We start from the raw sequence: 144,179 nt of genomic DNA, 5'->3' as shown, positions 1-144,179 counted from the left end.
TTACAACTGTGCTAGCACAGCCTTTTCACAGTATTATTTTAAAAAGCCATAATGTGTAATCAGAAGAAGGAACTGTATGTAGCATGATTCTTTACACATTTTAAAGAATCAGGCTACATATATACATTGTTATCCAATGCACAGTACATAAAGTAAAATGCACCAACAATGATGTGATGGACCACCTAAACACATAGTACATGTTCAGAACTGATTTGATTTACTTTTTGTTAAATTGAACTATAGCAAAAGATTAAACATTCGCTCTCATCCTGCCAAAACAAGACGTGATGCACTGTACTGCGACAAAACAAACTAATAAACAAACAGAAATAAATACATCTAGCAATGTGCATGTGAGAATTTTTATCTGAATTTGGTATTTAGAAGATTCAGAGTGAATGATGATATGTGACAATCAGTCACAGCAATTAGTGTTACTGTTAAGAAGCCTTTTTGTTTTCTCTCACCCATACAGAATGTCACAAATAAATCCTCACTTGCATTTGCATATTAATTGGATCTGAGACGTCAAGCATCTTTCATTAAGCAAAATGATCTGCATATTTGGAGACATAAAATAGTTTATTTCAATGTGGGAAAAGAAGTCATTGAAAATTGACCGCATATGGGATGTAAACTTTGGCTGATCCATTAACCCTTTACCCCCTGGCAGCAGATTGAACACAAAGCAACAACAGGCTGATTAACAATGGGAGGATGTTTCTCAGACTAAACAATGCTAAACCAAATGCAGAAAATAAATTGGAGATCGAATGCTTATTAAAGGTGTTATTTGTGTTTTATGTTGTTTTATGTTTTTCCTTTAGAAAAGTAAAAACAACTCCAGATAACCTAACGAGACAGTAGATCGCACAGATGCCGTTTTGCATGATCTAACTATGAATCAAGCCTTATTCATGGAATAAGATAGGCAATGTGCAGCAACCTGGAAATTGTATGAATATACCGCAAATTCTGTATTTTACTGATCAGCAATTTCACAAATTAAAAAGCCTGCCATATTTTCGAACTTGGAAAAATTCTGTTATTGCATAAATCATACTTGTATTTGAATCAGCAGTTTTGTTTATCTTCTTTTCGGATTAGGCCTTGAGGGAACCCAGCCCCATGATTATCGAAATCCCTTGTGTCATCTGCAGTTGTCTTTCAAAGTTATTCTCAATAGCTCCAACTCTGCTCTGCTAATTACTACAACAACCAACTTCCCTTGAAAGCATCATTTGAACATAATGTCCTATTGTCTTAAGATTGTGTACTTCCAGTGATAAAATTCTCTTTCTCTTAGTGCGCTCTGTTCTTCAAAAGTAAATACAATCCCAGGACAATAAGAAATGCCAAACAAAGTGGACAAGGGGGGAAAGATGTTGTTTGTCTGAAATCTTTGTGTGTCAGACACAACCACGCTTTGTTTGCTCTGTCTGTTGGCCATTCTAAAGGGAAAAGTGACATTGGTTGGTTCGATACGATTAAAGCTCACAGGCTGGTAATGGAAAGGCTGTGTATCGCGGGGTCTACATAGTTAGGGGCTAGACTTGTGAATAATTTGATTAGGTTGCAGGGGAATATATCTGGAGGATTATGTAAATGGCGGTGCCCCCATGCAGAATTCTTTTGAACTCTTCAGAACTCACATCTGCCGGGGTCGACAGCTAGACAGGACGGCTGCCTTCTTGTAGCCTGATTCCTCTGTGTTGGAGGAAGGTGTTTAAAGGTCATTTTCAGTACAAACAGACTTGTCCTGAAAGACCTCTCTATTCTAAAGAACTTCAATTTATTTTTTGTTGATGCCCGTGCAATTATCATTTTCTTTGAGTCAACAATAGCTGAGCTTAGGACAATTATTGTTGTATACTAATTAACCAGACTGTGTGCGTGTGTGTAGCCAGTAACCTCTTGCAAGTGCTGGATATGTACACACTGGAATAGCTTTGACCTGTTTACAATATATTTAAGGTTATATCTGCCTCTCCCTCTCTGCCGTCTGATTATGAGATTTTTCCCCCAAGCCTTATTTGGTGTATTTCTGGGTGGGGATATGTTTGTGTTGAGCGCTATGGCAACCAAAGTCAAGGTGACCAAGAGCATGTTGCACACATTAGATTACCAGAATAGAGGCAGGAGACAATGCAGTCAGCACAAAATACCATTTATCTGCAGCCTGATTGTAGGGATTTCAGAGACCATCCCTGGGCTGGCTGTGGATTTATTGTCTCGGTGAGTCTGACCACTGCACTCTTAGCTGTATGAAAGCAAATGCTCTGCTGCATGGACAGAGACTTCTGTATATACTGTGTGCCTGGCCATAAACACCGTAACAGCAGTGGACAAGCGGTTATTTTGGCTTTATATGGACAGCAGTTGTTATGTTACAGCAAACTGTTTTAACACCCTGTGGATGAACAAAGTCTCCGTGAAGTGCCTTTTTAAACCATATAAGTAGCATTTGAGAAGCCTTGTTGAATTCCGACTGAAAAAGCTATCCATATTTGTTTTGTTGAAAGACCGATAGAGTGTAACAATGTTATCACTGCATTTGTACCATAATTCATATCTGATGTGAAAGGTGTCTGAATTCCACTCACAGTAACTCTGTTACACAGTGCTGCGGGTGTTCCGAGCTTATTTGATCATTCTCCAAAAAAGCTAAAATGCTCTAATATTAGCAGCTGGTTGGAAATCTGGCAGGCTCATAGCAGCACATGTTAAGTAACTCTGGCAACTTATGCTTGCTCGTGCACTGTGGCTGCAAGTGTATGTTCGGGCCTTCAGAGATGACTGCTCTGCAGAAACTGAGGCAGTAGTGCCAACACAGTAAAAACTTAATCACTTTGGCAGGCTGTGTAGTTTTGGGATTCAGTCTCACTCAACAAAACATGAAAAATAAAACAAGATTCTTACAATGCTTATCCTCTTGGTTTTATTGAAACTTCCTTCCACATGTGAACCCCCATACTGTGATGGATATGAGAAATAAGGGGAATGTCTGACTTGGTGCTTTTGTGTGCTCTCAGTCAGTTTTATCTCTCAGAAAAGCTGAAGTCTTGACATATTGACTGAAAATAAGCCTGAAAAACCTTCCACTTACACTCTTTGAGAATGTGTTTTTTTTTTTTTTTTTTTTTTTTTACTATTCTCAGGAATGTATGCAGGGCAGTAAGCGGTTACTTCACCAACAGGAAGGATGATACAAGGACATACTGTAATTATGTTCAAAGATACAGATTCAGCCCAGTTTTTACTTGTAAAACTTGAGCAATCAGTTTTGGAATCTAAAAGAATCCTCTTTTGTGGTTGTCATGTGCTATTGAAAGAGTCTGCTTTGCCCTGGCTTGTGACCGCTTGTTGAAGGGGTTGGGAGTGATTTAGGGAGGGCAGCTGGATAACAGAGATTTTATTTATCTATTCTGAGAGCCCTTTATTTTTGCAAGCAGTTCTCAGCCTGCAGTTGCTGCTTTCATGACTTTGAGGAAGATTTTATGAATTGTGTGAGATGAGTATGACTACAGGGAGAGGGGGAATGTGTGGAAAAGTGTGAAGTGAAGAAAGTGGAAAATGCCAGAGATGTTAACCAGAGGGCAATCTGGATCTCTGGAAGCACTGCTTGAAGTGCTAAATGCTGATTTCCTGCAGCTCTGAGGGAGAGCAAAACATTTTACAAAGGTCAGGGACTGGGACATGGGAAATGTATGAATATTTTTACTTCATGCATGTTGGATTCAACATGTTCATATTTTCATGTTAGAAATGAAATATTCTCGATAAAGTAGACATGTTGGTTCACTTTTCAAAGAGTTCACGACATAAGGGTCACTAGAAATAGAAACTTCTTCTATCACGCTTTGGTTATTCGACGGCTTTTTGAAACCTCTCCAGGCGTCTGAATATGTGATTGTTCTCTGCTGCTACGTGTGTGAGGATAGATATGGAGGCATTATTACCCAGGAGAGGTCAAGGGTCAAGCATTAAGCAAGCTGCCTGCTTGGATCCCTGCATCAGAGATTTCACTCTGTTGGCCCAGGAAATACTCCTGTGTCTTGTCTAAATAATCGAGGAGTCCTTCAGCGTACAAATTTGAAAACTGATAAATAAACACAGGAGACTGATATTAGGAGGAAGTATCACTGCAAGGAGCCCACAGTGCCAAAGTGAAGATTTTTCCACTTAAGTAAAGATCAACAGAGTGGTGTTTACAGGGCCTTGCTCAGGAACAGGAATACCCTATTGGTCTCATGCTGTTACCTTTAGTCTCATTTTCTTCATTTCATAACAATGTTGTTTGACCTTCTACATAGGAACAGTTTGTTTTAACCTCATTCCTCCAAAAATGCAGGAAAACAATGGAACAGGCTGGGGTAGGAAGTCACATCTCACCATATCAAAAATAGATTAGAAACTGAAGAAAAGGCCAAAATACATGAACGCATGAGAACAAATGCAGTGGCAAAGACAAAATAAAAGCACTCAGTATTTTTTCCAGTATGTCTTGCTTATACTTATAGAGTATGTGCTATAGAGGTTGAAACACAACTATTGAATTTTTCTTACAGCAACTGCACTGTCATTTTTGCCTTGTATTTGCACATAAACACAGTTGGCATTATGATATGGATAAATCTTCACACAATGGCATTATTATTATTGTTTGAGTAGCAGTCATAGTGGTAGTAGTAGTAGTATATCACAGTCCTCAAGCTCTCCCTTTTATCTGATCAAACTGCCATTCCCTGAATGTTCCCTGCTTGCCTGCTGTTAGAATCTCTAAAGAGGGACAAAGTTAGAGTGAGCATTATCACACAAACTCAAAATAACTCCAGAATTCATACATTACCTTATTAGGTCATGAATCCACAATGGGAAGGAAGTGAACAAAAAATTTATTGACAAGCCTGTGTTCCTTTGAGCCCAGACACAGGACAACATAACCTAGGACAGAGTTGTTGGCCAAGAGCTTTACAATTAAAAAAGGTTTTGCATACTTGCAGATACACAGGGTTTAGTTGTATTAGTTTATTATGTGAACCTCACAATGTACCAGGCACACACAGAGACATCTCATGTCATTGCCTCAGGCATATTGAAGCACATCACCTGTTTGAGTAATTGAATAAGTTCCCACATAATTGGTAGTGAAGCACAGTATTAAAGTTTTTTCTCCACAAGTCTCTGATATATTAGGATATTATGGTTTGAACATTGATCCCTGCTCATATACAGACAGTCTAGCAACGGACACTAAAGTATTAGTTGAAAACAAGACAAATTAGTTCAACAAGTTAACTAGATTTAAATTGTGTATGAAAAACCACACAAGCTGTCTATTTATGGATCCACGTGGTAAAAAAGGGGCTGTCTGTTACACAGCATGCCTCACTTGTGTTTTGTTCTATTTTTGACCTGAATCTGTCCTTGAAAAGGACAAGAAAACTCACGGTCTGTGGGTGAGTGCATGCCTGCATGTATGTGTTTGCGTGGCAGTCGGAGAGGTTGAGTTGTATGGCGTCACAAGTGCTCCAGTTTAGGAAAAGTGACACTTTGCCTGGAAAGACTCTTCGGGGCAGTTAGATAAGGAATTTAGTGGCTTTATCACAAATGCCACTATTTAATTTAAAAGGGTGAGGCACTGTGATCTGGCACCGGTCTTTCAGTCTAGTGATAAATTTGCAAGAAAGTGGTAAAGATTGGAGCCTGAGAGCAGATTAGCAGGATACAAATATAGAAGTGACATTATAGTGGGTATTAGTCAGGTGCTCCTTTGAACAAGTGGCTGGTTCCTGATAGGCCTGAGAATGGGGCCTGACTGCAGGCTGTGGGGCCGGGTTTCTGGACACACTGCCTGATTCTGACTGATTCTGACCGCGAGGCTGGTTTTGTTTTCACTTTGTGAGTCTGTGTGTGTGTGTGTGTGTGTGTGTGTGTGTGTGTGTGTGTGTGTGTGTGTGTGTGTGTGTGTGTGTGTGTGTGTGTGTGTGTGTGTGTGTGTGTGTGTGTGTATGTGTGTGTCATTATGGCAAAATGTGGTACTGGAGAAACCTACTGTGGCAGGAACTACCGCAGAAGCGGTTTTCAGTGCTTTGGCAGGTGTTTATATGTCTGCTTGTCGGTCTGTGGATAGATATTATCACTGCGGTAGCTTCACAACCATACAAGATACAGTCACAAAAACAATACAGGTGTGTAGTTCAGATCAAAATGAATGCTGAGTTCAAAGTTGGCCTTGGTCCCACCCATGAGTACTGAGTACCCATGTAATAACGTAGTAATGACTACTGAGTAGAAGATGGTCTCTAGTTTTATCTGACATTCAATTTACTATCACATATGACAAAGAAAATAAATCTTGTTGTAGTTTAAAAAAAGATCTACTTTGTACAGTAATCCCAGGTCCTGCACTTGTTTATAGCTAATATTCTTCTGACTCCATCCTGTCTTGTCAATCTGTTGATCAGGACTCATCGGAGGTGTGATTCAGCCTAAAACATGCTAAAATTGTGCTTGCTTCTTTTTATTTGCAAAAGGGAAACAATAATCTTAAATGTTAAACCTAGATATAGGAAAGCATCTGAAATCATGAATATTTTTTTTAACCCCATGATGCGCATCGTCATTTTTGTGGAGGTTTTCATTACAAACTTTAATTACATTCCTATAAAGTGTCTTACTTAAAGGAGCACGTTCATCCCTGTTCTGAAGGAGTTGTATAAATTATTCTGGGAAACAGCGGAAAATTAAGTAGATGAGGTAAACTGAGAGAAAGTACATTCACAAAAGGCCTTCGAGTTTTCTGAAAATATTAATGATGCTGTATGTAATTATAGTGGTGAATAGATTTTTTTCCCCAGTAAACACACAGCAGCACCATTTTCCTAATTTCTCTTGTCTTTTCTCTCATTCTCTGTCATTAAGCCAAAATCCCCCTGAATCTCTATCTTGATTTTCCTCTGATCCTCTAACATACATTTCTATTTTGTAACTAAACATTCCTTTTTTCCGTTGGTCTCCCCCCTCCCTCTCTTCCTCTCTCCTCTCCATTTTTGCAACAGTTGGTGTGTGTTCGTCTTGGCAGTGCTCCATAGTCTGTTTGATGTGGTTTCCAGAAGTCCTGAACTGAAGTCCCTGGCTACTCTTCCTGTCATCGGTAGACCTGCTGTCTCTTTAGCCTCCATTGACTCCTTTTAACCTCCTCCTACCTTCTTCACATTGAAGCAGCTGCTTTCCTTCCCGCTAGACATTTCTGCATGGAAATGATCTGATTCCCATTATTTGGTAGTAAACTGGATTTTGCTATGGGCTGCATACAGAAACGGACTCTTGCAAATAGAGTTTGCTCTCCAGTCGAGCATACACTACATTGCTGAACATCTTCCAGGCTCTGTTCCAGGCACTGAGGAAAAAATAAAGAAGGCTTAAATTTCCCTGTTGTAAATATAAATTAAGGAGGGTTAAATTTATGATTTGCTTTTTAAGTCACGAGCCACCCAAGACTTGCACTTTTTACATCCCAATAATATGTAAAACTAGATCAGAGTTAATCAGCTCTGTTGAACCCATTTCTAGTAGTGACCTCTATACCCTGTAATTTGAGTGACAGAAGAAGGGGGGAAGTAGAGCCAGCAAGATAGTAGCTTCCAAGAGAGCTTCGCAGAGGACAGTCAGTGACCCTATATGGGCGCCTTTCCTGCATATACCAGCACGTTTAAAGGGAAACTGATAGGCAGGTGAAATATCTGCCACTTACAGAAAAGAGGCAGGGACTATGGAGGGCAGACAGGACAGAATGGATATGGATTGGGTCACAAGGCTGACGAGGCCTTCCTAAGGAAATGAATATTCCTTGCAAAGTACACTTGGTGACACTTAGGTCTAAGGACAAACCACAAGAGAAAAGGAAATTCATTCCTCACTTTTATGTGGCATACAGAAGCAGTGATCATAGTTTTTTTTTCATCACATAACACCTTACATGCTATTGTGGGCAGTCTATGGTGACATTACTACAAAGTGTGCTGTTTTTTTGAGACCACTTATTGTATTATGATTTGTAGTACCAAGCAACCAGTGTAGAAAAATCATTCCTCAGTCTCTTTAATCTCCAGTGGGTGTTTGAAACTGAAAAGTAAAGGGATTAATCAATCGCCTTTTTTTCATGCTCTTGAAGTGTATATGTATCCACTTTCACCCCACCAGCAGAGATACATATTGTTATCGAGTGGACTTCCACTTTGTATCAGATGAAGGCAATACGGTGGAGGCAGAGCTAAACATGCCCAGGGGGCTGGAGTGAAACCGGTGTCTCATTTTCAGGGGGAAACAAACACATACAGGGAGCAGACATGGCTGTCACATCTCCCTTAGCTCCCCTGTCATCCCCGAGGGCTATGGGCAGAGGCAACCTCTGTGCTGTGGTGACGCCATGAAAATCTACATACACTCATGCAGGGACAGAAACACATGACCGGACATGCACACACCCATTTATAGTACATAGACACAGATGCACAAGCATACGCTGTGCCTGTCGTGGCTGCTGTACCAACTTTCTCAAATGCAGCAAAAATACTCTCTGTTGTTAAACTTCAATGTTCCTCTTAAGATCACCGGTTTGACCTTCCACGCAGAAAAGCAGCAGATTTAGTCCACAAACCCGGCTCCATTTTTAACTTTCCCAGATTGATCAGTGATTGTGCTGGCGCCGAGCAGCTGTATAGCTTTACATCAGCGAGGAGGAGGTTTAGCGGTTTTCAATAGTATTTCAGGATATCCTTGCTGCTGCTTCTGCAGTTTTTGGCAGACTAACAGCTGCCACCAGCATTAGTGTACAAGCAGACACTTCTTAATGTTCCCCAGCCCCGGCCTCATGTGTCACATGGACTCCATCCAGCTTAACCCAGTTGCCATTCACATAGGCTGAAATGGTCGAAAGCAGTGTGAGACCAGCAATTTTTACAAAATGCTTGGGACTGTCCTTTCATCTTGGTTTAAGGTTAGCAACAATACTGTGACTGGTTCTGACGTTTTAGTGGCCTCTGTTTGCCCACGGAAGGCAAACAGAGTAGAGAGACCTCACTAATTATATGCGATTTATTATCACAGATGAAAAGTGATTTATTACTTTTTTTTTTAACAATCTCTGGACCAAGGGAAATTAGTTACATAGCCCTGTTGCTTATAATTTGACAACACTGCCTTGAATTCACTGAGATGTAAAATTAATTCTTGCAGTTGTTTTCAACGGGACTCTCATGTTTGCCTTGCTCGCTGTAAAAAATCGGAGAAAAATACAAATGATTGGGCTTGGCTCAGTAACTTCATTGTGCAGGGAAAAGAAAGCCAAACTGGACGGGGTTCAGTGGTTTTAGGCCTTTTGAGGGTTTGTGTGTCAGGATTTATGTATTTAATTACACACTCATTCTACTAATGTAAGTGTAGAAAAAAGGAAAACGGATAAAAAGCTCCATCAAGCCTATAAGCTTGTAGTTTCCCTCTTACTGAAAGTTGGCCACTGCTGCTGTTTAGCTCCCCTTGAACTGGGCTAATACTTGTCTATTCCGATTAGGATTAGTATGTGTAGCATGGGCTCAGGGACCCGGGACTCGTAATCTAATAAATCAAGATAAAAAACTCTGAGATTGGTTTACAGAGGGCTCGGATTTACTATTGGCCATCTCAGAGAAACAGGGATTAACACAGCATTTGGTGCTGTAGATACACACCCTCAAATCTATGTGTAGGGAGAGGGAGAGAGAGAACAAGGCGGTGAGGGAAGGAAGAAGACTTAAAGGGAGGGAGTGGAGGGGAAGGGCTGGCTGGAGCTTTATATTGCCTAACAGGCAGCAAGTTAAACTCACAGTGACAAGGTCAGGTTAGTCCTTGTACAAAAGGCTTTGTTCCATAGGCAGATTAAAGGTCTCTTTGACAGTTTTTACACTTTTGGATCATGTTGAACATGTTAGGAGTTAATCCTGTCTGTGAGGGGAAGAAGCCCACTTGCCACACGAATCAGAGATAGGTGCAGACAATGGGGAGCATACTATGTTCAATAAAAAGAGCTGCACACAAAAGAACTAAACAATTTTCACATAATTGGCAAGGGCTCTCACAATATTTCTCCTGCTCCATTGATACATTCATGAAAAGAAGGCACCAGCAAATGCCATATCACATCACATGTTTTAAGAGTTTCTCACAGAGTACAGTGGGTGCAAGTGAGTGTTACTGAGGGGAAAATGAGCTTCTTATTTACTGATAGTGAAGCAGCTCCAAGCTGTTTGTTGAGATGATATGATAAGAGTGTTGGTTTTCTGGTTTCAAGGCAAGTTGTTCATGTTCACAGATACTGATTTAATAACCATTCCATGTGAGAAAACTAACAAGAGTTGTAGATGGGTGATTTTTTTTCTTTATTTCTTAGCTGGACAGTTGTCTGGAAGGACGATTACCTGGTCTGTCTGTTTGAATAAAAGGTTTTAGGTTTTGGTTTCTTACAATCTAAAATGTATGACTTGGATAGGTATGTACACGTTGAGGAGCAGTGTGCTAGCTGATGACTTGTTTTCCCCCTCAGCCCTATCATATGATATTTTTAGTTTTTTCACATGTGGAGAGAGTTGATTTTGTTTACAAAGGTTGTGTGTACTGTTCATATCAGTAATACTAAGATGTATCAATAGCATTTTTATGGGGAGGTACATTATGTGACTTTCAACTGAGTTAGTTGATGCAGTGTAACATGTTTCTCTTTGAAACAATGAAGTGGTTATGATGTCCAAAATCTTGTTTATATGTAAATACATTTGTTGAGATTAGTTATATTTTGTCATAGCAAATAAAGTGTTAGTAATACATGTTAAGTGTCTGTGGTAATGCAGACACAAGTACGTGTACACAGTTACAGAGTAGAGCTGAGTCTTTGTTCTCTTGCCTGATAAAACATCCAGACTTGACTTAGATTTGAAGAATTGTGTATCTGTCACAGTTATCTACCTGGTGCAATTCTTTTTCTGCTAAGCGTTTTTCTGAGAAACAAGACTAAAATATCTTCACCTGAAATATGAGCTCATCCTATTTTCTCTCTGATGCTGGGGTTTCACATTAAGTTTTACATATCAAAAGTGGAATTTTCTTTCATCTGCTTGCATGTCTTGTTAAATAATATCAAACGCAGGAAATTCTTTCTACATCCACATATAAAGGTTGAAAAGTCCCAGCAACACATTCTAGCTTGTGCAAAAGAGGCCTTTTCTTTCTTTCTGAGCGAACTGTTAGCAATATGACTGGGCAATTAGCAAGGAAACAAGAGCGAAATGGAGGAGCCAATTACTTCTGCGAGTTAGCTAAAGGCCATTTTAAACTGTGTGCCCATGACATAATAATGTTTATGGTAAATATTATAGTTTGAGACAGTGAGAGCATGGCGTGAGAGGCAAGGAAAAAAAGGGCATCAATCTATGATCGAGAATAATTTATTAAGATCTGAGATGCGGCAATTACGTGGAAAGGACCAAAAAGAAAAAAAAGAAGAAGCCAACTCTCCAGGAACCCCATACATGATTGCAATCTTGATTAAATCCCCCTGGATCTAATGAGTTGATTTTCTGCTGTTAATATTGCATTGGCTGATGATGGATTCGTTAAGATAATGGAACGAAGCTAAAATATAAATGACTCCCTGTCAAGGAGCAGATTTTCGTCATTTTCCGTCTGACACCTCTGCCGTGGGGATTTGGTGAGGCCTTTTTGTGTTTAGAACCATCAGGATCTGGAATACTAATTGCTCATGTGTGGACGCTTCTAATGCCTCTCCTCCTCTCCACACCCCCCACCCCTTCCTATTGTCTTGGTAAATATCTCCTCCACATCTCTACACAGAAACAAAGAGACAGAAGCTGTGTTCTCTCTTTAATGCTGCTGAAAGTCTCCTTGTTTTACTACAGTCAAATCTATACCATGATACAACAACAGTTTCCACATAACACAGCTAATTTCTATCCGTTTTGACACTCCATCAAATCACAGAAAGAGGCCACATATTTAAAGCTCCTGTGTATGAAATAAAAACTGCCAGCAAAAAGAAAACATGTAAGCAATAGGCTTCTCATATCGACCTCTACTTTTGAGATAAATTAATAATGTGGTCTCCCTTTGGTGCCGTGCAGAGCAGCTGAGCCAGTCTCTCTCTGTTTTAAATGGTCTGTCACTTAGGTCAACGGGTGGAGTAAAATGTCCGATGCATAGAATATTGACCCCATATCACACATGAACCACAACACTACATAGAATTTTTCTCACAAGTGTGGCAGGAACCTGATACAGAAAGCATTTTTGATAACCCGGTATTGTGCTACAGTGTGGATATGCTGAGATAATATGCTGCCATTTGTAGCGGCTGGGCAGAGTGTCGTTAATCAAAAAGGAAGTCAGTATGTTCATGCTCACACAATTTTTAATGAAGGATAAAATATCCAGAGGCTCAGTGGAGAAGTTTTCAGTTGTCCGATTACAAAAGTTTTACCATGATGATATGTCTCTACAAAAACTGCAGTTTGGGGATCAGGGAAAATCACACACTTCATGTAAATACAATAAATGTAAATACAGTTAGTGTATTTGTAATTGGATGGAACCTACGTACCAAATCGCAAACTTTTTCTATCATTATCATAATCACCATTGTTGTCAAGTTTCATGCTTGGCCTGACCCTTCCTTTGTGGCGATTATGATATTGTTCCTTTTCCTGTGAGATATTACCGGGGAACCCATCTGATTGGGCCATCCCCAAGGGCCCTTTCTTCTGTGTGTCACTTTTTGTGTCCTTTAACATGGTTTTACTAAAAAGTCTTTTTTAATCAATCAAGAAGCAGGCAGAAAATAGGCTTTGTCATGGCTGGGCCTGGGGTCATGTGATGCCGGCTCTGCACGGTGACAGGTCTTCAAAAGGGATAAAAAGGAATATTCTGGGGGGAAAACGGGGGTTTCCATGGCACCAGCACTTGTTGCACATGGATCACCATTCTTTGGTTCTTCGTGAGATTGAGGTTTCAAAGGGCTGGACAACAAAAATTAGGCGAGGAGAGGACAGCGGGACTATGGAGGTAGCTGCCCTCAAGCCCCCAACTCTGTCCTCTCCTAGGGGAAAAGGAGAAAAGGAGCCAGAAGTGACAGCACAAAAAGGGGCCTACTAGGTGCTGTCAAATATGCATGAGTAAATGGTCAGTTTCTCACTCTGCAGTGTTCAAAACGTCAGAATGAAACACACAGTAGCAGACACAAAGTACAGACCTATTCAGTGAGAAGTGTATTCTTTCTGTGGCTTCCACTTCATGTAATTAGAGGTTGTTTCATGTTGAATGAGGTCACGTAAACTTGTAAGTTTCTGAGTTTATGTGTGGGAAATGAAACCAGGAAACTTAGACAATAGATTGGCAGTCATTACAGCACAGAGGGTTATTATTTTAAACTGTTCTGTTCAGTTGAGTGCCTGTTTGTGTGTTCCTGTTATTTAAATTTGTAATAATTGAGAGAGTGGTGTATCAGTTTAACTTGTTTACTAACTTTAAATCAAAAAGAACTTTTACTGAATGCAGGTCTGATTGGCATTAACCGTAATTATGGCTTTAAATATGCATGCGTGCATGCATGCGCCCATATATTTCTCACAAAAATGGCTTTGAGGTATTTTCACTTACGTAAAAATGTTGTTCATAGTGATTACCTTTTTGCTGTGTGCTCCAACTTAAATTCCTCTAACAATTACGTATTCTTCTGTCTTTGGTAAGTGGCATTTTGAGGTCAAGGTTTTTGCATGTCAGGAGTCCTTTAAGCAATTTGCAATAATTTCCATAGCATCATCACTGCCACCTTCAATAACAAACAAGGTTACACACGTGTTGCTCCGTACACTCCCGCAGTCAGAGCTGAACGGGTTTCGGTGGTGGAGGGCTTTAGCCTGTTCACACTTGGATAAAGAGGTCAAAAGCGCCAGGAGCACATTTAGCTGCAGGGACTGATCAATATTAAAGAATTTATGTATTGTGTAAGGAAAGGGTTGCATATCTCTGTCATTCTATAATGATAGCTGGTATTGTTGAAATTTCAAAATAAATGGATGGGTGTAGCTGCATGTTATTTGAACTAATATGTATGTATGTATTTATTTATTTATTTAGTTCTTTGAGGTTCTCAACAATGTGCTGGCAGTCTGTTTAAAAGGTTAAGGCAGTCGGGATATGTTCCTTGATGGGATTTTATCATGCTAGGCATGCTCTGTTTCCTGATGAATATATTAAAATTATTACTGTGCAAACAGAGTTTCTAATTACTGACCTGCTTGCCATTGTACTGTGCGTTCTGTATGCCCCCCTTCTTCTCCATGCCTTGTTTATTTATCTGCACCAGTGAATACAGAATAGTCTATGCAATGTCATTTCCATCCACATGAAAATGATTTTGAAAATGCCAATCTTGCCTATTATACAGTGTAATTACTTGTCTTCTTTTTGATTTTATCATATCTTCAGCCAGTGGGAAGATACTTGGAGAGGCCAAACATCTTAGCAGAGCTTGTCAGCTGATGAATTGTAGTGGAAAAAAATACCCCAGTTTGCAAACAGAAGTGCTATCTGCCGCATGTAGAAAGTCAATAATTGTAGTTTATTGAAGGGTTTACCTACTATGCGCAGGGCTTCTTTTGAAATTCAGGCATTATATCAAGTGATAGTATATGCTGTCACACCATACCAGAGGATATAAGTTAGGGGTTACTGAAACAGAACTGAACTTTTAGGGTACAATTAAGTATAAGCCTCCAGACATAAAACTCAGCATCAGCTCTGTAGATTAAAAGTCTTTGAGATTCTCATGGAATACATTTTTCAAATACATACTCAACAAAAACATTTTGAAGAAGGTATGTAAAATATAGATAGGAGATGAAACCACCTTGATGCATTCCTACGTTATGAATGAGCATTTGTCTGCTGCCTTTGTTTTCACTCAGCAGGTTTTTCAACTTACAAGGCCAAAAACGTTATTTTTCAGGTTCTTTTTGATTGTCATCGACAGCCATCCTTCTGACATATCATGCAACCGTTCCTTTTGTATAGGTGCGTATATGTGTATGTGCAGTGGGAAAGTGTCACCCAGTTTATTGGGGCATCCGCACTACATCATGGAAAAGGGCAACCCTGTTGTTTACTTGTCTGCCTGCATAGTTGCACAGGGGGTTGATCAGGGGAGTTGATAGGAGCTGCAATTTAAAAAGAGGACACTGCAGCTCTGAACAAAAACAATTAAAGGAAAATGAAAGACGGCCCCCAAGGGTTAAAAATAGAAAATTATCAACATGCATGCTGGAATCCACTACCCCCCACACCAACTCCCGCACCAGCAGCCCCACACCCCCACACCCCCCTCAAACTTACTGGGCCTGCATTGTTATGTATGATCAGATCTGCCAGTTCTTCCTCTAAGCTCCTTGTCACATTTTGACTTAATGAAGTGCAACTTAGAAGGGAATTGGGTTCATCATGCTAGTCGCACGATGCTCCCTTGTTGTAGCAAACAGGAGTGGCATGGGACCGAAGCGCTACAGCGCGAGTCGTTATCATTCCGGTCAGTCTGTTTAACACAAAATTAAACAAAGAACTAATTAGTGCCTCATGAATTAATAACTGCACTGTTGCCGAGAAGAAGTTAGGTTGCTGAGGGGAGATATAAAATAAGTAGGAAGATCAGGTTAGAATTATTATTACTTTTTCGGGGATGCATGGGCTCTCAAGGTTAGGAAACTTTTGAGAGGATTTAAGAGTGACTCAACTGGTTCTGCCAAAGTCAGTCTCTGTCCTGATGTAAAACTGTGTCTGGGTTAATGGATGTCATATAAGACACTGTACTTTTCTGCATACGAGAGAAAGGCATATACTTTTATTCATCAACTTTATATTTTAGCCATGTATATAATTTTAGCACAGTATGAATAAGGAACCAGCACTATACATTCTCTCCCATTACCTTGTTCACCTATGTTCTTTATCTAAAAGAGTTTGATCCAGAAAAATCCTTGTATTCTTGCCATGTAAGCTTTGCTTCTGAGGTTTCACTGGAAAGTGATTTGTTTCATTCTTCATTCCACAGGACTGTGTCAAGTCGCTCTCAGTTAAGAAGCTGCTATTAAAATATCCACCTAAGTCTGATTTTGAGATTACTGCCTCTAAGTAAATTAGTGCTGGCAAACTGCTGAAAAATGCACAGACATAGTTAACTGTACTCAACAACTGCTTGCCATGCTTCAGTGGGCTTTACAAACTACATTCTACTCCCTCAGTCACCAGCCCCCTTCCCTCAGTTGTGATATGCAGCCTGGTTGTCTGCCCCTTTTTTATACTGTAAAATCAAATGGACGGGACTGAATAAAAGTACACATTTTCCTTTGGTATCATCTGGAGGCTTGCTATATCATGTCAGCCACTGTAAATGAGTTGAATTGGGTAAATGTATGGATTTCTCGAGAACATGTATGGGCATGCATGTACGTTGGAATAATCACTGTCTGGGGTTTTTAATGTTTCTCCTTTGCTCTCCTTCTCAGATGAAGTGAGCCCCTGTATGGAGTGACTACCCAGGAAGAAAAAACGAGGTAGGACAAATCCCCAACATGACTGATTACTGTCCCCACCATCTCCCCTGTTCATATCTACAACAATATCAGGCATCTTCATTAATCCCCATGGATCAATGTGTCTGGGGGTTGTAAAAATTGACAAATGACTTATTAGAATCCCACCGTTTTATTTTCCAACTGATTAACTCACAGCAATGTCGTACACTATACAGGCACACTGATGTATCTGTTTTCCAGAGAGGGCCCCTCTCTCTCTCTTTCTCTGTCTCTCTCTCTCTCTCTCTCTCTCGTGGTATATGGTGCAAAAAGCACCCCTAACACTGTGTATTAGAAACCCTACCAGGCTGCAACGACTCAAAACTACTAGAACAATAAGGTGCTTTTGACATGTAAAAACTCCCATTTTAATAGTTTCATGGCATACACAGCTGTTGAGCAGTGCTTTGGCTGGTTTGCAGTTCTTGAGATACAAAAATACATGAATGAAGACACACCAACCCATTGGAAAATAATCAGCTAGAATGTGAAAAGCTTTGCAATGGCATTAATAAAAATATGTATTGTATCACCATAGTTTGTCATAATTTTGCCTGCATGTATGCCAAATTCTTGTTATCTAGGTTACGTTCTGTTAATCATAACTTAATGTTCTTTTATGCCTGCTTTATGTCTAGATGTTGTTGTGGCAACATCCCACATTGTCATCTTGACAAAATAATATAATTTTTCCACAATATGGCATTTATTACTGTAACAGACATTAGACACAGACATCTAAGTACAGATGACATCCACCAAATTAACAAGAGTATAAAACCTTTTGTTGCTGATAAAAAATCTGCCTCTGTACAATTTGACTCTCGAGAGGACACTAATGACTTGTGACTTGAAGAAACTGGGTTGCTTTTTTTTCTCTCCCTGAGATGAAACCTTCTGTGCTAATGATGTTAGCTGGTATGAGCACAATGCTGATGTGGGAGTCTGTCATGAGGATGCATACAACAGCCCTTGCCCCTGGCCTCCTAGTCAAGAGGGATCTAAACATTCAGACGTGACACCGTGGGCTGTCTCATGTCAAATCAGAGACCCTTGCTATCACTGGGGGGTGGCATGGCCGTGAATTGAGGCGGAGGGCTACATCACACTCCTTTGTTTCTGGTGGTGTCACTCACACACCAGAGAGAAGACACACTCCTTGCATCAATCAGAGCCCCAGATACATGCCCATTGTATGTCCCTACAACATGATGATGATGATGACACTATCCACAGTTTTCCACACAGATACAACAACTAACAATAATAGGAGAATGAGACCAACAGACCAGGTTCAGTGCAGCCAAATTTCCCCCCAAGTTCCCTTCACAGCTGAATGAATGGATCGACATACATATAAAGACATCTTTAAACAGGTTGCTTTGGAAGTCCTACTAAGCAAAGTTAAGTATGAGTCAACTGCAGTGCAGACTACATATCCTAACTTAAGTCTTCCCTTGTGTAACCACAAAACAACAACATAACTGAGTACAGTTAGTTTAATTGGCTTTTGATATATGTTAATGCAGCTAATCATAAAGGCCAGCTGGCTCTAACACAGGGCTGGCATGACATCCCCCCTCTCCTTTTGGCTTCCACAGACTTAGCCTAGGGAACACTCCTAGAGCGGAGTCCCTCTCTCAGACAGTGGTAGGAAAATTAAACTACCAAATTTGTTTTCATTGGTTCCAGGGACAATCTCAGGGGAGTTCAAGGCTTTTAATTGAGCTCGCTGAGCAGAAATTTGTAGGGCTGCTTACCAACAAGGATGGTGTCTCCCTTTTTACCTCTTTTTGGTCTCAGTGAAAGATCAGGCAGATTGGGAATGAGTGTTAAGTAAAGTCATGTTTTGCTAAAAATTAGTGTATAATATGTGTTTTGTAATGTAGGGCTCTGCTAAGGTTCTTTTCTCCTTTAGTTCGTCATGGAAAACAAGGAAATCGGTTTGATGATTGATAATTGAAATTCAGACTATCTTTGTTTGGTGTTTTGTTGGCTTAACAGGGTTTGTGTGTAGGAGGGCAATAATTCTCTAATAAACAGGAGTTCACTCAGTCATGGATAAAGGTAAATAAAACCCACAGTTCGCCCTAGGAAAGATAATTTGTCTCACTGAGAAAAAAGAGCAACCACTCATGAAACTCAATTTAGAGTTATTTTATCACTCAGTATATATAATAACCAAAATGAGAAGCTGCCTTCTCATTTTCTCACTTTTTTTTCTCCTATACTTTTTCTCCTTTTAAATTTTTCCAGTGTGTCAAAACAAGCAAAGGCTACATGGAAACGGCAGCCCTGTGTAAATATTTATGATGTAACATCTCCATGTGAATAGACTTTCCTCCCAATCCATCCATCATTACGGGCATATCGTGAAAGCCCACCTCCCGTTGGTGGCTCAGGGCCTTAGGAAGCTCAGACAGGAGCGGCGTGTCCCCCTCTCATTCAAAGTATTTGTTTTTCTTTTGACTGGGGGCAGCCCAGCTGTGAGGGCATTTCATGTGTCAGCCCCTCCATTTTCATTCAGGTCCGACTTCAAAGCCCATTTTGGTCCATTGTTTCTATGACGTGGCTGCTGGACCCGAAAATGCCCAAACAGAAAAATGTGATGTAGGTCAAATTACAGCAGTTGTGGGCCTGAAAAAAAGTGGAATTCTTATGGTCAGAACATAAAGCCCTGGTTACCGTCTAACCCCAGCTTTTGTGCTTCTTGTCCACATACCTCTTTATTTGTTCATAGTAGAGCTGAATGAATGTTGGAAAATGCGGAATAAAAAAGCTGTAGTTCAGAGAGCTTGGCAGAAAATCAATGTTTTAAGTCTAATCCTTTCTTTGCTGCTTTTTTAAAAATTTACTCTGAAGAACAAAATGTCAAATAGCTTACTTGCTGAAGATGTGTTGGAGGCTGTACTGAGGCCCTGTATTTTGAGGTCATTTGCTGCTGTAAGTGTGAATGAGACTTTAGGACAAATACAAAGTATCTCTTAGGGCCTGTGCATGCACAGTTCTTTGACTTTTGTAATGGTTTGAAAGGTGAAACGTCTTCATTTGGTACAAACAAAGTGGGATGAAAGATCTGTTGTGTTTTTTCAAGCTCCGCAGTCTTAAAGAATGTGACGATGCAGTAGATTTATGAGGTTGTGTGTTTGCAGAAGTAGGTAAGTCTACTGCCTTACCTAAGTGGATTACAAGGTTTTAGGCTTTTCTCCTTGCACAACTTATCGGCAGAAAATAGGCGTTGCAGACGTTAGCGAAATATTGCCACCCAGACTCTCATAACATTATCATTAGCCACGGAGGATTGCTGAAATGTGATTAATACATCACCATTTTGACAGACTGAGTCTGAAAAGGTAATATGGATTATTACAATGGTTGTAGAGCTCAATACCGCCATCCAAGTTTATCCATTTATCTGCAATGATGAGACTCCTTTGTGTTGTATAGCATTGTAACATCTATCTAAATAACAAAAGATATCTCTCCCATACACAATTGTCGTGCTGTTAATATTCAGCCCATGCAACAATGCACATGGGAATGGAGTGCTGAGACAAAACTTGACTCAGAACAGGGGAAAAGTCCATAGAACATTATGAGCATTATGAATCGATGTTTGAGCCTCTAGTGCTAGGCACTTTTTTCTTGGCTTAGGTATCTTATTACCTTCAAACAAAAATATTGCTACTGTATTGTTCAATTACAACAGGGTGAGTGCTGAATGATGCAATTCACTATCTAAGAGCTATTTTTTTCTCTTTGTGTATACACTTTGTGTGTGTTTCATTTAGTTGGCCTTGGATGATACTGAATAAAAACCATTTTTCTGTCGTTTCAAGTGCCTCTTTTCTCTGTGGATCCATTCAAGCTTTCAATACCTTTTCTCCCCCTCTCCTCTCCTGTCTCTTTTTTCCACAAGCAGGAGGGTTTTACTTTACTCCTTTGTCATCCTAATTGATTGCATTAACCTTTTGAGTATTGAATTTCCTGTGCATCACGCCGAGCACAATGTGGAATATTATCATAATCCTTCCAAGTAATGGACACAGGGCAATCAACAATGCTTTAGGAAAAGTACATCTTTGAAAGATGGAGCATCATATTATTTTCAGTCCAAAGACATGGATAGGTTGAGACTATCGCTTTAAGAAACTTTGTCAAGAAGTGAAGTGTTGGGTTTTTTTTTTAAATTTTCATTGACTGTATTTAAGAAGTCAGGACTTCTGCTTTTAATGTGTGCTCTGTTGGGAAATGATCTGGAAGTTTCTGTGATTGTCTTTTCTTGATGAAAATGACTGACCTGTAAAAGACAGGGTCATACAAACACATACACACAGATACATACTGTACATTTTACGTTTTTCTTGATGGGAAAAAATGCTCTATGACAATGGACCAGTAACGCACACCTGGAAATCTACTGACCTGAATTTTTTGAGAAAATTGTATTATTTCTGTTTTTCTGAGCCTTTTTTGCATATATTTATAATGCAAAAAAGACCCCCAGCTTCACAAATTACATACAGGAATTACTCAATTAATTTTTTAAACATTTACAGTTATTTCTCACGGCCTTGCATCTTTTAAACATTACAACAATTGATTGCAAAATAAATCAAACAGTTGTATCACAGTATCTCTGAAAAGTTGCATAATATAGACCAGAATAATTTAAAAAATCAGTAAAATCTTATTGCCACTGATAATACATCATAATAAGAGGATATGGATATCAACTATGATTTGAAAGATCTAAAAAGATATGCTATGGTGCATGAACTAAAAGTTATCCAGAACGCCCATTATAATATAACCACCTGTGCTTCCCTACAGCCTTGGGTTATTGTCATACGGGCCCACCAGGGTCTTTGGATATGGTGTGTCATCAATCTGGTGGGAAAATAGCCAGAGCTAGCAGTACTACCCAGTTATAGTTGACGTCACCGTTATGCACAGCTCGGGCTCTGAACCAGAGTCCTGGATACTGGCTGGCCTGTGTTCTTTTATGGACAAGTGAGAGGTAGGTGAGATCTCACTTAGGGGTACCAGGTAACTGTTGTGATAGTCATGAGATCCTGGCTGTGCACTTGTATGTTCGAGTTTCCCCAGAGAATGACAAGGTTATTTCTATGTAACTGCATGTTTTTGAATTTCGTTTGTCCCTATGATTTAGCAGGACGGTATTGTTATCCTGGAGGACTGCAGCCTCTGTGGTTGTGGCAGCAAAAAAACGAAGGCATTGGAGGAATCTAAGGGGGTCATAGAGAAGAACTTTTAGTTGGCTTCAAAGGGGGTTCTGAAAAATTATCAGGCAGGAAAGGGAGGTAAAGCTTTGCTGAGGCTGTCCTCAGCTGAAATGCTGATCTCGACTAGGTGTGTTGTTGAGAGTTGGAAAGAGCACTTTGAGGAGCTCCTCATTGCGACCGACACCCTCTGTGTAGCATGCAGAGTCTTGGGGGAAGCCTTGCCTATCTCTCTGTTAGTGGTCACCTAAGTAGGCACAATTCTCCGCAGTGGCAAGGCAACAGGGTTGGATTAGATTTGCCCTGATGTGCTGTGGTGGTTCACATTTCTAAAATAATGAAACTGAAAGTTCTATTCTAATAATTGGAGTAAAACACTGCTTCACCTTCCTGAGAAAGCAAATGCCAGTGTGCTTGAAAGGGGGCTCCAGGCCAGTTTCAAACCCCAGATTCAAGAGGACTAATACAGATTAATGGTCATTGGAGAAGTGAACCAGTTCTTGCCCTTATTGCCCATCAAGTTCACACATGTTTCATGGACTTGTAGGAGGCTTATGAATGTGTCCCTGAGGGTGTCATGTGCGGGCAGCTTTAGGAATATGGGGCAATGCCGTGCAGCTCTTGTACTACCAAGGTAGGATCCATGTCTGTACTCCTGTTCTTCACCGAGAACATTCTTGGTGAAGATTAGTGGAGTTTTGTGTTTGGTGATGACAGGACTGCATCTCTGCTTTTGGCTTATCATGTTTTTTTGGCTTTGTTGAACTGTGCAGTGGTGGTTTGCCGACTCTGGGACGGGAGCAAGTTGCTGCCCCCAGGAAAAGATTTCAAGTATCTGTGAGTCTTGTTTACAAGTGGGTAAAATGGAGCATGAGCTTGACTGGCAGAAGGTGCAGTGCTGGAAGTGATGTGGGTGTTGTGGTGAAAAGGGGTGCTTAGCTCCATATTCCAGTCATTACTTATGCTCATGAGCTGTGGGTAGTAACGGAAAGAATGAGATTGCAAATACAAACGCCTGAAATGAGTTTCCTTTGCAGGGTGTCTTTGCAACCTTAGAGACGGAATTACGAGCATTTGGGAGATAAACAAAAAACATTGCAATTCTGTGTTATTCTTTTGATAACCATATAATTTGCAGTGGATTGTCCCACTTATTCCATGTCCACTTTCAAAGATGAAAATATAATTATCTGTTCATATTATTGGACAGTATGCTATTTGCGCTAGCATACTGGGAGGAGTTTTACTGGGAGGATGCAATGCTGATGGAGGTTCATGCTGTTGTTTCAAGATCCCAAGTGCCTCAATCAATCACTGCACTGCTAACTTTTGCTAATTAGCATTAAACACAAAGTACATCTGAGGCTGATTTGAAAGTTTGGCAGGTAATTGGTCATAAACCAAAGTATTAGACAAGTTAAAATTTTGACCTGATGATGGCGCTAGATTAAAAAAGTCAGGGCGTCACCAAAGTTGTTACAAATCGTTTTGAGGTGTAATTAAATGCGTGTACCAATTTCATGGCAATGCATCTAATAGTTGTTGAGACTTTTCACTCTAAACAGCAAGGCAGGCTCATGGTGGCACTAGAGGAAAGGTTAGTGCATCACCAAAGTCATTAGGATTCATCCTCTGGGAACAATCAATGTCTAAACCAAATTTTGAGCTAATCCATTTAGGAGATGTTGAGATATTTCAATGGTCACGTGAAAACTTTTGCCTGTTGATGATGCTGGATGAAAATTCAGGGAATCACCCAAATCATTAGGATTTATCCTCTGGGGGGACCATGAACATCTGTACTACATTCCATGGCAATCTGTCCAATAGTTGTTGAGAAATTTCACTAGAAAACAAAAATGTTATCTCCATTATGCAATCAGAGGAAAATCAAGGGATCATCAAAGTCAGAAGATTTCACCCTCTCGTGACCACGAATGTCTGTATAAAATTTAATAGGAATCCACCCTGCAGTCGTTGAGTGGTGGACCAACCAACAGAACGACATTGCCATCCTTAGAACAATCCTCCAATTTGGCCAAAAAATAATGTACACCAACCAACCAGTTAAAAACAAGTATTCTACATAGCCATGGTATAAAATATATTTTTTCTTCCTGACAATATTCAGTGTTCTGGATTTTCCAATCTAATCACCACACACTTTTCTACTGCACTATGTCAATCAAAATGAAAGTAATACCAAAGTAGTAACATGTCAATTTTAGATTCTTTTGATTTTTTTCTACTCCTGCTGTAGTTTGCTTACTTAAGTCTGCAACAGAGTTTGACTGTTCTCATGTAGTCTGTCTTGTTTCACATGGCAACAATTCACTTAGTTAATTAGTATGACTCCTTGTAGAGATATCTTTATCGTTACTGTTATTCTTTTATTTATTACTTACTGTGAGATTTTGAATATATTTTCATGTTTTTTACTAAATAATTTTGTGATTGCAATTAAGTTTTTGGAGCCAAAATCATGAACAGCGAATGGATATTCAAGTTGCAGTACATAATGGTTATTTATTCAGGAGGTTTGTGAGAGTAAAGTGACAGTGCAGTAAAATAAGAATGAATTACAGTCAAATACAACATAAAGGTAATTTTATTTCTTAACTGCAGATAGGTTTAACTTGAGGGGTCAGGATAAACAAGCTCTAGTGGCAACGTAAGCCCTCGATTTACCATGGCACATACTTTAATCTCTTTACCCGCTTTACCATTGCCTCGTTTGGTTTGGGTGGGGGCGCGAGTGAGTCGAGTGTTTTCTGGAGAATTGTTTAGAGCAAATCCAATGATATTGGTTTATTATCATCTGTTTTACTGGCCCAGAATAATATGAGAGGAGATTTGGGCAGGAACAGTGAAATAAATTTAAACAGACATTACTAGTATATTCCTTTGTAACATTGCACCTCAGCTACATAAGTAATATTAAGGCCCCAAGCCTAAAACCTATAGAAGACTCTCCAAGGATAACAGAACAATAATAGCCTGTTAACAAGGCAGGAGTTAGCCTATTGGCCTATTGAGTTTAATCTGTGGATGTAGCTATTTTATTTAAACATGATGGTAAAGGAATAAAAAGTAGTTTATGTTTGCAAGACCAGTGTAATACCCATAACTGTCTTATAAAGGCTTAATGTCAGAGGGCTTTAGGGGAAGTGTCACTAGAATAACACTGATCAGCCTTGAGCTTGGGAATTAGAGACAGCAAATCTTTGAGAATAACGTGACAACTGGGATAGTTTGGAGGGATACAAGTGGGTAGCCACTTTTGCTGAAGAATTTATATATATTTTGTACAGCTTATTATAGTATTATATTTATTTTAGCATACTGTATCAGGAAAGGCCACCACACATCATACAATGCCATAGAACAAAATGTAATATCATGAATACCAACAGATATTACGCAACATTTAGCTACATATTATGTGAGCTTTGTTAGCTCTGCAGTGGCAATCGAAGATGTAGTTTATATGCAATGGAATGAAGTGTTGATCATCTACAGCCCACTCAAAACCCCATATGCTGTTTCTGTTGTAAACCAGCTAGTTACAGTATTGGTGACTTCTACAGACTGTTGTCTGTTTCTCTGTAAACACTAGCATAAATGCATTAAAGTAATTGATTGTTGAAAACACAAAAACTTTTATCATGTTGCCCTGGCAACGGCAAGTATTGTCTGGGTTCTGTTGATGAATTGAAGCAAAACACCCTGTAATTCATATCAACTCTATTACATTTTTCAGCTCAAAGAGGAAAAATCAATTGAAACAAGCTCTTATGCATGGATAGATGCTAGTTTTGATCAATACTGTTTTCACAGGGATAGTGCCTTTGAGTTTGATTGAGGCCAGGTTATACAAAGCTAGCCAGTGGTGCTCTGGACCAATACAAAAATGTATTCAGAGGGGGTACAGTCACTATTTGGGCACATCTTTTAGAACATTCACCTGAGTTTTATTGATACAAATAGAATGATGTGATTGAGTGAGGATGTGGGTCAAAAAATAGGTCAAGGTCAGTCAACAGCACAAAGCCTGATCCTGTCCATCTTTTGTATTCCATCAAGCGTCACTGGTATTCCACTGGGAACTTCTGTGCCCTCAGAATATGGAAACTAAGGGCCCTTGGTTCAATTATACAAGCCCATTGAGCTTCAGAATATTGACATATCTCGGTATTCTGAAAATGTCATGGATAATGATCAACCAGTTCACCAGAAAATTCTTTCATAGAAAGCAAGGTCTGGAGGGCAAGATTTGGAGTGCACTGAATTTATGGACTGTAGCTATAAGATCAGGATTTACCTGCTTAATGGTAGGTTTGATATGCATGAGAGCTGTTGTCTTCTCCAAGGCAAGGGTTATCACACAAAAAGATCACAAACATTTGGTATGCAAAAGTTACATAACAGATCTAGTTATGGTCAGTCATCATTCAATAATTTCCATTACCACTGGCTGGTTGCACAGAGACAGACTTTACCTATAGATCTAACAAACTGCAAGTCTTCATTTCATTGATCACACAAACCTGTCTAATTATTGACTATTGTAAGGAGGAGAAAATTGCTATATATTCCTAGTTAATTAAACCTTTCAAAGTTAAAAATATGGAAGACCACAAAACAGAATCTATCTTAGACTTACATCTGCTAAACTATGTAGTCAAACGCGGTGTTGGCTGTGTAGTTAGGGGATCCATAAGGCACCCAGCCATACTAGAACTGTAAGTAGAGATATTTTACTCAGAGTCTCAGTTACACCTTTACGTGTAGTTTTTTTAAGTTTTATTTAGGTAACTGACATTTGATAATCCCATGTCTTGACATTGCACTCTCCATTTTGCACGTCTGTTGCACCTCTTCTCAAATATTAAATGATTATTAACATAACTTGAGGGTCTGAGGATAAGTAAAAAACACAACAGATGCAATGCAGTATGTGTAAAAACAATTTCCAGGCAACAATATCCAAAACCTGAAACCGTCACATCTAACAAAAAGTGAGCATTGTACGCGTATTTTTTCTTCTGCTTTGTATTTTGGTAGCTGTCTCGCTGTCATAATGTTTGAACTCTCAGTCTTGCTCTATTCAGCAACAGCTCCACACAGAATCTTAATCGATTTAATCTGGTTACTGCTTGCTATTTTCAACAGTTCCATTAGAAAACTCCCATCCTCCCCCACTCTCTCTCCGTTCACCTCCCGCACACTCTACCCCCTATCTGCCCTGACCTACATGGTAGTCACATGGCCCCGGCTCCCTGGCTTGGCATTTTATGGAAAATCTGCAGGAGATAAAGCCACAGGGTTTAAAGTGTTATCCCTGCCTGTCCTTTGAGAAGAGCTAAAAACTGAATGAGGTGTTATTGCATCAATGCCGTTGGACACACACAGGCAGCAAAGAGGATATCTTCCTCCTGTCTTCCCTCTCTCTCTCTTTCTTTCTCTCTCTCTCTCCCTCCTCAGTTTGATTGGATTTAGTAGAATGTCACCACTGTGACTTTGGGGGATTTCTCTTTCCCTGTCAGTGTCTTCTGCATGCTCGCTTGGGTTATTTACTTAACTTGTCCAGAAAATGGACTGTGATGTGAAGCTTACTGCCAAAGCAAGGGAGAGACAAGTGCCTCATGCTAGTTAAGATATGCCAGGCAGGCACCTAGACGCTTGCTTGCCTGCACTGGTTTGCTTACTCCCTTGCTGGTGCTGAGGGCTTAGTTTTGCACTGTGACCGAGTCCCCTTCACACTGTTGTCTGCCTGTAAATTTTCTGCTGCCCTTGCTATTCAGCCAATTACAGCAAAAGAGCTTTAGCGATTTTTTTCCCCTTCTCTTCCTCCTGGTGTATATTTATATATTTATTTAATAAGCAAATGACAAGCATTGCTGAAGGTTAAAAAAATGCTGAATTTCATAGTGCATATAATGTCAACTTTTTTCTATAGCAAGACTAATCAATAGAAGTCAGCTTTATCTTGAGGAGAACAAATACACACTACTGACTGATATAGCTTCCTTGCCTGTTGCATTTCTATGCTGAATCTTTCTTACTGCTGTTACCATTTATATATTGGAAAGGACACGCTGCAGCTTGATAAAATCTTTAAGTAAAAGATTTTTGGTATTCTATTTTTATATTCATAAATTCTGTTGTGCAAACTTCAAATTGACTCAAATGATAAATAAAGAAACAAGACACACAAAAGTATAGTTTCATTATTTTAAGCATACATATGATTCTGGTTTGATGTTATCTGCTTTAATTTCTTAAAGCACAAAACATTGCTGTCAGTTCCATTACCAGCCCCATGTTATGGAACTGATAGCAATGACAGAAACAAACCTCTGTTCTTCACATTAATGTGACTATAAGAGACACTGTGTGGGTGTAAGTGGAGGCAAATAACTTAAGTTTATCTGGAGTTTGCAGGTCTTATAGTTTGTCCCTCTGCACCTATTGCAGGTTTTATGCAGTCCGCATCTTCCCTGTCCTCTTGACATTAATCTGCTTTGTCCCATACTGTCAACCTTAGTACTTGTAGCCATATATGCAATAATTGGTTTAGAAGTACACACTCTTAAACCCATATACACAATAATGAGGTCTACCGTATTTCAGTGCATATACCATATGTCCCTCTGTGGTACTTTTTCTAAATTGTTTATTCTTTTTGTAGGACGTAGTAGAAGATATGTTTCTGTAAAAAGCAGCAGAATGTGTATCAATACAATGACAAATGTAATGCTGAGCCACAAAGCAGTTTAGGAATGCATCCAAAGTGCTCTGCCATGTTGCATTCTGGTGCTAAAAAGACCAGAGTAAATATCTTCCCAAAACACTGGATAAGATATTGCAGACGGGACAGCTTTGCATCCCTGTGGCGTTTGGTTATAGTCATACTGTAGCTATACTTGACAGGGTGAAGTACAGGCTTATAACAATCCCACTGCAACCAAAAAATAACAACAAATAGGTTTTTATTGTTCTATCTGTCATAAAAACAAAACCAGAAGTTACACAAGTGATAATTGTGCATAAAAGAAGTGACACCACAAAATGAACAGTGTTCCAAAACAAGAGAGCAGAAGAATAAAGGGCTCTTTCCACCAGTGTAAAATCAGCCACGCCTAGCAGTGGGAACGGAAAGAAAAACTGCTTAATGTGACAAAATAAAGACAGAAACACTCCAAGGGAAAGTTAGAATTAGGATCCTGAAAGATTTATGCCTCCATTTTATTTATAATTTGTTTTCTTTTCCTTATTGGAATTGAGTTGGAACTGAATATTTGATGAACATAGCCTAGAAGTAAGGATGTTATGTCAGCAAGGAAAAACAAAAAGTAAAGAGAAACAACCAAGAAATGTATTTTGCAAAGTTTGCGCTTTGGAATAAACTAATATGCCTCTGCTTTCACAAGTGGCTTGTTAATTGAATGTGGGGGGGAGTTCACTATCTGCAGGTTGTGTTGAGCCCTAGCGAGGCTAGCGTGCGCCTTTCCGTATGCACTGCGCTGAGTGCTGGGTACTCTCCGTGCACAGAACACCATCTGCATTTTGCTGTTAACGCGCCTTCACATCCAAGGGAGGATTAGGAGAAAATCCCCAGGTTTTTTTCAACCAGTTGACAAATATCAGATTTGTCTCAAAAAAATTAGCTCCATCTATATCTTCCACCATATGACACACAAAAAAGATTATCTTTAATACCCAGCCAGCTTGGGTGTGGAAAAAGCAGATTAAAGTTTCAGTTTGGTCATATTTACCCAGCCACTTCAAGTACGAGACTGCCTGCATTACACAGTAGACAGACCTCTTCACAAAGAGTCCTCCCCCCACATGTACACCCACACCCACCCCCAAGCCTTTACCTTTCAGAAACAAGATGTCTGCCTTGAAACAATTAGACATCATACTTAAATAATTCATCATTTCCCAGTCAGTCTTTCTCTTCTACGTGTCCTTTAAACAGACAGAGTGAGCTGCCAAAGGGGCTAAAGTGAATAACAGCAGCAGGTGCCTTTTCAGATGGAGCTTTGTAGTCTGCAGAGGGTGCTGAGCTGTTATTTTAGTGGCCCACTGGTGAGGAGCAGGGGGTGGCTGGGAAATGGACCTGGTGGCTGACCTGAGACCCCAGAGCTGTCCTGTTAGCAGTGTGCTCTCAGCTAAACGTTACCAGCTGTAATTCCTGGCTTCAGTTGCACCCACACCTCAGCCGAAACAGAGCCGTAATACAACAATACAATATGCACCCACAGCCGCCTGTGAACTTAAAGAGGCCCAAAACATTGCTTGAATCCCCATTTGACAGTTAAAAAACTTACTTCCTCAAAATAAACTCCTTTGACCCTGAAGGAGGTCATTTGTGTCTGTAGTGACAGATTGTGCGACTGGACATGCATGATTATTATCCATCAGCATGCATCAGAGGGATTTAAACATGCAAGTAAGATGCTCCCTAAGCCTCTGCTAAGTCAGTCTGTTCTTCCTGACCATTTCATTATCAAATGCATAATCGTCATCTGCCGTGGAAAGAACTGAAGGCCTAAGGCCTACCTGGATGTTGACTTCCTTGCTTCCGCTCAAGACCACTGCCCCACCCAGAGGTTGCTTTATGAACACAGGAGCCCCATAAATGAAATTAAGGTGTCAATTAGTCAATTACAGCATAATAACTCTGAGGGCAGACATTTAGAGACAGAGAGAACCTCAGCTAAGTTCATTTCCTCCGGCCCAGGAGCCTAGCGCTTGGCACACGTCACTCCCCACCCAGACTCGCTGAATAAGGGCCCCAGTGCTCTCCCTAATGTTATTTTCCCCTGGATATCTTTTTTGATCAACAATTTCCTTTCATGGGTTTGTTTTTCGGATGCAGGGGATGCACTTTTTCTCTCCCCAATTTGGCTAGGGAGAATTTTATAATTTAGTAATTAAAATCTTTGTTAGGCTTTAGAAATTGCGGCTAATTGAATTTAATGGGAAGATGAATTTCAATTTTATTTGATTAGCAGGACCCCTGGCATAGGTATTTATGGAAAAAACTCTACAAAAATATGCTGTGTGGGCTAAGATGGCATAATAGAATTACAGATAATCGGATTTCACTGTCATGAATTTCACTCTAATTTCACTATAATTTTCCATTAGATAGCTGGTTTACAAATATTTGCTCATCTGCGATGGGAAAGGCTATCTGTCTAAAATGATTACAGAGCGAGCCTTCAGAAATATGTCCCTTTTTTCCCCTCCCTTTTAAAAACCAGATTGCGAGGGATCAAAATTAGGAAGATTGCATTATGGATGTCTGCATCCGGGAGAGCAATGGGGGAGATATGATGATTACGGCCGGGGGATGAAAGCAGTGTCAAGAAAAATGTATGACTCAAAAACATAGGCCTATTCTATCTTCAAAATCTCTGCTCTCAGCACACTGCCGCCGAGCAACATGCTATATCATAATTCATGTAATATCATAAACTGTGAACGAGTAAAAGAAAGACACTGCAGCATGTTGACACACAAATATACCTTATACCTCATACAAACTCCTTGTTAATTGCTTTCAAGTGTGTACGCATAATGAGATATTGTCATGTGATTTTCATAGTGCATGTATGTAGCTGTATATACAGCTATACGACAATTATGAAAATCAAATTAGATTTTGAAGAATAATTGTCATGAGTGATGCAAATGATGATCATCAAGAAGTGGAGTATTACCATCATCATTGTTCTGGCTATATTTGTGTGTAAGTTTAATATTCAGCACCTTCTCTGCTTAAAAATAAATATATAATGCAATATAAACAGACGTGAGAGGGAATAATATCCCACATCACAGACAACCTCGAATAACACTAGGGTGAACTCTTGTTGAATCCCACTTTAAAAGCCCCTGCTTCAGAATTAAGCATTTACACGTTCAATTTCCTGCCAATTTAACAACAACATGACAGTGAATATCAAGAATAAACTTGATCCATTGTCTGCTGGAAAACACAAACTATTTTAATTTGTTGTGTTTCAAGTTAGATGCAGTAGAAGTGCTTCATGCCGCTCCTCCTGTGTAACCCCCCACCTGTACACTCCACCGGTTAGTACAGACCTCCACCCCACGCCAACTATCACCCACTCCATCTCCTCCCATTTGCTCACTCACTCTTTGCCCCAACTGCCAGAGACAGCAAGAGGGGTTCAAAAACACAATCTGACTCTCGGCAAAGGTCAGATTTCTCACTCGGCATGTCTCTGGGCTTTGGGCACAAAAGCCGCTGAATTCACATCTTTCAACTGGGCCCTAGCTTTTGTCCTGGGGAATGGAGGACTCGGAGTGGGCCCTGCACCAGACCAGCCCCTCCTGGAGTGCACTGTCAGGGGCAGCCAAACGTCTGGCCCGGCAGCCCTTTGACTGATGTACCCCTGCCATGTCACACGCACAGCAGCGCGCACTCACACTCAAACGCATACACACTCCACCTTGCCCTCAACATTCTCCCGCATGCACCATACAATACCCTCAGACCACATCAAACGAAAAGCCCCACAGCTCCCTTTGAAAAGTAATGGTTTCGCCCCCAAAGATGGCAGCTCGAGGGCCAGAGGGCTGTAATGCATGGACGATAAACCCTCCCTCCTGTGGACATTGTTACATGAATAAAATTCACCCTGTAAATCAAAACATCCCACAGTATCAAGTGTAGAGATACTGTCGTAGTTTTGTTGTCCTTGTTATTGATATGTTGTAGCTATATGGGACAAAGCATTACAATGTTATAGTCAGACAGATGTTTATATATCTTTATTTTCAACCACAATCATTTTTTAAACAAAAAAAATTCAAATAATCTACATACAATGTGTTTTAGGAGTGTGTTTGATAGTAAGATGTTCACTGGACATCTTACTTTAAAACTTCAGAAATTCAGTGATCATTAGTGATCTGTATATCTTGTAGTGAGTATTATATGATACTATAATGCTATTAGTATTACTATTGTATTACTATTTTATTATTAGTTGTGCTCTTGGCACAAAACTACAGAGATTAAATAATAAAGATGAATATAAGCATGTTGCCACTGTGGCTGGAGCGTTTCTAGCCTAAAGTTTGTTCAGTAATGATCCACATAGATGTCAGACCTTACCACGTCTCACAAATCCACCACACAAAATATGTTTTTTTGCACAATATGTGATTGATGAGGAACAGGACGGACATCTGACAAAACACTTTAATCCAACCCCTTTGCAACAGAAAATCTGGTTGCCACTTCAGGTCATGTATAGCGAAAACAATTACATTTTTATCATGGTTAACACAAACTGAAGTAATATTTACAGTACAATGTTAGATTAAGGGTGGAACCTTTTGATAGAAAATCTTTTAACGACATTTTCCTTTATGTCGGTTACGAAGGAGGAGACAAAGCTGTATTTTTCCATTATTAACCAGGATGAGTCATCATAAATTCTAAATCCACCAAAACCTGTTGTATGTACATACTTTGGACTTTGCTGACAGCACTCAGGAACTGAAGCCAGGAATATGTATCATTGCATTATGGTCCACAGCCATAAAGTTGTTCATTTCCTCTTTTCTACAACCATTAAATGGTAGTTACACACCACCCTTATTCAAAATAAAACTGCTGTGGATAACAGGAATATCTAGTGACCTTTCAAAGTTTAGACCTTTCTGTTATTTTGTGTCCCTCTGTAAATTCCACATTCTTGACATAGAGCCATGTTTACAGTATATGGGCAATATGTACAAAGGGTCTAGAGGCACTTTGCATGCCACTGCGGAAGAAACTGCCAGGCAAATAAGGGGTTTGTCTTATAAAGTATTCATTGTCACCTGGTAACGGCTGTCGTTTATCATTTCACCTGAAATTACAATGAAAACTGATAGCTTATCAGAGGGAGGGAAGGAGAAAGACTGTGCTCTGAGGGAGAGAGGCAAAGAAAGTATACTACACAGCACTGAAATAGAGAGGATCCCTGTTTTGTGAGAGAAGTGAAATCGTATTTGCTTCAAGCTAAATGTTGGACTGGCTTTAATATTTTTGTCAAATATTTCTAAAACACTTGATTAAGGATACGCATGTATATTGTATCCAGTTTGAAATATACTTAATATAATTGCATCCCTTTAATGTACGACATTCGATGATGATTTAATAGTTGGGTGATTTGCCTAAATGATTGTCAAGATATCCTTTCACTTACTGAAGTTGTACTTTATATTAAAAAAAATAAAATGTTAGTGCTTAAAAAGAAGCTTTTACAGGCAGTTACACTGTATTTGACTTCAATAATTCTTCTAAAAGCCTGAAATACTTGTTCAATAGAAGTATAATATATTTTAATAAACGTGTAATCTTTTCTTCCCCAAAACCTGTTTTCAAAGTGATGTGCTACCCTCATTTGAATAGAGGCAGTGGAGGCTCCACCCCAAGAGAGTTGAAAGGCTAGAAGACCACAAAGATGGAAAAGGCCAGCCCACTGAGGGAGGGAGAAAAAAAACTGCTCTGGTTCCTCTGCCATAATTTCCTATCAGCCTATTCAGACAACATCACCAACAGCTTGGTCTGTGCGTGTGTGTGTGTGTGTGTGTGTGTGTGTATGGGAGCAAAGCAGAGAGTGAGAGAGAGGCAGCGCACGAGAGGCAGAGAGAGAGCGACAGAGAGAGAGAGAGAGAGAGAGAGAGAGAGCAGGGAAGGGGGAGGCTACATTTTCTTTCACCTACCCCCCGTCAAACCACAGGAAGGAGGGGCCAGACCCTAAGCTGCCAATCAAATCCACTCGTGGCAGCCGGCATTATCTCAGCAACAAACTATTGACAGATTACATGTCAAGGAGTTTAGTGCATGATTGAAGGAAGCCTTTTTTTTTTAATCTAGTTACTTTTCCGCTTTATTTCCCCCTCCACCAACCAACATTCGAATGACTTTCTAACAGAGTTGAGTAATATTATGAAAGTTACATGTCTGAGAGGATTTAACTTCGACTTCCCTGAATATGGTGAGTACTCTTCTTCATTTCTATCTGTGCCAGATATGTTTTATTAGCTGACAGTTTAAGGTGTGCCTTTATCTCTGACTAAATGTACGGAGAGGGGAAGTTGTTCATGATTAAACTATGTGCCAGTGCGTATGTATTCTCAAGTGTTGCGACACCCTTATTTATAGCTCTTTGACAGTGCCTAAAGGTGACTGCAATATCAAATATGATTGCCCATTTCTCTAGCACACGACTCATGACGCTGAGTTAAACGCAGTACACATGTGAAGAAAGTTCACAAAGCCAGTTTCATTTTCTCTTGTCAGAGTGTATTTCTTTTCTGGGACATGAGACCAGCATAACTCCCTGTCAGGCTTTTTTTTTTGTTTTTTCTTCAACCGTGTTTTCCTGCTTGTTTAGTCTCTTCATTTAATTACATGTTTTTGAAAACTACAGCATTTGGTACTGAAATACAGGTATTGGTTTTACCCACAGAGGCACTGGCAATGCCATTAGGGTACATTGAATGGCCTAAGGGTTTGTTGCCAAGGGGACAAAGCAAACAAACTGTTGTGTTGCTTATGTTGTCACACATGTAAAGGAAACAGGAGCAGTACTAACACCTTTCCAGGTAATTCTAATTAGTGGTGCATACAGTACACAGGTGTACGTTACATTACAATGTAAACATTCTGATAAATAAAATGCATTACATGTTAGGTGAAATAATGACAAAATACAATATTTATTTAAATATTTAACCAAATTGTTTTCATTTTTTTTTCCTGCAAATGCACCTGTGAGGCTGATTGTTTTAAATTTGAATAGACCTGTAACTGTCAGGTTAACAACAGTCATTCTGTGCGTACTTTTGGGAGGATAAACTTGTCCAGTTGTAACTGGATTACTTGTTATACTTAGGAGCGTCACTCTCCTCACCACTTCACTTGTAAGAAGGGTTTTGTGTGTGTGTTTTAAAATAAGTCATATTTTACGGTCACATTTAGTTCTCTTTGTTTTGTGTGTACTCTATGTACGTGTGTGTTTTGTGTTTGCATGCACTGAGAGGTGTCTTCCCCTTTATACATGTGTGTATGTATTAATAGTCATTGTGTATTTCATTATTCGCACCATATATAAATATAACTTCTCAATGACGAAACTTTAACTTTTTGGAAACATTTTGGGTTCCCTTTGACTTTGATGAATCTTGTTTGCCCTATTTTTGAAACGCTTTATTTTGAGCTCATGCAGTATATAAATATTAGTAGGCTGTTATTTCTAATAAGGTATCCAATTGTTTTAAATAAGAGAAAGGATGCTCAAAAAAATTATATACAGAATTATTCTATATTATTGTCTTTTCAGATTTTTAGAAAAAAAATCTGTAATTCAAATGTCATTCAAGAGCAGGGTTTGCTCCAGGCTGTTATTTTTAATACGTTTATTTTCCAGTTACATACTGTCTCTGTATCTTATTTGAATCCTCTTAACAATTATTTGTTTTCTCTAGCTGTCTAATCTTGCCGTTCAGCACTCCTGACACTACATAGGATTTTCTGCTCTTTAACGTGTATATGGCAGTATAAATGAAAAATAAATCAAATCTAAAGATGATGTTTCTTATTAAATAAAACTCTCAGAGACTGTATAGTCGACCACTATGACCACAGGGTTTCACAAACACATACGATAGACAGACATGAGGGCTCAGCTATTTTGTCTGGTTATTTAAAGTGTCTTGTAATATGGTTTAAAATAACAACAAACAAGTACAACTGTTATCGTGACACACCCTAATTTCAAACTTTTCATCAGCTTGGAAAATGTTTTTCTTCCCTCTTATGAGTCATAATGTTGATTGCCTTCTCCCTCACTGAGTTGTCTCATTAACCCTTTGTGGCCCTCTCCATCTTTTACGGCCTTCCACAAAACCAGAATGAAATGAGGGAGAAAAACAAGACCAGGTCTGAAGGCCTTCAATAACCTTTTATCACAATTTAGCAATAACCTGAATCAATTTGATGTCTTAAGCAATAAAATATGCTGTTGCACTCCTATTTCTGCTGCTCCTTGGATGACAGTAAATTTACATTTTTTAATTAAACTAGCTGGAATTTTTATTAGGGGGCTGGGCTATGCTAATGGGATTGTTGTGTACAGCAGATTAACAGAGTTTTGAAATAAATTTTACAGGGAGACATTTGGAGGAAAAAAAATGTGAGTCATTGTCTTTAACCTCTTTCATGCCGATTTCTCCTGGGGGATTCTTGTATTCTAAGGAGCCTTGTCAGGGAAGAGTGCTTCTCAGCAACGAGGTGATTAGTATCGCCCTGTCAACCGATGAAAAACACTCACATTCCCAAGATTTATTTTATTTAAAATACCTTGTTCAAATGATACCAAAAATATATGATTTTTGTTGTCACTTACATATGCATTTGAATATACTGACACAGTTTACATCACTCTTTTTGACTTAGTTTGAATTGAGTGTTGAAAAAAATCGCTCTATTCATGTTTTATTTAGCCTTTTTCTAAATTTCAGGAATAGAGAAATTTTAGTTCAACATTTTAATTTATATTTAAAACAGTACATCATCTGTGGATTCTTTCTTTTAATTTCCCTGCCTTAATTGATTTCTATCCTTCTATCTTTAAATTTAGTTTTCTTATTTTACGCCTATATTGGGGCAGAACAATTTAAAAAAAGTGTCAAATTGAGTAGTTAATGGTAGTGTATATGTTTGTGTAGTTTTATGGTCCGCTCTCATTATTTGATTGATGTTACGTGAGGCTGTGTGTGTTATGCCTGGTTTTAGCAGAGTGGCAGGGGGAGAGAAGGGGGAACATAGACAGCAGACAAGGGGAGGGAGGTGTGTGTTTGTGTGTGTGTGTGTGTGTGTGTGTGTGTTTGTGTGTGTGCGCGTGTGTGCGTGTGTGTGAGAGAGAGTGTGCGCGCGTGTGTGTGTGTCTCTGTGTGTTTTGGGGGGGTAGACAGAAAGAGAGGGACAGCTGAGTCCTGATTGAGCATGTGCCCAGTCATCAGCCACCCAACACCGTAATTACCTTAACCCCCGTCTTTTAATACCCAAATCACACCAACTGCCCTTTTTTTTTTTTAATGGCAGAAAGAGGAAACATCAGAGATCAAACGATCAAATGAACTCCAGATGCACGTGGTCTGCCATGCATCTTGCCGCAGTAACCAAAGTGTTCAGGGCTACTTGATATGGGCCAGGAGCAAGGCAAGTGGCATCACCACCCCTTTTCTTCACTCCTGTGCACTCATGCAGTGGCCAGCACCTAATTAAAACCTCAAAGCTCCCCGTCACCAATCTGGAGTAATGGCCTAATTAATACTCGGTGAAGAAATATTCCAGAATGATAAACAGGTTGCACCTTGGGTCTTCATTGCCTTTATCATCTAAAATATAACAGGCCAAGTTTTTATTATCACAGACAATACCTGTTTGTTAAACTGCTGTGCTAAAAATAAAGGAAATGGAAATGGTAAAATATCCTTTTTAATTAAACTATCTTAAAAAGGATGGCAATGAATTATAAATTATGTCAGTAATTTGATGAACGTTTATTTATTTATTATATTTCTGGGAAAAAATGTACTTTGATTTTAATCTCACATCTGAATATGCCGTGTCATGTAATCTTGTGTGCAGAGTCAAGAGAGAAGCTTCCAGTAACTTTTTTTTCGGACTCTATTTCCTAATCTTACATATGAAATTATAATTTCATGCAAAGTAAGGGGGAAGTATAATCTTTAGTCGTTGATATGCCATATAAAAGGGGAAAAGAGGAAAATGAAGAGGTAATTAGCAGAGTGGAAACTTTGGCGCATTTGTCTGAAAGCATGGTCTCCACTGGCCATGAATGAATTTGCATGCTTTGCTTATCGAAGCGCACTTATTAGGCCAGCTGAAAGAGAGATTAAGCCGGCACAAAATGTAGTGACTAATCCTTTTAAATGCGGCAGGGGGTCTTTAAGGTGTGAACTAGCCCGTACATAGGTTAGTGGGCATGGAATGTGACAGACCACAACTTTCATACAACTGCATGTGTAATAAAGGAAGTAGCAGATGCGGGACAGTGATTGACATGGGTAATATACTGATAGTTTATCTCCTGACCCTCTTATCTCTGGAACAAATACAGCAGGTGGGGTCAGACCGGGTTGAGATAATGACGGAAACACTTTGTGTGGTCCAAGATCCGTGGCTTTTCCTTGTTTTTTTTTATTAATCAATAAATGCTTAGTTAATCATACATGTAAGGCAAAAAAACAGAGTAAGTGTTGAAACAAATCAGTCTTCTCACTTTACCACAGTTTTTTAGTGTTGAGCACATCTCTCAGTTTCAGTTCTCTAGTCACCTTTTCTTTGACAGGAATTCGGTGCCTGCTTTACTGTCTCTGGCTTTATTCTTGATATGAGGAAAGAAAAAAAAAAACCCAAACAAACATGGAACCTGTTTTTTTCTGTCACCTTCGCTGTGAGCTAGGAAATGTTTGCTCTGTCGAGTTACAGAGCCAATACCCCTGTCTTCGTTCGATAATTGACTGCAAACAAGGAACGTGGTGACGTTTAAACACTGCCCTCCTCTCTCTTCTGTGTCACACACACATCTTCCACGCAGTCTACAACCCGACACCCCTCAACGTCAGATTCCCCTTCTGCCGTTTGTTTTTTCATGTGACTTTCTATTCACTTGGGTCAGTAGCAGGCAGCACCAGCAATAATTACTGTCTGTACATGATAAATCTGAAGCCCAGCTGTTCATTTCTGTCACTGCCAACAGAGACAGAAAGAGAAGGAGTAAGATAGAGGAGAGAGGGGGGAGAGATGGGAAGAGCCCAGGATTTTTCAGTTTGCCAGATTTCTTTTTTTTTTTCCTTTTTTTTTTTTTGTACTTGGTAACTTGATAGGATTACATGGTTCTAGAGCCCACACCTGTTAAGAGGCTGTTAGCAGAACAGTTGGCAGTCCCATAGTCACAGCTTAGCCTTTTTCTTCTCTCTCTGCTGTCCTTTCCTGTATCCCCTTTTGAGAAGAGTTTGTTTTTCTGGGCTCCTGCCTCAGTCAGGGGTGAGGAGGGGAGAGTGCTCCTTGTGACACACGAGCGGTGTGTGTTTGATGTTAGAGTGTGTATCCTCTGTGTTTTTTGTGCTTGTGTGTGTGTGTGTGTTTGTGTGTGTGTGTGTGTGTGTGTGTGTGTGTGTGTAAGGCCAGGTCGGCTGACATCTCTTTTTCCCTCCCTCTCCTGAGACACGTTGTCTGCCATCAGTTGTGCTTTTCTCTCCGACCTCAGTCACACCAGAGCCACCCCCAGAACAATGTATATACAAGTAACACGACGGCAAACAAAGAAAGAATTCAATTTGGTTTTTTTTTTACAAGGGTGGGAGACAGGTGCTGGCAGAGTTGTAAAATGCCCAAATACAGGTTAAACCAGACGATTTAAATGATTAAGGGTTAGGTTGAGAACATTTGTGCATATTTTAGGAGTGCCAAAGCCCTGCTGTCAATTAGAAATACTTTTGGAAGGAGTGGAGAAATGAGTAATGCGTAAAATGTGTTACTTGTTTTTTCTTGTTCGGTTAATATTGAAGTGGAAAACAGCCGTGAATATCGTCTTAACTTAGGGAAGGCAGTTTTTGGGGTAATCGGTGACAGTCACAAGACCTAGAAAATCGCATTACAGTAGGTTGTTTTGTGCCTTGGTGCAACATGTCTCACTGCCTTATTTGGCATTGAGAAGCAACCCTGCTCTTCGGCTTCGTCACTTTCTATGGGCCCTCAGCACCTGTTCCCCTTATTGTGCCGGAATTTTCTATATTTGGCAAGAAGTTGGACTCTCAATTGGTGTGTAGGTCACTGTTTCTAATTGTGTGAGAGATAAATTCTGTATTCTCCAAAGTTATTTTTCTTTTTCTTCTGCTGTTGCTCAGTTGTTCAAAAGACAATATTAGAAAATATGATTCAACTTGGGAAGACTAGGAAACATTTCTCAACAGGGCATCTAAATGTCATGTTGTCCCTTGCATGTTATCGACACGTTGCAGTGCCTGGAGTGCAAATTATTTTCCATTTGAAGCACATGAGAAATAAAAAAGAGCAAAGTTAATAGATATCTAAGGCTAACTTTTAATTGTTCTGATATGTAATCGCTAAATGACAATAAAAAAGGAGCAGGGCCACTTTAAATGCTTTATCTCTCCTGCTCTGTGCCCAAAGTGTCATGTCCATAACAGCACCACCTGATCTACAGAGTAAAATAACCGCTAAGGCTTATTGTTTGGACAATATTGGAGGCCCCCCCCCACATCCCACCCTCCTGCTCCCCCCGCTGCTTCTCTCCCCACTCCCTTGATTCATTTCACCCACTGTCCTCGGCTGCTGGAAAATGGCGTTAATTTTTTTATTACCTGTTTGACTCTCCAGCCTTATTACTGTAGCCCCTTAATGTTCTCTGTAACCGTGGAAACCAGATGAATAAATGTCCGCCAAAGAAAATGAGATGATTAAACAGGTCACCCTTGCAAAACAAATTCGCTTGGTCGAGCGCAATTTGTGTACCAAGCGGCTGTCTTAACAGTTTGCTAACAAGGGGATTGTTTGCCAGACTAACTGACAGAGAAAGGAGGGGGGAAATTAAGATATCTGGGGAAAAGGATATGATTGAAGAGATAATATTTTAGATCACTATGCTATTTGTCTCATCTCTTTATTCTGCATGATAATGTGGTGTTTGTATAAGACTTAAAGTTCCACCTTTCTTTATTTTGTATTCCTTAAATAAAATAGAGAGATAGATGTTTTATAAACGATCATTTCCAGTGTACTGTACACATTCAAGTTTTAAAGCAGCCATCCATATTATTTTTCAGAGGCATTTGGTCTGTGATGATCAGCAAGTGCAGTAGCAAATAGAATTTCCCTCATTTATGTGGCAACCAATCATTACTGCTAATTGTCCTTGAGGCCATCTGTATAGGATGGCTCGTCCTCTATTGGTGTTGGAACAGTACTGGTCATGGATTTACAAGTCCAATAATAATACTTAACTCCTCTATAGTCAGCGCAAAACAGTTCATATTCACAAATGAAAATATGAGGGAGGTTTTTTGTTTTTTTTTAATCAAATTAAACGGCATCCTGAAGAGCATCTTGGTTTCAGAGTGTCACCAAGGTTCGCTGCCATGATGCCACAGCCCTTCCCTTCCTCGCCCAAGTGTAATGTTCTCATATTACTTGTTTTAGGCAAAGCACAACTGACAAACATATGAAACGTCTGGTGTTTTCATCTGGGCAAATAAGAGACTAGGTCGGGCAGATTTAGCTATGTAACGATAGGGCAAACATGCAGACTTGGATTAGAATCAGGCCTGTGTTGCGATTCTGACCACAAATCACAAATGTCGGGGACACGGCGGTGGTGTTGTTTATGGAAGGATGCCACGCTGCGCCACTCAAGGGTGTTGCCTGTTTGCACTGATGCACCACCACCACTTACCGCCTCTTGCTTTAAAACAACTTCCGCATCCTACTCAAGCCCAGCCATTTTGTCCCGTTACCAAAACAGATCCCAAATGTTCACCACAGCTTTAGCCTCAGCTTTTAAAGAAGGGGGGTTGTTGCTCAAAGCAGGGCCGTGGCTTCTTTTTGTCCTTTGTGGGACAGAAGATCGCGAGCTAGAGTTCTTCCACTGGTAGAGGGGGTATTTCATCCCAATACAGGGACACTATAGCTCAAAACTGAAAAGCACTTATGCATTATTAATGTTTTAATTTGTGCAAATGCCCAAGTCTTTGTTAAGTGATTATAGTGCTTTATAGTGGAGATAGTAGGGGAGGTACTTCTCTATGAAACAAGAGCTTGCTTGCTGGCTGCACTGGGAAGTGATTGGACTAAATGTAACAAGTCCACACTTCTCCACAGCTCCGTCAAGAGAGAGGAAGGAAGGTGGTTTTTTTTTTTTTTTTTGGGGGGGGGGGGTTGACTCAAAAATATCAACGTGTCTAAGATAAGAAAAAATTCAGCCGTTGATCTTTTGTCCTTATTTAAGCTACACCTCGCCGTTTATGATGTTGGGTTTATAGGTCTTTTACATCCCTTATCAAAAATGATTTGATGTAAATACAATGGAACTGACCTGAAAAGCCCCATGTGCAAATACTCCTCATGGCACACTAACAACTGACCTTGGGGGAAGAATGCAAAGTTATAATGCTTGCAAAACAAGCCAATAAAATAATACCTCGTTGAATGGAGGGAGTTTGGGTAAATATAAAAGAGAAGAGAAGAGAAGCAGTTTTCTTTCCCTGCAATGATTAACTCAGAACAAAGGCTATCAAGGATGACATTTTTTTCAACTTTGTAATTTATATAATTGCCCGCTACAGCTACCAAGCCAGATAAACACTGATGATAGGAAAGGTTGAAACTCTCCCCTAGAAAACACGTGTGTGTATTCAGAGTATGAGCTGAGCTAAAAAGATTTTCTTTGATATCCCAGTTGATCCAGTCTTCAGCTACATCTCAGATCATTGCCACCAGTGCGTAGAAACCTATGTTTCCTCTATTGCGCCTTTAGGTGACTCTGATGGTCCAAACTCGGCCTCAGTCTCTCTGCTCCCACACCTGCAGCTGTTCACACAGCCTGTCTTCCTCCAGCACCTAATGCATGTATAACCTGTAAATTACACTGTATTCATTTAGCTCAGACTGCATTAATATGGGCTCTATCAATGTCAACCTGTGAGATAAGTGTCTTAGTTTTGGCTTTGGTTTGGGTATTAGTCATTCTCTTTTGTTCATTGGCTTTATTCTTTGTGAAAATCTGCTTGAGTGTGGAACCAGGCTTTGCCTTCTGCTTTGAGGTCCCTGGTGGAGGTAAAACATGAGAGCATGCGTGTGCACAGAGGCACAGACATGCCTGCACACACGCGCGGGCACACACACGCACGCACACACACACACACACACACACACACACACACACACACACACACACAATAGGCTCTCAGGCTTCCCCAAGCATTTACTGCTTTATTAAGCTGTCTCATGAACCCACTAGCAGAACATGAGAATACAGAAAAAAAAGAAAAGCACATATTACTTAGATGATTTGATGTCATTTGTGGACTACAAAACGCTAGGCTATATTGTGTGTGCAGGGAAAAAGACGGGGAGCATGGAAAAAAAGAAGTTGGCTTAGAAATTCAGAATTTCAATTAGCGTACGTAATCTGAACCTGCCGGCTTTGATAGAGGCTTTTTTTTTTTTTTTTTTGACTAAGAATACAGCAGCACTTGTAAAACATTAATTAAGCAGACTTGTTTTTTAAAGGATGGAGTAAAGTGTGCTTTATGCAGTCCTTTTCACTGAACAAAAGGCAGTTACCTCACATAGAGGACTGCTTCACCCAAACCATTTCGGAAAAAAAAGGGCAATTTGAATTGGAGAAAAATACAAAAGACAAAAAAGACAAACCATTGAGAGTAATGTTCTAAAGGAGATGATATCATATGAGAGCACAGCCTTTTGCTGAAGAATAGAAACGTATCCCTGCCTCAGTGAAACCTAATCTTGGCGCAGGAAAATGAGCCCCTATTTTAATGACTTTCTACCTGACAGATGACTTTAGACCGCCTTTTGGATCACATTGCTCTGACTTTGTCTCTTACATCATCAAACCATTGATTATTAATAGTTAATATTAATTGTTAATTGATGGGTAACATGAGTTATTATGGCAACATCCCCCTAATTGTAAAAAGATGACTGTGCGGTCTGTTTTGTAAAACTAAAAAGTCTTAAAAGAGTCTTGAACTTGTGTGCTTTTTCCTGCAGTGATGGGTTGTAGAGAAGCAACCCATCACTGCAGGATGCATTGTGCTGCATGGGGGCCTGAGCCCTTTTGAAATTTCTACTCTTTTCTGGTTAGTGTGGCTACATGATACTGCAAGCTGAAATGCATGCTCTAAACAACACTGGCAAGCATTACAGGGGATTACAGTTCACTCACATGCTTTGGTTTTATTTTTTATTCACCAAGTTCGGAAGCAGATAATGGCTAAGGTATAAAGAGCGTGTTAAAGGTGATTTCATTTTCACCTATTATAAAACATAAGAGGTTTTATGGCTTCTGATTATTGGAATATGTAACAGAAAAAGAACAGAAAAGGATAAAGTCCCTGTCCCACATTTGCATGTGGTGTTGTATATGCATTTTCCACAGGCTATTGTAAATCCTCTTGCAGTGGGTGATGAGTACACATACAGATGATACATTAAAACTGCCATAACTTGCACACCCAGCAAAGCTAAAAATCAATTGGAATGGATAGTTAAGCTGGCCCCTAAAAATCAATGAGCAATTCATGTCCTTGATCACAGAGTGTCATTCCTCTCAATGTTAGAGGCTGATGAGGGCTGAACATACACACATATACTCGCGTTCAGTGCAAATCTACAGGAAACTTGCAGACACATTCACTGAGCTGATACAGTTAGTTCAGAGGAAATTTAAAATACAGTTCATGGACACATCTATTTTGATCTACTTGGATTTTAAACAACTTCTCTGGATATATCTAAATTAGGTTTCCAACATATTTAATGTAACACAGTGTTCATTTTACTTGAAGTTTTAGTTTTAATACTAAATGGATATATATAAGGTTTTTGTTTAAATTTATTGTGATGATGTTAAACGAGGTTTGGGTATTTTATTAGGGCCAGCTGGTAAATATAACATTGTAGTCAATCTATCGAAAATAGCAGGGAGTCAAATTTCAAAGCTCATGTTGTTGTTTTTAAACCATGCAAAATGTTGCAATCCAGTGACATTGTACACCAAGCCTGGCAAATAGAGATGACCTTATAGCCATTACATGGTGGGGGACACACTCATATACACCCACTCATACACTCACACGTGCACATACACACGTGCGCGCACACACACACACACACACACACACATTCACAAACACACAGACACACATACACACACACACACACACACAGTGGGCTTTCATGTAGGACAAGGAGAAAGGCAATAAGGTTAGCCAAACGAAGAGGATGAAAATTCTGTTTCAAAATAGCAATTTTGCCCTTATTAATGCCATTAGTGTAACAGTCATAATGGATCAAATCAACGGCTGACCGAAGCAACTCCTCTGTCTGTGCGCTATGACGGGATCATGTCGGGAACAATTTGGGCATTTTGTGTTGATGAGTGAAGTTTCGAATGCCATAGTATCCTGCAAATCACCCTTAAATTATGCCCACAGTTCCTCTATTTATCTTTTTCTCTTTTTTTCTACTTTTTCTCTTTCTCTCCCCAGCTTTTTGTACACACTTTATTTCATTTTTTAGTACCTTCAAACATTCATTCACTATTGCCACCCTTCATTTGGGCCAGCTATCAGCAGAAGTGACCCTTTCATTGGGAACTACTGTATTTTTAACCCAGATTTAGATAATGGCACTCTGACAGTTATTTTTGCTCCTGGGCTATGCGCTGCTTTGAGGCCATTCTTGTCACTCACACTTTGTATCCCCCGTTACCAATTATAGCCACACTGACCAATTCAGAGCAATGCTACAATAGAAATTATGTCTATGCAACACCGTTTCTTCAATTTCAAATCTTAATTTCTGTTCTCTGGACCTTTTCCACAAACTATGTTCTCCTTATTTGTCCATAGAGTCGGTGGGATATGACTTAGCAGTTGCTTGGCCTTAACAGGTGTTCATCTTTTACGGTCTATTACTCTGGTAACATTTGAAAGGGTCATTCAGCTCACTAGCTAAATACCTCAGATTTGGGGAGCAGAGAGGGCCTTCAAAACAGTTGTTGCCTGTCAGGAGGAGCAGAGAGTCAGAAGGACCGGTGGAACAGTTGCTCGTCCCTTCGTCGAGGTGAAAAATTTCCTGGCAGCTGTCACTCGGCCTCTTTACCTCATGTTTTTTTTTTTCTTTTCTTCTACTTTTCTCTTTCTCTCCCCAGCTTTTTGTACACACTTTATTTCATTTTTAGTACCTTCAAACATTCATTCACTATTGCCACCCTTCATTTGGGCCAGCTATCAGCAGAAGTGACCCTTTCATTGGGAACTACTGTATTTTTAACCCAGATTTAGATAATGGCACTCTGACAGTTATTTTTGCTCCTGGGCTATGCGCTGCTTTGAGGCCATTCTTGTCACTCACACTTTGTATCCCCCGTTACCAATTATAGCCACACTGACCAATTCAGAGCAATGCTACAATAGAAATTATGTCTATGCAACACCGTTTCTTCAATTTCAAATCTTAATTTCTGTTCTCTGGACCTTTTCCACAAACTATGTTCTCCTTATTTGTCCATAGAGTCGGTGGGATATGACTTAGCAGTTGCTTGGCCTTAACAGGTGTTCATCTTTTACGGTCTATTACTCTGGTAACATTTGAAAGGGTCATTCAGCTCACTAGCTAAATACCTCAGATTTGGGGAGCAGAGAGGGCCTTCAAAACAGTTGTTGCCTGTCAGGAGGAGCAGAGAGTCAGAAGGACCGGTGGAACAGTTGCTCGTCCCTTCGTCGAGGTGAAAAATTTCCTGGCAGCTGTCACTCGGCCTCTTTACCTCATGTTTTTTTTTTCTTTTCTTTTTGGAGGGGTGTTTTTTCCCCTCATTTCTAATAAAGCTGAAATGAATGTTTGTGGCAACTGGAGGGGGAGGGCAAACTCCGCTGCTGTGCCCTGTCACTCACAATCTCACCCGTGTGTGTCCTCCTCTAGAAGGGTTACATGTCTCATCAGCCGCCAATCATGAGACGCACGTGAGACGAACTTAAAGGAAGAGACTTCTTTTTTTTTCTTGTGATTCGACTGCTTTAAAGGCTCTGGAGATTTTCTTTTAATGTCTGGCATCACAAAACTCTTTCCGTTTGGCCATGTATAATAGCAAAATGGTGCGTTTTTTGCCTCTGTTCTGCCTGTCCTGGACTGCACTAACACTTCGCTCTCCCATATCCTCTTCCTTTCCCTGTCTCCCTCACTCCCTTTTCTCCCCCCCTCAATCCATCTGCATCATGTCGATCTGTCAGACTGCCAGTGTCTGTTCCAATTAGATTCCACTTAATACACGTAACCTCGATTAACACGCAATCAAGCCCAGATAAATCACGTCCTTTAAGTCCCCCCCTCTGCCTCTCCTATGTTGCTTTGCATCAGTCAGTTTTCCCCAACAAGCTTTCTTCGCCACAGTCATTGGTCAGAATGTATAAAATCACACGCTGGCTGCACAAGCAGGTAAATTTAGCAAACGTCCTCAGCGGTGGCATTTTGCTGCAGAGACAGGTGCTTTTCACCTCTAACCAAATGCTCTGTCTGAATGTTCGTCTCACTTCTGTTTCCAGCAATGTGAAGTTTCTCTTGTGTTTCTAGCAGACTCTTGTTGGTGCCCTTCTCACCCCTGAAGATGAAGGTGTCTTAATTACATCTTTGGTTAAAAAGCTACAAAAGACACCCCGGGCTTTCTCTACATTGCAGGAGGCTGTGTAGTCTATTGTCTCGGTGACCTTTTTAGCTGGCGGACAATTGGTTTGACTAGATTACAAATTAAGACACAGCACCAGGCACTTAGAAAGCAAGTCTGTTAAAGAGCAGTTCTGTTACTACCAGTCTCTGAAAGCCACTGGGCCATAGATTTTAAGCATCACACAACTGGCCACAAAGTCAGGCATCAAATGCACATTGTTCCATATCTATAAAGTATAAAGTTATATTTGCTTTAATGATATCTGCAATGCATAGTGAGTCTTTGCCAGTGGCAGAAAGGGAAAAACACACAAAGCTGCTACGGAGCTGATTCAGGGCCGATTTTAATTCTTTTACCAAAGTTAATAATTTACACTGTTTATGCTAATAGGAGTAAAGAGGACTGTTGAATTACTAAACAGCGAAAACCACTAAAAATACAAACCCAGTGAAAACAACCTGGGGCACTGAAAAAGCACACACAGCACTCTTGGGGTCTTCTTTTATTAATCGCAGCTAAAAGTGCTAACATTGACATGTTGAACAGATTAGCCTCTTTAATAATTGGGCGGGTCAACATGGCTACCGCTGCTGATCCATGAGGATGTCCTATCGGGAGGCACCTAGCCTGTGTGTTTCATATCCTGACCCCTGCCTCTATGGGCTAGCCCCTGCACTAAAGATATACTGAGTCTGGTCTGTGCATTCACTAGATGAGGAATGTAGCACTCATTTTCTTCTATTTCTCTATGTAGGGTTTTTTTTTTTTTTTTTTTTTACTTTTTACTTTTTTCTCACATTTACAAAGGTCAGGCAGTTGTCATTTGCTGTATTATCATAGTGTCTGACTGCATGGTTACCATTTTTTTTTTAGCGGTGCTGCGTTCAAAAGTGGAAGCTGTGGCAGTTCGAGATCTGGCTTTGTTTCTCTCAGTGACAGCTTGTGTCATACATGCTCAGGCTGCCGCTGTACAGCATTAATGGTTTTAAATATCTCAGTGCTAGTTGGAGCTGACAAGGCCTACCGGTGTGCACTGTGTAAATAGGGCTTGGATTTAAAATAAATTAAGCTATGAGAAAGGCTCAGGTTGATCCATTTCTTATCTCCTTGGCTGCCTTGTCAGCCCCAAGCCCTTTCAAATTCTGGGGACAAGTTAAGGAACAAGCAGTACTCATTCGCAGTTTTTAGCCTGTAAGAATAGGCCGTTGTTAGTACTTATTAATCAAGAATGTATAGAGTATGTATAACCACAGTAGATACTATACTTGTTTATCTTATTTGAAACTGTTGATCTCTGTAAAACCAATTAAAAAGTTGTGCATGTTTTATTTAATTAGTATTGGGTGCAAACAAATGAGTATTGAATAGACACCCGATATCCCTCTGCCCTGTCTTTTTCCATTTATGAACTCTTTCCACAGACACAACAGTGTGTACTGTCTCTTTAAAAGGGGTGACAGTTTTGACTATAAGTTGAGCTAAAAATTTTTTTCTCTTTCCCAGAGAAAAAAAAATGGGAATAACGCTGATGAGTTTTAACAGCTTCAGCCAGGCGTTGGGCAAATATAATAAGTGTTTTCGTAGACGTCACCAATGATTATCTCATCTGGGCATTTTGGGTGAATGTAGTGGATTTAGAGGCTCGTCTCCCATTGTGCTGACATCACCCTTTAACAAACCAAATTAAATCATGGCTAAAATCATTTGAAACTCTCCCAGTGTCTGTCTCAAATGGCTAAACAATGAAAGTCTGGGAAAAATTTAAAGGGAACGCTGTGTGCGTGTTGGTGTGCATGTGTATGTGTGGGTTTGAGTGTGTTTAGTCGTGGGGGATGGGAGGGGGTGTACTGTGGAAATGGGGGCAAGTTTACCCTCTCACTGAACAATGGGATAAGGGGGGCCAATATTTTAACACATTCTTAAGAGAATTTAAAGGACAGCATTGTGACACAGTACTGTGCACTCATGGCTTTTTTTCATTTAAGTATATAGTCATTTATAAATAAGTTTTCATTTTGTGTATGTATTTTTCTGTGATTTGTAACTATATTTGAACTTATGGAAACATCTAATTGGGCTCAGCATGGAAAGTTCTCTGTAAGGAAAATCTTACCAGGCGTATAAAACACCATGTAAGTCAGTCTTGATATAGCTGTAATTTTATAGATAGAAAGTCAGATTAAAGGGCATGAGGGTCCAGTTTCCGTAGTCTGGCAATGTTTCATGGAAAATGTGTTTCGATACTGATACCACTATGACACACTACAGGCAGGAAAAGACAAAATGACACCTGTATATTTTATAAACACTTTTTTTTTGACTTGCAGTCACAGTGAGTGGCATGCATGCCAGTCTCTTATAGTAACCCTAATCATTAAAATGGCCCCTGAAAGGCTTTCTTACATTATAGAGACATTTAAAATAGATAAAAATAATATCTTTTATATTATCACAATACAAAATATATTGCAAGCTTGAAAAAAACAAGTTACAAAGTTGCAATGAAAGATTTAATTTATTCCACATCACGGTAGTTACTCGTGTTGTGCGTTTGCCATAAGATGAGCACTGCTTGCACGGCTGGGACACAGGGATTCCTCAGCTGTCTCGTTTCACCACTCGCGTGCCGTATTCGGCCACCCATGACCTTGTGAAATGAACAAGGGAGTGTGAGAAAGAGAGGGAGAGAGAGAGACAGGAAGTGAATGAGTGAGTGAGTGAGTGAGTAAGTGAGAGGAGTCAGTGAAGAAGTGGTGGTGAAGTGTTGAGGTGCATGGAGGTGGTGGTTGGAGGAGGGGGGGGGTGGTTCTGCTAAAGGCCTCAACTCAGCCAACGTGGCCTGATGTGACAGGATTAGCTAAGCCCCAGTGAGCATGGCTGGTACTCTGAGCTTGTGTGTGTGAGTGTGCGGCAGGCAGTGTGCACAGCAGACTGGGAGCCCAGAACTGCTGCTTGCCACCAGCCGAGCCAAGACAAGACACTGGGAGATCAACAGTGTGTCGGCCCCATCACTGCCATCAAGCCTTAGCTCTCATCACCTTCCCCTTCCACCAATGGGAGAGAGCCAGACCATAGAAGATACAGGGAGTCAAGATACAGTAGGGGGAGACACAGTGGGGGACTAGTGGGCGGGCAGCTGGGGCTAAAGTGAACATGAGTTGGAAAATGATCCTATTAAATTGAATTAAAGAGGCAGTCTTCATTTACCCCAAGAATGATGGATTTGGATAATTAACAGTGTTAATGGGGACTGGTTAAAGAGGGCAAGGGAAACTGACAAAGAGTGAAGGGGCCAGGTCAGACCTGCACTGTATTCAGCCCGGCAGCCCACAAGGGGTGGCCTTTTTAAAAAAAAATGTTTTGCCCTCCACCAACCCATGGTCACTTATTGGGGATTATTTTATTATTTTATCCCAACTGTGGCCCACTGTTCGGAAATGTTCCAAATCCCCCTTACCTCTTTCCTTTTCCCCCCACAACACTACCTTTATAAAAGAGCAGCAGATGTAAGATGATCTGAACACAGCAGATCAAAGGCTGTTGTGTTGTGTGGTTTTTTGCTGGGACTGCTGAGTCTCATGCATGTAGGTAGGAAATTAATAGCAAGAGGAGAGTGTCACCGATGATTATGTAGGTTTAGTGTCGATATATTTTGTGGTGGTGCGCTGCAGCAGTGAGTGCATTATACCAGTTTAATGCCTTCATCTCAGGACCTAATTATTGCAGTAGTGTGTGTGTATGTGTGTGTGTGTGTGTGTGTGTGTGTGTGTGTGTGTGTGTGTGTGTGTGTGTGCGCATGTGGTGGTGTGCTTGTGTGCCTGGGTTTTTACATTGGTCAGTGCACAAACCCTATCTGCATGTCCTTAATTCTTGATGATGTGCAGGCCTGAGGCAGTGTGTGTGATGGAGAGGATGCCTGTGTGCCAAGTTGAAGAGATCGGGCGGCAGGGCATGGGCCCTCACCCCTCTGAAAAATCCCGTTGCCTTGCTCACAGCAGCCGACCGCTGATAGTGTGCCGCTAGTTTCCACAGTCTTGTCAGGACTAGTGACACCCTGCCACAAAGGAGTCAGATTTATAGGGCACTATGTGTCACCGGGTAATCTGCAGCTCATCTATTGATTTGGAAATAATAGCTAATCCTGAACAAGAACTAGTTAGCCCCATTTACATGAGCTCAGCTACCGCCTCACTAATTCTGTTTATTCCGTATATGCAACGTATATTTTGTGCTGCATTGTTTAAGGTCGAGCAGTTTTCCTTTGACACAGAGTTGTGGATGTAATCAATTTCAACAGTTGTAGACACACAATCAACTCTCCATTACCTTGGATGATGTGTACCACAGCTCACCTGAACCCTGATTAGGGAGAGAATGTCTTAAGTAAGGGGATCAAATAATTTTATGCTACTTTTCTCCTTTCAAAAAAATTAACACCACAGTCACATGCATGTGTGTAAGGGAGAGAGAGTGATAGAGTGTGTGGAAAAAAACAATCTCATCAAGCAGGAGGCCGTTTGCTTAGCAAGAGCTGACAGTCTTTGTGTATGTAAATGAAGAATTTAGACTAATGGAGTTGAACCATTTCTAATTTTGTGATGGCAAGAGGATTTTGATTGAAAGTAATTAAGCAAGCTAGCTGTAAAATTAATTAAAGCAAAAGGAGGGGGGGACTTTTATTGGATTGGATAGCGATATAGCTGCTGTCAGGCAGGGGGACAAATGGGGGTGACCTGGATTCTCTGCCCTCCCTCCTCCCACTCGGGACTTTTATGTCACTTTAATCTCCTTAGAGCGGCTGGTGTGCATTTGTTCGAAATAATCAAGGAAATATGGTCAGAAATTGTCAGCTTTCAGATCTAATTTACCTGACAGCCTCGCAAGTGTGTGTGTACGCGCAAGTAGGCATGTGACAGTGGCAGGTCCTTTTTTTCCTTGCCCTCTCCTCAGCTTTGTGGAAAATGCTTTTGACAGTCTTGAAGCATCTTGGTTGTCAGAGGGCGGGGGAGATGAGGAACTTGGGTGGCTTTAAGATGGACATTTCAATGAGCCGTGTTTGGCCCGGCTTAGCACCTCTGACACTGTTGTGTGCATGCACACACACCAACATGCTTAATTGCCTCTGTAACATATTCAGACTCCGTTTGGCCACTGTACCAGCACTTCTCAGCTTCTGTTGTCTGCAGGTAGCCTAAACGAGCAGAAGCAGATTACGGCCTTGACAAAGCCTGTTACAGCTACTTAACCACTGACAAATAAGATTGGCCAATCCCATACAAATAGAAATGGAACTTATTGTCCTATACTTTTGAAAAATTATAACATCTAGATCATATTTAAAGAAAGTGCTCATTTCAGAATATTTTCCCTTTAGTGTTTCATTTTAAGCTTATAATCGGATGGCTGTCATGTTGTTAAGAGTATCAACTACTTTTGCAATTTGTGCTAAACTAATAACCAGTCATAAAATAGCCTAGCTAATGTCCTGCGACATCTATATGGCTTTGCGCTGTATGGGGTCCGTATTAAAGGTCCACAGGGTTTCCCACGATTCCACAGTGGGTGAGATGCCACTTCCTCTTAAAGCGTCTCAGTGCTTGCTGGTGGTGACATAGGGTCTCAGTGTGGCCCTCAGTACCCCCTGAAGAGACAGTTAATTAAGGCCTGGGCACAGACAACGCTGCCGGGACTCTCACCCACCACACCATCATCTGCCCCTGCTGCCACCACTCCCCTTCTTAATTCTGCAGCCACCGGGGCCTCTGGGAAAGCAGAGCGCCGGGGCTGCGCAACCATTGGGGCCCCTAACGGGATTAGGAGTCCTCTGAAAATAGGACCCCAGCTCCAAAAGCCTGTCACCCACCTTCATCTGCCCAAAGGATTCCCCCCACCCCAGCCCTTTCCCCTCCTCCTCCCCGATATAAGACGGCTCCACCCGAGCTCTGTTTTATCAATTAATGTAATAAAAGGTGGAACAAAGAGCTTTCTTTCCCCAGCTCTGTAATTAGAGGGGGAGCTCTCTTGAGGACTGGCATTCCTTGGGCCCGAAAAACATGATTCTCACTCCCCCCTCTACTCTGCTGCCACCACTCAAGCGTAACATGGCTCCTCGATGTATAAGGGTGATAATGTAAATGTAGTGTAGTCTGCCAGGCAAACCCGACACAACCTATTTTGCGGTAGCTTTATCTAAGTGTGAACAAATGAATGTAACATTTGGAAGAGTGATACATTATTAACTCTAATTGTTTCCTTTATAACACACACATACATTCACTGTCACCTTCGCTTTGGCTCGCACGAGTACATGCACTCTGAAACACTCTTGTCTCTGTCCCTATCCTAACACGTTACGTATCACCACACACTGTTAACAAATGTGATAAAACCACCTGAATCGAGAATATCAGGTATGGTGTCTGCCTATGTGTGTTTTTGTCTGTTAAGGTGAGATATGGTAGACTTGTGTGTGCATGTGTCTGTTTGTGTGTCTGTGTGTGTGTGTGTGTGTGTATCTTGCGCTCTCTCTCTTGTGCTTAACTGTGTCTACACGGGTGTGAAAGTAAAGGAGTTAGACAGAGTGCCCGTTTTCACAGCCACTGGAGCTTTCGATAGGAATTAGTTTTACAACATATGCAAATGTTCCCCCTTGAAAAAAAAGGGGGTCTTTAAGTGACAGGTTGATATGTGATTAAACGACAATTAGAGTGCTGAAAATAAGTGTCGGCAGTAGGTCAAGCACTGGGCGGCTCAGCTAAAAGGTAGCAGACTACTGAGGAGAAAACATTCCCAGGCAGAGGCCAGGAACGGGACCCAAAACAAATTAGAGAGGTGAAGGGGGAACAAGGTTGGCACTGTGTTCCAATAAACCCACAACCAAAACAAGTTCTGTGCTCTGCCTGGATGACAAAAGACAGACTATTCATGATTAGAGTAGGATGCTGTTTTCATTAAACGAGTGTTGAACATCGATACAGTCCCTGTGTTTTAAGTCTGTTTTGTGTAGAACCTGCCCTGAACTGTAACATTGTCACTGATTGTATAGACTCGAGTGTTTTAGCATCATACTTGAATGGCATGCATAACCATTAAGGGACACCAGCATGTGATGGTGATGTGCCTGTTTGCCCTGATGTTAACCTTTAGTGCCCCCAGGCCAGATTAAAACCTGTTGCCTGCCCTAGTATAGGCTGCACCCCACACCTCTGCTGCCCTTTAAGTTAAAAGTACATAGACATGAGGGATCTCTCAGTCTTTCTCTCTCACTTCTCTCTAACAAACACATACTCACGAAAACCCACACACACAGGCGCGCAAACATACAGGCAGAGACATAAAAGGGCTCACGCTTATTCTGGCAACAGATGGCCCTGTCCCTATAATCCCCTTTGATGCTGCGGTGGGCAGTGGCTCCTGAACATCTCTGAAGCCAAAGCCCCAACAAAACTTGAGCTACTTTTCCTTTAACTGACCCCAATTGCCAAGGAGCTGTCAGCTGTCAGACCTGGTTAAGAGTGTCTTTACTGGGAGAGACTGAAGGGCACAGGTTTCTCCCTCTCTCTCTTACTCTCTCTCTCTCTCTCTCTCTCTCTCTCTCTCTCTCTCCTCTCCTCTTTCAGCTTCCTGTTTGTTTTCTGTCAAAGACGGTTCATTCCACCTCCATGACACGACTGTGAAAGCAGGTTGACCGTGGTAGTCTGACTCTTAGTATAGATGCACTTATTTCTTCACTGCTCGTTCTAGAAGGCTAAAGAGTGAACTTCGCCATGCTTTAGTAGTGAAGCCACAGATGGTAGAAGGTTTGCTAAGAGGCTTAGATTTCATCGAAGAGCTCACCTTAATTATTGTCAGTTGTAAGAAAAGAGGGTCTTTTCATGGCTTGTGTAACAAGCATACTATATATACACATAGAAAATACAAATTAAAAGCACTGCAATACATCACTTATTTTCTATAAACAGAACTTTTTTGACAGATTTAGATATATTTTCCATTTGTCTTGTTTGGTTGTCTTCTTACTATGTAGGTGGATACTTCAGTATAGAGAGCTGGCCAATTGATGCTGATGAAATAACTCTGATATATCTAAAAAAAAGTGGTTCATTCTCTGATAATATAAAATTCCGGTGATAGTAATTAGTTCACTAATGGAGTTTTAAAAAATAATTTACGAGTATCCTTAACTCCTCTTTCAAAGCATTAATAAAAAGTGATTGTATTTAATTCTTAACTCTAATATTATACCAGGCATTTTACTAATTTTGCAGAAGAACAGGCATTTTTTAATGTTGCCAATACTCTTTTATTCCTGTGGTCTCTGATTATGAAAGCACAATGCTGTGTTTAACACTCCTGATTAAACTGAACATCACTCTCCCAAATGTTTGAGTGAACCAGAACTACAAAGCACTTTGCTTTCTTATTAATTTTGCACTGTAAATGGAATCAAATGTGAACTTGTGTCTTAACCTTTGTCTTAAATAATTTCCTTCTCCTAATGTAGGGAGCTCTGTTCTCTGGCCTCTAATTGGAGGACAGCAGTTAAACGTCTCCTCGGGTGCAGAGGCAACTGATTGCAGCAGTCTCTTCTGTTTCATTTGGAAACCACCGGATTCTAACACAAATGGGGAAACCCAAATTAGTGCTCGCTGGCTGTGTGATTTCAGAGAAATCCTCTGTACAGTTCGATTATGTATTATCATTCGAGAGCTTTGGGGGATAATCATCACTGAGATTTGCTCACGTTTCCAGCAGGTCTGCTGAGATGCATGTACGTAGCTAATGGGATTGGGCTTTTTTTTCTATCCCTCTCCTGTGGCGTTATGGAGCTGGCAGCTGAACTTGAACGGATGCGCATGGTGCTGAGTCGTGCACAGGACTATTTCAAGACTGAAATGCGATTGTTTTAATACTTTAATCCACCTGTCCTTGGCATTCAGGATGTTGCAGAAGTCGCCTAATTATTTCAGTGCCCTCTATCCTTCCTGGTTGAAATACAGCAGAGACAGTGGAACCCTTCTGTTGATAAATAAGTCCATCCTAAAGGAATTTCTTCTTTGAATTGTTCTTAAGACAATTAAAAGGAAAATTTTAGGTAATTTATCTCAGGAAAAAACAAAAATCTTCTGTTTTTATCCAGGGTCTTGAATGTGATAAACTCCCAAAACTTGTAACAAAAGATGTATAGGCTAATTGAAATTTTAAAAATGCATGTATGCAAAGAGAATCTGAAAAGCCCCAAATCACTTTAAAGAGTGAGACATTCAACAACCAGAATTCTCGGAATTGTCTCAGGTTCCAACCGCGATAGTATGCAAGCACAAATATTTTCTTTTAATTAAAAAGGCCTCATATCGCTGTATCCTCCCCCAAGCCTGCTGCCAGTTCTCCACGACCCTCCAATGCACACACACACACACACACACACACACACACACACACACACACACACCCACATGCATAAACACTCTTTGTGACGTTTTATTCAAATCCAGTCACGCTCACAGTCAAATACAACAAGCCAAATTTGAGGAAAAAAAGGCCTGGGCTATGGATTGCTCTTGACTAGCTGCTAATCTGTCAGAGCCTGGTTGTCAATTGAGAACCAGGGGCACCAGCAGTGACGGCTGCCCAGTTCACTGATAGCCCCCTGAGGGACAGTTAACCCTCAAACAGCCCCACCTTAAAAAAAAAAAAAAAACACCTCTTGTGCGGTCTTTCCACTTCCACCCTTCCCCCCATCTGATCAAGCCTACCAGAACCCATAGTGGCACTAAAACGTTGGGAAGGAGGGGGTGGAGGATTGGTTGTTTATGTATATGTGTGTATGCTGGTTCGGGACAATGGCGGTAGTGGTGTGTATTTGTGTATATACGTGTGGTTTGGTAGGGGGTGGCAGCTTTATAGTAATGCATGTTGATGGTTTCAGAGATACTTCATTTCAGAAACAGGGGCCTCATTAACTGTAGTCTTCATCAGGCCAGTGAGCAGCGGGCACATTAGGGGTCCACAGGAAGTTAGAGTACAGCAGGCGAGTGCATTAGGGAGGCCTGGGGAGACACACTCCCTCTCTTACCCTCAGTTCCACTTCCACCTCCAGCGCTTTTCTATATCTTAATGCACCTTTCAGAGGAATTCGGATAGAGGTCAATAATTATGCTCTTTAAATTATTCAGTCGAGGTCCTCTGTAATTGTGCTTTTTAGAGCTCGGACATTGACAGCATGGCTTACTGCACCACGTTTGGGGCCCGGCCTGACCGGATGAATCAGTATGGAGAAAGATAAAGAATGTGTGAACGTGTTACACTGCTTTCATCACTAACTGATGTAGGAGTGATCGTCATTTCTGAAAAGTCAACACGCGTCAACACCACATGAACAAATTAACTCATTTACTGAGCAAATTTGTCGGCACATCAAGTTTGGATCTCTTTTAAACAGGCGTCAGGACTGAGTTGTCTGTGGTGGGCATGTTGGTGACCGAGACCTAGCAGACTACCAGCCACTGTGTGGGAATGTTTAGTTTGGGACACAACTGTGTTATTTTTGTTACATCGAGGAGAGGAAAGCACAAACTGCAAGGGTAGCAGAAAAAAATCACCAAACTTTCTCTACAAAGCCAGTCCCAGCAACGTTTGACTGCACATGATAACATCGTCCATCCACACAACAAGTCCTCTTTCAGCCACAGATTATTAACACATCGCTGAAAGCGGCAGAGAGTGTTTCACTGTTGTCACAGGGTCTAATATTTATATTTATCTAGTTGGGAGAGGCACTGACAAACATGTCACACACCTGCAGTTTTGTAGTACGTGTTACTACAGTTTGGTGTCAAAGAAGAGGCTGTACAGTAGAGTTTTGTTTAGGCGAGAGGAAGACTGTAATTACTGTCTGGCGATGAATCTAGTCTCTGCATAAAATAGTGTTTATCCAGTCGCCCGTGTTTCTGTCGTGGCTGAGGGAGGGGAGGGTCATGTTTTGCACAACTGAGACAGCTAGGGCAATCAGGAGAAGAATCGTGACTCCAAAACATTCAGCCTTTCTTTCTTTTCTCTCTTCCTCACTTTGTTTCTCTTTCTCTCTCTCTCTCTCTCACTCTCTCCCTCTCTCGGGTTGAGAAACGGTGCCTTAGAAAATGAGATCTCCCTTTCTGACACACCCACACACACAAATAAACATAAAAAGCTAATTTGTTAGCGCCCTCATTTCAGAGGCCTGAGCAGGAGAATATTGTTGGAGGCAAAAGTAATGCTTTGTCAAATGTTGACATGTGTTGCAAACACGAGGCCCTCAGCAGCAGCAACAGCCGCAGCTTTTCGTAGAGCGGCTCAGGCACATTGTCGGCACATGAAGAGAGGATGCTTTGAAACAAGATTAGCCTCCAAATGGCCCTGCCTGCCCAACCATCCCCCCCATCCGTACTCTTGTACATAATGTGTGTGTGCGTGCGTGCGTGCGTGCGTGCTTGCTAAATGATCAGTTCCTCTGAAATATTTGTGGGCCTGTTTTCTCACAGAATGAGTCTGCGTGTCATGTGCTGTATATCACTGTACAGCTGAAGGTGTGTGCGCACAAGGAAGGCCCCATTGTCTAGGACATGGTTTGGCTTGGTTTCGTGGGCCAGAAAGCACACGTCGCTGTCACTGAGGCTAACTCCCCTTGGCTTTGGGTCAGGGTGACACTGGGCAGGGGGAGAGAAAAAAATCCATCACCCCCACACCCTGCCCCACAAAAATGAATAAAAATTGGAAAACAACATGCAAGGTCCACCTAATACAGGAACACTTGCAATATGCTGATGTTTTCTTTTGCACACTGTGTTTGCTAAATTGCCTTTGACTGCGTGCATCAGTAATGAAACTTTATGTCCTTGTGGAGAGGGCAGCAAGTCCGTTCCAGTTAGGACCGGGACGATCTCTCCTGTCTGGCTTTTGTAAGACTTTTTTTTCTAATACACGTCCTTATGAATAAATGAAGCCCACGAAGTCATTTTTTCCATATTTGTGTAAATTGCTTTAAAAGCACTTTATCATGTCATAAAAAAGTGCAATTGATCTGCTGGGCTTAGCCCATTGGACAGCTGTGTGTTTTGTTAATGGCCACTTTGCTCCAAGCAGCTTATTAAAAAATTTATATAGAAATGCTAAAATTGCATAAATTATTTAGATACAGTAAGCATTTTTTTTTGTTTTGGTCAGGCAGGGAGGGGCTGTTATCAGTATGGAAATTTACCATAGTATATTATCTGCTGAAATATAGTAATATATCTGCCCAGACACATATGTGTCCTCCTCTCTGCACCCCCACACGTGCAGAGGCGCAGGAAAAAAAGTATATATTTTTTGATGACTTCGTTTCAGCAACCACGGAATGTCACCCATATCCTGGTTGATTGTACTTTCGAGTTTTATGATGTTTTTCCATTGATTTGTTTCCCCGGCGCAGCTGCCGACCTCTATTGAGGGACGAACGTAATCAGCGCTGACGCAAATTAGATGGTTATTCGTTTCGAAAATTGACAGAAAAACAATAAAAAAGATGAAATGCTCCCAAATCAATAGATATAATGAAATTCAAATAATCCGAGAGATGAGGTCTCCATGGCAACTGATAATGTGGAAAAGAAAACAATTTAATAAAGGACAGACACGCTTTGAAAACAGATTGGGGAGGGGGGTGGCTGTAAAGCGGGGAGAGGAGAGCAGAGCAGAGAAGAGGAGGTGGGGAGATGGAGGGATAGAGAGAGAGGGAGGGAGGGTGGTGGAGGGGTGTTTGTGGCTGTAGTGGTTGCTCTATAGCTTGTTTCCCCCAGCGTGTGAAGGATCTGTGTCTGTCCCAAGGACACCGGAATAATTAGAAAAGCTTTCAGGCCAGAAAGTGCAGATTCAGGTTTTAATACACAAAATTATTTCAGGGGCAGTGAATCGGAAAACCATTTGTTGGTGACCTTCCTGAGAGGCCTCCCCCTCCCCGGTACAGGGCAAGATGGAGGCTATGTGGCAGCACTGCCTGAGTTATGGCATATTTGTGTTTTTATAGAGGCAGGGGGAATGGAGTTGGGGAAGTTGGGGAGGGGGGGTAAATTTGTGTGTATGGTTGTGTTTCGATGTGAGTGTGTGTGTGTGTGTGTGTGTGTATGCGTGCATGCTTGAGTTTTCAAGGGGGGAGGAGGGGGGGTGTCATAGGGAGACCTTCATGTTGTGTGTGTCTGTGTGTGTGTGTGTGGGTCTGGCAAGAGTTTGGGCAGAGGGAGGGAGAGCAAAGACGAGGAGGGAGAATGTGAAGCAGTGAGAGAAAGAGGGAAGTTGCAGATCCGGCTGTATTTACAGATCAGTTGTCAAAAGGAGCCATTTAAGGGGAATGCGCCCGTTCCTGCACTGTGACAGGCGAGGTGCCTGTTTAAAAAGCAAAAGACAACTATGAACCTGAGAGGGAGAGAGTCAAACACAGGCTTTTTCTGTTGAAGACAGACAGAGCAGGGGGTGGCGAGGGAAGCGAGCGGGTGTTAAGTGACTTCATTTGTAGTCTATTTAAGGTATGTTTTACTTGTCCTTGTGCTGCTCCTCCAACAACTAATACAGGGGCTGTGTTCTAGTTAGCACAGCAGGGAATAATGATTGAGTGAATCATTCTTATTTCCTGTAAATACAAATGACTTTCCTTCATCTGCCTAAAAACCTGAATTTGATTTCAGTCTTCTTGTCAAGGGAGTTTTGCTACTGATGCAAACAGTGATAAGTCAACCAAAAGCACAGCGCTCTTTCCCTCATTAGCTTATCACGACTTTAAGTATGTACACTTTCTGGTGGCTTTATTCAACATCCGTGTCCTGCTCTATTAACATCCTATTTTCTTTATTACTCTTTGTCAACATTTTGAAGGCAGTCCGGTTGGGTGTTGAAGCCTTGTCTTTCAAGTAGCGACTACCATTTTTGTGTCATTATAAGGCTTTGTTTGACTCAAATAAAGGTGATCCACCCTCTGTTCAAATTATACCAACAGCAAGTCCGGGATAACATGTCTTGAATGCAGATACCCTTATCCTGTTCCAGGCAGCAATAAATGGAAAAACAATTCCTCACACACAGCTTGGCCCAATAATTACTGTTCTGATATTTTATTAGCATAGGATCCTGATCGGAATCAGTGCTTTCCTGCAATATAAATCATCATAAAAGTTGGGCAATATTTGATAAAAATGTCGGTTCAAGTTCAGTGTTAATCTTGGTCCTTTTTCATGGCTGGAATTAGTTTGTTGCCTAAAACACAATTAAGGTGTTTGCATAGAGTCATCATGCAAACAGTCATCCCTTTCTTTTACCCAGGCAAAACGACCCTTATTCAAAGGCAAACAGAGATCTGACACTCTTCAGCAGGATAGCTAATATTCTCCAGTATTGATATTGCAATGTGAAAAGTGCCCCACAAGTAGGAGAGAAACTAGAAATTCCCCACTGTACACTAGCTAAGAGCCTTCAATTCTAACATGCCAGTGTCAATGAAGACTGTTTTCTTTTTTTAAATAAAAAAAAAAAAAAAACTCGGATAGAATAGAGACATGAAATACGAGAGCCGATAGGAATCCGTTGTGTGTTTGTGGGTGCATGCACACTGACACACACACATAGGGCACAAAGAACATGTTATCACTGTCAACAGCAGCAGTAGCAAACAGCAGCAGTTGTGCCGTGTGGGTGTCTGTGTTGTATGCGAGTGAAAGTGTGTGTGCTTGTGCATGCCCATAATCTCTCGCTCTCTCTCCCTGGCTGCTGGCTCAGAGGGACCCACTGTAAGTCAATCTGTGTGTTCATATGCCTGTGAGTGTGCATGTTTTTGTGTGTGTGTGTGTGTGAGCTACTACTGTACTACACTTCAGGGGCCAGGAGCCATGACCGAGCCGAGCCGAACAGGACTCAACAGGGCTGGAAAGGGCCGAGGGCCAGCTCCCTGTGCACACCACCCACTTCACACCTGTCTCTCTCTCTCGCTCTCTCTCACACACACATACACAAACACATGCACACAGCTCATACAGCCGTGCTGCTCAGAACAGGGCTCTCATTGTAGCAGTGACAGGAGGGCGCCCGTTAAGTGGCTCTCTCTTCCTGGGGCCTGTGTCTGTGTGTGTCTGTGTGTGTGTGTGTCTGTGTGTGTCTGTGTGTGTTTGTGTGTGTGTGTGTGTGTGTGTGTGTGTGTGTGTGTGTGTGTGTGTGTGTGTGTGTGTGTGTGTGTGTGTGTGTGTGTGTGTGTGTGTGTGTGTGTTTTGTTCCCCCATGTGGTTGTGGGGTGGATAAGGGCGATGAAGGACCCCTACTGGTAAAGTGGGTAAACTCGCACAGCCGCGACATCTGTGTTCAGAAAGGGAGGGAGAGGGGGAGGGAGTGGAGAGAGAAGGAGAGAGGGGGAGGGATAAGGAGGGAGGAGAGATAGACAGCGAGAGAGGTGGACAGAGTGGGAACAAGGAAAGGAGTGAGAAGGAGAGAGGGAGGGAGAGAGAGACACAGAGGGAGAGGGGGAGAGATAGAGAGAGAGCAGAGCCTTGGCAGAGAACAGTTGAGGAGAAAATGCCTTGCTTTGTAGAGAGAATTCTTCCAGGGCAGGAGGGAGAGGTGAGACAGAGCGCTGAGGGCGGTCTGCTGCCAGGTAAGACTCACACACACCTTCCTCTCCCTCTCTCCCTCTCTCTCCCTCTCTCCCTCTCTCGCTCTCTCACTCCCCTCACACACACACACATACTGGAGTTGAGTGCTACCTCGAGGTGAACGGGTCTACTACTAGTTGCAGTTGGCATGAGTCAGGCACGCATGTGTAGTTATGTGGTGGGTGGTGTTAAAGTATGTGGTGTGTGTGTGGGTGTGTGTGTGTGTGTGTGAGAGAGAGAGAGAGAGGAAACAGAGCAGGTGTAATGTTTGTTTTTTGGAAAATTTTTGTAGCTTTTAATTACAGATGCACATTTGCACCTATAGTGCACTGAATGTCAGTGATGTGTTTAATTAGTTTTAATGGTGTGTTGCTTCCTCAAAAGTTTTGTTGTTGACTTTTGGTGCAATGCCTTATAGCACTCAGTTAAACTTTTTATATTTTACAGTTTACTTTATACCTTTACTTTTCTACATTTCAGAGAGAAGTATTGTGTTTTTTTACTCCACTACATTTATTTGACATTTAGTAACTAGATACTTAACAGATTAATATTTTACAAATAAAAGATATGGTGAGCTTATAAATATAATGGATTTTTATAGATTAAAAATCCAGCAGTGAATAAAGTAGTTGTAAATGAGCTCCACCTCAACCTGCTACCACGCTTGCATGTTAGAGTATAGCACCATTTGATATAATATGTTGGTATTTTTACTTTTGAAACCTTCAGTTTATTTTTCTGATAATAGTTAAAGTATTGATTGATTTTTAAAATTGGAGTGCATGACCGTTACATGTAATTGCGTATTTTTACATTGTGGTGTTAGTACTTTTACTTAAGTAAAGGATCTGAATATTTTATCCACCACTAATTACACATTACTTCATTTTATAGCAATACTTTTTATTTACCATGAAGCCCTTTCCAGGCCTACACAAATACAATTTATTTAACTTTGAAGGGGGAAAAAAAAATCTAAATGCACTGTTTCAAAGGCCAAAAATAGAAATTATTAAAAAGCACCTAAAATCCCTCTGCTCTAATGTCAAGCGCAGATGTTTTCATATCTGACATGATGTAATTTGCGGTATTGGTTGAGATCGATTTGGCTGTTTAGATACAGATGTTGTGATGGAGAGGTTTGTCATCGGAGGGATTTTCCACTCTGCTGATGTAAACAGTGTCTGTTGAAGAGAGACTAGAGTCTTTTTCTCCTATCTGGAGACACAGTTCTGAGAGGAATAATCCTCCTCGTGTACAATTAGATTTTCTCCTTTTGGTTAAATAAATACTGTGTCTGTGAACATAAACACAGATTTACATGCAGCCCTGTGGGTGTCTGTCTCTCAAACAGCCTACTGCTACAGCCTGGGCCTGATATTTGTTGATGAGGCCCACAGGAGAAAAAAAAGAAAAAGAAAAGAAAGACAAGGCGGAAGTTGGCCAGCTCTAACTTCACGCTTGCTGTTTATTTGTTTTTATAACAAATGGAACCAGCTTCCCGAGCGAAAGGTGAAGTCAGAATTGAATTTGGCTTGCGTTACCGTGGCGATCTGGCAACCGCTCCTGTGTCCCATAGGACTGCTCTGGTTGCTGTGTGCCGGGCGCGTGTGTTTGTTATTTAACTGGTGTGTGTGTGTGTGTACACTACTGCACTACGTGCATATTGTGTGCGTGCGTGTGTGTATGTGTGTTTGAGTAGTGGGTGGTGGTAGCAGCATTCACGAGAGAGACATTTTACTAAGCAGACATTTCCCCCTCTGTTTTCACTCTGACCTGGTAGGAGATTGATGACTGAATTGTGGAGTACATGTTAACAGTAACTGGTGATTTATGAAGATACTTAGGGTAAGTGAGGCCGCACAGGCTGGAGGGGAAGAAAAAGATATAGCCTTTTAAGTTAATGCAAAAATATAGCCTTTTTAAGTAATAATTGTTATTACTACTGCAGGGGTTTGGACAGAGGTCTCAGTTAGAGTTGAAGGTGCACAAAGTGCAATATGAAGCTTTTCCTTTTCCGTTGGCCATGTGCCTTCCTTTGTTTCTGGCTTTCTAACTTTGACTCCATTCAATGCTGTAAGTTTTTTTTGTAAGGAAAAAAAAAGTTAAATAAATATATGTGCATTTGGATATGTAGATGGAGATATATATATTTTGATAGTGTCATTAAGATAGCTAAATTCAAAAATTTCAATTGAGAAAAAAAACTTTTTTTTCTTGGGTAAACCACAATGGAAAACTTTTCTTGGATGAACCCTTGCACTGCAACAAGTGCACTGTGTGTTTTGGCAGCCCCCCTTAGCCAAAGATCCCTCAGAAAATCCGCATGCAATTTTAGAAGAATCAGATTCTTTCCCTTTGCTTGGCTCATGAACTCCCTTGATATCATGCACACGGAGAATCCTCCTCTATATTCAAATATGAGATTCAATCCACTTGGATGTGATCTATAGCATTTTTAAGGAATAAAGCAATTTTAGGGAATACGGAAGAGTGCTTTCCCTGGAAGAAGGATAGCTTTCATTTTTTTTCAAGGCACCTCTTAGACTGAGTGAAATGTTTCCCCTGTTCGCTCAAGGACGACTTTATTTCTTACCAGGGATTTAACACTCACTCAGTCCCCTCATAAATACAGCGTCCCTCAGCCCTTCACTAGCCATAACTCATGCACTAACTCTCTAGCTAACTAAACTCATATAGCAGAGCCAACACTTGTTTGTCTTTTACCTCAGCCTTTCTCTCTCTCTCTCTTCCTCTCGGTCTCTTTTTCCTCCTCTCAGCTGATTTATACATGACACAATCTTCTCTGACTACTGTCTCACCAGGCTCCTGTGCTGATCTGCTTGGCCCACTCATGGAGTGGGTTTTAGAAGAAATGTGCAGTTGAATATGAGCCAGCGTAATCTCCTTGAGGCTATTTAGAGTGAGCCTAATGCTCCAAGAATGAGCGAGAACAACACCGGAGAAAATGCGGACATCCCTCTCGGCGTGTCACAACACAACTCAGGTCTCCAAGCAAGTCTTTGATTTGCTGATGAAAATCTCTATGTAAGGCAAAGGACATAAAAATTCCAACTTTCAAGACACCTGTTGAAGCCCTCAGTCTCTTTAGAAAAATCTTTTTGTGTGGTTTGTATTTTGTCTTTGTGCCTTTATGGCACCCACCTGTGGAATTTTTACTTTTTAGTGTTATCCCAATGCTACAATAAACAGCAGACAGACAGCAGCTGATAAACTTTCGAGTCATTTCACTTTCAGCAGATGAAAGTGCTCAGGTGGGATATTACAGTATGGTGGTAGCCTTTACTGATCTGGTGCCGACTGGCATTTTGGGAGGAGACGGTCTATCTGGCATGGTTCCTGTATTGGTTGTTAACAGCCTGTTGGTACCTTCTGTTCTCTCTGTTCAGTCCCACTGGCCCGACACTGACAACTCCTCAAACATCTGAAGACCCTCTGAAGTCAAAATCGCCAATTTTGATGTCTCATGGCAGTACCCAGCGTTTTGTTGTATTTGCGTCTGAAAACACAGGCCCTGCTTGGAGGAATTACCCTCGGCACTCGTTGGTGTCGGATGGGGGAGGAGGGTATCATCATCACCCCCCCCCCTCTCCTTGCTGTCCTTCCTTTCTTTTTGATCTCACCATCAAATCTTCCCCGGTTTTTATGAGTGACGTTTACCCGAGAGCAGCTTGGGAAATGGCTGGCTGAAGAAGACGTTTGAGAAAATGCGCCTGAGCAAGCTATCACCTTTGATAAAGCCATAGTTCCAGAGGGAGAGGAAGAAGAAAGCCAACGAGTAAAAGCATTGTTGGTAATGAAAAATGCCATGCAAGAGGGAGCATCTCTCTGATCCTAGCCTGTTAAACCAACAATGTATAGTACAACAGATACTGAACTGGTACATCAAGCATTTCTCTGTTATTGTACCACAGTGATTGTTTGACCCAGAGGACTGATCTGAATCTAGGGTACCAAACTCTGCCTTTACTGCACATCAGCTGGGCACCAGATAATCTCATAATACAGCTCTCACACCAACACAGTTAGTCACACTGGTGCTGCCATCAACGTTGGCATACCTTCAGCTGTGCCACCAGTTGGCAAAAGGCTGGCAAAGTCATTTGAGAACACTGCAGAAAGAGAAAGAAATAATGTTCAAGTGGAGGGTAGTTGGAGGCACAGAGAGCAAGAAATGTTAGCTTTAGTAATTACTACCTCCATAGAGAAGCAGTGGAGAGGACAGTGAGGCAAGCAAGCGCACAAAGGAGGCCCCGTGTGCAGATAATGAGGGGGTATCATTGTAGCTCTGACAGTGTTAATCTTAGAGTCCTCCACGGTGTGTGTGTGTGTGTGCGCTTGCGTGCGTGCTTGCGCCCGTGTGGGTGTGTGTGTGTGTGTGTGCGTGCCTGTGTGTGTGCATGTGTCTCTATCTGGTTGTGTGTATGCTCTGTGCAGCATTCTGTATGTATATACTGCTGGAGTATATGGGGTCGTGGTACAGTGCCATTGACCCCCGTCCTACCAGTGAGACCACTTGACAGCACAGTCTATCCTACCATGCTGACAGTCACCAATTCTCACAGCTTCTTGAAGATAGACCTGAAACTCCACAGCCTCTTGCTCATCCTCGCAAACGCACTGGGATCACCTATCAACACCCAAACTTGTCTTTGCAGAAGAGGGAGGAAGAAAAAAGGAAAGCAGAAAAGGGGAAGAGCAGTCCAACTTTCTTTGTGCCCAGCTTTTTCTTCTCTTTTTTTCCTCTTCCCATTTGAAGTTGTGAGACACTCATTTAAGCCTCATTGCACACCGACACTCAACACACGAGAATGTTATGAATATGTATCAACACAGCATATGGCAGCAGTAGCACTGGGACTAGGTGTGTCCAGAAGGTAGAGTGCTGCCGATGCATTATTCTCCATTCAAATTACGACAGTGAGAATGCAACGGGAAGCTGAGATGTGTTCACCACCTCTTTAGACGGGGCAGGAGAAGGGCCTGGATCATGCGAAACAGCAGGAACGGAAGACCTGGGATGAGCACAGTAGTAGGCTGGCTGAGTTTCCTTGATTTGGTAGATTTTTTCGGCAGGTTCAAACCCAGCACTCGCTGACACAAGCGTGATTAAAAGTGATATTTCTGACACATTAGGATGCGCACGGGAAGTAACCTCCTCTAAAGCGTTCATTATTAGATGCATGACAGACCTGAATATTTATAAAATAGGTTTTAATAATTAATAGCAGCAATCTGCTCCCGTAATTCATCAGATTTGCACTTCAACAGAGTATCCGTTTTCACTTTAAAATAATAATAAGAGGAATACTAATGTTGCAGAAATGTAAAACGGGCAGCTGGATAGAGCGCAAATAGGCAAGTGCTCCATGTTCACTTCTGAGGCTTTCCTTTAACGTGTCACTTTTCAAATAAAATTACTTTTTAGTAGTCAGTACCGCACCGTTTTGTTTGAAAACCTTCGGTTGTTTGTGCTTGACAATTTAGTGAGTGGCTTCTCATAAATGTAGCAAGTCATGAAGATAAAGATGCAGGAAACAAAGTGGGTTTGGTGTAGAATGCAAAAGTAGTTGCTGTGGTTTTATCAAAAGCAAATTTATTTGTTTGAGTCAACTTAGCAGCACTTCCTTTTGTATACTGAGACCCAAAATAGACAGCATTCTTTTTTCCTGTAAAGCAGCTTTGCTTGTTTCATCGTTTCACAGTCATTTTTCTTTTTTTTTTTTCTCTCTTATTCTACGTGGTGTTTTATCACACCTTCAAATTCAGTCACAGTACATTCCTCCATCTACTGAACTCCCAGAAACAAGAATGTTCCTGTTTTAGGTGAAAACTGCCACGTTTAGTCCCGCCTCCGGTTTACATTGAACTTTTCGGTAAAGCACACTGTTTTAGTGCTGTCACTGACACAGTGGTTTGTTTATCCTCACTGTGGATCCGTTTTCCCTGAGACTGTAGAAATGTCAGTGTGCATATTTGACAGTGTGTGTCTCAGAGCAAATGATGTGACCTGCGGCCACTAGAGAGAGAGTAGCAGAAGGAGCACACAGAGCACAATGCCCTGCTGTCTACAACCTTGCAAGCAGGCGTGCAACACACAAGTACACTAACACACACACACACACACACACACACACACACACACACACACACACACACACACACACTTACTATTGGTTCCAGCCACTTAACATATGTGTTTACAGTGGATTGTGCACATACCCACACTTCTCCAGCAACACACAGACACACATACTCTTTAAAATGTCATATATCATCACAACCCTGTTGTCACTTCCATCCTGCTGATCAGAAAAGTAAAAGATAACAAACTAAAGTTCTGGCAGGAGAATCATAGCCACAGGGTCTAAAAAATGCAAATCCCACGAGCAGGAAGACTCATTCTCATCACTTCCTCTCTTAGCCCTACAAAGAATGTATTTTGATCAAAATTTAATTGTGCTTCATAAGAAGAACACACTGAACATTGAAAGTGTAGAATGTAATAAAAAGTAAGTTTGAAAAAGCCTCAGGTTGTTAGCGAGCCATGGCTCATTCTCGGACAGGTAGACAGCCTACCCAGGATGACATTTTAAGGGGCACCTGTTATTCATTCTACCACATATAAAGTCCAAAAGAGGAAAAATCTGTCAGGCAGAGCAAATCTTTTAATGGTAGCAAGGGATCGATGTTGTCAGCGCAGGCGTCCTGTCTGGAAAAGCATGCTTTTTTGGGTTAATGTCACCTCCTTCTTCTTTTTCAAGGAGAGAGAGAGGAGAACAAGAGCAAAGGCAGGAGAGAGAGAAGGTGGGAGAGGGAAGGAGGTCAGCGAGATCTGAAGCAAACGTTCCAAACTAGGTAGAATTTAGGGAAATTGCTTGAAAAACATTGACTCACACTCTCATTTACAAGGTCCCCGTATCTGAAAAACAAATTTGAAACATAACCTTGGAAATCAATTAAGAAGTCCCTGGGAGCTTGAAAAAAAAGGGGAAAGGTCCACCCTTCTTTTTCCTTTTTTGCCCCTCCCTCCATTTCTTTTTCTCTCCTCCACTTAACAGGGGCTTGGGACTGCCCATCAAAACACTGCCTTGTGTGAGGAGGCTTTGTCAGCGGGGGCTTTATTTAATTTTTTTTAACAGCAGAGTGCCTTATATGCTGTCAAAATGTCTTAGGAGTCTTATTAAAGAAATGCCACAGCTCATTTCCTTGTAATGCAATTCATATGCTGGTGAAAGGGGGCATGTCTAAAGATCTAAACAGCTTTGCTTTTTAGGCTTCACATTAGGGGTTATCTGTGAGGGCTTGTCATTGATTGACATTATCTGGCCTGACAGGGCCTCATATCAAGGTTAACCTCATGGACAAAAGTGCCACCCACACGGACACACATACACACTCTATCACCCACACTCGTAGACATATAAGACACGCTCTCGTCAACTTCCTGTTGAGAGGGGTGCTACGTATGTGCGCCCGCTTCATCTGTGTGTGTAAGCCAGGTGGAGATTTCCAGACTTAATTGATAACTAATGGAGCGGCGTGTGCTGAGTTTACCCTGGGGAATTGACACTGTGTGTGTCTGCGTTTGTGTGTCCCGTGGAGAGATAGAGGGGGTAGGTGATGGTAAGAGGATGGGGATGACTTACTCAGCAGTGTAGCTCCGGATTCTGGTAAATTAAATATGGCCCCAAAGATAATGACATGGAGTTACACAAACCAGTCCGGGAGCTCCTGACCTCTTAGATGAGCAGGCCGTTCACTTTGCCACAGAAGAAAGTGTGTAACTAATGCTCATATGAGCATCATACACACACTCACACACATCTCCCCTTCTCCCTCCCAACAAGCCACAAAGGCGAAGAGAGATCCCCGTGACCAAAATACAACTGAAGCAGTTAATCTGTACAGATATTAGCTCAAGGGCCCTTGAGAGGTGCACCACTGAGCCCCTTCTCCACTGTACTACCCAAACTACCTTGCTGCGGCACCAAGCACAGCAATCATGAGGGAGGGACACAGGGGTCGTCTGCTCATTTACCATGGCGTTTGGCTTATCAAATTGCACTCCCGGTGTCTTAAAACTGAACATGGGAGCTGAGCTTAAAAACAAAGCTGCAGGAATGAATTTTCCTTCTTTCAGTCTGTGGAAGCATGGGACTGTGTTCTGTTGTGTATTTTCTAAGGCCCAGTTTTTTCCCCCTGCGACACAAACAGTCAAAACTTAAGTCTTCATCTGGTGCCAGCTGTGAGTCCAGATTTGATATACAATTTTAACCAGTTAGCTGTGCGTCCCATGAATTACCCTAAGCAGCAAACTGAATAAAAGTTGGCTGTTTTGGTACGTAGCTGTCAGAATGGTTCTTGTCACTCATGTCAGATTTTTTTTTTTTCTCCCTTAGACCAATTTAGGTTGCTTGTCCTCTGCTCTGGAAAATACCATAATTACCCTGTTTGTGATGAAGGCGGAGGGCGTATTTGTCCTTAGATTTCTACTTTCCTGCCTGATTGCCCTCAAGTTCAACGTCTTTCCTCTTCCGTCTGCACTTGAAATATACATTGTTTTCCTCAGCCTTTGTCCTGTGCAGTTACTGCGTGTGTGACTGGGGCCATTTGTGTCTGTCTTTGTCCTACAGTGTCTTGTTTGTGTTTTGCGGCAGTGTGACGGGAGCGTGGCACTTGGCTGAGGGCTTGCGTTTGATAACAGCCCGTGGACGGAGCTGAAGTGAAATAGTCCAAATGGGTCCTTCAAGGTCGGCACCCCCAGAAAGACAGCACACAATGTGCAAGGTCACATTCTAGACTAAAAGCAATAAGTGCTTTATTGATAGAAAAAAAAACAACAAGCAGGCAGATGTGCAACCAACTGATTAATAATAAAATAGATTTGTGAGAGAGAGGGACGGGGGAGGGTAGGGGGCAGGGGAGAGAAGACAGCTACCTCCTGACTGTACATCCGTGTGTCTGTGTACTGTATGTGTGTGCCTGCATGCATGCATGTACAGTATGCTTTGCAGCAAAACATTGATCTTGAAGCGGAACCTAAAAAAATCCATTAGAAATCCAGTGGTTAAAAAAAGAGAACAAAATGTGACAGGTTGGTGCTGGTGGCAGTTTCCCGAGCACACAGGCTCTCTTCATGCCTGAATCATTTCCTATCATCACTGCAGTTTGTGTGATCTGTAAAGTACATTGTGAAAGCACTGTTTAAAAGAAGATCACAAGCAACTCGCTTCTCCTGTTTTGACAGTAATCTGCGTATCCTATATATGCGTATCAGTATCATGTTTTATGGCAGAGACAACAGTCACTGTAGGTTCCTTTTTTCCATTCAGTCACTTTATGAACAATGTGCCTTTTGTACTGCACCTACTGTGCTATTATCTTTTTATGAAAATAAGCAGAGGGTATTGGACTGTCGTCATTTTTTATATGCCTTTATCGTTCTTTCTTCTGTTCTCTCTCTATCTCTTTTTCCTTCCCGTCCCCAACCTGGCAAACCTGCCAAGTGAGTAAAGCTCCAAAGTGGATCAGTCAGTGGCAGATTTAGATTTGAGGTGGGGAAAGCTAAGTCCCAGTCCCAGCCAAACCTGTCTCGTCAGGAAGACTCTGAGGGACAGAAGGGCTGGGAGTTTTCCATATGCTCTATCAACCCCTTCCCCTGAGTGATCGCCTATAGTAGTCTCCCCCCACCCTTCTTACTCCTTGTTAGTGTATACCCGCCTTTACAGCCCCCTTCCTAAATCCCTTCTCAAAAAAAAACTTCTCTTCAGATGTGCCCACCCCCAAACCCCCATCTATCAACTAGTTGGCAATGGCATTGTTTTTAATCATCAGAACCTCAAAATTATTATTATCGCTTCTGATGCGGCAATTAAAACTTCAGGTCAGAGGCACAACGAGCGGTGATCAGCCGCCGAGCTGAGAAGTTTTAATTAGACGATCAGAACCATTAATGCACAAAAAAAAGGTGTGCGCTGGGAAATTAACGGGAACGTCTTAATCAGGGTTAGCGACTCCGAAGAGGAGTCAAGTGAACAGAGAGCAAAAAACAAATCATTTCCGCACCACTGGGACAAAACTCAATTAAATATGCATGCGGAAAAATGGAAATTTCTCAGCATCGGCTGCACTGACTGTTGGAAAACTGTGGCAAAATCTCACGGCGGGGTCGGCGACCTGCTTATTGTTATTCTTGTGTAATAAAAATGTGAGAGGGGCCAGATGCTGGGGTCTGGGTGTCGTGGCATAGTTGTCCATCAGTGGCTTTCCGCTTGACTTCCTTGCAGCTGCCGCAACCTCTCTACCATGCAGGGGAGAGAGAGAAAGTGAGAGAATAGGAAAACATTCTCTTCCTGCAAGCCCTAAATTTACAAAAATAAAAACATTTTAATTTTCAAGTGTGTCTGTCCATGTTTGCCTGTGTGGCTCAGTGATTTCCCTGAAACACACATGCACACTTACTCCCTCACACACACTACATCTCCTTGACAGCCAGAGACACAAAAAGTTCACTGAGCTACACGCAGGGAGCTGCAGCCTTCTCGATTAACCTGCCAAAGGTTCATAAAGTTATAACTGCGCTTTTTTAAAGAGCTAGAGCAACTCTCGGTTGCATATTGTAAAATAATCCTGAGCTGAGCAGACATCTCCCAGACCCTGTTTGTATTAATTAACTCCTGATATTGCGGGGGGTTTGTCCCTGTGTCAGTCATGTTGAAACTCAGCAGGAATCTGCAACAAGCCCTGTACCTGTGTTTGATTAGGCGAAGAGATAAGCTTCAGTTTAAACAAGCAATATCCACCTCTCTTATATGGACCCTCCTGTGTGCTCACTCCATACAAACTGACAACACAGCAGGGAGTCGATGTGTTTATGGTGCAGCACTGCATTTTGAATGAACAATAAAGTCAGGGTATTTAATTTTCTATATGTTGGGTATGTGATTTTCCATTTTCCATAAGATGATTACACTGGCATTCTGGATGTAAGCCGCCTCTTCTTGTGTGTCAGAAAGAGGTAAAGCCATGGCCCTGCCAGTCACAACTATTGTTAACTCCCACATCCCCTACCCATAGCGGCCTTGATTATAGTCTGTGCACGTTCACACAAATAATGCACTTCCAACAGCGTTATTAGGATTTGAAACACCACTTGATTGGGCATGATATCATTCTGGCACACAAACAGAGACTCTGCATCAAAAACCAACAAGACCTGTGGGGCTTAGAGCTGTGGAAGAGTAAGTTTGTCAGTGCGGCAAGCTAGACTTAAACACAAGCTGTGTCATCCAGCGCTGACAAGAAACAGGGCCCAAAAGAACTTGATGATGCACTTATTTTTGACTGAAGATGAAAAAGAACCTGACCTACTCCAAATGTATTCAAAATAGTTTCTTGACTTTTTCCTCAGGTTTTGGCCTTATACAGACAGTACATGGCACTCCTTTGTGGCCCTGCACTGTTTCCAGTAAAAATAGTGTCACAGTTAACATAAGCAGTTGGAAAAATTAGTTTCAGCTGTTGTGTTCAAATTCAAACCTGCCTGTTTTTTCCAACTCCCAGTGCTTACTGAGGTGTCTCCTCCTTGACAATTAGCACACCAGGCTAAAAAAGAACTGTAAATAATGTCTAGTGCATGTGACAGTGTTGTTTTTCTTTCTGATATTCATTAATAAGGCAGAATGCTTACTGGACTCTCAGGGAGGTGGGGGAGTTGGTCCCAGAGGGAAAAGTTGTTCTTTCATGTAGGTCCCCACAGATTTTATCTCATTGTATGCTATCATGCACACAAACGACTTGAGGTAAACAGCTTAGTGTTACCATAGCAATCCCTATTGTAAGCAATGGCAAAAAGCTGCTGTGGACAGAAACCCTCACCATAAATAATAGTTTAGACAGCTTCCATAAACCATTGAACCATAGCATGTTCCTCCTCTGGGGAAGCTCACAATATTAAACTTGTTTTAAAGCAAGCCGTACCTTTAAAAAGAAAATACTGAATATGTGCTTAAGATGTCTGTTAATTCAGTTAGAGGCCTCAACCGGTAGCACTTGGTCCTCTACTCACGCTCCTTATTGTTAACAGAAAATCATACATAAATAGGCACTAATGGCAAGAAACAACTGTATAGGGGTCATTTCCTACAAGGAGCTTGAGATTGCAATGGAAAGGAAATCAGTAGTTAAAGCATGAAATACTGAACACGGTAAACAGAAAAAATGACCTCCACTGCAACACCTGGATGACCTCAATCTTCCTTTGGACAGTATTTCTATTAAAAAAAGAAAAAAAATTGAAACTTTATGTCTTCTACTTCCTTATAGTTTTTCCAGCTGTTTTTTTTTTTGTTTTGTTTAAATTGCTGTCATCTAAAAGGTGACCCTTTCACCCCTGCCTGCGATTGTCTACAACTAAATTGTACAGTAATGTGCCGCTGATATACTGCCCCCTCAAAACTACATAATTCCTGAAGTCATTGTTTCAGAGAGGAAGCCTGCAATGTAAATACAGTAACTGAGAAAGCATGTGTGGGGAGCAGGGGTTACATTGTCTGGTGCTGGGGTTATCAGTAAACTCCTTCAAATTGTATATTCTCTAATGATTCCACAGCTTTGCAAAAGAAAATGAAAACAGGATTTTATGTTGCACCGATGTGATTTACATAATGCTGGCAATGGCTCACACATGATTGTGCTTGGCTTTATGGCTGAGGGAAAATGAAGAGGCTCGTACTCATTGTTGTAGAAAGTGAATTGAGTCTTTAAAATAGAACTTTGTTACCTCTGATATGGCACATTTGTCTCTGCTGAAATGGTATGTCCGTAGCTCAGTATAGTCTATTATCTTACTCACAGTGCAGCTGAGTTAAGATTCAATACAACTTCACACAAGAAGAAATATCTCTGCTGTTGCATGGTGTTTAACAGTTATCACAGAGCCTCAAATGACAAAGTCTTACATACTACTGAATAAAAAGGAGAGACATGGTTGTCTGAGCCCTGGTGATTCTACAACTTCTATTTGATATTATAACTACTGTTATAATAGCCTCCTCCTCCTTTTCAAAAGTTATTTACAACTTGATAAAGATCTGGCCTTGATTTTGAGTCTGGAAAATGGCTGTTGGAAGGTGAACTTTGTCGGCTATGGAAATCAAGTGAAAGGTAACAGAGTGCAGTTTCTGCCCTAAAAAGGCAGCTCTGGATATGGAATGCCACAGGCAGCTGTTCCTGCCTCATCAGAGGACATGTTATAAAGATAGACCCACTTGGGTTGAAATAATGCCACCCATTCCTGCCCCAAAGCACACTCTATCATGCTCTATTGTTCAGGGAGGCCGCACCGGGAAAAAAAATGTTGAGCCTGTACAGTATGTCTTTTTAAGTAAAGATATGTAAAGGACAGGAAACACAACATTTTTTTGTATTATGTACCCGTGTTACTCTCTTGGCTAGATCAACAGTAAAAGACAGTAGAGTTTAGAAGGAGCTTATATACACGGCATATTATTTTCCTGTTAATAAAGTGAAACCCGCAGCCTCTACACGAACAGTTATTGAGTCTAATCCCAACGAATGCCGACATGAGAACACGGCTCCAAAAAGCCCAAAAGTGCTCAGCATTTTTGTTCCACATTATGACAGCTTTAATGCTGAGCAGCCCCCCACTCAGTGGAAAGACCACAGCCTCTTGAGGTGAGAGTGAAGATAACATTTCAGTGTCTCTATAGCACTGTCATGTGAAGGATTATGTAGCCGTGTATTTGCTGCTTGTAGTACCGTAGGGGGTCTGATACCTATCTGCCTGTGGTTTCAGCTGCCTGTGCTTTTTTTTTTGCTTTTTTTCCACCTCTGCGTTAAACTAAGAGCTGACCGAAGAGGTGTGACTTAGAAAGATATGTACAGTATCTCTGTGTGTCATTCTAGTCTTGTGCTGTTATTGTTAAGTGCTTTTGGATGTTATTAATAGCAGCAGTCACTGTTGCTCTATGTCAGTTTGTTTTTCCATGGTGATGTTTAAAATCAGTACAAGTTACTGACACGGAAAAGCATTTCTGGCCCTCAGTTGCAGGGAGATATATTTCTTAAACTCTGACTGAGACTCTAATTATGATTTTTGACTAATTTTATATTTTTTTTGTTGTTGTTGTTCTTGTTTCCATCAGCTGAAAGGAGTTTATGCACTGAAACGACCTCAGGAAAATCCAAGATGGCCGCCAAAAGGAAAGGTGGCCTAAAACTCAATGCTATCTGTGCCAAGCTGAGCCGCCAGGTGGTGTTCGACAGCAGCTCCCAGAATGCAGAGGGAGACCAGAGTGTAGCAGAAAACAGTGAGCGTGGCAGTTCACACTACGATGACAATGAGACCAACTTCCCCGAGAGCCTGAGCCTAAGTCAGAGCCTAGAGGAGGACCAGAAGAGACGCGAGGCCATCGAGAAGTGGGTCAACGGCGAGTACGGCGATGAGCCGCCAGCTCCTGAGGATGAACAGGAGCATGAACTCAAAGTCAGCAATGACGAAGATGGCCCTCCTGAGGGCGTGTACATGGTACAGCCCAAAGGCTGCAGCGATGAGGAAGACAATGCAGAGGAGGCAGAGCCTGTGGCGGGGTCTCAGGATGGCAGTTATCATGACGACAAAGAAGCTGAAGAAAGGCCTTCAAAAGACGACACCTATGTGCCGCCAAGCGAGGCCCAGAGTCGCCAAGCACCTTTCTCCTCTCCAGGTACATTTTGACACTCTGCCCTCCCTGCGACGTCCCTGCCATACTCCGATTTATACTTCACCCTTTTCATACATCTTAAACCAACACTACCTTTGCCCTTCAAAACATTCCACTCCATAGTATTAAGGGGCAAAGGCTGAGATAAAGGGTGGATGACATTGCCACATCTACATAAGCTTAAGTGTGCCCATGATAGGAAAGACACACTCTAGAGTTACATTATGAATAGCAAGTGACATTATTACCCTAAAGACAGATTCAGCTGGCAGGCTGGGGGGAAAACAGTAACTTGTCAGTGTGTGGTTAACTGTACGAAGAAATTCATAAATGGAGTAGGCTTACAACGTAAGGCCGTTTATGCACTCTCCCAGCAGCTGTGGGCCAACAGCGCATGGCAGGGCCAGGCTAAGCTTCATATTACACCCAGGATTACATATTGAGTCTTTGATTTTTCCCTAAGCCCACTAAACTTAGCCACTGCTTCAAGCTCCTCTATTACATGGAGTTGTAGTCTGCCTTGGAGGAGTGCGTTTTTTTCACAGTTGTCCAAGAGATCAGTTGTCAAATAAAGTCAGAAATAGGGAAGTTATATTGCAGTGCCATATCACGCTTCAGTAGGTTATTGTCTTCTCACAAACAGCAATGGCTCCATGTATTTATTGTTAGCTGACATGAACATATTTTAATAAATTCCTTAATACTATGTGCTCTTGTAAATGACTTATAATAACCTCTGTTTAATTGTGACATGATGTTCCTTGGGTATAATTCACTGATTATCAAATAGATAAAGCTGGTAGAGACTTCCAACAGTCACACTGAAGTAGCAAGCGTGTGTGTTAAGAACACAAACAGTCTTTTAAGAAAGTGCCCTTTACAGTTATGCACTTTGTGACCCTTGAAACTAGACGCATACGCACTATAGCAGAGATTGGCCTTTGTATAGCAGAAGTTAAAAAACAGAGCTGTAAAGAGGAGAAAAAACATAGCTTAGTTATATGAATAGATAAAGCCTGTTTTCACAGACAACCAGAGAGGGGAAAAAAACAGCTATTTGCAAGTGAGACCGGTTGTTGTGGTACAAAAACAAGTTTTGTTATGTGCTTGCTCACCTCAGTTTAACAGTTTTTTGGTCTTTCATCTAGGTTTAGGTATCTACCTCAGAGTCATGTACACATGCTCTTTTTGTCGTTATTTCTTTTTGTTTTTGCACCAACTGTACAGCAGTAGCTCTGGCCACACAGAATTGGGGGCAGGGGCTTCTCAGAAAATGAAGCAGGTTTCATTTCAGAGGTAAATGAAAAAGGCTTTGTGGTTTTAATTAGTCATTTTGTGTTTATTTCATGGCCATAAAAAGCCTGTCTGTAAATATGTATTACTGTTGTGTAGCAGGCCTACACCTTTCTCTCCACTGGCTCCTTTACTACTTTACATCTCACAACAAAGCCAGAGTGTTTGAAGACTGCAGGGAGAGCATACTGCATCAGTTGCAAATCTTGTCTTGAGTGTGTTTTTTTCAGAGTTGCTCTTTGTTGATTGTAACTAGGGCATCTATATTGCCATGTTTCTGCTCAGCTCACAATTAAAACATTTTTTTCCCTCTCTCTCTCTCGCCGCTGTCTTTCAAAGGCTGATGCGGAGTGCACATAATTATGCATATAAACATAGTGGCTTAATTATCTCTCACAACATCAGTGACAATGTAATTAACAAACATTGCAAGATCAATGAGAGAAACTGCGACCTTCAAAACATTTAACTCCTCACATTGAGGCATCGTGCGGATTTTCCTATCAGTGCAAAACCCAAGAATACTTTTCCTAGATAATTTAGATGTCGCATTAGAGCCCTCATAAGCCAGTCAATGGAAAAACCAATGAATAAAAACTATGAAAGCACTGACTGAGATGCTCATAGTGATGGATCAAACAGGCTTGACCATGACTTCCATTTGCCATTCTGGGTTCACAGTAAAAGGTTATTGTTCATTTCAAGCTATTTCAAAGCCCTCTCTATTTACTGCCTGTTAATTAACTAACCAAACAGCGAGAAAGTTTGAAGCTCTGTAAGGTTTTGTGTGTGTCAAATTAGTACCAAACAAATGCACATACTGTCATTTATTCAAACCAACTCTTTATTAGGATACCACTGTCCATTTAAACAAAACACACTTAAACTAATTAACTAACATGAACACAAATTGCATTTTAAAACTCTATTTAAATTATTGTACCATATGAAAGAATCCCACTTTTCAAAACTTTGCCTGACTGAACTCCACTGAGAAGACTGCACATTATTAAAACATTTTCTTAAACAAATGGTTTACATTGTGCATGTGTGGTTCAAAACGGACACCCTTTAGAGGGTATTCAAACTCTAGATTAGTCCATATATAGCCACTAGCATGCACCTTTATCATCAGCGACACCTCTGCCTCTCAGTCCTGTGAGTAGAGAAGCTATGCCACACCGCTGGCCATGTTTGGTCAGCCAAAAGGAGATATAATGCCCATCTGTTATCATATCTGGGAGGGAAAATGTGGCCTAATTGCCTCAAATATAGACAAGGCAGGTCTGTGTCGTGTGTTGGATTTTGCTTGCCTGAAGTGTCAAGATTAGGAACCACTTCTTTGTAGATTTTTTTCGGTTGTCACCAGAGAGAGTGCAAAGGGAAATGTCAGATGTGTTAGCAAAAAGGAGGAGGAGTAAAGGAAAAAGAGAGGTTTATTTATTTATTTATTTATGGGGATGGTTGGTAGCTATAGCGGTGGGGCCAATCTCACCTTAATTCATACACCACACATAGTTTCCCACTTGGTGTCACATGATATCATTAAGAGGCAGCCAGATAGGGCTTGAGTAGAAAACTCATTTACATGGTGTTTCAGAAAGGTTATCTCCTGTCGGTCCCAGTCATAATCCCTTCCAGTCCAATCATTTGCCTTTCATTGATAGCATGCCACATGAAGAAAGAAAGAGACTCGGCTAATTTTTTGTAGAAGGTGATGATAATACTCTAAGCAAATAGAACATAAGAAAGGGCCGTTGGTGTGCCCATGACAGAAACCACTAGTCTCTCTGCAATAATTAGCAATTGACTCTGCAACTAAAATTAAAGATGTTTTCTTTTATTTGGTACCTACTCCAAAGCAACAGTCAACGGGCCTGAACCTATTCACAGTCAATACAGAATCAACTGTGACATACATTTTATACAGGTGATAAGAGTGATTTTTCATTGGGAAATTTTGAAATATGATTCCCATTCAATGATGTTTATTCTACATGCTCTTTTTAAGTATAATTCTTCAGTCAGTTAAGTGTAGCTCCACTTTCTGACTCATACTGGTGTGGGTGGGTCGGCCCTAACTTTAGAGCTATATGATATACTGTGACCCGAGATGCCCTTATAAATGCAGTAGCAGTAAAATCCGACCAAGCACTAAGGTTATCAACACCTAAATCAAATAAGAAGTATGTTTAGCCAAATGATAATTTAAATAGACATGTTCGGATGTATTTCTAATGATCTTTCATGCCATGTACTCTTATCAGTTTACTAGCTTAAGGAAAACTAAAACTTAACTATAGAATAAGGTAAATTGTGTTGGACTATGCAGTAAAGTAAATATAATGTAAACTTGTATATGTATATGCAGTATGTCACTCTGTGGTTTCAGTACATGTGAAAACATGGTAGATTTGACAAGATGATCTGTGGCAAACATGTGCCACATGTTTCCTCTCAAATACCTGATACATTTCTCTTAAATTTTTCATGCCCTTTCGATCCATGAGATACTCTTTCATAGTGATTCACCGCGCGGAGGAGCAACCCCAATGCAGCGAATGGAAATTTGGGGATTATTTTACATGTTGCGCAGGAGATGTGAAAAGCAGGGCACAGTGACTGATTTAGCAATAACTGAGAAATCTGAGACAAGAGCAGAAATATTTGTGTATTAATTACCCGAGTGGTAGGTGATATTACCTCTCACCAGGTCATGTGTGCATTGGTCATATAGAAAGCATAAAAATTTTTTTTTTTAAAAAAGGATTCGAATTCTGGTCCTGTGTCTGTGCCAATGATGAGTTATGATGGCCAAAGGGTTTAAATGACCCAGGTTAAATCATCTGGTTCATTACCAGCATGTCTGTTCTTGTAGCCTGCCTAACATGCAAACGGACAGAATGAGAGATTTTTAGATTGAGTTGGCTCACCAAACACAACCATTTGGGGAAAAGCTGCCTCAGGGGTCCTTCCTGTCTCTGTTTTTCTTTGTTTAACTCTCACATACCCTTTCTCTGTGCCATTACCCCTTGCTCTTCGTCTTTATGCAAAGCTTTGTCCCTCCACTGCTTTCAGGCCAAATCATTTTTCCCTTTTCCCCACTTTCTGACGCCTTGCACTAACCTGGATGAAAGTTAATGGGCCAGAATTAATCTCGACATAATGCAATTAAACTATACATTGACTATATTTCGCTATGTCCTTGGGGAAGTTGTCCAATTTAATGGACTCTTAAAGGAAAGTGATGTTTCAGTTCACATATGTGTAAAAAGAGGAAAGGATTCATTCTGTTCACTTTTGAAGGTGACACAATAATCATGTCATTTTAAAATACTTTACACCAAGCTTCATAGGACATTTTATGAAATTCACTTAACATGCCATAATTTCTCTGCAGGTAGTAGTGATAGTTCTGTCATTAACGTTCAGCATCAGTCATCATGTAAAAGCTGTATAAACAGATTTTTTTTCAAAAGTTTCTTTTGTATATTTTTTTCTCAAATATGGTCCCTTAAGCTGGTTACTAAGATGTGATGCTCTTAAATGTAGGATATTTGTTTAAAATATTACCCTCAAAAGTAATTCTCTTATTAAATTTGATAGCATAACATAATGAGAATAGAAAATCAGAAAAAAAGTTTGTTTATTGAGTATGTCCTTTGGTACAGTCACTTGCAAATTCTGCAGAACTGTCTTATAGTGCAACCAAAACAGGAAGAGCATTGCCTCAGGCAGCTTGTTTGTAGACACATAAATACACAGCAGGTACAGATGTTGATTTAGCTTGCAGTGAAGAATCACTTTTCCTGTGGTTGAATTTACTACAGTTCTGAAGTAACAAGGATAATGGCATCACATCAATCATAAACCTTCATTGTGCAGAAAAATGGATACACTATAATGTAGTAGATGTAGTTCTTCAATTTTCTCAGTGTTGCAGTGTGTTTTGATCAAAATGCTGAGGTAAGATAGCATTGTTTCATTAATTGGACCAACAAAATATATTCTACACTTTGAACACAAAGCTACTTTGCCAGATTAATCCATTTATAACCACATATTTTATGCCAAACAAAAAAAATAAATTGTCGAATACAGACTATCAACTTCAGGTACAAAGCAAAGTGATAGTATAACAGCTGCTGAGCGAACATCGCTCAATATGAAGCAAGAGGGACTGATTTAGTGGCCTGAATTTGCCTACTGACGTCTTGAGCAATGGGTTAAGTTAAGTGCAGTTTCAATACTCAAATGAAAAAACAATCACAGTAATATTTGTATATGCTGTTTTAGCAAGTAAAGACTTTATTACACTAATGCCAGACAGCACCAATGAGGTACTTTAATGTTTACTAAACTTAAAACTCATTAGGTTTTCAACTTAACTGGTAGCAGCTTCAAAAGGAAAAATATGAATGCAGTTGAATTATACATCTTACAAAGGAGGTCTTTTCTGTTTTTCTCTGCAGGAGAAGCATCTGCCCTGCGAGACTATGCAGCCAACACCATGAATGAGTTTTTGGGAATGTTCGGTTATGATGACCAGCAGGTAAGGGATGAGCTGACCAAGAAGATCAGCTTTGAGAAGCTCAAAGCCGCTACCTCAGACCCCTCATCCCTCAGCAGTGAGGAGGCCTCACGGCGTGCCCGCTTCTCCAAATATGAAGAGTACATTCGCAAGCTAAAAGCCGGCGAGACCCTACCTTGGCCCATGCACGCTTCCCCTCCCAAACCAGATGACCTCAACTCAAAACTGGCCCAAGACAAGAGTGCTACCATGCTCCAGACCTCCGGGTGCCTCCCAGGGGCCGAGGCACAGATCTACCCCTCCAGCCTGGACCACAAACAGCCAGGAGGACCTCAGCTGGGCACATCTCAGCCACCCAATCCCTCTCACATGCAGAACATGGCGTCCCGAGCCTCCAAGTATGACCTTGAGAACGTCAAGTTTCTGCACCTCTTCAAGCCTGGTGAGGGCAACCCTGACATGGGCGGTGCCATCGCGTTTAAGACTGGCAAAGTGGGCCGCCCTTCGAAGTATGACATCAGAACAATTCAGAAGCTGATGCCAGGAAATACCGAGGCCTCACTGATGCCCAATGTCCTCGCTACAGCCCCAGGAAACCCAGGAGCTCCTGGCGTCCCCACTGTAGGTGCAGCTGGAGCCAGCATAACTCCCGGGCTCACAATGGACCAGACAGGACACATAAGCTTCAACGCCTCCGACTACCTAAAGTCCAGCTTTTCCAAGACTGACTCCATCACCACAGGCACTGTGTCCTCCGTCAAGTAAGTCTGCTCAAACATTGCCATATAAAATTAGAAAGCAAACAATGCTTTTAATTCGTTTAAGTACGTTTTTAATCAAAAAATTTTTTGTCAAAAATACAAATAGATTTTCTGATTTTTAGTATACCTAAATCCTGTCTAAAAATATTGTGCAATTGTGCAAACTTTTAAGGAACTCACTAAATGTACCATATGGTTACATTGCAAACCCACTGCGGAGAGGCCATTCAATTAGATTAGTTAGATTTGTCAAATCTGATGCGGATTGCGTTTAATTTTTTGGACGGGCTGGTCAAGTGTTTTGCAAAAACAATTTAAAATTTTAGAATTTTCTGTAGATGCAAATGGATATGGCCTAGATGGATAGATATGTGGTTGACCGCGGAATCTGGGAAATATTTTAATTTTTTATGTTTCAGTTCAGCAGGTTTGAGTGAAAAAGTGTAGCTCTACATATTGTAAAATGGTGGCACTATCCACAGAAAAACAAATGAGTTACTCCTTGGCCGATGAATTAAATTAAAAAATTAAACGTACGTGTATATATATGTGTGTGTGTGTGTGTGAGTGTGTGTGTGTGTGTGTGTGTGTGTGTGTGTGTGTGTGTGTGTGTGTGTGTGTGTGTGTGTGTGTGTATTGCACCATAACAATGCATACCCGAAATCTGCTAATAAATCACATAACCTGTCATTAAAATTCCAATTTAAAGTTTACTGGTGGATTGAAAAGATTCCAAGCTCAGAGTTCTGTCTTCTTCATACTGATAGTCTCTCAGTGGAACACCTTGGAGCTAATGTGAAGCTCACATACACTTAACTGCTACTGTGAGTCAGTTAGCCTAACGCAAAGGTAATTGCTACCTTTACAGCAGCCAACAGGAATGTAGTGTGAAACCGCGCATAGCGCCCAATAGATCCACGACATGATGAGTTGAGAGGGCACATGAAGTGTTTACTCGCTGTAGCACTCCATGGAGACTGATTTAGCACAGTCATCGCAAAGTGACTGACTTCTTTCGTTTGGCTAGGGTGTAACAACTCTCCCTTTAATTACTTTGGAGCCATGACTAACCCCCTGGCGAGTCACAGGGGCCGACTCAACACTGCCTGACGAGTGCACTTTAAAGGAAGCAAACGAGGGGTTTGGGGAGATAGCCTACAGTTGTGTGCACTACCAGTAGGAAACAGCTTCCAGAGTCTGTTTGATTGTTTTTGACCTTGTCTGTAGTTAGTCAAGACCTATCAAAGACACTGTTCAAGAGCCTTCAGGCCCCTCTCCCTCAGGCTTTGGCCTTTGTCAGGTTGGGGCTCAGTGGAGCTGCAAGTTTCACTAACTGACCCAGTCTGGTGCTTGTATACAGGGAGGAGAGGGGGTGCTAGGGAGAATGTCTGGCAGCACATCCTCCCCTCTGGGCCAGATTAACCTCAGGTCATCCCCTGTGTGGAGCATGCTAACATGGAGCTAAATGCCATTCCTGAGAGGGAGCAAGCAGAACCAATAACTGTATTATGACATCCACAGACAGTACTGCTACCAGCCTCATGAAGGGAGTCAAATCACAGGTGACAAAATGCCCACAACAATCCTCAGAATGCCTCTGTAATGCGATAAATTCAGCTTGACTTTCTGTTTTGAACTAAATTTGATTGAGTTGAAACTGGTTCTAAGTCAAATAGCTTGATCCATATGCATTTGAAGCTGCAGTGTTGTCTTACATCTTTGCTTGAACTGAGTCCAGACTGATTGAAGACAACTTGACATCAGCATTAGAGCCAAGGCCCTTAGAGATTATCAGAAAAGACTTTTTCAGAGCTTTTCTTCCACATCCCCATTATCCAGTTTTGCATCTGAGCACTCACCAAAATACCCCCATAAAAGATTAATGTCCCTTTGCTCCTGCATTTTGCCTTTCATTGGTTGGGAGACCATGCATCAAAGTGTGCACCTTACATCCCTGATTCATATGGCACATGAAAACGCTGTTATGCCACAAGAAAATGTATATTGATAGTCCAAAGTTTGGGAGCGGCTTGTAAGTAAATATTGTGTCAGTTTGTTTTTATTAACAACAGGCAGACCAACCTCACCATTAATCCTGTCTCTTTTGTGTTTGCTGTTGCATTAGGAATGGCCTGCCACCAGATAAACCCGCCGGCGACGACATCAACCTCTACCAGAAATATATTGCCAGGTATGCAAATCCCTCAATGTGCTACACCAATGAAAAAATATACCCAAAATAGAGATGGACCTTTTTTATGATAGTGTGTTTTATTCAGTGATGTAACTAGATTGTATACTGGCATGAAAATGTTGTGCGTAGTAAATTAATTAAGAAAGGACTCCAATTTATGTGCTGAGAGGAGGTGGGGGGGTTAAGAGAGAAAAATGGTTTTAATGGTAGCTTACTGTAACTGGTTGAATAAATGCTCACGGTGTGTATCGCACTAAAACACTAAGGAGAACATAATTCTGTGCAACTCTGTACTGTTAGTTGTGACTGACACACAGAGGATATGAGCTTAGGCCGGGTTCTTCTTTAGTTCTGCAGTTTACTGTTGGGCACACGAGGAACTGGCTGATCTAAAAAGTCAGTCATTCACACCAACAGAGACAAAAACATCAGGGGAGGGGAGGTATCTTTTGTTTCAATGGGCACAGAACAATGTCCCCCACTCTGGATTAATTTTGAGCTGACACTAGAAAGGTGATTATCACGTTTGTTTATTCCGTACAAAAAGAAAGAAAAACAGAATTTGAAAAGCCAAAGTAGCTTTGGCATTAATGATTACTTCTCCAAGCCATAACATGAAGGGCACAAATCAAAGCCTTGGCACTGACAGACACACATCCTCTTCTCCACACACATACACACACACAAAACCCCTTCCTTGGACTGATTACATTTTGCAAGAAGATTTAATTAAGGAATTTTTAATGAGGCTTCTGCTGGCACTGCCAAGAACTGTTTTGATATTTGCACTGCATAATGCATAAAATTTGTCTAAACATCTCGGCAGTTGATGCACGGGGAGGCTGCAGATAAGCCCAGATACAGTTTCAATATCCGTGTTGGGGTTGGGAAAAAAAGAGAAAGGAAAGAAGAGTAGGGAGGAAAAAAATGGAAAAGGAGGGCTCATAAAAGGGCAAATGTAGCGCAGAGAGGGGAGGTAGAAGCGGGGGATGTTGCTCCTTAGAGCTAGGGCTAATGAGTGCACACTAATACTAAAAACCAGCTTTGTGAACGTGTTCGCACCCAGTCCTTGTGAAAAGAGAAGAAAAGTTCTTCATCTCCTAACCCAACTACAGTTTGATGTTTTAAAGAGCTTCCCTGGTAGTGTTTAGTTGCAGTATTCACTCTTTAAATGCTTTCATGCACCCACTATTGCCTCGGCACTTTGATCTGTGTATCTCTATTGTAACTGGAGATGCGCTGCAATCTCTGTATCGTGGCGATATTAATATTTAATCTGCTGCTGAATAGCAGCGGCCCATTAGGCCCCCTGACGCGGCAAGTGGGAATTGTCCAGAGGCAAAGTGATACAGTTGGGCAATGAGCAGAGGGGTGGGCCATATGTCTCAGGAGGATGGGGGGGCTTTGTGTGTTGATAAGTGTAAATGTGTGTGTGTGTGTGTGCATGTATATGTACGTGACAGAAGAGTATAGAAAACACTAATGTGTGGGGCATATGTTGCCTTTATTCCATACATGTAGTTCGACTTTGACTGGTTTGGTCTTTTCTAAAATATCCATCAAACCTTTCTAAAGCCCCGTCTACTTCCATCAGCATTTTCCAGACTCACGCATACGCTCACACAGCCAACTTAAAAAGTGTAGTGGATATACCATTCAATTAACTTAATGAACTCAGCAAAGTGATCTGTAAATGCAGCTCTGGGATAATCCTAACAAGGAAAAACAGAAAGAGAGATGGAAAAAATATTACTTAGCCCCCTTTTCCCCCTCTCCTCTGCACTTGCAGATGGAGCTCTTGGCAGCAGCAGTGCAAATGTTTATTTGTGTGTTTTCACTGGTAATTGGAGGATTTTAACAGTCATCATCGTCAGGCTTATAATCACCACCGTAAAAGTGGTTGTACTGTAGCAAGCAGCAGCCTTTTTTTTTTTCTTCAAATAGTGCCAGACTAAAATCTGTTTTTTTTTTTACTCCAGATGATTGTGAAAGGGTTTTGGGTGAAAAGTAGACCGAGATGTTCCTACATCTCAGAGTACCTGATCCTTTTCCTCACAGAGTAAAACTGTGGTTAACCTGAAAGAACTCTGCATTGATTTGACAAGGGTTTTCACAGCGTTGAGAAATAAAGTAGTTATGTGGCGTGTGAATGTGTGTCAAGGGAAAGGGTTTCAGTGTAATAAGTGTCTCTTACGGCTGCTTTGGAAATAAATGGAGCTAATTTGGCTGAAATTGGTGTGACAGACGGGTAAATTGTTTCAGCCGTGTGGAAAGTAGAAGTCAGTTTGAAGGTGTGAGCTGTGTTACTTTGAAGGTGAGACGAGCATAATGCCTTTGAAAACTCTTTCACCTGCTTTATTTTGAGCTGTTCTTTGAATTTCAAATAATTTCTTCACTAATCATTCTTCATTTGCTGTTAATTATTTCTAAATCACACTGACATCTTTTCTAAGCTGCTTTATCAGTCAGCTTTTTCATCCCTTACTGTTCTCTGTGTGATAAGCTCTTATGTGTTCCCAGGTTTTGAACCAGTCTTAATGTAATTTATCCACTGCTCTGTGTGGCTGTATTTTAACAGCCACAAGCCCAACTGTTGAAATGTGTCCTGTGACTTGGTTTTCAGGTTCTCTGGAAGTCAACACTGTGGGCACGTGCACTGTGCCTACCAGTACAGAGAGCATTACCATTGCATGGACCCTGAGTGTAACTACCAGGTGAGCGTGAGTACTTTATCACTTTTTTGACCACCCAAATACACATTCAACTTTTTGTCCTGTATGCGGCAAACTGTGCCTCACGGTTCAGATTCTCAAACAATGAGAAAAATAAGACAGTGTATTTGTTTCAAGTGCCACCCTCACTAGTTAACACCAGCTAGTCAGCGCTTATGATGGATTATTTATTCATAATAAGGTTAGGTTAGGTGTTTTAAAGCAAAGCATCCTCTCTTTTTTCAGGACATGACAAAGGGAATGTGGTGCTCCGAGGATAGACAAACAGGATAATGTGTCATATTTTCAGCTGTGGTCACACCCAGCCACAGTTTACGAAGCTGAAGAGTTGATTGGCTTTTGGTCTGTCAAGCAGGTTATAGGCGTTTACTCTCGTTCAGTTTGCCGGCATCTTCAGAGCACAGTTGGTCTTTGACAGTTGTCCTTTTATCACAGGGGATAATTGTGAATATTCTTGAAATATGACTCTTCTTTTAATCTATGTGTTCTTTTTTGTAAAGACATCTGCCAATGACTTGGAGCCTGCCTTTAATCCCCTTTCACGTTATTAATCTTGTCCTGGTCCCAGGAGTTGTCATGTATGTCACAGGAAGGAGAAAAAACACAAAGCAGATCATAACACAGGCCTTGTGTTTGCTGTAGCATATGGCCTGAGAGAGTTAGACAAATACGGGCAGATTTGTCAAAGATGTCAGAAATCCATGCACAGCTAGTGCTGTGTGTGTTTTCCTTCCTTTCTTAACAATTTTCTGAATTAAGCCATCTTCAGCTGTAATCTCCTTTGTCTGCTCCTGATCAAGAGAGATTAGCGCTCAATAAATATTGTTTATGTGGTGAAAAGCGTTACATATCTAAGCTTTCATTTTCTGCATGAATCCCACATCACAGTCTGATGACACACATTCTTGGAGGAATGCAAAGGAAAATCATTTCATGTCATTATTTAAAGTGTTAGTTCAGGTTATCATGGCAATTTCCACGGTCGGGTCCACATTTCTCTGCTTTTCGTGTTGCGTGGAAACACAGATATGCTTTGGAAGCCAGTTCTCGGGATGTCAATACCCTGAAAAAAACAGGCAGGCAGTGATGAGCAGCCCCATTCGAAGTGATAACTCATGAAACGTTACATGACACACACTCCTGGAATATTATCCCACTGCCAGCCTGCGGGCGATTGGCTGAGTCTTAACATTCTCCTTTCATGGGCTTGTACATGGGGGAGAGTGTGCATCTTGCCACACTAGTGGGAATCCTAAAATAAATGTAGCAAGTGGCTCCCAACCTTCATCACCACTCAACTGAAAATGAGATCTTTTTCCCAGTCAGCTCTCTCCATGGCCTATTTTGGACAGCTTGATGGATCGAATGTACCATGACCGCAGTTCAACTTATCTTCCGGTCATCATCAACCCTTAGATACCAGAAAGCCCAAAGCCCAGAACTGAGATGAGGTCTTTTCAGGTAAAATATTCAGAAAGTGATGGATCTAAAGCATTCATCAGTTAGATTAAAAATCCTAATGAAATATTTGCACCTACAGGAGTCAAACATCTCAGAAATATGCAGTGGGAAACAGGCCAAGAGCAAGGGAACAGCTGTGTGAGATCTTAGCTTTTTACTTGTGCGCGAGTGGAACACATGACACAAAGCAATTACCCTACTTTGTACAGCAATTAGTTGCTTTTTAGAACAGTTTTTTCTGATGTTTTTTCCCTCAACTGGAGATAAATATGGATTGAAGAACTGTCTCATTGATTTCCGCTTCTCCCGTTGCAGTTTCTGTTACATCAGCTTAAGTCCAATTACAGCAGATTTGGTTGCTGCAGGTATCTGTGGAGTGACTTTTCTGTCTTCCCTTCTTGACTCCTGGGTGTGGGAGGGATTTTTTATTTATTTATTTATGTTGTAATTTTAGAAGGCAGGCCTCTTAGCATATTCACTCATCACTACAGGCAGAGCCGGCACCAAAAGTGAGAGTCAATGCTTTAATTAAAAATGGAATCATATCTCAGTGAATTGAAAGGGAAAATGTTTTTTGGTTGGCTTGTTTGTTTGTTTGTTTCTGTTGTCTTCTGTTTTCCCCTGTGCACGTCTGAGAAACCATCTGCATGGAACATAATTTTTCCAGAGTCAGAAACATCAGAACTGTGATCTTGCATGCCAATTGATTCATCTTAATTAAAAAAAAAATATTTTGGTGGAAGAAAAAAATTATGTAAAGACAGAGTGTGTATGGGGAACATACTTCACGTTTCATGTTTCCTTTCAAGCTTCTCTTGTACTCAGAAAGTTCCAAAGCCTTTGGTGCAGCATTTGGATAGGACATAACTTGGAGATATGCAAAGTAAATCAATAACCACAGAACGCATCATATTTAAAGACACCCTGGCCCTCTCCATTGCAGTGTGCACAGCCCTCCCCAACTCCCAATTGGCTCCTAAATGTTGCAGCTGCTGCTTCCACAGAGTTAAAGTGACTTGGTGCTGATTCTGTGACTGGTTTAAATAAACACCAACCTGTTGCTGTACATTTTTCCCCCTCCCGTTTTGCAGAGGTTTACCAGTAAGCAGGATGTAATCAGGCACTACAACATGCACAAGAAGAGGGACAACTCCCTGCAGCATGGATTCATGCGCTTCAGCCCTCTGGACGACTGCAGTGTCTACTACCATGGCTGCCACCTCAATGGAAAAAGCACCCATTACCACTGCATGCAGGTACACTACACAGGCTCACACCTCCTATTTCACCTAAAGACATACCCACAATAAACCCACAAACACGTACAGCAGGCAAGCATGTAGGCACATGTACACACACGGAAACAGACAAATACGTATCTGCAAATACGGTCACACAGGCTTAAGCATTCCATACAGTACAAATAACCAACATCTCACCTATGCTGATTAAAAAATGTTAAACATTATTGAGTTTACATTCCAGAGCCACACAACAAACGTGGTAATCGAGCACAGTCCATTAAGAGCCTTAAAACAACTTTTTTTGTGGCACTGACATGTAAGGGCAGTATAAAGCCGGATAAGGCAGGTAAAAAATGAGTTGCAGAGCATTATGATATAAATGATGCCCAGATCTGGGAAATGAGGCCACTCATAAGACACACACAACTTTATGGTGTTTGACAATCACACAGTTTACCTGCATCTGTGAAGTGGAATTACAGTCCCACACATTTTCCACATAAACCAAAGTGTCTTTAAAGAACAGTTTGGCAAAACGTGTTCTTAAGTAAATAAAAGAAATTTGAAAAAGGGTGAATACACGTGAGGCTGCTTGTGCTTTCCCCACCTCTTCACTCTCTCACTCCTTAATTGGCATGGATAAAATTCAGTTAGGTGTTTATATAAACTACACATTTTTCATCTTTTAGTACCAAGCAGCCTGTTGAAGATTGTTCCCTCTTCTAGATTTGTTTAATTTTTTACATCTGCTTATTTTCAATGTGTCATTGTGCCGAGAGCTTTCTCGCCGGCAGGGCAGCAGTGCAGCGGAGAATGTCTTGAGATATATTCTTTTTTAAACCCCTCTAACGGCGTAATTGTTATTAGGACATTTCAGCCCTTGTTTTAACAGTCCCTGAGAACCTGCAGATGTTGGCATCGGCTCCCTTGATTTAGGGGGGAAAAAAACAGAGTGGCATTTTTTTCATTGTTTGACTCAATATGGAGAAGTTACCCGGTTTGTACAAATGAAAAGTGCCAGGGATGATATACAATTGCTGCTTTTAATTCAAACATTACCTGTTTTTTTCCCCCTCTGTTGGCTCTGAGGGCTCCTGAGTACCAGAACATTTTAAACTAAAGACCAAGACAGCCATCTTACTCCTGTCTGCTTTCCCCCCCCCCCTCCACCTCTGAAATTTGTTCTCTGAGTTACAGTAAGTTTGCGGTGATTGCACCGTCATACTCCAAATCTGAAATTTCATTTTCTGAAAGGCAGCTTTGCCAGGAAGATACTGTAGTTTCATCTTCCTGCTGTGACCACTGCCTCTTTCAGTCAATTATTTCTTTTTTCCAATTGTCACAATGACAAGATTGTTTCCAATTCACAAGGGTTTCAGTTGAAACTTGCACTGCTCCAGTGTGCCTTACAACTCATTAAATTGTGAACGTGAGAAAACAACCTTCTTCTTCTTTCATTTCTAGGCCACTAGCATTTTCTTAACCACAGTGAGCTCCTTTCTCTATGACTTGTACAGTATATCAGATCTCTTTAAAGCACCGCATTTTAGAAGTTAGCTTTTCTCAAACCATTCTTGCAAACTGAAACTCTCATGTCTGCTGTGGGCCCAGATCTTTTTTTCAATTACCATGCTTTGTCTCTGCTTTTAGGTGGGCTGCAGCAAGGTGTACACCAGCACCTCAGATGTCATGACCCATGAAAACTTCCACAAAAAGAATGCCCAGCTGATCAACGATGGCTTCCAGAGATTTCGTGCCACTGAGGATTGTGGCACAGTAGGGTGTCAATTCTACGGTCAGAAGACTACACACTTCCACTGCAGGTGAATAGGCCTAATGTGGTGGCTGTTTCTCCACAGGATTTTTTTAAAATATATAAAGCCTTCTTTAAGCATGAATGCATAAACACTTTTAAATATTTTAACTTATTTTTTCAATAATTAAAAAAAAGAAACTACTATTATTATCAGAGTCTGTAGTGACTTACATGTGACCTAACACTTAGCCGCAGAGGCCCATAATAGCAGTTTGCATAAAGAAGCCAACAAATCATAGCAGAAAAAGAGGAATATAGGCACATTCCTTTAATGCAGAGAAAATACATTATAGGCAGCACACAGTGTAATATCAGAAGTGAAATCAAGATGCAAAATCCAGCTTCCTATTAGTATTTCTTAACATCACAGAGTCACAGTTGGAAGGAAGAAAGAGAAAAAAATCTCTATATATATAAAAAAAAATACTAATTGCAAATACATTTTCATTCAAGTGCATTGAGTTTCACAAGTTAGCCTCAAGCTCCTGTTTTGAGGAGGATGCACCACAGAAAAGTTATCAATGGATATAGATAATCACTTGGTTGATTCTTCAAAATCACTCCCTGGAATGTATCCCTCTGGCAAAGGTTGCAGGTGGCAATGTGTCAATGGGCTGCTGCTGTTTCACTCAACCGCCTCAGTTTTCCTTCCTCCATTGTGAAGAATTTGAATCATGTGGACCCTCTCCATGATTCCCATCTGTACCGATGTACTGAGGAGGCTTTGTAACAGAGCATCATGTCTAATAATGTTTTCCCTTTTCTCCCATTCTCTTCTCAGGCGCCCGGGCTGCACATTCACCTTCAAGAACAAGTGTGACATTGAGAAGCACAAGAGCTATCACATCAAGGATGATGCCTATGCCAAAGATGGCTTCAAGAAGTTCTACAAGTATGAAGAGTGCAAGTACGAAGGCTGCGTGTACAGCAAAGCCACCAACCACTTTCACTGCATCCGTTCAGGCTGCGGCTTCACCTTTACCTCCACCAGCCAGATGACCTCCCACAAGCGCAAACATGAGCGCCGGCACATCCGCTCCTCGGGTGTCATGGGCCTCTCTTCCACCTTCCTGCCGCCAAAGGACGAGCCAGAGGAATCGAGCAACGATGATCTGATGGATTTCTCGGCCATCAGCAGCAAGAACTCAAGCCTGAGTGCCTCGCCTACGACCCAGCAGTCCACCACTGTACCGCACCTGCTGGCCACTCCCACAACTGCTGTCTCCTCCTCCTCGACAACGGGCCACACCCTCAAGGCTACACCCTCACTGTCCAGTGCGGGCCAGCGTATGTCCAGCTTGCTGTCCCAGGCCCTGCCCAGCAACATGCCAGTGGCCCTCGCTCTTTCCAACAGCGCCCTGGCCGCCAACCCGTTCTTCCCCCTCATGCCCAGGCTGCCTCTCCAACCACCTCCGCCAGCCGCTACTCTGATATCAGCTGCATCTTCTGGGGCCCACTCCATGCCCACCGACTCACTGACCCAAGGTTGCTCCACAGGGGGGGCAGACGGAACCATGGCGTCTACCCCAACCTCCTTTGCCACCTCCTCCATCATGGAGAAGATCTCAGCAAGCAAAGGTCTGATTTCACCCATGATGGCCAGACTGGCAGCTGCTGCCCTGAAGCCCTCCAACAACCCAGATACAGGTCAGTCACTTCACAAATAATCATCATGGTACATCATTTTTTGTGGATAGTTTAGCAATTACACATTTAAAAATAAGAAGTTGTGCTCAAACAATTAGTCAAAAAAAATATCCAACAATTGGAGATAATAAAATAATTGTTTAAATCATATATTAAGCAAAAATACTTGCTGGGTCCAGCAAAAGCTGTGTGGATTTTTCTGCTTTTTTTTGTTTTATTTTACTATAAATTTAACATCCTTGTGTTTTGGATTGGAGGTCACAAAACAAGCATTTTTTTAAATCAATCAACAACTATTGATCGATTATTCAAAAAGTATATGAGAGATTAATTGATAAAACAGCCCTGTTAATAAGTCATTTTCCTCTCGATTAAGGCTGTAACTGAACCAGTTTAACACACTTGCAAATTCTGAAAACATGAATAGTTAGTTGTAAAGTTCAATTAGTCAGTATATACTCCAGAGAGTATATACATCCTTTTTTCTATGTGTGCGGACTTCACTCTGCTACACCCTGAGCAGAGAGAGTGCACTCAGAGGTCATTTCTATAACTATCCCACATTGTAGAGAAAGGCAGAAAAACTGCTGCTTTCAGGCTTAAAGGGACATACCGGAGGCATGGTCCTCTGCTCCGGGCTTGTTATTGTGTTGATCGTTTGTTAGATACCCACAATCCATTTGGAGATAAATGCGCTGACAGGGGAGAGTAGAGCCTGTAAAAGTCTCTTATGATGTTCAGAGTGGGGGCTCCTGGGGCTTGTGTCGAACATGTTTCCTCATCATTGGTCTCTTATCTATGTCTGCGCCTGTTCCAAGCAAATGGAGGTGGAATGAAATTAAGTTCAGAAATTGCGAGAACAAAAAAATGTTTTTTTTTTTCGTATCCTCTATGCAAACAGATAAAAAAAAAAACTGAAATCGCTCAGGCAGAAATGACTCAATGCACCAGAGCTGAGAAGGAGGCTTTTTTTCACTGATACAAGAACTCAGACACACTTGCATGCATCAGTAAAGACACACTTTTTGAATTTCTAGAAACCTTCTGTTCCCAGAAAAACATGTCAGTATCTGTTTAGCATAAACACAATTCACATAATTTTTGGAGGTAATTGCCTTGTCTCTGTTTATCATATTGCTCTAAACAAAGCTTCTGAAAATGAATTTAAGGTATTAAATTGATAATGCACTGCAGAGCAGAGTCTTGCATTCAAGTAGCAGTGGGGCCTCCTGTGTAGAGACTGAGCAGGTGGGGTGCGGATTGTAAATGGGGCTGCAAGGGGGAGCATCTCCGGATGTTGGGACTGAGAAGGATTACAATTCCTGGTGGTGTTCCTGGAGCAGGACAGGCCCTAGGAGAGAGCTGGGGCAGCTGCTCCGGGGAGCCGAGCTGAGCCCAGGCTGTCAGGCTCAGCTCCACCTCTGGGCCTCCAGCAGGTAGTCTGAACACTGTGAAGGCCCCCACTGAGGGTGGGGCCTCCACAGATGGTGCATTCACCACCCCTCTTGTCGGCTTACTGCAGATCGCTGCAGCTCAGACCTTGCCGGATAGCAAAGCTGATTTAAAATAAGCTCCCTTACTTCAATCACATATTTTAGCATAAAAGTTCAGTGCAGATACAGGATGGTGGGGTAGCTGTGGTTTTGTTCGTCATATTTGCTTTGTAAAATGTGTGAACAGGACATTAGGGGCTAAAATTAGGGGGAAGTGGTTTTTGCTTCTCTGTCAAAAAGGTGTGAGAAAAGTCACAGTGTTTGTGGCTATTTTTCAGTGTTTATTTTTCTTGATACGGTTGTGAAACTTCACCTCAAATGTGAATAGTGCATTTTTCATGTTTCCGCTTTCAGTATTTTCTCAGTTTTTTTTCTTTTTTTTTATTAATGTTCCGCTCTAATTTACCCCTAAGTGTTTTTCCCAGAGATTCAAGCATCTGAAGGGTTTACTAATTAGACACACAGTACAAATGATCTTTCAAAAGCTCTGTATCTTATCCAGAGTAATTACATGGTGGTACATTATTCCTGGATAATTTCCAGAAAGAAGCTGCTTTGAGTCAAACTCATTTGTTCTCCCTCTTTGGGAAGTGGATAGAAAAAATAACTTCATGATGTGCAGCAGAGTAAGAGACATTTGCACTATAATCCACCTTTAACAGTCAACTCATCCTCTTTTGTAGTGAAGGAGCGCTTTTCTCTGCCTGGTGATCTTTCTTAGATCATACTGTATAGTGAGTGGCTGCTCTTGATATAATGTGCTCTCATTTGGTCTGAGAGTTGATGTAATTGTCAATGACAAGGCAGGATCTGTCTCGCTAGTTAATTTTGGGTGTACTCTTATCACGTTGGGGGGAGGGAAGGAGTGCTGTATGGAGATTTGGTAAGCATTCAGTGACCTCAAACCAGATGCAAAATTGTTTGACTGCTGTTTTCCTTTAGCCCCACCCCGGCCCCACCCCCAGCCCCTCCAACCTCAGCCATTGTCAAACTGAACTGACACTGACACTGATACTTCCCCATCTCCTAGCTTTCAGCTGACAAGGCCCAAGACTGGCTTTTCCACTCCTATTCTGCCTGATATGTCTCTGGGTCATCTTGTAGCAAGGGGGAACTGTGGTCGATTTCCCCCTCACGTAGGCTGGCCTTGTTTTCTCCCCAACAAGAAAAAGGAGAGGGGCTTCACCAGGCTGAGGGCCAAGGGCACACACTTGGTTGCCCATGACCTTGCCTGTCACAATCCCTCAGCACCAGCCCCGATTCCTAAACAACAGATTCCTCACCAAACCAATCACGGCCTCCGGTGCTCTCCGGTCTTAGAGCGTCTGAGAGACTTCACAACACCCCTCGCCCCTCCTGCTCACAGTTTGAAAAAAAAAAAATAAAACACCACTTATTATCTACCAAAAGCCCAGCTTTCTCTTTATATCCCCGGGACAAATTAATATTTCAATCTCTTGTGGATCAGGGGTGGGGCAGAATTTAACTTCCTGTCAGCATTTTTACCCCACTTTGTTCCCTGGTCTTTATTTATTTCAGCGCCCCTGTCCTCACTCGCAGCAGCCACTGAATACCTATTTGGAGGAGAATGTGTTCAAGAGGTCACGCTATTTGAACCAATCTGATTGGCTGTCAGCTCCAATCTGACCGACATAGCACCCCTGTTCCTTGTGGGTACGCTCAGTGGTATTGGCTGCTGTCCGTTGTCAGGCCAACGCAGAGCCTGGGAAGGTGGGAAGGGAGGGGGGTGGCCAATCTGAGACTGCCACTTTCCCTCAGCATTAGCATCTCACTTAATGACCAGTTAAGAGGCAGCCTGGCAAATGAGTTGTGACAAGTGCTGCAGAAAAAGGAGTCTTTTTCCCTCATATCTCCCGCCTCTCAATCACCATTTAAAAGGGTTGACGGTCTGACATAATTTCGCCATAATTATCACTCAGAGTATTCTTTTCGGGCCAGGACAGAAGTCAGATTGGATCTCATCATAGGGTAATAATGCTGACCAACAATAACTTTGTTGTCTCCTTTCTCCTCTGCGTCTCTGGCTTGATCCTCAGGGAATGGGCAGCCGGCTTCAGCCAGCCAGTTCAATCTGGTACAAGTGAAGCAGGAGCCGGTGGACGGCAACTCTGGGGCCTCCCAAGACTCCACGCAGGAGCACAGCCTGGACCTGAGCAAGAAGGACCACAGGTACACAGCTGTATGGTACATAGAGGCTGAATGCTACATGGAGTATGTTAATTCTTGTCATAAATTCAACTAATATATTTTTCAAAATAAATCAAATTAGGTTTCTCTGACTGATAAACGATTTCTACATTCTTGGCAGCCACAGCCAGGGTTACATTCACAATTATTTATCAAAAATATCTCATTTATATACATGTACATACAATTATAAAATCCTCAACATTTTTCTCAATTTTTGTGTGAGAAGGATGTTTACACAAACCTTCAATCCCAATCTTCCCTCCAACTCACAGTAGATCTTATTTCTTAAGAAGACAGCATTTTTCTTCTTCATTATACAGGCACACCTTGTGTGATAAATAGTAATATTTACTGTTCTCATGCAAATCTTGACTAAACATTGTTCATTTTCCTTGTTCCAGTAATGAATCAAACGGACACCCTGTACCAGGGAATACATCTCTTTTATCCTCGCTTATGAATAAGGTAAGATCCATCCATCAAACGCCTTTCATCCCAAGACAAATTAGTGGGACACGGAGGGGCCTGTTTGTTTTTTAATGTTTCACCGCTAATAAGATGAGTTTGTATCATTTAAATTTTCCAGCCATTTTTCATACAGTGTAATTTTCACTGCACCTCTCACAAATTAATATAATGAAGCAGTAGCTGGGTGCCATGCCAGATATATAGAGATATTTGTTTTTTGATGAGCTGTTTTGAACTCACCGTCCATTTTTTCTCCTCCTTTATACTTTTTCTTCCCCTGCCTCGCTCTACATTTATTTATAGAGTTTGTAAATTATTTGATTAAAAAGTCAGGGGAGAAAAAAAAAACAGGAAGGCGCTGCCCCCCATTTTTAACCAAGTGTTAGCGTATGAAATTTTAAATGTGTATTTTTTTTTGTTGTTGTGAAGATTAAAATGGACATAGTCTTAATCATATATCTTATTGACTGATATAAATGTGCCAGGTGGTTTCCATTACATTGATGATGTAATGACAGATCAGCCTCCATTATTTTACTCTTGCCAACTGGTCAAGACTCACCCCCTCCCCTTTAGGCTTCCCCTCCACACACAGACACATGTTGTCTTTTCCGACTTCTCCCTGGGAGAGGCTAACTTCAGAGTTGCTCTCCTCACAGCACATATTGAACCCAGACAGTGGAGGAGCTTGAAGACCTGTTGTCCAACAGCTCCTCATGTCATGTCAGCTTTTAGGGGTTTGATTCAAGCAACCACATCACATAAAAGGGTTAACAGTTGCTCCCAGAGGGACGCTTGGCAAACACACTTGGCCTGCACTCAAGCAAAAGCCTGGATGTTTGTTAATCTGGCTGCGCTTTTTTGCTTCACCAAATCATTTGCGTGTGTGTGTTCACATCTCACACTGTCACTTACATATGCAAGTTCACAGTTAACGCATGTTGAGCTAACCCAGCCACTGGTGTTTTATGTGCTGTGTGTTTTGTAGATGTCACAGGTGAACCCTGCCCTCTTCAACGCCATGAACCTGAAGACGGAGCTCGAGGCAGGGCAGGGCAGCGACAACTCAGAGGCAGCACAGTATCTGAACAGAGTGCTGAAGAGGCCGCTGCTAGAAAAACCTAATGAGATCTGGAGGACATACCTTCGCAGGTATAAAACATGCAGGAAGTGCGTAGTCACTATAGTTGGATTCATTTAGCTAGACTTAACTCATTCATTTTGATAGTGAGAAAACAGTCAGAGTGATTAAAAGTACTTTACCTAAAAGACCTTTTTTCCGTAAGTACTATTCCTCACATACTGGAAAGCCCCTGACACACAAACAATCTGGTTTTGGAGGAATTTGAACTGACTTACAGTATTACGAACACACAAGCATTTACTGTCAGATGAGAAGTTTGACCAGTTTTAGTCTTCATATTTATTGGCTAATTGAGAAGGCAGTAAACTTACAGTCTTTGTTATCTGTCTGTGTCCAGGTTTGACACAGATGACTTCTGTGAGGCTCAGTGTGACTTCCTTCAGAAAGTGCACTTTCACTGCCTGGTGGAAGACTGTGGTGCACTCTTCAGCACCGTGGATGGGGCCATAAAACATGCTAAGTGAGAGTCACACGGGTTCATGATTAGAAAATATATCCTTACTTTCTACATTTTAGTTTTCAGCTTTATTTATCAAGATAAAAATGAGCTTCCGTCTTGTTGTTTAGCTTCCACCTCCGAGCCACATTGAAAGTGAAGTCGGAGCCTCAGTTCGGTGAGGCCAAGGACTCCGGTGAGGGAGCCCCTCTGCAGCCTGCTGCCCCGGTCTCTATGGCCAACAATCCCTCCATGGATGTGGCACACCTCACCCCCTCTGGTGGCTACAGCTCTCCTCCTCCCTCCCTGCTTGCCTGGAAGCAGCTGACCGGCAGCATCCCTCAAATGCCGGCCTCGATGCCCAACCTGCCAGCCAACTCCCCTCTTGCCACCACCTCTCTGGAGAATGCTAAGCCACAAGTCAAACCAGGTTTCCTGCAGTTCCAGGAAAAGTATGATAAACTGTTGTGTCTTATTGCATGACAGTATATAGTACAGTTTGTTGCATTTCCTCTTTTTGCCAAGTTGTGATTGAACTTTATTTTTCGTTTTCATTCATCCAGTGATCCCTGTTTGGCTACTGACTGTAAGTACTCAAACAAGTTCCACTTCCACTGTTTGTTTGGGAATTGCAAGTATGTGTGCAAGACCTCTGGCAAGGCCGAGTCCCACTGTTTGGACCACATCAACCCCAACAACAACCTGGTCAACGTCCGCGATCAGTTCTCTTACTACTCTCTCCAGTGTCTCTGTCCCAACCAGGTGAGTGGGTTTTGATAACTCAGCCAGGAGCTGAATCCCCTACTGTCATCTCCCAGAGATTTTAAGCATGAAGTATGCTATCCATTAGACCAGTATTTGAGGTTATTTGACTCAAGGCTTTCACAACTGCTGCTCCCTGTCTTCCATCTCTGCTGAAAAAGACAGTCAACTCACCCCAGTAATGCCTGTTTATATGTCAATGATGTCATTTTGACTGCCGCATTCTCCTCTCAGAAAAGGCCAATTTAGTTGATATTACCCAATAAATCATTGTCACTTGCACAGTAAACAAGGCTGTCTGGAATAGGGCAAAAATCAGGGGAATGCTTCGCAAATGAAACCTAAATGGCAGCCCCTGCCTGCTCTCATGAGCCTGTATTTGGAAAACCGTTTAAATGAATTCATTAATGTGTCGAAAATCACCCCTCTCACAAAAAGCCCCCCCCCGACACACTCCCCACTCCTCCTCCTCTCTTTAGTCTCCATCTCCTGAACTGAACAGATCTTATTTGGCCCAGTCCTTTGGGATTTGGGCCTCACAAACAGATGGTGGTGTACAGACATGTTAGAAAGGACGGGTGTTTGTGGAAAGACTGGGAAAAAAAGAAATCATACCTAGAAATGTTGGATGTTACAAATGACCAGAGAGGAAAAGACTGTGAGGTGTTGATTAGGTTTTTGGAGAGACTCTGTGTAATGTCTACTTTAGGTTTGCACACAAAGAAAGATAAAAAATTATCCTTTCTTCTGGCTTTCAAACATTCACCACATTTGACTCATGAAATTGGAAATTGTGTGTCTCCACCGCAGCACTGTGAGTTCAGAATGAGGGGCCACTATCACTGTCTGCGGCCTGGCTGCTTCTTTGTCACTAACATCACCACCAAGCTGCCATGGCACATCAAGAAGCACGAGAAGGCAGAGCGCCGTGCCGCCAACGGTTTCAAATATTTCACCAAGAGGGAGGAGTGTGGGAGGCTGGGTAAGAAAAAAAAATCCATCCAATCTAACGTATACGTTTTGGTCTGCTGTCTCTCTTCCACATCAACCTACAAGCCTTCCATGTCAGCATAAACACTCCAGTTTTTGATGATATTTTGCCAGGAGAGATGTGCGGAATAAAGGTATTGAATTGAGAAAGATGTAGATTGATTTTTGGTGGCTGTTGCAAGAGGATATTCTCTGTGTTTACAAAGAAGAGAGAAACAAGTGTTGGCAAACAGTGTTGTGCTATTTGAGTGGTTTAAGTGGTCTGCCTCATAGGTTTTGTTGCTGTGTTTTGCATATTCACAATGGCACCTCAAGTCCCAAAGGTAGTCTTGCCTGTACTATATGAGCAATAACGTCAAAGGGGGCAATCAAATCCAGGTTGTTTTCTTCTTCCTTTTGCCCCTGTCAGAAATGAGCAATTAGGTTTGTGTTTGTTAATTATCCGGCTTGTCTGGTTTAGCCTGTTTGTGCTCTGAAGCTGCGCCTCACAGCCACCGCTGCCATCGCACAGAAATGAATTAAAAGTGATCTGTTTTTTTCAGGTGGTTACACAAGCTTTTCAGAATACAGAAACAAAGCAAACAAAAACAGGCCCTAAACAGCTGTTTTTTGTCCCCAGCCTGATCTGCCAACTGTATTGTTGGGGCTGGGGGAAAAACAGAAAGGATTACCATCGCTAGCACTCCAGTCATAAAGAATTGATGGGTTGCCAGTATCCATGGCAGCAACATTAAACTGAACACAGCTGATGATGTTACCTGGTTTCTGTCTCACAAAAGGCCCTTCATGTCATGGGGGTTACTGTTATTTGCTCAACTTTGCGTGTTTAAAACGTTGTGTGTGCAAAAGCTATTTGATGACACAGACATGTTGTGCTCTTAAACTGGGTGCCATGGTTACTGACATGCTAGCACCTGCCCAGCATGTTACTCTTTCAATTATTTCTGCCTGCTTTTATATGATGGTATTTGATTAACAGACACAAAATGGAACATTCATTTAATTTGAAATCATAAAGCAATTAGAGCTAGACCGGTTAAAACATGAGAAAAGAACAGAAGAATATGAAGCAGACGGCGGTACAATGGAGAACAAAAGGAAAAATGACAATGGGGATACTTTGAAAAATGAATTTAATATGGTAATAATTGTATATTTACTTTGGTTTGCAGGGGTCTGTGCATTATTGGCCCACAGAAAATGAGAATTTATTTATGTAAATTCCTAATTGAATAAAGCATGTCAGTGTAATAAAAGAGCTCCACAGGTTTAGTGCACAGAAGCCTTGACTTGCTCAGTGTGACACCAGAGTGATCTAATATTCCTCCTACATGTGCACTCCGAAACACTTTGAAATCCGATCTCTCTTTTATCAGAGCTATATCATGAAATTAAAAAAACCTAAAAATATTTCATGTTGTGTTTGATCTAATCATAACACCGTCACACTGATAATACTGCATTTACCACCGTAGCTGTTCTCAGATGCTTCACAATGAGTCAAAGACAAATTAATCTGCAAGTGGAGAGTACAACCGTTACTGCTTTCTTGTTGCAGGTTGTAAGTATAACCAAGTCAACAGCCATTTCCACTGCATCCGCGAAGGTTGCCAGTTCTCTTTCCTGCTCAAGCACCAGATGACCTCACACGCACGCAAACACATGAGGCGGATGCTGGGGAAGAACTTTGACAGAGTCCCATCCCAGGTACAAACACACAAACTGTGACATATGACACATACCATTCTGAAAAGGGTAATTATCTTAATATATGAGCTGAACACCCCATCCAGTCAAAACAGGTGTTGAGTAGTTTATTGAAACTTATTCCAACAAAGCCAAGTACCTCACACACCCTTTAACTGACGTATTAAATAGGGAATGGACTCTTTGCCTTTTGAGCTATTGTATGTATTTGTATATTGTAGATATTTAGATCTTTTTACCTGATGATAAAGCTCATCAATTGTGTGTTTGGCAGTTTTCACCAATAAACACCCAGACGTTTTAAAGAGAACAGATACGTTTTTCAACCCAAATCTTAAAACACATTTTTAAGAAGAAGAAATTATTTTATTGCAGATTTTTGTGTTATTGATTTTTTTTTTAAAATCAGATCTTCACTTTTTTTTTATTATTCAAGCTCAAAAATAGTGACGTCTATCTATTATTCACTAGTATCCGAAGTTTATCTGGATTGTTTGGTTTTGTCATTGTTTTTTTTTCTTTAATCGCGTTTCCTGTTCTATGATTCAGATTCAGGGAAAAGAGTACCACTCATATCCTGTCATACCACTCACTGACAAATCATTCGTGACATTCTTTTGACAAAATTTGTCACACTGGAGTGTACTCAATTCCCTAACTTCACTTCGGCGGTACAGGAAGTACTGCTGAGGTGAGGTTAGCTAAATATGTGGATTTTCTAGTTCTGTTTGTTCATTTTTCATTTTGAAGTCTTCATATAGTGAGAGAAGTGTGAGTTTCATTCTTTCAAAACACTTTTGAGGTCTTGAGAAATCCTTGGTTGTAAGCCAAGAGCCAACACCTGCATAAATAACACGGTAAATCCTAAGATATTTGTTTCAAATGTCCCTTAACAATGAAGATTATTTGTTTCCCAGGTGATGCCACTCGGTCAGAGGGCAGATGGGATGCAGCATGCATCCGGCATGGTGTCCGGGTCCATGGCGACCCAGCCTGGTATCAACTCCGGCTTCTCCGCCATCTTGGATGAGACTGATGATTACATGGACTACATGGGAGGAGGAGGCAGCCCCTTGGGCCTCTCCTCCGAGTCCTCCAACCAGGACCGGAGCTGCACCAGCACACCAGTAGGCAACGATGGCTCTCCAGCAGGTGAGACTATGTAAAAAGGCCTGACAGGTGTATGAGTGGCAGCATTTAATGTAGTTTAGTCTAAAAGGTGGATAGTGCAATGCAAGTTTTCTACTCTTACATTAAGCATTGTACATAACGCTTCACTCAGTCCACACTCATCTACCTTACCCAGAAAACCAGCGACTTGTCATTTCATGCACTCTTCAGTCAGGTTTTTCATATACGTAGTTTGACTTAAATCAGTAACGTCAGTCGTATTATATGAGGTTGATGACAATGCTGTATTGTTATGATTCGTGAACAAAGTTTTTTGCAGTTTGCATTGTCATCCTCATTAACATCCTATTGTACATGAGTGGTTTAAGTTACTGCACTGTATATAGCTTATTACATTTTCCTTTGGCCAGAGATCATCCCCGTGGCTTTATGTCTACTTTTAGTGGGTTGAATTGTGGGAGAAAGGAAAGGACAGGAGAAACAGCCTCTTTTTCCTCAAACTTACTGAATAAACGGTTTCTCCTCTGCTTTTTTCTAAGTCTGAGCCTGCCTGTGATTTTCACATTTCTCCATGTGTTGCCAATATTATCCACTACACTCATCATTGTTGTTTTGGCTGGTGTTTGGGTTACTTGTCTTGAATAGGCCTCATTTTGTATCATTCTCTTATCTTTTATCTTTCCCTTTTTACCTCCAATCCCTCTGTGCGTTTGTGTGTGTTTGTGTGTGTGTGTGTGTGCGATTTGGCCCCTGTTTTTGTGTGTGTACCCGTCTGTGTGTTTTTTCCCCTCTTGTCTGTCCTTCACTCTCTCTGGTCAACCTGTCTCTCCAGGACAAGGCTGCCCCGCCACCACTTCTGCTCCTACCACCCCTGCTGACACTAGCGCTACCCAAAATGCACCTCCTTCTTCCCCTCCTCTGTCACTGCCACCACCTCCTCCTCCTCCCTCCGCTCCTCAGCCTGGTCTCCAGTCCCAGGCCCCATCCCTCTCTCCTGCTCTCCTCCGACCTCCTCTCCCCTCACTCCCATACCTCCTCTCTCCATCCTGTCTGTCATACTCTCTGCTCAGCGCCTCTCTGGGAGCCACTCGGAGTGTTGTCATGCCAACCAACACACCAGCTTTCAGCCCCATCATTGCCACTCCGTCTCCGGTTAAAAATGACGTCCCTATAGTGCAGGATGCTGCAGGTACTTATCCCCGGCGCAAACCAACACTGCAGCTGTCACTCTGAATTGAGTCCTGTGCAGCATTTAACTGTGTGATCCAGCCTTTCTCTGCAGTACTGTTGTGGAAAGACGAGAAAGTAAAAGGGGCTTTCCAGCATGCGAAAAGAGAACGTTTATATTGAAAGTGCATGCTTACTGAGTTGGTACGATAACAGAACAAATGTGTATAATTACTTCACTTACACCTTTGTGTGTGCTTTCACTTTTAGTATTACTAGGATTTAGAGACAGAGCAGTAAATTTGGCACCTGTAGTATGAAGCGCGGGCCTTGCTTAGCTTCCATTAACAACGCTGCATCAGCAGCATTTTAATCATGCTTTAAGTTTTATCGAGGCCCACTGCTTGCTGTCTTGCAGAACAGGGATCACATCATTAGCAGTTACCCCAGGGTGTTGCAAAAGGTGGGTGCCCCTCATAAAACAACATGAAGATAAGAGGGTCGGTTAAGACCCACAGCTCCGCCTCTGTTTGGAGGCTGGAGACACCCTGTAAAAGTGTCATGTTCCAAAGTCAATCTATCATTTTCCCTCTCCTTTAATCATTCTGGGAATTAGGAATAAAAAATGTGTTGCTTACTGTGCTTACTCAGCTGTGAACCACTTCTGGCTGAGTAAGGTCGCATATTAGAGTTTCAACCAGAAGGGCCTCGCTGTGTAATTTGCTTGTAGTTTGTGGGTTTTACTTTGCCAACCAACTGATTATTCTTTGATGTGCTTCCCTCCTTTCTTTCAGGTAACACCATCTCCATTCCCACGGCCACTGGTGCAAAAAAGCGCTTCTGGATCATTGAGGACATGTCACCATTCGGCAAGCGCCGCAAAACCGCATCGTCACGAAAGATGCTGGATGAGGGGATGATGCTGGAGGGCTTCCGGCGCTATGACCTCTATGAGAACTGCAAGGACTCAAGTTGCCAGTTTTCTCTGAAGGTGACCCACTACCACTGCACACGTGAGAACTGTGGCTACAAGTTCTGTGGGCGCACCCACATGTACAAGCATGCGCAGCACCACGACCGCGTGGACAACCTGGTCCTGGACGACTTCAAGCGCTTCAAATCCTCACTCAGCTGCAACTTCCCTGACTGCCAGTTTTCAGGCAACAGCACCCACTTCCACTGTCTGCGCTGTGGCTTCCGCTGCACCGACAGCACCAAGGTCACGGCCCACCGCAAGCACCACGGCAAGCAAGATGTGATCAGTGCCGCTGGCTTCTGCCAGTTCAGCTCCAGCGCTGATTGTGAGGTTCCCGACTGCAAATATAAGCTCAAGTGCTCACACTTTCACTGCACCTTCCCTGAGTGTAAGCATACGGTGGTGGGCATGTCCCAGATGGACTCCCACAAAAGAAAGCATGAGAAGCAGGAGCGGGGTGAGCTGCCATCTGTGTCACCCAAACAGGAAGGAGTGCACCACCTGGGAGGAAGTGTGTCGGCGGTCCCTCCAGCCTCCATGGGCCTTTCTACTTCCTCACCTGGTGGCCTTCATGGGTTGTCCCACAACATTAACAGCAGTGCTGCCTCCATGCTCTACCCAACAGGGGGCATGGGGTCTGACTATAACCACCCTTACCCGTCGTCCACCATTAGCCTGGACAGCTCCCTCAACCTGGGCACCGACACCAGCAGCTCCCTGTTCTTCCTGAAGAACGCAGCCGGTCTGGGTCTCAGTGACTCACTGGACCTCAGCAAGAAGATTCACCACGATGCAGCGCGATCATGCCACAACCCCACACCCCCAATAAGTCTGCCGGCAGCTCAGGACGACACCACAGGAACATCTGGAGAAGCTGAAGACGACCTGTCGCCAGAAGAGGAGGCGCACGCAGAGGAAGAGGAAGAAGAAGAGGAGGAGGAAGAGGAGGAGGCAGAGGAGGATCTCAACACTGATTCAAATGATGATTCGATGGCGGAGCCTGATGGCGAAAAGGACAATGAGAGTTTTGATGCTTCCGTTAACCACACTGATACTTCCCAACTGGAAAAGCAAGACGCTGACCCATGAAAAAAACAAACAAAAAAAAAACAGTGACTGTAGGAACTGAAGAAAAACCCTGTGTACTATGAACAAACAAAAATGAAAGTGGCCTCATTTATCATGTTTAGAGACTTCAGATGACAACAAAAAAACAACAACAGCGTGGAGAAAATGACGGCCCAAAATGATTTATTATGATGTTTACAAGATGACCAACATTATTAATTCAATTATGCATTAAAAAATATGAATGGAGACACACAGAATTAGGCCCTGTTTTACACACGGGGCAGCAATGTAAAGCATTTTACTACACATCAGTCTTTTTGTGTGCGTGCATGTTTGACTTTAATTTATTTTTTTCACTTTTTTGTGTGTGGAAAAAAAAATGTTAGAAAAACAAAAACAAATCTCTCTATATAACTATATATGTAAGTGTGTGTGTGAACGATGATATACAAAAGGAAATTGCTGGCACAGGCGACATGAGCTGCAGGGCCATGGATACATAGAAAAAGGGATGTGAATCACTAAGGGGGAAACAGGATGTGTTTCAAACATTTGATCTTTTTTTCTGTATTAATATTATATTATTAATTATTATTTTTATTATTATTATTAGACACAGAGAAAAAGGGGGTTACACTTTGCTTGTTCCCACCTCTTTCAGGTGTTTTTCTTTGGTCTCAGTGACATGTGGAATTGACCAGTGACTGTTTGGTCAGTCTTAGCTGCAGTCGGGCGTCCAGCAAGTCACCAGTCTCAACAGTTCTCTCTGACATTCTGCTAGAAATGTTCTCCTAGCACCAGAACCAAGCTCAGCCCTTGTAATTTTACGCCCCCTGTGGAGGAATCAAGTTTGTGTGTGGATAGTGCACTTTTATATTAGCTGACCATGATGATACCGATGATGATAGATAACTCATAAGCATATTTAAAAATATTTTTGTTACCATTTGCATCTTTGCATTACAATGTCATTTTGTTGTTTTGTTAGTCAGAAGCATATCGATCTGTAAGCAGGTGAGGTCGTGATGAACGGCTGGCGAGTCAGGTGGGTGGGTTGCTGGGTGGGGTGGGTTTCATTCTGACCAGAGGAAACAATGAGTCACTCGGATGCAGCGAGGGGGACGACAGAGGAAGTGTCAGGGAGTTTGTTTTATGTTGAAAATGTACAGACCGAAAATGTCTCAACAGCATTTTGTTTTTCCATTCACTTTGGCTGTGGTTGAGCTCATGTTGTAACGGTTTTTATTTAATATTTATGTGACCTTCCAATGAGAAATTTTTAGGGTGTTATTGCACTTTTTAGGTTCATTTTTACCGTCTGAAAAAAAAATGATATATATCTTTTAACAGGGAATTTGCTTTAAAGATGTTGTTTTAGTTCACTTTTGCTTTAATGCACAAATAGATGTTAGTGTGACAAAGAACTGTTGTTCTGTGATTTATTTAAAGACTGGGTTTTATTTTGCTTCTGTGATTGGACAGTTTAAAAAAAAAGAAAAAGGAAATGGGTGCGCCAGAAAAACTGTGCCCTAATAAGAAACACTAATACGGACTGTGATTTAAATTAATTCTTAAGAAGTTCATGGCGATGCTCACTTACTGTAGTACTAAATTATAAATCTGTCAAAGCCACCCTCTGGTTTATATTGGGCGAATATGTACGACTGAGGAGTGGACACACCGATCATGAATTATCTCCTGAGCTTGGCATTGGAAAGAAATGATCATTATATAGGGAATAATAATGTGTGTAGATGATATTCCTCCAGATATTGTTTTGAGAAGAAAAAAAAAAAGGTTGTACAGTATTTTCCTCTGTAAAAAATAACTATATATGAACAAAATGCTCTTTGATGAACAGATTCCTTTAAAAAGAAAACCGTAAAAAGGAGAAATGAATAATAAAAAGTTAAAAATTCAAATAGCCTCATTATAGTTTGCTTGTGTGCGTGACCTTTTTTAATCACCCCAGATTTTTGGAAAAAGTTGTTGATACTATAACATTGGCAGATTCCGTTATGACATTTGCAGTTTTTTTTTTTTTTTCCAAACTATGTCAGAAGCTCATACTAAAATACACTGATTTGAATTCATTCATTGATGTTTCTGTTTTATTCAACGACTCATTTTATTCATTGTCATTTTTCTGTGTGCGCATTTTTGTTTTTTTCCTCTTTAATTGAAATTCTTGGTTTATATTTACTTTGCTTTGGGCATGCCTCGTTCACAGACTGAACTGTCTCCTGGGACTCAGTTGCAAAGCAGAGGCGTTAATACATTTGTTTTGTTTTCTCATCATTTGCTGAGATAACTGTAGGGGCTGAGAGACGTTGTGCACTTCAATTTAGTGTGTGTGTGTGTGTGTGTGTGTGTGTGTGTGTGTGTGTGTGTGTGTCCGTGTGTAAAATAGCTGGATTTGTAAAAAGGTGAAAATAAGGAAACTATAATTATTATAGTAATACACATGTAGCGCTTGATAGTGCTTCAGCCTGAGGATATTTTGGGTCACGTGTGGAGGGGAAAGTTGCTGCTGGACGACAGCAGAGCAAAAGGTCGCAGCAGTAATCTCTGTCTCTTTTTCTATCTGTAGGTGACACCATTGAAGTGTGTGTGTGTGTGTGTGTGTGTGTGTGTCTGTGTCTCCCCTGAGAGAGACAGATAGACCGCGACTGTAAGAACACAGACCTGTGGCTCCATCCCAGCTGCTCAGAGCTTCAATTCATATTTCATGACCTTGTTCTTCTTCTCTCTGCTTTGGTCTGCTATAAATTCAACTGGGACGCTTTTTTTTGGTACAGAATTTGAAGAAAACAAAATAACATCTGCATCCATGCAGGTAGAGGAATCAACAATATTTGTTGTTGTGGTCGCCCGCTGTTCCCGCTTGACTTTCTGGTGCAAGAACAAGATCAGAGCTGAGGACCATTAAGGAGATTTAGAGGCCTGCTACTGCTAACAAGGTGGCCCTCTGTGTCTTGTTCAATGTTAACAGGGCACATTTACGCATTTATTTATCCATTTTTATTTATTTATTTATTTTTTTGCCTTGAGCCATGTTCTGGGTTCTCCTCCCACTGCCTGATGTCACCCAGTGGCCAGTGTGCCGGTCCTGTCTGTCCCCTCGTCTACAGCTGTTCCTGTCCTCCCTCCTTTCTCTTCCTTGTGATGTTTTTTTTTTTTTTTTTTTAACAAAAAAAATATTAAAAAAAAAAAAACACACGGGTAAAGGCATCGCCATCTGTCAGCCAGCTGGCATCCTGTATATAATCTACCAGAAAAAAAAAAAAAAATAAACATGAAAATTATATTACACAAAAACCAGACGGAAACGACCTCCAAATCCTGCATAGGCTGCTGCTGAAACGACAGATCATTTTACTGTTTTAATTAACAGAGTAAAAAGGATGGTATAAAAAAGTGGTGGGGAAATAAACTGAGATGTATTTCCACTGCTGGAAAAATGTAATATGAAAGCCGCCTGCTTACTGGAGCGTAGTGGATAAACACAGCAACATTTTAGACTTTGTAAAATATATTGCACTTTTGGACTAAAAGCCATCTCCCGTTAGCGTTCAATTTGGCTAGATTCATGAGACATTTTATATGAGAAGTAGACAATGAAGCAATTTTTTAAAAAGTCTCTACTTGAATTTGTTGCCCTCAGCACTACTATTCATTCTAGTCCTATTGCTTATTTCCACTTGGATACAGTGCTGTTCATCTTCATTGTGCTATATTTATGTTTTTCTTCTGTTTCTGCATGTCTTATGCAAAGATTGAGCTTTTCACTCAGTGAAATAAAAACATACTGAACGACTTTAGGCCTGCTTTCAGTGTTGGTGTGTTTTTGAATGTCAAAGAAGAACACAACACATCTTTCAGCATATGCATACTTTTTACCTTTTCATAAAACACCTCCAAGTTGTATAAATAATAAGTGCTAGCAATGTGTGTGGTGGGGGTGCATGCGTGCCGGCCATCACTGACATGCTGTCAGTTGATGTGCCAGGAACAGGTTGAGTGAGAGTGTGAGGCAACAGTCGAGGCTGGGAACACATACGACAGGTGTGCACTGCATATGTGGTCACATGATGCCTATAAGGCAGATTAGGGCCCAAACAGATGAAGCGCTGCTTAATGGCAGCTTTTATTAAGTTCACAAAGCATGGAGGGAGGGGGGCGAACAGAGGAAAAGCAGGTGGCTGGGCCTGTGCACTCTTAGATGAAGACAGATATTGTACAGTGGAGTCTGAAGAGGGTAGCCACTGTAGAAGGATTTATGGAGATTTGCCCGTCCTGGACTCACCGCCCGCCTGTTCCCGAATCCTGCAGTAATAGCCAGAGAGGGTGAGCTGGAAAAGCTCAGAGAGAAAAATGTGCCAGCCGTGAAGCCAGAGTGTTATCATATAAGATGAGATGAAACTATAATAATACCTGTGAGGACAGTCAGTCATTGCTACAACAAAAAGTAAAAGGAAGCAGAGAAATAAAGACAAATTGAATGTCATTCATACACAATCAGAAATGAAAGATTACAGCTTTAACTTTATGAGCGAAATATCATAAACGCGTGACGTGTATTACAAAATAAATGCACATTTTGCATCAGCAGTGAATGTGTAATAACTGACAAATGAGAAATATCAGATGTGTGAGGAAAACTATAAAATGGCTATATATATCACGCAAAACATTAATATATACACGATACTAGTTTTAAAGAAACTGTTGAGACATGGCAATGTGTTTTGTAATGATAAATCATGCACCTAAACACTGTACATGAAGATAACATAAAATGTGCAGGTTTGGGTACACACAATATTACATTCCCAGTTTATAGAGAGCTATAAATGGAGGTGCAACATGAAGCCAGCTGAAAAAGGTGATAATGTGTGTAATTATGTCTGTTCTCATTATCACTGTATTGTGAACATATCTGTGGATACAGGTGTCGTATCCACAGAAAAACTGCTCCAGATCGGCAAAGTCAGTCGGGGCACCCAGGCTCTGATTGGCTCTGATTGGCTGATACTGTTTGGACTTTATGTACTTAACAGTGTGATGGCTGCCGACATGAGGGAGCACCTGCAGCGCTCTGCGTCAGGGCCTGAGACAACGATACTTCAGCGAGAACACTACTATGCAGTTTAGTCCACATCTCTGCAAAAACTGTCACCAGGCACGCACCATTGAAACAGACTGTTGACTCATTTGTTAATCTGTCTGTCTCCCCATCAGTCCTGTTGATGCTTCTCTGCACGCATGATTTTAGAATTTTTCTGTAGGTTAAATTGTTCCTGAAGCAGAAATTATTCCACTAATGTATCCCTCAATGGGTGGAGCTGCAGTTTTTCAGACCTGACTATCAAATGTGAATTTAATGAATAGAAACTTGCAGTAAAAATACTTAGAGGCTATGATCAATATTTTTACATTAACAATGGGTTACATACTTATGGACTCAACTGGACACAAACGCAACTCAGATTGGACGCTCATGTGGCTCTTTAGCTGCTGGATGTGTTAATAGGCAACTTAAAGGGTTATAATATGTAATACAGATTTAAGATTGGCTTAAGAAAATTTTCATCAGGTAAAGACCAGAGAATTTGTGATTTTTTGTTAATTAGCACACTTACTAGTTTGGTAGCTGGTGCGGGGGACAGTAAAATTTGATCATCATCATTTAACCAAGATATCCCTAAAATTATTTTCTTTATCATTTGACAACAACATATCCCATGAGTCTTAGACACTGTCCCTCTGTTAAAGCCTCATGGGAGCTGTAGTTGTTGAATGCAAACAAAAATATTATTTTATTTTTGTAAAACCGACAAGTTGCTCTCACACATTTAGCTTGGAATACAGACAGACAACCCCAGAAACATGTTTCCGCTTTTTAGAAAGACCAATGAAAGCATCTGTGAGAAAACCCTAACAGTTACAGAGAACAGAGGCTAATGTCAGGTCAGAATCACTTTTAGTTGTCACTAGTAATTACCCATTAGGGAGGGGGTTACAGGGAGTGTTGCCAATTTAGCATCTTCGTCGGTAGATTTACCAACTTTTCACACCCCTTTCACACTTTTCAAATCTGGCGACTTTTTAGACAAACCTCAGCTACTTTCGACGACAGTTTATCCCTCAAGCGCGAGCATTCCCACCACGGGGAAAACTCCCTATGCGTCTCATTCAATCGACTGATCCACTCCAAGTGATCATTTTACAGGTAAATGTAGCCTAAATCACAGCACAGCCATCGTCTTTAACTTGAGTGTGTGGTGATTTTGTCGGACGACGTCGCGGTTATAAAATCAGAATTTCAGCAGTGCAGAGCAGCAGCTGGGAAATGGCTCGGAACTGACTGCTGGTTAACTTGTAGTCTCACTGGGCCGCGTTTCAGTCACTATTTCATACTTTTTCCGTTGTCTGACAGCAGAAACAGAAAAACATGTAAAGGAGAACAGCTTTATGGGGAATTCGGCTGCATTAAATTACTGTATGTTTGAGCGCAGACAGGAGGAGAGAAGCAAACAGATAAACGGCTGAAACTGGCAGACACTAGGCAGAATGCAAATATGATGCAATGACGTCATGGATATGCTAATTAGCTTTTAATGTCATTCAGCGACATTCAGTTACTTTTCGAGTAGGTTTTAGCTACTTTTCATTGAAAGTAGTTGTTTACAGTGGTTACTCAACAGTTTTTAACTACGTCCTCAATCTCACACTCTGACCATACATGGTCCAGCCATATCCTAGGTTTTGACCTAGTGTTTGTTGACTTCTGAAGACAGTTCATGTCAACATTAAAGTTGTTATTACGACTTGCAACTTGTATTTTCTGAAAGCTATGATACATCTTCTCTGCAGTTAAATATAGACGACTCTTCTCAGCCAAAAGCCATTGTTGAAAGTGATTAAATCCAAATTTAATAGATACATTGCTATATTGTCAATTCACTGTATTTAGCACTCTCACACAACCAACTCTGCAATCATTCAACTGTCTTGACTGATCTAATGACATGAATGCTTTAAATTCATAAAGATGGGAATCTTTTCCATCTTTACCATCCATCCCACAGGAACGCAGCAAAAGTAACAAGAAAGTGCAAAATAATAAAAATGTGTTTGTGATAAATGTACCGCTCAGCATACAGTGTATAATGGTCACAATTCTTTTAAAAAAAAAAAAAATTGAGGGGTCCCAATCAAAATTGCTTGTTTATCTCATGTTAATGTGACAAATGAATGTCGGACAATGTACAATCATCCAGTTTTTTAACTAAATATGGATATATGAGGCTCAAAAATATTGCCATCAGTATCATTTGGGGTCTTTTCCACACCCCTGTAAATACACAAAATTATGAAATACTCTGGACTGTGGCAACAACTCCCTGCTTGCAAGTCATGAGAACTGGGGTCTCAAACCAGGCTGATATAGACAGTAAAACTTTTTGGCTTTGCCAGTTGATGTTTAACTCATCCAGTGAGATTATTTCTGCCGAAAATGTGGAAAGAGAAGTTTTTATAACTAAGCCCACTGGCTGCCCGGCTCAACAACGCAAAAATGAGGCACTGGCCACAAATAGAGAAATGTCTTTTGCATAAAATGAATCACCTGCCTTTGTATCATATTTTAGTCATCAGAGAGGCTTGTTGTTGATAGGCAGCCCCACAGGTATACAGTATATCATGTATCATGTGTATATATGACATGGCTGCACCACTCATTTTACTGCTTCATTGGCCCATTTGTAGTTAACGTTTTTGGATGAGATGTTTTCCCCGTCACTTTCAGCACTCTGCCCCGGGTAGACCTCTCTTTAAATCCGCTGCCCTTTTCAATAGATGTTCATTTATCTATTTTTGCATGTGTATGGGCTTATTTTGGAAAGACCGCAGTCACACGGCATAAAAGGGGGCTGTGTGAAAAAAGCTGCTTTGCCATTGGTAGCAGCTGTTGCTGCTGAGACACCTCTGAGGAAATGGAGAATTGGACACACACTCATCCAATTTACCATTAACAAGACCTTATTGGATGCAGGGCCATAGGAACATGCAGCTTTGCCTTATGTGGCTCTGTTTAGATACGCCGCTGTTCTTCTTGAATGTGTGTGACTTTGGTCTGTGATAGTTTTAGCATTTGTGATTAGGGATCAAAGTCTGGCGTACGCAGTAATCTCAAATCTGTTAGCAGACATTCAGGCAAGTTGCCCTGTATTGTTACATATGGTTACTATACGAAAAACAAAGCAATTATTGCAATTATGATCTGCGTTCTGCAGCAACATGGAAAATGTTGAATTTAGGAGTAAAACCTAAGGGAAAAGAAGATTGCATATCAGTAACCAAAATAACAAGAATTGCCATGTCTACGGAAGAATCACTATTAAAACCATGCACAGGAAAGTTTGAGTTGTAACATGAGATAGTTTCAAACATCAAAACACTTAGGGCTGGTCTACAAAGATCTGCAAAAACGAGAGATTTCCATCCGTTTTATATTTTCCACTTTTAAATCCAACCACATCAAGAGAACTAGGTTGTTAAGCTTTTCAACATAGCAACCGCTGGCCAAATGAGTATTGACTTCATCTTCCCCCATGATTTCATATATTAACAAATGTATAATTATCTTTTAAAGATCCTATCCTGCATAAAGCCCAGATCTATGTCTGTATATGATCAGTAGGTTTGAATCAGATATTATTCTCTTGTGCAATACCTGTGTTTTGTTACTGGTTGGGCAACATTTTTTTTCTGCTTTTTCCATAAACACCGCTCACATTCTTTAGAGGGCAGCGTGCGGTATCTATAAATCTTTGTCTTTCAACACATTTTTTTCTGTTAGGACATAAAGATAACAAAGCACTTTTCTCACAGTTTTGCTGGAACATTCATTTAGTGAAAACAAACAACAGTAGTGTGATTATTAACTTCAAAAACCTGATAAACTGGATCAAACTGGCCAGTTCACACAGAAGGTTCAGCAAACCGTCCGAAAACTGCTGATCAGCTCGTCATGGTAATGAACCAGATCAGTTTTTCCCTTTTTTCTTTGACAAGTCTTCATTCCTTTTTTTTTTTTTTTCATTTCATTCTGCAGAGAGGCTGGGATTTGTTAGAGGCCAGGGTTTCATTGTCTTTTCTCAAGAGCACTTCAGCAGAAGTTAGATGAAGTTTCTTGAAAATTAAAATTCATTGTTTCAACACACACTTGAACAGACATCCTGTAGATGAGACAATACATCAGATAACCCCTGATGCATTTTAAATGTTGATGGACGACTGATTCTAAATAAAAAGTCAGTGTGTTCATGTCTTTGACCACAGGTTAAGATGTTGCCTTCAGGCTCAAAATTAAATGTGGTTACTGTGCTGAGTTGGGAACAAACACAGTTCCTGTATTTCTGTGAGCTCTGTTTGACGTGAACACATTTTCAAAAAGGAGGGAGGTGGGGGTGTAATGCGACATGAGAGATGTTATTTAGTAAACACACAGTTGTCATCTCACAAACACAAACAGAATCCAATGGAAAGATTAGCGTTGAGGCCCTTTAAACAGCTTGTGAAAAACGAGCCTCCTGTCAACCCTGTTACATAAATGTTTACCAAGAAATACCAAACGCTGCGTTCTATTTGTTTTACTTTGCCTCAAGTTTGCCCATTGCCATAGATTAGTCATCCCCAGAGTTAAACACAGCTTTGCCAGCAGAACAAACAACTAGTAGCAGACAGCAACCAGAAACAAGTGCATAAAACAGTTGATCCAGGCTGGCTTGTGGCCACATGGCCATTACCCTTCAAGTAGTTTGCTTCAGAATTGGACTAAAGGTCTCCAGAGATGAGTGGGAGTGTTTCATCACTTTATAAGCCTTATCCAAAAGGAGAGAGCTTGGAGCAAAAAATCTAATGGCCCTGCGCTCTCCCAGAAGCCAGAGTAATTCTCATTCCACTTCAATTGCCACAGCGCAGCACCGCTAACTGGCAAGTGAAGCCTGCTGCTGCTGCTTTCTTGGCAAACAGAGAAGTTCTTAAGTGCTAAGCTGTAAATTTGCTTAATTTGACGTGAGTCCGAGGGGAATGGGATCATTTTCTTTCAGGGAAAAAGCCTGGCATATTGGCTGACAATAAGCTGGAATGGTCCAACATGGTGTTTCTGCTCTGCGAAGACGACTGGAACACACAACGGACAGTGTTTGACAGAGCTGTAAAACCGTTTGACTCTGGCACAGCACTGTGTGACTCATTCTTAATCTTAATGATGTAAATGCCTTTCAACTGTAATTTCTGTGGAAAAAAAAAAAAAAAAAAGAATTTCTTTTGAAGCGTCTTAAAGCCGTTTGTCATATGGTTAACTCACAGACACTTGTATTAATTAATAAATTCCTCGTATTCTGAGCCACCGTGCATGTGCACTGCAAGTGTCTGTTACATAAAGAAACAGGATGCAGGAAGTGTCACTCATTTCTGACTTTCAACAAGGAGAAGTCACAGGTCAAAAAAAGATAAAGTTTTGGTCACTGATGTGGAAGCAAAACAGATTTTTTTTTAATTTTTTTTTAAAACATACAGGGAAACGGGTCAGTGCTGTAATGCAGCCTCATTAGACAGCGTAACAGTTACTAAAATAAAGAAGAAACTGATCTTAAAAGAAAATGCAAATGCAAGTAAGATATGCTATTTTGTACAAATTCTCAATCCATGTGTTGAATATTATGATTAAATTTATGGTCTAAATTAACACTCACTTCCCAACTGATAACCTTTTTTCCAAAAAAAAATTTTTTTGCACAAAATTTGTATTTTAGAGACACAAATTTACCTCTTGCAACTAAGTGGCAAAATAACTATGCAGATAGTAAATGACTGCCAAATCTAGTTAGCTGTGTTTAAATAATATCCTACTCTGAGACAGACAAGACGCTTGACCTTCTTTGGGGGTTTACTGAAAATTTCTGCTTTGAAAATATGGAAAAAGCATTATTGTCACTGCTCCCATGTGGATGACTCTGGCTGGGTGGGAGTGAGGGTAACCCTGAAATAGCATGTGTTGAACAGAAATGTGACAACCGTGGCATTTGCAAGACAGCATGTGGTGGAGTCTTTTTAAGAGTTCATAAAAATACTTAGAAGGTTCCAGTAAAATAAAGTTTGGGAGTTTACCATCTATTAGTTATATTGTTGCAGAACTGTTGCAATACATTTAAAATGAGAGCGTTACACATCAGCTTTATTTCTGTTGAATGACTCTAGAATATCACTAGCACCCCATGATTATCATGAGAGCCTTTAAAAAGACTGGTTTCAGTATCACAGCTGTGACCTTCATAAAAACGAGCTGGGCAACAGGTGGGCATCATGTGTGTGCTAATCTTCCACATTATGGTTGTTGATAACAGACACTGCACAGTCCCGCTCAGTTAAAACTCAGTAATTTAATATGGAATACATCAGCAATGTGATATTTGTAGCATGGAAGAAGCAAAGGTTGGGAAGATTCTGCTGATGCTAATAATAGAAAACGTCCATCATTCACTATGGGTTTCTGTTACCAAAAGAATTCTGTGAGTACCGCAGACCCTCCAAAACAAGACATTGGGTGTCTACTGAGGGATTTTGGGATTACTTTTTTCACTCACTCTCCTCCTCGCTACAGGCATGAAAATGTGGATTGTATTTCGCTGTGACAATCCATGCCAATTTTGGAGGACAAGGTCAGTGGATGTGCAGCCTTCCCCCGTTTCACAAACCCTATTACTTCCTACCCATCAATTCTCACACGTGGCTTTTTGGTGGGTGAAAGTTTGGACCTCTAGGCAGCCGGGGCACTACAAAACAAGTGATTCAACGACTAAAAAAAGTTTTATGGTCAATATTTAACTAATTTACTAATCTTATTATCACAATTTTGAAATTTCTCCTAAACTGCTCACAGAAATAAATTCATTGTTAGCAAGTTCTGAGAAGCGCCGAGACTGATTATCATCCAAATGTTCTCTGATTGGTTTGCTATGTACAGCATCTGACCTGGCTTAAAAATACTTGAGTATTTGTTTCAAGAAATATATCTTGAAGCAAAAACTGATGTAGCCGAGGTGGCTGTCAGACTTTTAAATTGAAAATCTTTAACATATTGTGTTTGTATTTTTAATGTTTTATTAATGTACACTTTGACTTTATTAGTAGCTGTGTTGAATTTGTTCTTGTCCATAATCTATGAACTTCAATCGGTCCTCCACTTTGGTCCAGACTAAAATATCTCAACAACTATTAAAGGATCATCACAAGATTTTGTACAGACATTCATGGTTCCAAGACAATAAATCCTTATGACTTTGGTGACTTTTCCTCTAGTGACACCAGCAACTTCATATTTGTGGTTTTGAGTGAAATGTCTTGACACCTGTTTGATGGATTGCCATGAATACCTGCAATGCTAATGACATTCACATCAGTTTCAGCAGTATATTGTGTTCAGTGCTAATTAGCTGATGTTAGCATGCAAAATGAACAAACTAAGATGGTGAACATGATAGGCCTAAGCATTATACCTGCTTAACATCAGCATGTTAGCTCTGTTATTGCGAGCATGTTAGCATGCTGACATTACCATTTAGTTCAAAGCACTACTGTGTCTAAGTACAGCGTACAGCGTCGCTAGCATGGCTGTGTACTTAGTCTTGTTTTTTTTTTTACAAGTTTAAAGAGAAATAATGTCTTGAGTCGAATAGTCTTCCTTACAGAGTGTGAGAATCACTGTGAATGCCTAACCCATGAAGGAGACATCGCTTGACCCTCTATCCCCTTTATTTTCTTCTCCCTTACCCATTCCCCCCTCTGCTGCCCACCTGGCTGCTAGCATGCTTCAGGTGTTTTACAGTCAGGCCCTGTGATTAGTCTAATTTGCACAAATGCTGCTGAGCGCCGCACCTGTTGCCCCTGCGCTGCCTGCAGCCGCGGTCCCTCAGCAGGCTGACAGGCCTTCCCTTGGATAATCCAATCTCCTTACAATGGCGTAGCTGCTCTCCACCAGCGCAGGACAAGGCCATTCATTTTTTCTAACTCTTGTCCCCCTTCGTTGTCTCATGGCCATCACTCTCTTGATGGCTCATTATTCGACCATTCATAAATACTGCCAGCCAGGTCCCACCTCCCTTTCTTTTCTTTTTTTTTTTTTTTTTTAAACACAGCCTGCTGCTCTTTTTCTCACTGCTCTTCAACAGTGCCTTCCTTTACCTACCAATGAGAGTAAAGCTTTGCTTCAGGTTCAAAAGGGGCCCCTCAGCCTTCAACATGACAGTCTTCCAGTATCCACATACTCCATTTGGATTTGAAACAGCGCCAGCAGAAAATCAAGTGACACAGGCCACACAGAGTGGGAGGGAGGGAATGTGATCCCACTTGATTGTTGAGAGTTTATATAGCGAGTGATGACAAAGTGCTTTATGACTTTGCAGTGTTCGCTGGGCCCTGCGATTGAAGCCTTATACAGGCAAAGCCCCCCTGGTGACCTTGGCTTGTCAAATGTTCTCATTTTCACCAGGAAGGAGCCAGTGTTCAGTGGCTACTCAGAGCTGGTGAGCTGCTTTTAGAGAGACAGGCGCGGAGAGCTTTTGGAGGTGACCCATGCTTCCTTACATTCAATGCTGAAAGGACTATTGAGGAAAAGCATCAGTCAGAGAAAGGCTTAGGCTATGACGCATATATAACCATTAATATTTTCAGCAAGATCAAGAGTCCACAGCCATGCTAGCAGTTAGGTGAAGCTATACTTACAGCAGCGATTTGAGCTAAATGCTAACGTCAGCATGCTAACATGCTCCCAATGGCAACGGTAACATGTTGATGTTTAGCCGGTATAATGTTCATTATGTTCACCATCTTAATTTAGCATGTAAGCATGCCAACAATTGCTAATAAGCACTAAATACATAGTATAGATGAGACTGAAGAGAATTTTTTTATTAGTTTTGCAGGTATTTGGATATAAACCAAAGTATTGGATGCATAAAAATCTGATCTGATGGTGGCGCTACTATTATCTGTTATTATAATTTATCCTGAGGGAAACATGAACATCTGTGCCAAATTTCACAGAAATCAATCTGATAGTTGTCAAGACATTTCACTAAAAGCCAAGAATGTCAAATTTTGTGCCAATCCATCAGATGGATTTAAAGATATTTCACTGGATAAGGATTCATCCTCGGGGAACTGTAGAAAATTTCATGGCAATCCATCCAATAGATATTGAGATGTTTCTGTCTGGACCAAAGTGTCGGACCAACCGGTTGATTGACGACCCCTATCAAATGACATTGCAATCACTATAGCCACGCTGCTAGCATGGCTAAAAACTGTACGGTCTCAAGAAACACAAACTATACAATAGAAACTACTTTGATGTGAACATCTTGAAAGGTGGTGGATAGAGTTTCACTGCAGATGATGATAACATCAGTTCAGCTGAGGATTCCTGACGAGAAAAAGGATATTTCCAGAGGGGTAAAGCAACCAGTGGTGCTCTACAAGCCTTGTCACACATTAAGTATTACATCAGATGCCTGCCACATGCATCTTATCTCACAGGGAAGAGGAAGGAGAAGCATTTCATCCTCAAACCTCCTCTTCCTGCATTGTTCATGACCTTTCCAATGCAAATTTATTCAGGACACTTCCCCCTGGAGAGAGATGCCTGGAAGCCACATTGAGTGGAGCTTGATGCTTCAAGAACTGGACCTGTGTTGCTAGGATGTAAATTGTCCTGAAAACAAAAGCTGGACTGAGATCAACGCTCAAGGACTCAAGGAGTTTTATATGAGTTAAGATGATGTGTGTATGGTGCAGACGGAGTCATAGTAGCCCTCTGACTGGCTGCTATGGGCTAACAACCCTTGCATTGATCTAAGGAGACACTCAGCCCTCTAACCTGCTGAGTGCTCAGTTCCAGTGAACAATGGAGTTCAGAGCGCGTCGATACACTATCCTATTGAGTGCTCTCTGTTTAGCAGCAAGATTGATGAGGTTAGGCTCCCAAACGGGGAGCCAAATGGTGTCAAAACCAAGGTGTTGCTTTGGACAAACAATCCCTCACTACACTACCACATTGAGAAGCGCTGGTTACTGGGTAACATACCAGCTCTACCCGGGAAGTGTATTCATACAGGCACTAGGTTTGTATGCAAACTGCAGTGGAGGTTGTTAAGAGTCTTAAAATGTGTATGAGAATATGAGGGTAGGATGGATGCAGTTTTCTGAACAGGAATGCACTGCAAATCCCCTAAGACACTAAATGATGTACAAGTGGATTTATTACAGTAGGTCCCTATAAATCTAAGGTTGGCCTGAACTCCAGGGAGAGGTTAATGGATTACAAAGGGATGTGGTATTGAACCTCGGAGAAGTTTATACACCTCATCAATATGTGAAATGCTATTGATCATTTAGACCTTGATAAATTATATTCATGCACTTGTTAATGCATATTCAGAATAACCCATATGAGGAAAAACTGGCTTTTTCAGCCCAGCTTTTTTTTAGGATGATTATCTAAAGTGGTATGTTGTATTGTTAAGACCCATGAAAGTGCATATTAAGAAAACAAACTGTGGAAGTTTGCCATTTAAGCTGTGCTATCAATGCTTGGAGCCTCATGGAATCATCAGCAACCCAACATGTGCAAGAAATTACACTACATGACTGAGGCTGAGATTCTGAGGATCGTTTCTCAACATGAAACATGCACTGTCAGTGTCATAAACTTTGCTAGAAAATAGCATTAATCCAAGTTTCAGGTGTAGCTCTAGGGATAAACAATCAGTCAGATGGTCAGTTGGTCCAATTTTCAGAGAAAATTATCTCGACAACTATTGACTCACATTAAAGGGGAATTCCACCAATGTTGCACATTAAAGTCTTATAATAGGCTAGTAGCTTGAGGCTACATTAGCCGCTACTAGCATAATGCACTTTAATCTCTGACTGATCTGTAGATGGTCGAGTTGCATTGTGAGTAATGCAAGCACCAGGTTTTCACCAGGAAGAAGAATGCGTGAAATAAAGAAGACAATATCTCGGGTTCTGCTGCATCAGCTGTTCACCACGAGGTCGACAATGTTATAAAGTGCAATGCTAAATCGGTGGAGTACTCTTTTAAATTAGATATAGACAGTCATACATGTTACCAGCATGTCAATAGCTAATGTAAGTAATTTTTGTACAAGTTAGCTTCTTATATACATTAAGTTAGCAACATAAATGCATGGAATTATGCTGAATAACAATGCAACTACACTGAAAAACGTGTAGCATTAGAACAGCTCACATGTACCTGGGACTTATTGTTCTTAAGCATACTTAGCATGTTAACAGCAGGACTAAATTTATCTGGGAATGACAAAGAAGAGCAAACACCGCTGAAACTCTGACAACATAAAGCTGAGTCTGACAAGCTGACTCTGAGATGTACTGAAATGGACACTGTAAATAGGATAAACATGACATTTCACTGCTGCCACACAAGGCCAACTTTGACATTTTTTGCCACTCTAGTGGTAATAATCTAATAATAGCAAAGCAATATAAATTTTTTAAAACTAAAACATACAAATAAAACTAAACAAACAAAATCTAAACATTTCTAAACATCAATCTGGCAATAGACTTTTAGTGTTGCTAGTTCATTATGTAGTTTTCAAACACTTTGGCACTGGTCCCTCTTTTTGTGTAGGACCCAAAATATTACTGTGAACAATCATAGTTTACCTTCTGTCTCTGCAATTATTAAACTACCTCTCCTTTCTTTTCCTTCTTTCTGCCTGCCTCACCATGCTCAGTATTCTGCACTGTTGGATTAGGCAAAAATTATTTATTTTAAAATTCAGAAATAAAAAAACTACAAGAAATAAATCTATAAAGTGTTATCTTTAACATCTTTAATGTATTCAAAATGGAATGGGAAATCCTACTCGAGATGGCAACACTCCCACTAAAGAAACCAAGAGACAGGCACTGACAATCCACCCACAGAAATAAACAAAACTTTACATGTTTAATGTATACATGTGGCTGTGTCACTGACTCATTTCCAGAGATAAAGCTGAAAAAAGGCTGAAAGTCCCTGCCTTGTCATGCTTTCTGAAAATTCACTACTGGGTAATTAATGATCACACATAGAGTATACACACAAGTACTGCAGTATGCTCATCTATATCTGGTCTTACAAATACGTTACAGCTGGTTATGAGAGGTGACACAAAACTCAGAAAGCTCAGGAACCAGAAATTAATCTGGAGCTTTGACCGAAAAATGCTTTCAGAATTCAGGTGGAACACTTGAACACTTGTTATTCAGACATATTGGATTTTTTTCCAATTGGTAAAACTTTATTGTAATGCTGTTATTTGATGTTTAAGGCTCAAACATGGTAAACAAATATGACAAAAAGTTGTCTCACAGTAAATAAAGTCTCCCATGGTCTGATTTTATTATTACCAAACTCAATTTTTAGCAAGAAAAAAAAATGCTACAAATTGTTACTTGATATGAATACTAAAGAAACCTTTCCTGACCCTGATCATACGTAACCACATTCATACAAACATCTCAGACAGATTAAAAAAGAAACTCAAAAATGAAAAAACCCACTTACACAACTGATGACAACTCAGTGTGATTTGAGTTTTTGTTTGTTGTTTTGCATTTTTGTTTCCTTTAAAGTTAATTGTGTACATTTTACTCTATTAGGAATTTCAACCAGCACTGTTTTTTTACTGGAAGTATTTAGCTGTGTATGTTTCAAAAAATATACTTGCAAACATGAAAAACAGTTTGCACTGATGTAAAACAGTTACTGAATGTTAAAAATATAAAATATAAACATGAAAATCCTAGTAATACTAGGTTTTTCCCTTAACAGCAACATACAATAGCATGTTGTTTGTGTCCACCTAGTTTAAAAATAAATATGCAGGAGTTTCTTCTTGAAATGAACCAAATTTATTACAGTTATGCACACTCCTGGCTAACACTCAGACAGTGATCAGCAGGTTATAGAGAGGACCAATCACCGAAACCACAGCGCTAAAAAGCATAAATTACACCACTTGATTCTGTACTTCTTTTAACCAGTCTTGTTCCACACAAATTAATTTCAATACAGAAAAAAATATCATTTACAGGATACTGTAGTCTCATTACTCAACAGTTTTAACATAAACTCAATCAAAATAACAAAAAATAATCTGTAGATTAGGACCGGTGTCACACAGAAATGTTCAGTGTCCCTCTACCTTTTCTGTGTTCCTATGAAGGCCATGTGATGGAGGTGGAAATGGCACGAGAGCTGATATCCCTCCTTCTCACTCATGGACTCTTCTTGTTAGCTGGAGACAGAGTGAGTAATTCAATAAGTCAAGTATTCATTTATTGCTTTCCTTTTCAATCATGGGACAATTTTTTTTTTTAACTTCCCCCATCCACCTCCACACCGAGAAAAAAAAGTGATACAAGTTCTGCAACTTCCATCTGTGGCAGCTCTCGTATTCTTACTGCAGCTTAATTACAAAATATTGGCGCTGTTTTCTGTAAAGATTACTCACTGTAGGAGGCCCTACATAATTTGGACCGGAGGGTTTGTCACGGAAAATAATACAATGCAACTGGGCTTTCTGTATTAGATTTCCGCTTTTAGCCTCCTTGACATTTCAAGCTGCATGAACTAATACATCTGTTATTTGTTGATCATTTGATTATTAACATACTTTACAAACCAAATCAGCTGCCCTGCTGGAGACACAGATACCGCTCAGCAGACAGTCTGGATTTTCTCGCCTGCCACGCACAAACACACTTGCGAAAGACGCACAATTCAGCCCTCAGTGAAAAAGAAAAGCGAGGGAAAAAACATTTATCTTCCCCTCCTTTGAGCGTATGAGCACTCTGACACCGGCATGGAACAAAGCCCGTCATCACATTCTAATCTCGAATTTCAGGGCTTTTATTTCACCCAAATGCCACCCTGCTGGCCTTGTGAATTATTGACAGACTGACACCAATGCGAAAGGACACATAAAAGAGGCTAAAAGCTCCGGCCCTGGAAGAGCTTGTCCGCTTCTATTGCCATCAACAGGGAGACAAACTGTGCTAATGCTTCTCTGGAAGCTCATGGTAACTTTGAGACCGAAGTACCAACATATGATTCCTGACCCACAGCTGCACTATACAGCAGAGATATTCTGTGCAGCACTGACTCTTTGGTCTGTATAAGAGCTTTAGTACAATTACAAGGACACCAAGGCAAAGCTGTGAATTATCTGATCAACACATGAAAATTAAAAGCAGTAAGTCACACACAGTTAGTTCTGCATACAGCCTTTAAAGTCATTCTGATTCGACTATTGCCCTTCATTTCTCATTCCAAAGAAATGTCACAACGTGGTACTTGGCTCGGCATGCAGTCATTTAGTTTGCATGATGAAAAGTAACTTTGAGGTAAGCCATGTGTCAACTAGACGATATTTGTCAGTTTTGCATTTTCTCACGCCCATCCCTACTCATCTTTTGCTCAAGATGTTATAGAAACAAGTGGAAACAGACAGTGAAGATGGATTTAAAAGATAAAAAAACAAACAGAATGAGTGCGAGCAGAGAGCAGCTTATTGAAACAAAGCCATCAGCAGAGAAGGGAAGTGTAGTTTAGAGAGTGTTTTTGTGCTTTTTGCTTTTGTCTAATCCACCTCACTCTCATTGCTGGCACCCTCGGGCCGCCTCAGTTTGTCCACCTGTTCATTAATCTGTCCATCCCCACCTCGCCGATCCTCTGTCTGCATGCTTAGGCCCTCCTCTTCCTCTTCCTCCTCCTCCTCCGCCTCCTCCTCCTCTAGATGGCTGACATCATCCACCTCCTCCTCCTTCCTCTCCTCCTCCCCCTGCACCTCCATGCGGACCTGGTCCTTCAGATCCAGAGGCAGCGCTGTGCTGAGGCCCACGGTGCCTGCATCTCCATTGATACCATGTGCTCCATCAGGCCCTCCCAGTGCATTCTGAGGGCTGTGGTGTCCATCTTTGACAGGGGAGGAGTTGGCAGACTCATTGCTGACAGGGGAAATGTCGCTGCTGCTGTTGGTGTGGTTAATGGACGGTGAGGTGGATGCTGAGGGAGGCTTCAGGGGAATTTGCCATGAGGGGATCTTAGGAATAGTGGGAGTGGAGGGGAATTGTCTCCTGTGGGGAGGGGGACAGACAACACAAAGAAGAAAATGATACCTGATCATGACCTCAGTAAAATACTCAGTGATCAGCTTCAGCTTTTGTGAAAAGCGCTTTCCCACAATCTAATCCTTTATGTGTTTTTATATATATATATATATATATATATATATATATATATATATATACACACACACACACACACACACACACACACACACACACACACACACACACACACACACACACACACACACACACACACACACACACACCTTATATACCTTTAATTCTTGGTCACCTCTCTTACCAAGGCCCTTCTCCCACGACTGATGAGTTTGGATGGGCAGCCAGCTCTAGAAAGAGTCCTGGTTGTTCCACACTTCTTCCATTTAAGAATTGTGGAAGCCAATGTACTCTTGGGAAACTTTAATGCCACAGAATTTTTTTGGTAGCCTTCCCGAGATCTGTGCCTCAACACAATCCTGTCTTTGAGCTCTGCAGGCAGTTCCTTTGACCTCACAGCTCGGTTTTTGCCCTGATATGCATTGTCAGCTGTGAGACCATATATAGACAGGTGTGTGCCTTTCAAAATCACGTCCAATCAATTGAATTTACCAAAGATGGACTCCCATCAAGGTGTAGAAACTTCTCAAAGATGATCAAGAGAAATGGGAGGCACATGAGCTAAACTTCAAACGTCATAGCAAAGTGTCTGTCAGTGTCATTTTAAGTTTTTCCTTTTTAATAAATTTGCAAAATTTCTAAAATTCTGTTTGTTTAGGTATACACGCATATATATATATATATATATATATATATATATATAGATATATATATATATAGATATATAGATATAGATATAGATATAGATATATATATATATATATATATGTATAATATGCGTGTATATACGTATATACGCGTGTATATCTAAACAAACAGAATTTTAGAAATTTTGCATATATATATATACATACATACATCCTACACGTATATACAGACATATATCTATATACAAGTATATATACACGTATATACACGCATATACACACACAGACACACACAAACACACATTTGGCATGCAGCCACACACAAAGCACCCTATGTAATTCTCATAATTACAGCAGAGAAAATGGCTTTTCCCCCCAAACAGCCAGCTGTTCATCACACCTGGTAAAGATGCTCTAAGATTTTTTTAATTACATCCACTGCAGCTTTTAAGATCAAATGGATGTAACGGGATCAGCACTTCTTGGTGTAAAAAAAAAAAACAAACAAAAAAAAACAAAACCTGCAGATGATTTGGATCATTTGAACAGGAAGGGGACAAGTTTGGAGACAGATGGTGATACAGAGACTTTATTTTGTGATTCAAGCCTTTGCCGGAAAACTCATTGTGAGAGTCAGGATGAAGTCAAGAAAGCAAATGACAAAGGGATTATTGCTGATTAGAATGTAGCAGGGGAACAAAACATACTAGAACTACACAGTTCTGAAGCAATTGTCGTCCTTGCTGGTTTTCTGATATACACTCTTACTTGGGGCTTCATTCTAGACACTGATACATAATCATGCATGCTAATGACTGAGCTGGGCTGCACCTGCCTAGATTGAGGAGCAAAGCTGGATGAGGGGACATCTAGCAGGATATAATGTGATCTTTTTAACACAGTGACACAAAATGCCATACATCTTGTACTTACATGTCAGTAAATGAAATGATCAACAAATGTATTTATATTTTTGTACTTTTAAATAAAGTACAAATTAAAATTAAATAAAAAATTACTCAAATTTGCACATGAACAATTATGCACGTGTGGTTATCTTGCTTACCAATAAAAGCAGTAAAACAAAGAAGACCAGCTGATGCCTGCAGTATGCTAATTGGCTGAGCCAAGTTGTGAAGTAAAAAAGAAACGCTGGAATCAGTATTATAACCTCCAGTGCATGTGAAATTAAACATATCTGAGATTAATGATTATGCTTTAAATTTGCAATTTGGATGAGCAATGTGACATTATGTGTTCTTTTATTTTATTTATTCATACACAAACACAAACTTTCAGGCCATCTACAACAATTGTGTCCTGTAGAAGTGAGAATGCAAGGATGACTGCATAATGGTTGTTTTGTAGTTATTATTTGTATATTGTCTGTGAGATCTAAACGCAGAACTCCAGAAAAATATACGTACCTTGACAAAAAAAAAAAAAAAAGCTTTTTCCAGACCATTCAACCACATCACATAGCTTTCTTCAGCAGTTAGGAGTTTACTTGGGTATGTCAAATTTAGTCAAGTCATTGACTTGATGGATTAGGTATCAACTGAAGGCTATTTCTCAACCACGCTAGGGTTATCTCCCCTTATATACAACTTTCTGTACTTCAGTCATGCGATGACAACAGAGTGCTGAAAGTACTGGAAAAAATTACTAAGTGTTCTCTGAGTAAAAATTTGTCATATTACAGTTTCAATAAACCTTTACACTCAATATATGCACTCTCCAAAAGGAAACACACAACAGGCTGCTTGGCTTAATGGCTCTTGCAACATATCTATAATAATATTATCATTATTTGTGTTTTAACCTGTAGGATATGTGCAAACTAAAAAATAAATAAAATAAGTGCAATAGTAATTTAAAAGAGCAGTATGATATTATGTGGACAGCTAAAAAGTTTTTTTAATGGCAGGAGTAAATGAAATATGGCCAAAAACACATCTGGAAACGAGGTACAAGTTAACACATGGTAGGTTTCACATTTATACCTGTTTAACACTGTCCAGTGGTTCAAATGGAGTGCATCCAGGAACTCAAAAGTGCATGAAAACAAAGACAGACACACACACACACACACACACACACACACACACACACACACACACACACACACACACACACACACACACACACACACACACACACACACACACACACACACACACACACACACACACACACACACACACACGCAATGTTTTTGTTTCCACCTACACTGTTTCATGCAACAGGGTCAGGGTAACTCTGTTACCTGCTGAGCAGTAAGCCCTTCAAAGAGACGATCTCAGCCTTCAGCTCTCCGATTGTTTGGTTGTCCAGGATGCGGTTGGTTGAAGATGATGCCTATAGGAAAAACACAAGTGACACATGCACAAACACTGTTCAGGTCACATGCAGGGGTACAGCATGAAGTCAGCATACGTCTTTCCAACACTTCTCTATGCTCAGTCTCAACAATATGAAATAATAATTTTAAAAAAAAACCCTTTGTTTGAAGAAAAAAAAAAAAGGTCATAGGCTGCAAGGTAAACAAATACAGAAATGCAAATGCTAAAAGCCACATGTTTTTGTTTAGTCAGGTCATCCGTCATTGTAACAACATCACAACTGCCAACTGCTGGTGATGACAGAAAGAAAGACAAACAATCGCACTTCAGCCACCTTTATGGCCTCAACTGCTCAGAAAGTCCAGTGAGTGTGAATCATGCTGTTTTTACATAATTTTCCATACTATCTAGAAAAGATTAGGCCAGTGTCCAGTGTTTTGGATAATGACTTTATCTTGAACAATGGCCACATTCATGAGGGCAGACCATAGCTTAGCAGTTTGTTTTGTTCTTTTTGTCTTTTATCAAAGGCGTGTGTTATCACACACACTGATGCAGCTTGAAATGCTACAGGGTATAATAGCAAAGTATTTGAATGGCAAATTGCTGCTGAAAATCTGTCTCTGCAGCACTTTTTTAGTGATAGGCAGGACTTTGACAGAGGGAGCTATAAAATGACGAGTTTTGATAAAGGCCAAGAGAAAAAACATCACATGGCAACAGTCAAATGCAGCAATAAAACTGAGCTGTAACTGCTGCAAAGTCTTGTAGGCTAATGAGGCACTGCAAAATTAATGGAAACAACTCAAATGGGGGAGACCTTAGAGGCCCAGAATGAAGGGTCTCTAGATAAATCTAAGATTGATGAATAACAAGATAGGTTACTTTTCTTTTTTTTTTTTTTACTTTTGAGAAAATGACAAAGGTCTTTGCATTTGTCTTCTGAAATACCAGTTTCTCCTCTTCAGGACTCTCACATCTATTCAAATGAAACAATCATTGGTGGAACTACTCAGACAAATGAAACCTGGGACGAAACATCATGATAAGGCATTGTTTGGTTACAAAGCCAAAATGGTTTGGAACCAGTGATGTAGTTAATTGCTCCCCGTTCTTAGTCTATTCCGGAGTAAAGAGCACAAACATGTGCAAGAGCAGAAGAATAGACTGATGAGACCAGAGGGAGGAGAGGGAGAAGACAAGGGGAAAAGTGGGATAAAAGACAAGTAAAAACTGTAATTAAGACTCTCCTGAATCACCAGAGGAAGCTTGTTAGGAAGCGTGGACCCCCTATTGAGGGTAGAGGGATAACTTGGACTCTTTCGCTTGTAATTAAATCTAAGAGAAATTAATTGAATCACATCTGAAAGGGATCAGACTCATTTACAGTGGAAGGAGGGAGGCAGAGGAGGAGAAGTGAGGGGAGAAAGAAAAGGAGACGAGGAGGGGAAGGAATTTTTTTTTTGGCTCTTATCGGCTCCTAAACCTCGCTGATAAGGAGTCGTGTTTTAGAGGTGGTGCATTGGAGGCCGGCTGAAGACACTCTTATTACAGCCGTCACCTCATTAGAACCATCTTAATCCCTTGCCTCCCCAAGGCACCCGTATAATAATGCTGGATTCTGTTTCTCTCTCATTTTACATTGAAAGAAATTAATTGCTGTATAGGCTGAACTAACAGACTTCCAAGGCACAGCTTAAGAAAAAGGCAGATTTCTCCAAATAACTGAAATGTGAGGATTTCTATGTACTTATATCACTTCACATAAGACAAAAGGCTTTAGAGTTGAATTGTAAACGGCTAGCTCCGTCCATATAGTGCATTATCTTCAGAGCAGCGCCATATAATATCTCACATCAAGGCCTGTCACACAATACTACCTCTGACATATGTCTAATTAAGTCTGAGGAAACCTAATTAAATGTTGGGCCAGGACTGAATTTCAGCTTTGAGATACATTATGTCAGTGTTTATACACACACACACACATACTCTGTGTAAGAATCGTGTGTTAAGTGCACTAGGTGCTTGGGTGGAGGCTGAGTGGTGAGGTATCAGTGACGCGAGAGATTGAAAGTGCCCTGCCGACTTTAAAAGCCACACCTGAAGTGCTGACAGATATCCAACTGACCGCATGGGTGTGTAAGTTGTGATGTTTTAACAAACTGCTGATCAAAATATTTAACCTCTGAAGTTATTTAGCAGCTTTGATTATAAAACCATCATTTAAGAGGTACTACCAGGTGTTACTACCAGAATTTGACCACTGTATTATCATTCTTACTATTATTTTATCGGGAACAACAAAGATTCTTGCTTTCTTGCTACTGTATGTACTTGAAATGGTTTTTTATGTATGCTATTTTTAATGATATGCTGCATTGTGTTTTCTTACAATCTTTTCTATATAAACGCATGCACCCATGTGTTTTTCTCCTGAATGAATTTTAAAACTTCATTTTTGTTATTGAAACTTAGTATACATACATACAAACATACACATACATACATATACATACAGACACATACATATATATACATACATATACACACACACACATACATACATATACATAGACACACTCATACATACACATACATACACACACTCATACATACACATACATACACACACTCATACATACACAAACATACATATACATACACACACACACACACACATATATACACACACACACACAACCACACACACACATATACACACACACACACACACACACACACACACACACACATATATACACACACACACACACACACACACACACACACACACACACACATATATATACACATGCACACATATGCACACATGTACACACATATACACACACACAAACACACACACACACACACACACACACACACACACACACACACACACACACACACACACACACACACACACACACGTATATATATAAAGCAAAGATAAAAAGATTATCAACTCCGGCAGCACCCAAGGACGGCAACGCATCTGGCTAAATGAAGATAAATGCTTGTAGACCATTAGCAACAAGATAAGATCTTTAACAAGCCTTGTTTAAGAGTGTCTGAAGGCAAATTAATTCACAGTTACTCCGCTGGCAGACAGTGTGTTTTCGTGTAACGCATGTATATTTATGATGGAATTAGTTTCTAAAGGAAGTCCCCAGAGGAGTGTTTTTGAGTGGAAACACTGGTACAGTGCAATTGATTTCACTCTATTTATGCACTTTCCCACTGGCAGTATGTCTCGCACAAGCAAGGAGGCGGATTCTAATCTTCTATGTAGTATCCACTAATAAAGAGAACAATCAGTGAGTTGAGACAGCAGGGCAAACACAGTTAACAGTTGGATTTGTAACGATAACGGAGCAGAAATAGACTTGGCTGTTTAACATCAGGGATGAATCATCCCGAGGCAAATCTATCCTTAACACCTGCGGTAGAATACAGCAGCATGTCTTTAAAGAGTAATGATAACTGAGGAAACAGAGAAAAAGAGAGGAACTGTCCCAGGCCCTCAAGTCTGGAAATGTGCAGCATCAGCACGTGCTCTGTGTGTGTGTGTGTGTGTGTGTGTGGACATGAGTCTGTCTGTCTAAACTCACTTCCATAACAAGGTCCCCAGTTTAGGGACAGTAAATGCACTCCGCAATTGAGTGGTTTCCAAAATATGAGAAATGTTTACTTAGCAGCTGAGGAAACAGAACTCTCCATGTGTTTCTGGTTAAAGGCACATTTCCGTGTTGAGAGGTATAATTGCTAAGCGTGGTGCACTTTGAGCAGCGTGGTGAGGCAAACCCCGAAAGCCGCAAACGGTGAATGATAAGTAGCTCGCCAGCTCCAACATGTGTTTCTCATCAAATATCCTGGACCTGAAAACAATTTCCCAATTTCCCCCATGGCCTGAGACAACAGAGGGCCTTGTGCCGACTCGCAGGGAAAATTTAAGATCAACACTATAGCTATAAAACAGAGTTTATGATTTGTTTAATGGGTGTTTTGATGTGAAATATACTTTTTATACACTACTGCTGTCCAACTAGGCACTCATAGCAAATGAAGTAGACACTTTTTAATCCAATCTATGATTTGGAGATGACGAATGAAAAGAAATAACATCCCTTGTCCCTTTATGCTGTGGAGGGACCTCATTGTTTAAAGTGGGCCAACAGCCTGCCTGACAGAACATCTTAGCTAGGTCTGTTTCAGACCAGCGTGGGGTCGAATCAGATCATTGCTCTCATGTACTTACACATGCTGATTTGGACCACCACTGCTTTCTACACCAGTGAGACTGTGTTGCTGAGTGCTTGAAACAGCACAAAGTGAGCTTTGAATTGTAGGTTTTTGATGAATCTTGACCATGGAAGAGATTCATATTTTTCATCCTCGTTTGTGCCGAAGCAGATGTGTCCGCATATGTTTTCCTGCAATATCCAGCTGCTACAGTGAAACACCCGTGTGCTTAACAGCTGTGGACATAAAACATTGTCTAAGATTGTCTCTTCCAAGGCACTTTTTAAGAGCCTAGAGATCATAAAGCAATTTATGAGCAGTGTTATAAAAAGCAAGAAACATTTCATCCCTGCACATAAGTATTGAGAACAATCACTCAGTCCAAATCACCTTAACACTTACAATTCTGAGTAGATTATGAATACCGTCTATAAAAATCAAGGCAAAGAAGAATAACCATACGGTTAAAGATTATGGTCCCATGATGAGATGCACCATACTATTTTGCAGCTTGTGTTCTGGTGATATACACCCATCAGCCACAATATTAAAACCAGTTACCGGTAGTCTTAGGTAGTTATGAATCGGGGCAGGGAAAGAGATTTTAGTACATTGAGAAACCTTTCCTCTCTTGTCATCAATCTGGGGACTGCAACTTTACATTTTCAGAGTTACTAGCTGTATAGCTTTCCTTCAGACCTTAAAAAGATGCAGTCTGCAAACTCTCATGTCCAAACATAGCAAAGCTTAGTAAAGTTGTTTCATCTCCTTCTTGTTAGTTTGCAGTACGATATAATGACACAAATATATTATTTAATGAAATTATTAAGTTAGATGTTACTGTTCTTTCTAACCAGACTCAACATGCCAGATGAATATGGATGAATATGAGGAGAATCTCCAACTGTGGTAAATGTGCAAATATCTGCTACATCACAGTACAAATAACTGCTAAAAGTTAAATCCATTAAACCAGTGATATGAGAGATTGCTGTAAAAAAGAAAAAGAAAAAAAAAGAAAAACAGGTAGAATCTCAGAATGTTCACTGAAACCACTGATATTCTAGCAAATTGGAAATTTGGAAAGTATTTGGTGTGGTAAGTGAAGGATGCTGAGTTGCTGATAGGTGGTAGCTACCTCTGCTGCTGCCAGTTCCTGAGAGAGCTCCTGGATTCTCTGCTGCTGCTGGATCAGGAGCTCCTGGACAGACACCAGGGTCTGCTGCAGCTGGCTTACTGCGGAAACAAGCACAATAACAGACAGTACATTAGGCAAACTTGAAAACACATATTTAAAAAAATGGAAGTAAGACTGTGTAATGAGGTTGTTTTGGTGCCACAAAACTGAACATTTACTTTCCAGAGATGATGACAGAACTGATGAGACTCAACTTGTGTCACTGATCAAAGCTGTCCTCTATAATTGTAATCAAAGCTAAAACCCCGTAACTTTAGTCGCATCTTTTTGGTCCGAGGCACTGAGGGTAGAGGGTGGGAAGGGGGGCCACATAGGATGGAGATATTAATCTCTAGTGTCTGAACTTAAATCAAATAACAGTCTCTAACCTTCCATTATCCACCCAGACACTGCCTTCTAATGCATCTTAAATCCTCAAACGATCAACAAAGGAAAAAACAAGGCTCTCATTTGGGAGGAGGCTGCCAGACAAAATGTCCCCCCTAATCCTAATAAATATTGTTCTTTTTCCATTGACTTTGAAGATTGAATTAGTTCAAGTGTTGGTGTTGGATGAGGGTGTATGATTTCAAATAACACCGGGCACAGTTTGTTGCCCCCTGCTTCCAGTCACGCGTGTATTACCAAACAATGCATTAAGTTTCCCCGAGCTGATTATATTACAGAAAACCAATAAACATTCATATAAATCATGGGCGTGTAAAGTGTTAAATCAAGCCTAATAGGATTAACATCAACAAATATTGTGGCGGTCCACTGCTGAGGTTGTCAGGCCAATGGTTAAAAGCTTGAGCTGCAGCCGGCTGGACGGGATGTAAAGAACCCTCCTCTCACATTAACCCAGGCCGGGACAAAAGAAAGAGCCAGGCTTGGAGGCTGTGTTTCTTTTGAAAAACCAACACAGACAAAATATTTGATCTTTCAAAGACACTAATATCTTGTAGTGACACCTGTGTTTAAATGGGTGGAGTTGTATCAATATAGGTGGGGTGCGGAAACATTTGATCTTTTCATGCTTTTAGAATCCTACGGAATACGAGTCTGAGCAGGATCGTTGGTTGGGTCTGAAAACCATTGTGCAAACAATTTGAGTTTGTTACTCGGTTTGGGATCCGGAGTGTGACCGACCTGTCTGAAGACGGTAATAAAACTAAAATACTGTGGCCATCTCTGCTTAAAAAGGTGTTACTGTGACAGGGTGTGTACGCTAAACCAAGAGCTGCCCTATTAGTCTCTGATTCCACCTCACCGCAAAACAGCTTATCCAGATGTGTGGGTCAGTCTGCCAGCCTATAATGCTGTACCTCCTGAATTAACATTGGCACTGCTTTTTCAGCCAAACAGTTCACAGACCAACTCTTTTCATGTCTGTCCACAAGGCTGACTCCTGCTCAGACACTTGACAAAAATGCATAACTTCTTATCCCCAGTTATCACAGATATGAAGCCAGGAATCATGAAGTCAATGACTTTGGCCAGGCTTGAATCAAAGGGAGGCTGTAGCTGCGTGCGTGCGTGCCTCTGAGAGAGTGAGTGAGAGAGAGAGAGAGAGAGAGAGAGAGAGAGAGAGAGAGAGAGAATCAGAGACAAGATGATGTGTGAGGCTTGCAGCTGCTGTGAGGAGGGTGCACATTGTGTACTCAGTAAATTATTCAGTAAATACCTCAATATAATGTACACTACATATGTCCAGGCCTGTCTCTGTCTTTAATGGCCAGCTGGTCACCAATATGGCTCCCACCGACAAAGAGTGCCCAAACAGCCGCACAATTCCATTACAGCCTGGGTATGCTGAAGTAGTTCCAAGATCCATTCATTAATTGTCTGTGTGAAGTTGTAGGCAAATCATAATGGGAGTCAAAGCCCCTACTCTCGAGCTGGGGCTGGTGAGAGAGACTAATGTAGTCCCCATTCAAAAGGATACATCACCTCATTGCGCCCGGCACTAGAGAAATACATGAACTTTAACAAAAGGGGGTTCAAGCAATTGGCAGCAGTGAGGCACTCGGCCGCTATTACTCAGTGCAGTGAGAAGAGAGGGAGCAAGAGGGAGAGGAAGACAAAGGGAAAGCAGAGGGAGAAAACTCTCAGTGTAATTGCAACCCCTCTCCCCAACTGTTAACTACAACAGTCATTAACTACAATAGCAGCTTGGCTACTGCAGTCATAGCAAATTAGTTCCCCACACTGGCTGAAGAAAAGACCCATGCCCCCCCCCCCCTCCGAGGCTCACCTGCTCGCTGCTAAACCCAGGAGGACTCTTACTGTGAAATCGTGTCTTTACCGACAAACAAAACAGGGTTTGCAAGCTGGCAAATCTCCAAAAAGTGATAAGTAGAGCAAGAATGGGCATTGAAATCGCCAGAGGAAATGTGTTTGCATAGTTGGGAGAAAATGACCATAAAAGCGCATATATTTGTTAATCAGATTCAGGGTGGCGCACCTCGCACGCAATCTCCCACAACTGCTGCCCTCCACCTACCTTAGCCAGCCAGAAAACAATAGCATGGGTGTGACTGGATAAAATGATAACAGCAATATTTTTATCTACACTATGATGGTCTGTGACAGGAGCGGTAAACTCAAACAATCTGATTTAATTTGGGGATGATGGGAAAATCAAACAAAAGATACCTGTATTTAAACTCACAAGATCACATTTATGATTACAATACGGCTCCTCTTTTCTCTCTACTGCCAAAAAACCCCAAATGGACCTAAATTATGTAATATGCCACTAATGCTCTACAATCTCAAAAAAGTTACTCAAAACTCACCTGTTTAAAAATGCTTTTAATGTTTGATTTAATGTGACGTACTTTGTGCCTTTAATGTGTTTAAGTCCTCTAGGTTCTTTGATTTAGCTTATAATAATACATTTATTATATTTTTATTATAATTATATTATTACTGGTTTTTTTTGGTTGTTTTTTTACTGTAGCCTATTTTTCTGGCAGGCCACCAATCTCAAACAGGGACTGGTAGCTTTCAAGTGAAAACAAACAGTTCAACAGTACTTCTAACAAGACCAAACTTTCTTAGAGTGCCTCCTTCATTTACGCCTCCCTGGATTTTTAATTATACTGACAAAGAGCTAGGAAAGCATCTCTCTCACTGCTTCTCTCTCTCTCTCCATGTCTGACAGCCAGGTTGAGATTCCTCACCTGTCCAACATGGGAGCCGCACCTGTCACCATGCACTTAATCACACTAGGGCCAGTGCTGAGCCCAGACGCCACACAGTGCCATGCCATGCGTATGCGCGCGCGCTCATTCTCTCTCTCTCACACTCACACTCACACACACACACACACACACACACACACACACACACACACAAAATTAAAATGAACATTCTCGCCACCTATGGGGAAGAGGGTGGATGATGATGATGGTGTTGGAGGTTTGGATGGGGGAGAGGTTGGTATAGGGGGAGAAGGATGGAAGGGGGGAGTGAAAGAGGATGGGCGGGGGGAAGAAAAGTTGTCATTTCCCAACTCCTCATTAATATTCCGAGGTTAAGAGCTTTCAGCGAAACGTAATTAATTGAGCCCGAGCCTGACAGTAAACAAGCAATTTCAAATTAAAGCGAAATGACAGCGGCGTCATTTGTTAAAAATGTGCGGGGCCCTCCGATTTTGGCGACAGATAAATGAGGGAAAATGTTAAGGAGGGAGATGGTGATGAAGATATTAATCTTCACCTGTCTGTGTCAGCGTGCCACTCATTGCCGCAATGTTGCTCTCCATCCTCTGCAGATGCTTCTTGTCCTCTTGGCTGCCCATAATGAGGGGAAGGATGTATTTCTGCAATTAAAAGCATGGCACAAAATTACACTTTACTCCAGCAGGAAGGGGCATAGAGATGAGGAAAAGACAGGGCCACCTAGAGTTGGCCATGGAGGGTCAAAGGCATTCTTTTATTGTACGAATGCCTAATTGTCTAAACTGCATGATTAGGTACACGTATATGTACAGTAGTGTCAAAGCAACTGATACAGGTATGTGCACACATTTATGTTGAAACCATTGGTTGATTAGAAAATGAATCAAAAATTTTGATAAGCAATCATTTAAGTTATTTATCATGTGTAATTGTCAAATATATGCTGCTTTTCTCCATTTTGTACCATTGTAAATTAAATATGTTTTGATTTTAGACTCTTGGTCGGGAATAAAAGCACTTTGAAGATGAAACCGTGGGTTCTGAGAAAAATTTCACATTATTCTGACTATTTACAGACTAAACAATTAGTTTGTAAATATAAAAACATATTCAGACTAATTTATAATGAAATTAACGGTTAGTTAAAAACACATTTCCGACAATATAAATGAATGAAACCCAGAAAGGGACAATGAAAGTAAGAGACAGGCCTACAGGGAAAAACATGTGAACACTGAAGGTGAACAATGAAAATAATCTTCTAAAACCAAAAACAATCTCATGTTGTTTACCATCTCCTTGCATTTGAATCGAAAGAACTCTACCAAATCATATGTATGTCTGACAAGCCAAATGAGTGTTTGTGATCCAGTGTGAATTTTACCCAGATGAGCAGTTTGTGTGCATCTCACTGAATCCAACTGCGTGTGTGTGTGTGTGTGTGTCATGTCAATGTAACCTGACATGAACTGTATTCAAAATCATAAGTTTTCTTGGTTTTAAGGGTGAATAAGGATCACTTAATCCCTCGCAGCCGGTTGCAGCTTCCTGCTGCCCAAGCTGGGTTTTTCTCTCCAGCTCAGGTGGCAAGCAGACACACCGGCGCAAGTAATAAACACTTTTTAGAGAAAAAGATTAAATGAGTGTCAACACATGGTAATTAATAAGTGGGTGCCTGGGAGTGTGCTGTTTACAAGGTGCACCATAATATAAATAAAGTATGGGCAGAAGCCTGGACATATGGTGCGACTGGCGCTCCGCTCCAGTGACATGACAGCAACCTGTGCCGTCCCGCCAGGGAATCCCACCTCCCAGACGACCAGTTGCTGGCAAACCCTGCTGCATGTAGAATCAACAGTGGACTGGTACAGCGTGTGCTTTTGTCAGTCTAAGACCACAGGTATAGAAGAATATGAGACAGAAGGCCCTGAATGTGCATGTGCAGCCTTATACAAGGCTCTGTAAAGATGACTGAAATAATGGGACATAACAGGATCTAAAGAGAAGACAATATGTCTGACAGGGTTGGGTAGGCATATGCATGTACACAATATGGGCTCCCTTTCTCATTCTTACGGCTACAGAGGAGATCAGCCTGCCATCTAGGCCAAGAGCTACTGCTGGA

The 144,179-nt window shown here is 41.1% G+C and overlaps 2 protein-coding genes across 10 annotated transcripts in view; one reads left to right on the top strand and one right to left on the bottom strand.

Annotated features, from left to right (window-relative positions):
- Positions 1-34,662: 34,662 nt before the first annotated feature.
- Positions 34,663-112,490, top strand: casz1 (castor zinc finger 1). 5 transcript variants are annotated; one of them, XM_040152602.1, is made up of 19 exons: positions 34,663-34,956; positions 78,317-78,877; positions 84,640-85,459; positions 87,585-87,650; positions 90,277-90,373; positions 92,938-93,102; positions 94,741-94,913; positions 95,688-96,553; positions 100,104-100,236; positions 100,659-100,722; positions 101,714-101,877; positions 102,207-102,329; positions 102,437-102,757; positions 102,869-103,067; positions 103,878-104,049; positions 105,616-105,764; positions 106,682-106,916; positions 107,728-108,084; positions 108,857-112,490. In XM_040152602.1, the coding sequence occupies exons 1-19, from the start codon at positions 34,908-34,910 to the stop codon at positions 110,125-110,127; spliced, it is 5,985 nt and encodes a 1,994-aa protein (XP_040008536.1). In that variant the 5' UTR covers positions 34,663-34,907; the 3' UTR covers positions 110,128-112,490. The 5 variants fall into 5 exon arrangements, with proteins under 5 accessions (XP_040008536.1, XP_040008534.1, XP_040008535.1 ...); XM_040152600.1 differs by lacking the exon at positions 34,663-34,956 and adding an exon at positions 63,985-64,126; XM_040152601.1 differs by lacking the exon at positions 34,663-34,956 and adding an exon at positions 63,986-64,126 and having other exon boundaries at positions 90,277-90,367.
- Positions 112,491-128,098: 15,608 nt separating this feature from the next.
- pex14 (peroxisomal biogenesis factor 14) overlaps positions 128,099-144,179 on the bottom strand; it is a 45,495-nt gene continuing 29,414 nt past the window's right edge. The window contains exons 6-10 of one of the 5 annotated variants that reach the window (XM_040152670.1): positions 142,593-142,695; positions 138,831-138,928; positions 133,372-133,463; positions 129,861-130,347; positions 128,099-128,507 (exon numbers count right to left, since the gene is read on the bottom strand). In XM_040152670.1, the coding sequence (XP_040008604.1) occupies positions 128,484-128,507; positions 129,861-130,347; positions 133,372-133,463; positions 138,831-138,928; positions 142,593-142,695 (804 nt within the window). In that variant the 3' untranslated portion in view covers positions 128,099-128,483. Of the gene's footprint in view, positions 130,348-133,371; positions 133,464-138,830; positions 138,929-142,592; positions 142,696-144,179 lie in introns of all 5 variants that reach the window. The other 4 variants (XM_040152671.1, XM_040152673.1, XM_040152674.1 and 1 more) reach the window with 4 other exon arrangements.

This window comes from Xiphias gladius, chromosome 18, assembly GCF_016859285.1.
Source record: "Xiphias gladius isolate SHS-SW01 ecotype Sanya breed wild chromosome 18, ASM1685928v1, whole genome shotgun sequence".
Taxonomy (NCBI): Eukaryota; Metazoa; Chordata; class Actinopteri; order Istiophoriformes; family Xiphiidae; genus Xiphias; species Xiphias gladius.
This window is presented reverse-complemented; position numbering and strand designations above follow the sequence as displayed.

Excerpts from the sequence above, each read along its gene's own strand:
- casz1 (XM_040152600.1), top strand. The coding sequence starts at position 64,048 with ATGCCTTGCTTTGTAGAGAGAATTCTTCCAGGGCAGGAGGGAGAGGTG. Across the intron at positions 78,878-84,639 it reads AGCACCTTTCTCCTCTCCAG|GAGAAGCATCTGCCCTGCGA; the intron begins GTACATTTTGAC and ends TTTTCTCTGCAG. Across the intron at positions 103,068-103,877 it reads AGTGTCTCTGTCCCAACCAG|CACTGTGAGTTCAGAATGAG; the intron begins GTGAGTGGGTTT and ends TCTCCACCGCAG.